Source organism: Tetrao urogallus (assembly GCF_951394365.1).
Source record: "Tetrao urogallus genome assembly, chromosome: 4".
Classification (NCBI taxonomy): Eukaryota; Metazoa; Chordata; class Aves; order Galliformes; family Phasianidae; genus Tetrao; species Tetrao urogallus.
This window is the reverse complement of record NC_136817.1, coordinates 41,219,516-41,363,694: the sequence shown is the minus strand read 5'-3', so window position 1 is coordinate 41,363,694 and position 144,179 is coordinate 41,219,516. Positions and strand designations below refer to the sequence as shown.

General features: G+C 36.7%; 2 protein-coding genes across 3 annotated transcripts; both read left to right on the top strand.

Annotated features, from left to right (window-relative positions):
- Positions 1–54,545: 54,545 nt before the first annotated feature.
- SORBS2 (sorbin and SH3 domain containing 2) lies at positions 54,546–102,003 on the top strand (the record flags this gene model as incomplete). Its single annotated transcript, XM_079534453.1, has 18 exons — positions 54,546–54,569; positions 58,185–58,251; positions 60,987–61,031; positions 62,239–62,425; positions 64,310–64,424; positions 70,890–70,973; positions 71,829–71,885; positions 75,409–75,461; positions 76,389–76,576; positions 78,316–79,890; positions 81,597–81,685; positions 83,174–83,220; positions 84,539–84,653; positions 84,749–84,877; positions 86,732–86,935; positions 98,544–98,593; positions 101,069–101,175; positions 101,942–102,003. 18 exons carry the CDS (start codon positions 54,546–54,548, stop codon positions 102,001–102,003), a joined length of 3,198 nt encoding a protein of 1,065 aa, XP_079390579.1.
- Positions 102,004–117,686: 15,683 nt separating this feature from the next.
- On the top strand, positions 117,687–138,075 carry PDLIM3 (PDZ and LIM domain 3; the record flags this gene model as incomplete). Of its 2 annotated transcripts, XM_079534562.1 has the most annotated exons (8): positions 117,687–117,779; positions 122,117–122,268; positions 123,834–123,918; positions 129,813–129,880; positions 133,080–133,343; positions 135,966–136,099; positions 137,228–137,339; positions 137,886–138,075. In XM_079534562.1, the coding sequence occupies 8 exons, from the start codon at positions 117,687–117,689 to the stop codon at positions 138,073–138,075; spliced, it is 1,098 nt and encodes a 365-aa protein (XP_079390688.1). The 2 variants fall into 2 exon arrangements, with proteins under 2 accessions (XP_079390688.1, XP_079390689.1); XM_079534563.1 differs by lacking the exons at positions 129,813–129,880; positions 133,080–133,343 and adding an exon at positions 129,230–129,417.
- Positions 138,076–144,179: the final 6,104 nt, after the last annotated feature.

Below are 144,179 nucleotides of genomic sequence, written 5' to 3'. Positions count from 1 at the left end.
GAAAAAGAACTGCAGTCTTTTTTTTTTTTTTAAGAGACTGTATTAGTGTTCCTAAAATCACACCCTTAGGACAAGAAAAATGTGAGAACTAAGATCTCTAAAGCTGAAACCACACTTTTTTTTTTTTTCTTTCTTTCTTTTTTTTTTTTCTTTTTTTTCTTTTTTTTTTTTTCCATCAAGAATGTTATTTCCCTTAGAAATATGGGCTTAATATCATCAGTGCCCAACAGCCGCTATTAAAAAACTTCTCACTGAGGGCAGCTGCTGAACAAGTAGCACCCCATAACTAAATACAAATAAGCTTGTCTGATGAGCATCTGTGAACAATGGCTGGCAGGCAAAATTCATGACAGGTGGACTAGTGAGTATAAAGACATGGCTAAGATCTGAAAAGACCTACGCTTGAGGTTGAGTAGTAGCTTGCACAGAGGCATACAGAACATTTATCAAGATACAGGCTGTGTTTTCAAACATTGCCTGTAATTATACAGACCATTTCATATATATGATAATAATTGCATACATTACTTCTGATATGCTGGCCAATTTGCTTATACAAATATATCATTTACATCAGTTTTTTCTTTGGGTATATGTAAATATCATCGTTAATTTTCACTGGAAGCAGTAAGTGCACGTTGTATTATGCACTTGGGTATACTCATCTATGGACTGGTCAAGGCTGTCCCAAATTATACTCACCTATTACAATCAGGGGAAGTTTAGGTTGGATGTCAGGAAAAACTTCTTTACAGAAAGGGTTGTTAAGCACTGGAATAGGCTCCCCAGGGAGGTGGTTGAGTCACCATCCCTGGATGTGGGAAACCATTAAAAACCATTTGGATGTGGTGCTCAGGGACATCATTTAGTGAAGGGTTGTTAGAGTTAGGGTAGTGTGGTTAGGTTGGACTCAATGACCTTTAAGGTCTTTTTCGACCCAGCAATTCTATGATTCTATGAACCTGGGAAAGATATATTTTGGTTATAAATTAAACTACTGGAAAAAAACGCTAAGGTTTTTTGAACCATAAAGTTTCAACTTCTTTTTTTTCTTTTTTTTTTTTTTCAGTTCTTGTGTATTCCAGTAGGAGCCTATCAGAGGACTGCATTGATTTGAAGCAAATTCTTCATTAACAAGGTATCAGCAATATTCTGATTTTACGTGTCTGATGGAGCACTTCAGGGATATAGCTGTGGCTTGGCGTAAAAATATACGACCTTGACTTGTTCTGAGCCACAGTTAACTGGTCAATAGGAAATCATTACGCAATGTAATCCTGTATAGTCACGGGGACATTATGTTCACAAACAAAAAGAAGTGAAAGCTGAAGAGTAAAATGATTTTTCACTATTAGAATGTTCAAGTAAACTCTGTGTTTCCATTCCATTCTGAATGCCCTTCCTTGGCAAGTTGTACATAAATTTATATGATCAGCCAATCTTTCAAGTGGTCAATGGCGCCGATGCAATGATGCATCAGATATTTTAGTAACATGATTGTGGCAAGTTCAGTGAAGGGCTTTTTACCTTTGTGGTGTAACTTTTTGATCATCTCAAAGGAGTTCGCTTCAATTTTGCAAGAAGAGTAACTTGTGTTAAGAATTGGAGCCCTTAACAGCTGTTTTTTGCATAACATAAATAATGTGAATTTTGGAGTACTGGATTAAGATTTCATTTCTGTTTTCTGTGTGAAATGGCTGGCACTGAAATATTTTAAAGCTACTTGAAAAAAGTATTTTAAAAACTCAATTTTGAGATACAAATCATATGTACAGTTTTGAAATAGAGTATATTGAATTTGTTCAGTATGCCTCTCGGAATGACAGAATTATATATCATGATAGACATAAGTGATCTGAAATAAGTGAAGTTCCTAATACCATGCCATCTTTTATAGCTGAATTATATTTAAATTTGCTGCACTCAAAAGTTAAGGCAAATAGAAATATACAAGTATAAAATATGCAAGACAATGTACTTTTTTAAATAATTCCCTCCGCTTATATGCTTCTCTTCAGATGGCATCAGTGATTCTGATTTTTAACTTCCTTTTCAAACTACTGTATCAGTCAAACAAAAATAGAAATGTAATTTTTTCCATATGCTGATTGTCACCACCTTCAGAATTTTGTTGTGTATTTTGACCTTAGCTGGACTGTTAGATGGCATTTTGGAATTTGTTCCATAAATTTGTCTGTAGGCTTTTGCAGCTATTTCAAATGTTGCTTCTCACTGCCTTCTACAGAAGCATTAGGTCTGGGCTTTTTCTTAGCAGAGATTGGCTCAAGAGATTATCATGAATTAAACCATCCCATGAAATTTAACTGCTGTCACCTGAACAGGAAAAATCGAGTGTTGTCCCTGGTCCAGAAGACATGCTAACGCTTAGCTACATAAGTGTTATAATCTTAGAGTTTGTAATTTTATCCAAAGATTTTCCTAAAACATTTGGAAAGTTTTAGTTTCTTTTCTCCAGTATTATGCTACATATCATTTTCTTCTGAATGAAAATATCAAGTGCATTCTAAGAAGCAATTCATGGCCCTGAATCACAGTCTTTCAGATGTTTGACATTGGCATGTTGTGTATAGGTTTATATTATGTTTGTATGCAGGTATCCCTGTTTATATATTTTATATGCATGCAGTTTCAGGGTGGAGGCACATAGCTATAGCCATACAGTTACCTACACTCAATATTGCATTGAGTTGTTAAACTAGTTCCATTATAAGCTAGTTCCATTTATACATTTTAAGGAGCCCATGTTCAAAAAACGAAATGGAATCTTGTTCCTGATAGTTCATGGAATCACCCAGTAGAATTTGTTTATATTCCCACATGTTGTGGTGTTTGTGATCTGTGCAGAGGAATGCATAATTTTTCCTGGCTTCAAAAACTCATGCAGTGCAAGAAGTTGGGCATGTGCAGGTTGTTTATTTAAAAACACTTGTCCAAACTTCTTGCTTTGCCTTTGATTCTAGAATCTTAACAAAGAATTTGGTCAGATGTTAAACACGTGCATATTTAGCCTCAAAAAAAAAAATCTAAAAAACAAAAACAAACAAACAAAACAAAACAGAAACCCCTCACACATAAGAGGAAGAGAGCTCTATGATTTAAATGTGTTGCACTTCCATGCTTTTTCCTTTTAGGCTTCTCTGACTGGTAGGGTACAGTGGCATGCTTCCATTTATCACATAGACCAAACTGCTTCCAAAATGTTACAGAGCCAAGGCCCATGTCTCTGTTGTCAGAATTTACTGACTTCAGTGCAGAAATACAGTGTCTTCTATGTTTTCTTCCAGATGAGAGAGCTTGAAATTTCTGAAATTCCTTTAGAGTCTGTAAAGACATACATATATTCAAGCAGGAAGGTGTGGTTCTAGGAAAGAAAAGTAAGCCATACCTGCACTAGTAAGCTGTGCTTAAGTAAAATGCTAGAACTGTGCTGTTCTTAGGATTAAAAATTATCTTTTCTGCTGTAGTTTGCTTTAGCAACCTGTTAGCTAGGAGTTAAGCCAGCTTGGGGTTTCTGAACAATAGGCAATAGTATGTTACATACCCTTTAAAAGTTGTGTACACTAAAATCAATTTATTACATGTCTAAGTTCTTCAGGTAACTGAATCCCAATCTAAGAATTGGGATAATTTTCTGTACCTATATGGTTGTGTCCCTAGGCATTCTGCAAGAAATGAGACAGCAGGCTTTGGTATTTTTGTGTATGCCTCTTGTTTATTAAGAAATTGCTTGTGAATTCCCTCTTCAAGGACTGTACTGCATCTCTCTAAATAATACTGAAAGCTTTGGCATATTTGTCTGTTCTTGTTGGCTGTTTTGTTCTGAATTTGTTGGTTTTTAGCAAAATATTTTCAGTAACAATTTTGCCTTTAGGCAAAAATGTACTACTAAGACTCTCAATAGTATTTGGTACAGTTTTCCTTTATTTCCTTGAGTAGGTTAAATACTTTGTTCTAAATCTGGTTGTAATTGTCAGCAGAGAATACCTATGAACATGTAAATAGTCTACAGTGTACCTGCTGTTAGGTTTTTTGGACCATTTGTTAGGCTATAGTGTGTGCCGAATACTTAATAGCATGAAAATAAATGATTAAGTTTTTAAGTCATAACATTTTTATTGCTCTGAGGGGAAATCTGTGACGCTCTTCCGAATTCAGAGCTGCATCAAGCTTTTTAAGATTAATTGCTACCAGTTTACAATTGATGCAAACAGATTTCAATATGAACATAATTTAATCTTTGCCATCAGACACAATCAGTAATGCAGTATCAAATGGTACCAACTTCTTGGATTGTTATTCTTTTTTTGAACTTGACAGGTAATTTGAAAGATCCTTCCCCCATCTCATAAAATGCTACAACTTCTAATACTCTAATGCCTGAATCCTCTGACGACTGCTGAAGGTGCGGGTTTGATATGGTATCATCAGGATTCTTTCACCTAAGCAAGTGTATTAAGTATATTGGGAGTCAAAGATATAAGTTCTCATTTAGTACAATTAAAAATAAATAAAAAGAGAAGCAAAGGATAAATAATCTTGTGGTTCATACTGGGAATTTCTGTGTGACCAGTCAGGCATGTAGGGAAATTGGACTTTATAGGTTCCTGCCTAACAAGGCTGCCCCTTTATAACTACATACCAGACAAGGCGGCTTTGGATGCTTTTACTATATAAAGATACATTCACATCAAAGAGTTTGACATTTTTGTAAACTGAATTACTGTTTATTCTTAGAAAAGAAACAACATATTGTGGCTAGATATGGAAAAAATATTTGGAGTAGAACTTCTTGGAATGAATTAAAGAAAAGAAAAAGCTTGTACAAAATGCTTGACGAAGCAGAAAGTATAAAAATATTCCTGAACTCGCGCTGATACAAAAATGCAGGGTTAAAGCTGCTTTTCTAGTTCCTATGTTTGCCAAAAACATGTTTAGAGTTCTTTTAAGGTAAATGAACTGGACTCAGCTAACCGTAAGAAAAAATGTCTGCTTCCTTATATATAAGTCTGCTGAACAGAAGTTTTTCTAGACCAAAATCAGGCAGATTCCTACAGTGCGTGATTACACTTAGCTTGGAAATAATCCCATCCTTGTACAGAGAAGCATATGCTTGTATGCCACAGAAAGCATATAATTTATAAGCATATATTAAGGACTTTGAATCAGAGTCGTGATGTTTTTAAATTAGAAAGGTATAAGTGGAAATCTGTTGCAGTTCTAGTGTTAAACAATCTTATAACTTCAGGCAGATGAATCTGAAAACTCCGTTGTTTCATGGTATGTACTGCATCTGTCTGTTCAACACACTGCATTAAGTGCCGTGACAGGAAATGCCTCAATTCAGTTATTAATAGAAAATATCAGAAGGCAGTAGTTTATCTTCACTTTGCAGATTGTCTCATGTTAGAACACTTGTGCCATATGGAAATATTTTTATTTTTTCACTTTAAGTCTTTTTAATCTGGCTAGAACTGATAAATAATCAGTTTCTTTGCTGCCAGTTCTCATTACCACTTGGCTCTCCCTTGGCCTCCTTTTCATGCGTACACATGGCATGTGCTGTGCCAAACAGTCAGCAGAGGAGCAGCGTGATTCCTGATGGAGTGTGCCTAAATTCCAGGCAGTGGTCTGTTAAGCAAATGTAGCGTTTGCACTGCGGTGTTACTGTGATGTTGTAGCATAACACAGCACCAAAACACAGAATTGGTACAAGGCCTCAAAGCTATGATATCACGTTTGTGAGCCTGTGGAAATCAAAGGTTATTTGGGGATCTTTGCTTCCTCCAGGTAAGGCTTGTATGTGCAGCAGCCTCATCTGTCTAAGGAAACAAAACTCTTTTCAGGCTCTTTTCTGTTATCCAGCTCTTAAGTACCCTCTTTGCCTATCTGTCCAGTTAGGGGTAGGTGGATTTTCAGTGAAGATGCCTTTAATCATAGCACTAAGGTTAACTGAGGCTCCTTTGAGGGACATGATCTACATAGGTGCTGCACTGCCTCAACCATACTCACTGTGGGCAAGGCAGCAGCAGAATCCTGCTGTGTGCCTTGTGGCCTTGCCCTGCATTGGTTAGTTTCTTGTTTTTTTTTAATGAGAAAGTGAAAACTCAGAATGCACTCCCTCTTCTTTTTCCTTATGATCTGCACTTCGAAAACTGTATGACACACCTTTCTCAAATATGATCTGAATACTCGTTTCCTCTTAGTACAGACAGGATGGAAAGATTTAAATGAAAGGGATTAATGAATCTTGTGAAACAATTGTCTATATACAAAAAGTGATTTGCACATTTGCAGTTTGGGGATGATTTAATTAGACACGCATGTTATTAGTAGGTGCTTGTAGTACTCATAGGACTAGCCCAAGGGCAAGGGATCTGTAATGAAAATTTTCCATTAAAAATATAATTGCATAGCACAAGGTCTTTGTAAAAAAAAAAAAAAAAACCTGTTGCTGTTTTCTTTTTGTTTGTTTTTAATTAGATGCTGAGATCTAGATCTATATATGCTGAAAATAAGAAGAAAGTTTTCTTTCCTGCATAGGATAACTAAGCACACAGGCAATACGAAGTTGTGAAAACATCAGAACAGGGTTGCTTTGCTTATAAATTTGGTTTTTTTCTGTGTTCTGATGATCTTTGTGGAACTGAATGTATGGTAGACACTGGGAATTTATTTGGAGCTCTGTATTGCCATCTTGTCTGATCTTGTCTGACTAGTTACTAATTACAGTTTCTAGTAGTGTGTTACCAGTTAGGAATATCAAAATGCTTTTCTTAAGATGGAGTTTCTGATAATCTCTCTGCCAGCAGCCTATTGGACTCAACTGTGTGAAAATGCCATGAAGTGTGAGCACAATATACTATGACATGCCCCTTAAGTTGATTTCATCAGAAAACACATCTATTTTTGTCATAGGTGGGGCAAGTGTGGTCCTCTTATGAAGATAATCAATAAAAAAGCACAGGCAAAACATCAGTGATTATGAAAGAGGTTGTTAAATGGATTTAAAAGTTGTCATCATTGGTTACCTTAGTGTGACTGGGAACAACAGCATGATTTAATAACACTGAATCAAGAGAAGTCTACAGTTCAAGGAGGATTGAAGAGCAACCAGTTGGGTAATTGTAGGTGTACTTTTACAGTTAACTTTACATAGGACTTAAGAGAAGTATACTGAATTTAGCATAATAACTTCAGGGAAGATAGAGAGATGGCTTCTGTATAGAGAATACAGGCTCCTTATGAGAAATTCAACTGTGTTGAAATAATCTGTTGTTCTGTAAGCATTGTGAAGAAGGAGTGTAAAGACTTCAGTTATGGAGGGCTGAGAGATTAGGCAAAAGGGTGGGAATGTTCACGGTTAAAAGCCTTACATGACTGTGAGAAGGTAGATAGTGATGGCTGCATGTGGTAATACGAAGAAGAGAAGTTGGAAAGAATGATGTGAAGTCTGAAGCGTTTTCCCTGAGACTATGTTCATTTGAAGTGCAAATAACACAACTCAGATAATTCTAGACCACTGCTTAACAAACACAAATTGTTCTATCACGAGGAACAGGTTTGCTTAGTAGTCAATCCTACAGAGTTCTGAAGCATTTAGTCCCACTCAAGTTGCTAGAATGAAGTCCTTGCTTTAGAACTCTTGTAGTTATTCTGTAAAGTGGAAGAGAGACTAATCCAGCCCTACATCACAAGTGGTTTTCTGTGGTGTAGACTACGTGCATATAGAATTAGTATAATTGACTATTTGATGGGGGAAACACCTCCAGACTGAAGAGAAGTAATGGCTATCAAAGGATATGCAGCAAAATTGTAGGAAGGAAACTAGCCCTGCTTCTCAAGGCCTTAGCAAAGAATAATAATTAAAAAAAAAGTATGCGATAACGGTGTTGCGCAAATTCTCAGCCAGATAGTTTTTGTCAGTAGAGCCTACCAAAGATGCATGGTTCTCCTCTCTCTGGCCTGTATTAGAAAGGCAAGGTGCAGTCATAGTGCTGTTCCCCAGGGGCTGCCTTTTAACGTTGGGATATTGAGGTCCTGATCCTTGCACTGACTGCTGATGGGGGAAGGGAGCTGGAGAGTCAGTGAGTTTTGTGTTGTTGCTTGAGATTTTTTTGCTACTTAAATTGAAAAAGAAAAAAAAAAGTCACTGTCAAAAGTGAACCAAGCTCCTTTAATTACAGTTTCCAATGAAAATATGCAGTGAAAAGCTAGCTATAACAGCTGCTATAGAGCTGGCCATTTGCCTTTGTATTGTTATTTGTGCTGTGAGCTGTTAATGTGATGTGGTAGTTTTGACAGCTAATAAATTAGCTATAGCTGTTGAACATGAGTCTCAAAAGCTATTAGTCAATGTGTGAGCATGGCTAATGTATTTAAATGCCCTATGGAGGAGAATAGAACTATGTCTGAGGTTGCTCTAATGTGATGTCTGTGTGGCCTTTATGTCAGAAAGTTTGGAATGCTGAAAATCCTATGACAGGTGGCCAGGTAGGTTTATATATTTTGATCCCTTTTACAATCATGATTTTCATGACATCACTCTAGGAACTTCTGTTTGCTGCTTCAAAAACAGCTGTAAAAAATCACCACCTTACAGTTGACTTAAGTTTGTGCCAAAAATGAGCTTGCACATGCTAAGATTTTGTGTCATATACTATAAACTGGTATAAACAGATGCTGGTACAGCTTCTTGTAAATGAAACTTGACAGTTGTATTCTAAAGCTAAGCTACAGAGAATGCAGTTCTCCCTTATCTCTACAATGTTCACTTTCAGTCACATGATTGTATGCAATGCAGTAGTTTTGGATGTACTCAGGGGATGTCTAAAATCCATTTATGTTCCTAAGCTTCTTTTCTGACTGCTGTTTTCTTGGTGAGATCGTAAAGATCATTTAATGTTCCTTCCTCCTCTTGTGCAGTCTTTGCTTGCTATTAATTAAGAAACAAACAAAAAATTACAGTGTTTTTAACAGTGCAGTATTTTCCCTAGCTGTGTGAACTAATGCTATTAAAACCAGGAGCTCTGGAACTTATGTTCAGAAGGACAGACTTCCTGTATTTCCTAACTCTTACATGCATTCTGCCTATGTGCTTAAAATATGCTGCAGCCCAACCTTTATTAGTACATTTGATTGCTAATCACCCTAAACAGAATGATTTTAAAAGACTACTCAGAAAGCATCAATTAAGTTCACTAATGGCTGGTAAAAACAAAGGGTTTCTTAAAGTATTTCTGTGTATGAAGATAAAAACTGTTGCTATAAATATGAAGCTATGTATGGTCTATCACTGAAAATTGCAAATGTGCAAATTGATTATACTGGAGTGGGAAAAGCAAGCAAGAAATATCAGAAAGAAGGTACAGATAGTTAAAAGTTATAAGATCATAGAATCAGAATTGTCTGAGTTTCTTAGGAGAATAAATATGGTGGGATTAAAAGGTAATGAAGTGATCTCGCCAAAAACAAATGTGTGGTCTGGAACTTCATTGTAGTTTTACTCCTTTTCTCCATTGTTATGTTCTCTGTATTCCTTCTACTTAACATTCACTTTGTTTTCAGTTTTTTCATTCTCCAAACAAATTCTTCTCTTGCATTTCCCTGCTTGCCAATTAACCTGCTTGTTAGAGGGTTTGTTTGTTTAGCATTGTGCACGTTTATATTTCTGTCAAATCAGTGTCTCTTTTCATAGTCATCAGATAAGACAGGTGTCTTGCTCCATCTGGGTATCCAAATAATACGTAATGACACTTCTGCTCCACCTTCTATTGTCTTAACATTTTATTGAGGTTGTTAAGGTAAATGTGCTGTGTCACAACACAAATGAAGGGGGGATTACAATGACTAGATGGTGTGATGTGCCTATTCTTACACAGTATGAGAAACATGACTGGTTATTGAACAATTTCTTCATAGCAAAAAATGCATGCTTTACCTATTTGATAAATTACTTATCTGATGAAAGACTTTTTGAACTGTTATTGGAGCTGACCTGAATGTTCAAAGCAGAGATAGAGGTATACTTGATGAGCATCTAAAATTGAAGTAACAGTAGTAAAGGTATTTTAATTCTGTAGTTCAATGAGTTTAACTTTGCAAAATTAATAATCTCAGATTGGTTGGATTCCATGCCTTGAAAGAAAGGTGAAACACTCAACAACAGTAGCATATTTCTACGATGTGAGCAAAGTGATCACTTCTCTTGACCTGCTGGTGATGCTCTTGCTAACTAACACCATCCCTCTGCAGTTTGCCTTTACTGTTGTTGAGGTGTGCTGCTTGAAGTCCAGCACAATTCCCGGATCCTGTTCTATGGAGTTGCACAGTCTGTGTGCTGCATTGAGCTGTTCATCCCTGGTGTAGAGAACTTTATGAGATCAATTCCTTCAGTATTTGGGGGAATCCTCTTCCCTTCTGCAGCTATTTCCCTCTGTCTGATGGCCTCAGTGAGATTTAAGTTGCATTTGGTACAACTGCCAAGGTGCCTCGTGACCAGTGAAAAAAATCAGCTGCACTTAGTTGCAAAGAATGTTTATTTTTGAATAAGGAGCCAAACTTACAAGAGTAGTAACCTGGCTTTGGGAGTCAAAAAGTATATAAAATTTCAGAAATTTCAGTACAATTTCTGACAGGCATTTTCTCCTGCCCTTCTTTGTTTTGTATATATGATAAAATGACAGGTTCTGTCAAAGGTCACAGCAATTCCTTGTTCTGACTTTGATAAAGGAGTCCAAGTACCCTAAAACAACGTGGTTAATTTTCTCTGAGATCCTTTGTGGATAATTTCCTTAGCAGAAGCCTTAGCAGTCTGAACTAATACAGAGAGGATTTTGTTAGTGGATGCACCGCATTGTCCCTTGTGACTACTGAAAGTTAGCTCACATTACAGAATTACCTCTTTTTATCCCCTGAGAAGAATTTTCAAGGCTCCTCTTATACACCTATTTAAAAGTCTCTTCAAAGGCAAAGCGGAGAGAATGTCTCTCATAATGCTACTGCCAGCCTGTCTCTGATGTTAAATACTTTCTGTGTCTGCCTGAAAACAGTGACAGGAGCTGTAAGGATGAATCAAATAAGCAGTTGGGATACCACCTCTCAGCAAGAGAAACTCTGTGACTGTGCTGACCTCTACACGACACGGTAACTCTGCATCCAGTGGAAGTTCAAAACAATTGTGTGCCTGTCCAGCTACACCCATATTTGTTTCCTGCTGTCATACTTCAAGGAAATCTGCTGCATGAACAGTGACAACAGTAGTGTCTGAAAACAGCTCAGTTGTCAGTGTTAATGCCTATCCTCTCTCTCTGTGAGTCACGCAGGCATAACTGTGTGAAACTGTATAGTTGCTAAACAGTCAGCCAAGAGGTGTTTGAGGGTGGCTGTTCACTGCAATTTGGCTTTTTATTCACCTACACTAATGTTTTGGCAAACAAATTAAATGGTTCGATAACCTTGCTGCTGTGAGGATGTATTACAAACTCAGTCCTGTGATGCTTGACTTTTTACAGGAAAAGGTAGGACTGCTTTTAAATGACTTTGTTTCATGTTTCTTAGCGTCCTCTAACTTCGTAAAAGATGTGCGAGTTTTTTTGCAGAAAAAAAACAACAGTGGTCTTAAATAGCTTATCAGCTCATGTAGTAAGTTTTCTCAGATAAGAGATCGAGATCAGTGGGACAGGGGAATTTTCATCTTCTCATGCCTTGGAACACAGCTTGACAAAAGTGCTGTTTAATTGCGTATGGCCTCGGTTATGTCACTAAAACAGTATTTTTACAAATGAAATCCTCTACATGAGAAACAGATTTCCAGTTATTCTGATATTACGTAGCTCTTAAAAAGTGTGAATTTCTGTATTAAAAGTCAAAGGTGAGGTTCTTCAAACAAGTGGCTATAATCCAGCTTTCAGAGCTCAGAAGTTTACTGAGAAGAGAAATGCAGGATTCTCGCTTGTTTTAAGTGTCTACTTTTACAACTGGACTCAATGCATTCAGTTCAAAATTAATTCATTTACTCTTTTGTAATTCCTTAATTGCAGAATTCTATGGTGGGGAAAAAGGAAGGATATGTCACATTGTTTTGAGATAGCAAAAACAAAAATGCGTCATCTTTGAAGCAGGCTGTGTTCATGCAGCAAAGTCAGGAAGTTGTTACACGCATTTGCCATTATGGAAATAGTACTTCTGTAAAGGGAGAAGATTGAGCTAGTCTAAAAATTGTACGTGAAGTCCTTTATAAATTTATTTTTTACAAACAAAAAATGGCAAAACCCAACAATTATTTTAGAGCCACCGAACAGCCTGCATCTGTTTCAATGCTTCCACAGGCAAATGCGGTGTTCAGACACATCCTGCATCTGCTTTCTGTAGGCACAGGTAGAACTTCAGTTGTTTTTCTGTCATCTTCCGTTTACTGTATGGCAATATAACAACGTATATTGTCTTCCATTTAACGTAGACAGGCTATTATAAATTGTGGTTTATGTGAACTATAGTCATGCAGTTTGGTGGGTATTCATAGATCACTTATGTAGGAGAAGTTTGTATTTGCATAAACTCTTAAGGCTTAAATTAGAGAACGAGAAAACCCCTGCTATGTTTGGTGTCATAAGTGGTGGCAGAAGTTCTGTAACATGCCATTTCTGTTTACACACAAAGCTTTTTCATTTGAAACATTTTAGAAGTAAATGTGCATAAGGAGTTGGATCCTAAGATAATGTTTAAAAGAGCACCACTGACCTTAGTTAAACTGCACTGGCTTATAACAACTGTGGAAATAGCAAGAAGTATTTGCATTCTACACTGTTTCTGAGAATGGAAGTTAGTGGACAAATAGACAAAATTATGGGAAGCTTAAAGAAAATGGTTCATTTGTAAGACTTTCTTATCACTAATATTCAAATAGGCTTTTTGTTAAACTAATAGGCTTTTTCTTAGTACTAATAGGCTTTTTGTTAATACTGAGGACTCCCTTTTCACTCAACTCCTTTATGTATTGAGTGAGTACTGCCTAAATGAGGTTGATTTTTTTGCAAAACTTCTGAGGACATCAAGTTTAAGCATTATTTCATTTTTAGCAGAAAATAGAGGTCTTTGGTGTTATGTACCTACACTATGTGCAGAATTTTTCCTTGGAGGAATTTGGCATGCAGCAACTTAGTTCTCTATGCTCATGGAAGTGAAAAGTTGTTATACATGACTGGCCAGCTTTTGTCCAAGTACACATATTTAGGAGAGATTTTCCTAATAATCATTAGAAACAGGGTAAGTAATAGCTGCTTTACTTCTACAGCCACTGAATTATGATGGAGGATACGATCCAGGTAAATATTTTTGTCTTTTTTGCTGCTTACTCTGTATTTGTTAGCCAGCATTGAGGTTGTGAGTGACAGGAGGGTGCACGGTATAAAATTAGAATGCCAAGGACAGGAGAAGATACCCATTCTTTTAAAGCTGTACTTCTGGCTCAAGTTTCAGAAGCATTTGCTGGTTCGTTTATAACAAATTCAGTGATTTTTGGATGCCGCAGCCCCAGTTAATAATTAATTGCTGAAGTAATGATAAATCCTTATCTTCCATTCTTCTTGTTCATGCTGGTGTCACTCAGTTGATGTCAGTATGGAGCAATCCAGCTTTAGAACACAGAGCTTATAGCTTGCATTAGATATCCACAGAGGACTTAGCCATATCTACTACTGCATTTTTAACACAGCATTTGAAAATTGCAGACTTTTTATTGTGAGAATGGTAAATAAATCAAAACATCTTGAACTGGCACTAAATAAATACTAGCATAAGGAGGGGGAAGTATTTGTTTACACGAAGACTGTTTTTCACTAAAACAATTTATGTAAAACTTCATTTTGCACCTTAAATTTTTTATGGATTAATCATGACTGGTTTGCTTTCTGCAAGTTCAGGATATACAGTAAATTCTCTGATGTTATCATAAAATATTTTACAAATCTATTATTCTTAAGAATGCCTCCTTTGAGTTATTTTATGTTCTTGGTAGTTTTTGTTGCCTTCACTGGAGAGAACTGTGAGTTCTTCAGGTTCTCTGCTGTCTTTTCAAGGGCAATGTGTACATTCTGTAGGCATGATCCTTTCACTGAAGCTATGTGAGGAGATCTGTTCTGCAATTGTATTTCACCTAAGATCAAGAGATTACTTCTCCGTCCATCTGCTGTGCAATAGCTGTACAGATCTGTCTGACTGCTTCATGTGAATACGTACATATTTATAAGTGCAAGTAAAGTTCAAAAATTCATTTATAGAATTGAATGATTGAGAAATAACAGATTCTAAATAATGTTGCTACTAAACACAAAATCATAAAAAGTAGATGTACAGCTTATGAATGAGATCTACAGCTACTGTATTTTCATAGATGTAGCCCATAGGTTTTTAAAAGACACTCATCAATTTATATTCCATTTGGAACCAATTTTTCCAATTTTGGGAAATTTTTCCAATATATTACAAAAAACTTTCCTTGCCACAGTCTTTTTCCTCGTCTTCTCTGTTTTAGTCATCTTCTTTTCACTTGAATATAATGTCTTGAATTTAAAGTACACTTGAATTTAAAGTACATTTTTGCATTTGCTGCTCTCGGGATCATCTCACTCACGTCTCTACAGATCTCTGCATTACTCCTGCAGATAGTCTGACACCAGTAGCTGTAAAGCCACTGTGCCACGAGGTTTGCTGGGCCCTGCTTCAGCTTGAGCACCGTGGCATTGGACTACTGGGGAGCATCTCAGTGAGCTGGAGCTGCTAGAACACTCAATATGCCTTGCTGTCAAAATGCACATGTTTCCTCATAGGTGAGCTGAAAGAAGGTGTCAGACTACAGAATTTTGTTTGAAAAACTTGGTTTTCATACATTATGGAGTGAAAGCAACTGAAAGAGTTATGGGCTCAACCTACAGATGTGTTGTGCAGTTGGCAGTCATAATTCTGTTACTGTTTGTTTGTGCTATGCAACTCTAAAATTTGGGCTACTATTTTGTTGGGTTTGTTTGGGGTTTGTTTTTTGGTTTTTTTTTTTTTTCATATGAAGAATTATGTCTTATTTTATACAACAGAATTGATTAAAAACAGCTAAAATTCATGCATGACTTGGAATCATTTTTAACCTGGAAAAAAATACAAAGTAAACTTATTTATTTTTCTGAGCCTAATTTGCTGAAAGTTTGATTTGTTTCCAATTAAGTTTCCATTTTTCAATCTATTTGAAATAGCAATTCAGTGGAATAATTGCTCTAAGTTGTAGACTGGTGTGTTAATAAAAGTTATGTAATGTGATTTACCATAATGATAATTTCTTTATCTGAACTTTTTTAAACAAAGTGTGCCATTATGGCTGTTCGTGCAGGCTCATGTGAAGTACCTGTTAAAGTTGAAGCCTACCTCCTTGTGACATGGATATGAGTTGGTGTACAGCTCAAATCAGTGGTGCTCTATGCAGCAGCAGAATGTAATGAGCAAGTACTAGAGGCTTTTGGAACAGCACATTACAATGCTCTGTAGGGTAGGTGATGGTATTATAAAACTATAATTAAGTGTGTGGGAACTGAGAACATCTGCTACAGGAATGGCACTTATTGTTGCCAATTAAAAAAAAAAAAGCTGTAAAAATAGCATGAAAAAGTTACATACGACAGATTAATTTGTGGATTTAATTTTAATAATAAATTAAACCAAACAGTAGTTCATAAAGGAAAATATTCTGTGATGTTCCCTTACATTATCTATCCTCTCTGTTGTTCGTACTACACTTGATTAGGTGGAATAGCTGGTATTATAGCAAGGCATGTAACTGATCTATGAGTTTTCCTGTAACAGATACTATCTCATGTGCTAGCACTCCACGAATTAGTTGAGTGATGCTTACAGTGCAGAACAATGAAGCCCTGAATAGCACTTGTGGCAGGGTTAAAGTAACTGCTACTACTGCAGGTACATTTGATAACCTTGAATTCACATTACACTGAAGGCAAGTACTAAACCCACTAAGAGCCAGTGGAAGATTTCTGTTAGCTTCAGTACTCCTGGGGATGTACCCCTGGCAGAGTTTCACTCGTTTGTTTAGGAAGCAAAACAAGCTACGTTGTCATGATACTGCTGAAAGAAACCTTAAGACAAAATTATTCAATTTGTTTGAAACTGGATTATTAAGCTCTATAAACCAATTGGCATAGATTGATGGCATCGATTATTGATGAACTCATTTAGCATGTCCTGCTTTAAGTTGTCTGGCAAGAAGTAGGAGCTGTGGTTCTACAGTGTAATTATTTTGTTCACTTTAAGAATTCTGATGACCTATATTTTAGAATGGTTATGATCTCAGCGACTGGAACACAGATGTAAACTTTAACCTAGCTTCATTAGGAATGTGACTTCTACCTTTTTCAAAAACTGTGTGTGCTTGAAAAGTCTGCTTGTTGATGCTGAGTAGAGATTTAGCAAAGTGAGAATATCTGGAGATCTGTCCTCATTGCACATGAACAGAAAATTAGACTTGAGAATCGAACCCAGGAGGGGAGTAAACTCTTCAAAAGGGCTGACAATAGCAGGACTAGGGGAAATGGATCCAAGTTGAAGGAGGGAAGATTTAGGTTGGACGTTAGGGGGAAGTTCTTTACAAGGAGAGTGGTTAGGCCCTGGAACGGGCTGCCCAGGGAGGTTGTGGATGCCCCGTCCTTGGACATGTTCAAGGCCAGGTTGGACAGGGTCCTGGGCAACCTGATCTAAATGTGTATGTTTGGTGGCCCTGCTAGGCAGGGGGGTTGGAACTACATGATTCTTGAGGTCCCTTCCAACCCGGGTGATTCTGTGATTCTGTGATTCTGAATGCTTCTGAGTGTAATTCATGTAATTGTTATTACAGAGAACACTAGATCTAGCTTGAAACTAAAGTGACAGTGTTTGCTATTCTTTCAGACCCCCTATAGACTAGTTTTGAAGGGAAAAAGGCTGCTTGGCTTGCAAACTGAGGGAATAAGAGCTCTGGACTGTGACAAACAGCCTGTGGCAGGGGAAGGGGGAGTTGTGTTTGGAGGGCAGTTACAGGAACACTGGCATTTAAGTAAGTCGAACAGACAAAGGTAGGACTGTCTAGAAAGGAATCTGGGACTGAGAATTTAAGCTGAAAGCTTACTGCAGTTGCCAAACTTCATTAGCAATTAGTGTTAATAGAAAAGTGAGTCAGGTGTCTGTGTAGGGCCACCTTTTCCATCTTTTAGGAAGAAAAAAATCTAAATGATTGCATGAGAAACACTTGTGCTGCTGTTATAAAAGCTGAGAATGGGAGATGCTGGAATTAAAGCTACCTCTCTATATGGTTGCAATTACTTCAATGGTTTCATGTTGTATTTTTTCTGCAAAGCTGTTGCCTCATCCAGAGCACAAGCTGACTCTTCTCATGGGATACAGTAATAGGAAGGAATGAAAGTACTCCATTGTAGAGCCCTACAATCCTTCTCTCATTTGCTGACCAGTGTGTGTGATAGCAGAGATGAATGATATGGAATACAAGTTCTAGTTTGTGTCCTTGCGCACACAGCTCCTGGGGCATTCATGTTGTGCATTACCACAGGAAGCTCCCAACTGTAGCGTTTACTGTGCTGTGTGGCTATGTTCTGCAGTGCTGTGCAGGTACTCAGTCCTCTTCCCCAGTGATTCCAAACTTTGTTCCTGAGTTGCTGCATGCCTGGAACCAGTCTCAGGCTGGATCTAGGGAAGTGTTTGGCACACATGCCCACAGTTGGTGTGAAGGGGGAGTATGATTAGCACTACCTATGTTGAAAGTATTCTGATAAAATGGACCCAAAAAATTATCTTTAATTCAGACACCCAAAATTACTAAATTTATTTCCAGTCTCTGTTATTTCACTAAGAATATGGTATCCTTCTGAGCCAAAAATAATGTGGTGAAATGCATAGCTGTTCCAGTGATCAATGTTTAATATAAGCCTTGAGGAAAATTAGTTATAAATGAGGTTCGGGGCTACATGCTGAGCTTACCATTAGGTTCACTATTGCATAGCCCCTTACAGAAGAACATAATTCTGTCTATACACAGGCAAATTAATTGTGCTTAAAGCAATCAAAATTTTATGTTACATCATTATAGTTCCTAAGATACAGCTTTTTAATCATTATATTTGTAGACTGCAGGCAAAAGATATAGGTGTGTGGGTGTATGTGTATATGTATACACATGTTCTTATATATTTTCTCACTGGAAAAAATGGAGGGTTATGCCAGATTACAGAGAAGTATTTTCATTTTACAGAATGTGTGTGGTCAGTGTACTTAGTTTTCTTTGACACTGAGAATTCCATTTAAATGTTCTTGAGGTAACATCTGTGTGACATGACTCATAGGATCATTCAACCTATTGTTGTTATACAGACAGAACTGAGAAAAGGCAATTTTGTGCTGATAAGGAATCATCTTGACTCTGACCTTCACTGTCTGGAATGCTGAACCGAAGCACTGAGCAGTTTTTTCTCATTTAAGATCTGTAAGAATAGCAAGAGTGAATGTCACATGACAATGTTTTATCCCCACACTGGAAAATCAAATATCAGAGTACTACATTCATATAAGATATATATAAAAACATGAACTGAGCAATAAGTAGTGAAATAGCATTATTAATACCAAAATATTTAACCAAATAATTTAGTATTTTACCCTCTTGGTAGAAATATGCTATCTGTAATTCTTGGGGAGAACTGAGAGGGAAAATCAATTCTTTAATTAATAAAGTTTAACTTGATAAATATGAACTCAGCTCTTACAGACATGAATGTTACTTGCAGGAAGTAAATATAATATCAATAAAGTAGAATAGGTAACAATTTTTTGGTTTTCTGGATAACAATTGGATAATTGGATAACAATTTGTATGTTAGAAAACCATATGCTGTATAGTTATGCTTATACAAACTCATCTGAAAAACCATAACAGTAATAATCTTGGGAAATAGTATTTTCAAAATTATTTTTATGGTACACTTTTATTTCAATAATGTCGGAACAGTTTTGTGGTTGTAGAATTTTTGCACTGATTTTATTACCAATTTTTTAACACCTTCTCTTAGCAAGTGGTTGCTCTTAGCAGCTACTATTTGACCAGTGATCAAAGGATTGGGCAGCTATGGTTAATGAAAATTTAGACTTTTCCTTTAAGTTTGATTGAACATTTAGGGAAACCTTTTAAAAAAAATAAATTGAGGGAATAGTTGGTTGGTACATCTACCCACTGGGGAAAGGCTGCATCTTAGCAGAGACAAGGATCTCATCCTGGTATGTCTGTGAAGTCAGTCCCTGAAGTTATAAACAAGGGGAAGAGAAAGCTAAGCTCATGAAGGTAAGATGATATTTTGAAAGTCAATAGCAGAACCAGGTATAGAAACCAAATGCTATTGCTCTATTATAGAAGATAGCCTGCAATGCCATATGGTACCTGCCCTAAAGGTGCCTTGGACCATGTAAGACTGCTTGACAAAATGGTCCGGTACTATCCTTGAAATGTCACTGAAAAGTTAAATTGATAGGAAGATGATGGGAATTTATAGGGAAGAAAAAAAAAAAAACAACAGTAAACTTGTCCACTACTGATTTTTCTTCTTAGGTATGCAAGTAGATTTAATTGGTATGTGAAACCATGTCTATTTGAGAATGACTGTAAATTTAATAATTCAGCCATTATATAAAACCCCTTCCATAAACAGATCTTAATTTACAGTAAATGGTAACATAAACATCCTTTGTTTTCTTGGTCTTTTTGTTTAGTGGGTCACTGGACGGTTCTGAGATGACGGGACCTTTTCCCATGAGTGGTTTTCAGCAACAGCTTTTGATAACCATCAGTCAAGGGGCTGTTGTACCCCTGGGCAGATGGGCAGATTCCATTTCCCTTTCAAAGCCTGATTTCTATTTTTTTTCCAAGGTACTCAGGTTTTACAGATTACCTCAGTGGCTCCTGCTTTGTGGTCTAAATCTGCTGTTACCCCTGAATTCCTCTAGAATGCCACAGTAGTCTACTTCTGGAATTAAAATTGCCAGACAACTCAGTACTGGAAATCTCCCACTAATATATTTGAATAAATTGGATTGGCAATCTAATACAAATTTATGGTACAATTATATGAAAGGCATGTGGAGAAGACAAACTGTATAATTCCTTTATGTTCTTAAGTGTATTTCAAGTTACTTTGCAGATTCATACTCACGTTTCAGTCTTGTCAGCTCCTCAGGTATCAAACAGCATCTGTCAGGTTCCTTTTGTGCTTCCTTGTTCTCTTTCTTGGCTGTTTCTGTCAAATACTGTAGTTTTTTCTCAATTAAAAATATTTATTTTCATTCCTTGTTTCTGTAAAGATTGAGCATTTTGTATGCCCTCTTCTCTAAAGCTGCGAGCTTTAATGTTATGCTATTTCTGGCTTGCTCCAGGATCAGCAGAGTATGAGTTAAATCGCAGACCTTAAGTGTGCTGGTGGACAGTTAAAATTGAGAGGGAAAGAGAAAGATAAGCAGCCAATCTTTAAATGTGAACCAAATCTCTATAACTTCTGAAATTCAGTTATCAGGTACAGGTAGCTAGTATTAGCAGTTCATAATAATGTGAGTTTACCTGTGCTACTAATTATAACTGCTGGTAGTTCTTTACCTGATTATTTATCCTAGGTAAAAATTGTGGCTTTTTGTTTTATTGAAGCATGTTGGATTTCATTAGGTATTAAAACAGTCTAAGTACAGGACATGTACTGCTGTTGTAAACTGCAGGATCACAGACTCACAAACTGGAGGGGGCCCACAATGATCATTAAAGTCCAACTCCTGATTCCTCACAGGACCAAATTCTATGTCTGAGAACATTTCCCAAATACTTATTGAATTCCAGCAGCTTGATGCTGTGGCCACTGCCTTGGGCAACCTGTTCCCACTGTCTGGTGAAGAACCTTTCCCTAAAATCCAACCTGCCCCTCCCCAGCACAGCTCCGTGCCATTCTCTCAGGCCCTGTCGTTGCCACAGAGAGCAGAGCTCAGTGCTGCCCCTCCAATCCTGTGAGAAGCTGTAGGCTGCCATGAGGCCTCCCGTCAGTCTCCTCTCTGAGCTGAGCAAACCAAGGAACCACAGCTGCTCCTCATGCAGTCTTGCTCTGTAGCCCCTTCACCATCTTCACAGTCCTCCTTTGGTTGCTCTTTAATGATTTATGTCCCTCCTGTATTGTGGCACCCAAATTGCACACAGAGCTCAAGGTGAGGTCACACCGGCGTATGATCACTTCCCTCAACTGTCTAACAGTGATGCTTAGACAATAGAAGGCGTGTTGTTTTACGTGTATGTATGGAGAGGGAGGGTAAAGCTATTTGAAATGAGAAACGATGGTTGTGTATCCTGGAAAAGTGCAAAATGTAGTATCAGGAAAACATGCGAACAAAAGATTACAGAGCTGATCTATTCTTTATGTGTCATATGCAAGTTTACTGTGTTTTGTGAGCACATAGTGTTGCTGCTAGTAAGTATCTTTTGTGGAACCAGTTAAGTCTCTGAGGGGATCAGAGTTATGAAAAGGAGTGCTGAGATTCTTCAGATATAGCCAAACATGGTAAGAGTTAATGAGACAAACAGCCGGATATAAGACACTTGTTATAGCACATAGGGAAGATCAAAGTTTACAGCATTTGAGTTACTTTGAAGCATTTAATGCTGAGTCATTTAGCGTGAACATTAACAGAAGCTGAAAGGAATTACTGTCCCAAAAGGCAGCTGTGACTCTGGATGAGTCTTCCTTGTTTGTGTTTAAACTCATTGCCACTTAACTGTTGCTTGATCTTTCTGCCATTATTCTGATGTCATTATGCAGATTGAAAGGCTACCAATAGTTCGCTGAGCAACAGAACTGGAGAAATCTGGTGTCTTTTCAGATCAACAGTGAAAAAATCTGCTCTAGTTTTGCTTTGTAACTAAAGTATTCTGATTATCATTTCACATTTTATGGCTCTTCAGTTCACATCAGCATGATCTCCTCCTTTGTAATTTTTTGAACATTATCTGATTTCTAACAAGTATTTTTCCTTGTTTGATTTGTAGCAAAGATCATAAGGTATGTAGCGACTATCCATATACAGCTTGTAATTTTTCTTCCTGGCATGATCTAGGGTAGATCACCCATTTGGATTGAATAACATCTGTATTCTTTGTGAGAATTACTCATAGAACAGTAAACTGTCAAATTTGTTCAGGCCTCTGGCTGCCTGCCAAAATTTGACAAAATTGTCTGAAAATTTTAAGTACTTAGGGATAAAGTATCTGCCTATGTGATCCCATTGAGCTTATGTATCTTTGTAAATAAGAAGGATGAAAATATTCCAGTGAATCTCATTTTAATTAATATCATCATTTATATAGATTTAGGGCTTTTTTGTATTTACGAGCATGTTTAGAAGTCTAGAGTTAAATTCTGTTGCTACAGCATAATTGTTAAGAATACGTTACAGAATCTTACTCCATGAATTGGTCTAACTGTTAAAAAGATGTAAAATTACATCTATTTCAAGGAAGCATTTTTCTAAATTTAAAAAGGAAAAAAATAGGAAAGGATTTTTGCTCTCATGAATGAACACTATTTCCTCACAAAAATTTTTGGAAGGAATGATATTTAAGTGGGGATTTGTGCATGTAGAAATGCATTGTGTATCATGCTCTATAAACACGGGAATTTTGATTAATGGTACTTTAATCATTCAAGTGACCTGTAATTGCCAAGTTTTACTTTCATCATTCCTTTTCAAGATTCTGCAAATTTTTGTCATGTGTTTGCTAGTTCCTGAAGGCTAATGAATCCATATTTAACTATCACATGATGGATTTTAAATAGGAACATAGTTCTAATGATTCTTGGAATTTGTGTGTTGAGAAAGATGGAGAACTGGTTGTATATGGCCTGGTGTTTTTTGTTTTTTGTTTGTTTGGTTTTTTTTATCTTCTGGGAAATAAAAATGTGAGTTAATGGAATTTTGAGTATTTGTGTTAAGTAGTGTATTTAGTAAAATAAGCTACTTGATCATGGTGAAATGATTGACATGTCCTAATCAGACCCTCTTTTGTCAAAACTTTCCATATTTCCAAAAAGTGATCTAGAAAGCTTGTGTATTATTAGAAAAATGTAATAGAAAATGTGCAAGTTTATATTCTAATTACCTCTAACTTGATACCAATTTAAAATGCAACTGTAAAATTTCCCCCCAATTTATGCAACAACAAAAATTGCTGTAAGGAACTTTCAGATCAGAAACATGTAGTTTTTCTCTATAGTTTCATTACTTTTTCTCTGTCATCAAATATTCACTTGATTTTCTTCCTATTTTATGAAGAAATATGGAAAAGAAAAGAATACCATACCACTTCTTCCTTATCTTGCATTTGTAGCATTCTCAAAGGAAAAATTACATTGGGAAAACAGTGCAATGCCTGGAAAGTGATGTGCTATCAAATTTATTCTCTTTCCTTCAGACAGTCACTTTTTCTTCATACATTTGCCAAATTCAGGCTCTTGATTTTGACCACAGCAGTTGTGATAAATGTTTCAGACCTTAATGGCTTCTGTGAGTAGAAACCACACTCTGATTTTCAAACTTATGTTTAAGACAAATAGTTCGTAGCAGTACTTGTGCCAACATTGTTCCTCTGCTTCCTCCAGTTATGTCCACTTGATGTGTTTATAAAGAATGGTTAGCCATACACTCCTGAGATGATTTCTCCTGTATGTGATCTCTTTGATCTCTTGATCATGGGAACTAGAACTGCTTGTGGTTTTCAAGGTGAAATCTCCTCAGTGCTTTAAGTAGTTTGTGGGGGTTTTACTACAGGGGAACTGGGCTTACATTGAAAGTTAAATATCTACTTAATTTACTTGTACTGATACTGTGCACAGTTGGAATGTCTTCAAGTTTTAATCCCTAATTTTATCCCTAATCCCTAGCAAACTAGAGGAAGTTGTTTAGTTGATTCTAGCCAATGAAACTAACAATTTATCATAGTACTCTCAGCCAAGAAGCTGAAATATAACTAAGATCTGCTGCTTTTGGGAAAGGGAAGTTGTGTGTATGATAGTATTTTCTCTTTGAGTCTCATTCAGACTATTAAGTAGAATTCATCAGCAGTATTTTCAGACACAGTTTATTTGGACGTTGCCAGTTTCTTTTGGAAATGAAATAGCAATAGTCTGAATGCTTTGATTCAAAATATACCAAACAAAGCAAATTACCACCTTGCTCTTCACCAGTCTTCCAAAAACTGTGAAAGAAAACAACTCATTTCTTGGAGTTTGCATGCTGGTTATCTACACAGATAAGTAGTCTAGCTTTTCAAAATTTTCTGCACTCCAGGCCACAGAGCCAGAGACAGATCATGAAAGATACCTATATGCTGGATGAGTTTGAGCTGATACTTGCAAGTGGCATTTAAGAATATACAAATCATTAAGCTAAGAATTTAGCTGTAATGACATTTTTCAGGGTTTCTACATATTTCCAAAAGAGTATCTTCTCCTTTTTGTTATCAAAGGATATTCTGAATTTTAATGTTCTCTGTCTTTACCTAGTTACAGATTATGGGTACTAACAAAGATGATCTTAATTCTTTGGATGAGGTGCAAGCAGATAATAACATGTTACTGCTCATTTAGACTTTGATTCAGAAAGCCTATGCTCACATTTGGTTAGCTGATGCTTGGTTGGGTGATACATTTGCACCTGTAAGTGCTCTAATATCAATAATGGAATTGAGCCTCAAACAGTAGAGATGCATCTTGTGCTCTTGAAGGTGGAGAAACTTTTCTTGACTTCTCACTAACTCTTTTTATAGCTGCACAGAAATGTGGAACAGAAGGGGTGTGACAGAATGGCTCCCCGCAGAACCCCACACTTCATAACTTATCAGGAACAGAAGCAATCACAACTAGCTGCAAGGTCTCTTGGGGAGAACAGAGCTGGTGTCAGTGAGATTCCTACTAGTGTTCTTAGTAATTTTTCACAGTGCAAAGTATTGCTGAGCTGAAATAATCTTTGTGGTGTTATCAAGAAATAAGGTCTTATCAAGAAATAATACAGCAATGTATCTTACGTCTTTAGTGAAACTAAAGCAGTGGTAACTGCAGCTGTATTCAAGTTAACAGTACTCAAGTTAACCCATTTCTGTGCGTTAACCCTTTCATAGAATGGCTTGGGTTGGAAGGGACCTCCAGGATCCTCTAGTGTCAATCTGCTTGCTGCAGGCACGGTTGCCAAATACTAAGATACTGGATCAGGCTGCCCACTGCCCCTTTCAAACTTGAACACCTCCAGGGGTAGAGCATGCACAACTTTTCTCAGTGGAAAATTTCCCCATGCTACTCTGGCTAACTTGGTGTTCCTTTATCTTATCATCTAAGATTAGGTATGCATTTTGTAGAAGACCTACCTGACCTTGATGACTAAATCAACAGTTGTTGATTTTGCAAACTGATATGTTCCAGTAGTACTTTGTGTCTGCACTATATTTACGGGCATTCCTTCTGGTTTAGCATCCAAGAGCTGAATATGTAAGCTGATTGTGAGACATCCTTTTGGTAGTGAAGACTGTCTGAAGACTTCCAGAGGAATAGTCATTACATCACTCAGATTAAAGCTTTCTGCAAGCCCGTGTACTCCAAACAATTTTCAGGAGGCAAAGTAGGAACTGTAATGCAAAACAAATCCCTTTGCTTCCCCTTCTCCACCAATTTCTTGAAGTAAGAATCTTCATGTTCTTTAAGGCAAATTTTTATTTTTATAGTCCATTGCCTTTGTATATCTGACTGTTAATTTCTCTGCGCTCATTTGAATCCTACTGCCAGTACCATTAAGTATTTGGGCAATCCTTTACCTCTCTACCAACAGAAAATTCCAAATAATTTTAAGTGAGCAGTGGCAGTTAGTTAAACTGCAAGGCCTGCTGTTTGTGTCAGTTCAATTGATATGACCTTCTTTGTATGCATACTTTTCGGGTATACATGTTGTGTGTTTTTCTTTCTATAGGAAATTTAGATTAATGTGGAAATGTGAACGATTTGTATTGGAGTCCTTCACTGTGAGTCAGTCATGCAGTGTAATCAGGATAGAAAAAGCCTAAAGAGGACAAAGGTTAAGTGCTAAAACTGAGTGTAGTGTGTTAGAACTTCAGTAAGAGTTAAGCAATCTTCACTGTAAATTTATCAAAGCCACCTGCTAAAAATCGTTTTGGCATCACAGTCTTCCAAGAGTTCTGTACTTGTTGGGTCTGAAAATAAATATCATGTTGCATTTCACTGCTTGTTTGCAAGTACCATCAGTGATTCAGTTCCAGGCTAAAAGAAGGCTTGAAAACGGTATCTCTTCTAGCAGCCCAAAAACGTTGTAAGAAATCGGGGCTTTAAAAATATTCTGCTGCTGTTATGTAAATCCAAAGTGTCAGTCAAAGATTATTTATCCAAAAAAAGATTTAAAAAAGAGATCATTTGCCTTAATTTTTAAAGCTCTTCTAGAAATTTTCAGATCATTTTCTGATAGCTGCAGAATAGAATGTGATTTAAACTTCATTCATTGCCAGATAACTGTTTCCATAGTATGAAAGTATTAAGTATTAAGGTTTTTAAAATATTTTTTTATTTATTTATTTTTTTTTATCATATATGCTTTCTGTCAAAAACTGGCTTTGGATAATAGCAGCAGAGTTCAGACAGTTTCTTCACATACTTTAGCATGAAGAATCGCTTACCAGTAAGTTTTTCAAGCAGTGTAGAGTCTGGCTTCTTATGAATACAAGAGAACATTTTTATTGTCAGTTCAGAGGTACAGGTAGTTCAGTCCACCTGTTGAGCTGAGCTCAAATTCTATTTTGATTTTCTGTCACTGTTAAATTTTATTAAATATTAGTTATCTCAAGTCTTCCATTAAAGAAAGGGTCCCTCTTCCAACATCGAGTTGTTTACCTTCTCTATTTTTTTTTACTATGATTTTCTATTTGCTTTACTCTGAACTCGATGGGGACAGTGCACAGGGAGAATAATTGTTTTCAGCTCATACTTTTTTGTCCTTCAGTGTTTCTTACTCACTGAAGTAAATTATAGTGGGCAGCATGTATGTAAAACACAGTTGAGACTGCTGAGTGCACAGCAGGCTCTGTGGCTCTTATCTGTGGTAAGAATGGGGTATTCTTTGAAACCAGTTCTGCATTTCTCTTTGTCATCTTTTTGTGCTGCTGCAGTACTGTAAAGAGACTGAGAGAGAGAAGAGTTATTAAAGTTCCCGATCCTCAGATTAATTTGAAACATAAACTGTCATAAGCTGAGATGGAAAATACTGTTCCGGTTGGTGCTGTTACTTATATACCAGTAGGTTGAAGTGGCCTGTTAATGTAGAGTGTCCTGTTTTTTCTGCAGTTGTGGGTTTTCTCATTGCTTTTTTCTGCTCTTGTTAGTTTGTAAGTACTGTATGGAGTCGAGATGCCTAAATAAGTGATACAGCTTCTACATACATTATTTTCATGCCCATTACTACATTTAAAAAGCACATTGCTGAGCTTGGAAACCAAATATATAACAACTTCATTTCCTGTCTGTTGACTCCATTGGGTCAACTGAAATGGATTTCTGTGGATGCCAAAACGTATTCTACAGTGCAAAGCAATGCAGTGGGCAGCATTAAGAATGTTGTGTTGTCTGTAGAGAAGTGATAAATCACTGGATGAAAACAGACACATCTCCTTCTTGGAAACATATGAGGAAAGATCTAATAACTTTGTTTGCTTCAAAAAAATCTTACGAGGCCTATGCTTTGTATCTTTCCTCACGCAGAAGAGTGAATAAGACATAAGCAGACTTTAAACATGTTCTTAAACTGGTCTTCTTTAGTTTATAGTTTCAGGACCAAAAATCAATTACTACATTTTTAACCCAGAGCAAATGTTTACCAGAGAGATACTAAACACTTACAAATAGAGTAGCTTATAATGGAAGCACCAGCTCATCTTTAAGTTTGGAAGAACATGCAGTGCCAATTTAATTAAAGCCACATTAAAATAGGACTGTTGTTTATATCATGTTGATTCTCCACTTCCCTGAGAAGTCGTACTGCCATTTTGTGCCACATATTCATGTCTTGTACAAATTAATAGATCATTTTATTCTTCGCAGGAAATCTGAAGACTTTTATAGCAAATCCGTCAGTGTCAGAATGAACACAGGTACGCTGCTTATGTGAGATTGTTCTTTACTTGTATATGTTGTTCAGAAGGCAAAGAAAATCTCAGATTTATTTAAAAGTTCATGAGCAAATTATGTCTTAGTTGGTGTTGAATTTAAACAAAGCAAAGTATTTTAGTAGTATGTCTGTTTACATGGATTTCTATTCCATATATGAAATTTACATACTTGGTTTTGTATGGATGGATATATATGGATATATAAAACATGCATGCATGTTTAGCTTTCTGTGCTCATGTTACTTCTTTCAGTTTTGTATACATATGCTTTTCTGCAAATGTATGTAGTGTTGGGGCATAAAGGCTGTGGAAAATTGATGCTAAAGTATCACATTTTCCTATCATGCCTTAAAAATGTTTTGTTTCCATTCTTTATTGTCAGTAAATTAAAAGACATAAACGCTATCTTGTATTGGCTGCGTTTGCATAATCAGATGAGAATAACTATTTTGTACTTAAAGATTTACGTTTTTTCTCAAGTTTCATTGATAGATCTACTGACCACACAAATCACTCAGCAGTATATATCTTTATGTTACGATCTGTAAAATAGTCCTGACTTGTTCCTGAATCATTTAAGTCAGTAGATAATTCTAATGGTATTGCTAGAAGTGGGAGCAGCATTCCAGTAAGCAGACCAGTGAAATCCTCATGTCAGGTGTAAAATTTACAGCTGCAGTCACTTCTTTACCCTCTACAGGTAAACTGTCTGCTTTGCATATTAACTGTGGCACAGGAAAAGAAATACTCATTCTCTGCAGACCAATTACTTTTATTGTTGATCACAGCGCTGCACTGACAATTTAAATAAGGAAAATCTCATGCTTGGGACTAGAAGTCCTGAGCTGCCTGTGATGCCAGTGCAGATGTTTCATCTGCATGCTCTAAGTCCAAGGGATTAATGTTACCATGCTATAGTTTGCTGTTATTTCCTAGGCTCCTGTATTGAAGAGCTTCCTGGCTTCTGATTCTCTCAGGCAGTGATTGGAATTCATGAGGTTTTCATAATGATTTTTTTAAGACAAAGTTAAAATAATTGTGTAAGACAAAATTAAAATGTATTGTGATGAAACTGCTATATTTGCAACTATTTTAATTAGGAGAAGCAAAGTTTCTCAGCTGAGGTGGGGTATTTTTTGTTTGTTCTGAAATCTTTTGCAGACCTGAGGGTGATGGAGAGGGAGTAGCACCAAGTCTTGATAAGGATTTCATTTATGGAAATTTGTCTTACCATTTTGCATTTTTTTAATGAGATTTCCTTCCTAAACATGTCAGTCTGTATAATAAATGCAGTAGTGAAGTACTGCTTGCTACACAGAACTGTAATTTCAGAAGTAAGTCAGCTAAGCATCATCTGTTTGAGTGTGATTACACTGTACTCTGTAATCATATGGGTTAAAACATAATAGATGTCATTTTATAGCTTCTACTTTTGAAAAGTGTGGCTTGTGTCAGAGATGAAAATTACCAGTTTGTGTTACTGCAGCTCTGAAGGGTGGTTTTGTTCTGTGCTATACTAAAATTTCTCAAGTTAGTCTGAAACTCTGAAGAGGAACAGACACAAAGATTTTAATCAACTATATGTCTGAATGACATCTATTGGATCGACTCTTCTATCACATAGGATACTTGAAAACCCACTTAAAGACCCAAGTATACTTGAAATCTTGCATAGTTTCTTAAAGATATGGCTGTAAGCTGGACTTTACTGTGCTCTTAAGTAGTGAAAACATTTTTCATCTTACGGATGTGCACATTGCAAGCTGCACTAAAAGGAAGTATTGGCAAAAAAAAAAACAGCATTTCATATCAGTTCTATTGATGTATGTTACTTCTTGACTGTAAGAAAAACTCCCGTGAGTAGGACATAGAAGTGAACTTCTTACACATCTGTTGGTGAAGCATTGCTCTACTAAGGAGGAGAGCGTCTGAGACTGAGGATGTTTGGCACAGTCACCTGTCTTAGGGCATGAAAGGAATGCAGAAGTTCCTTAATTTTTTTTTTTTTTTTTTTTTTTTTTTGCTATTTCACTGCTTTATAATAGAAATTTTTGTATGACAAAATTGGAGATTTTTGGTTACTGTGAATTTGCCACTATTTTGTTTCAAAGTGGGATTACCATTAATTACTCAATCAGATAAATTTTCTCTTCAGTTTAGTGAAAGTAGTTGTTCAAATGGCAAAGCAAACAGACCTGGTCTATGTGCAGCTTTAAAAAGCTGATGTACTACTTGGACTGGGCTGCTCTAACCCAGCATTCCCTGTGGCTGCAGGCTTGGCAGTCTGTCTCAGCAAACCCTGTAGAAGATATTTTTGTCTACAGAGAAAATGTTTTGAAGAGCTTTGGTTTTCATTACTCTACCATATATGGGAGGGATTTTTCAGTGCTTGATGTTGATTCTGTACCACATGTTATGAAGAAGTACTCAGCAGCTAAATGCAGTGAAATGTATTTGCAAACACAAGGGCTCAGACATTGGATATGGAGAAGGTTTCAGAAGTACTGAAGGCACCTTAATTTGTAGTTGATTTTGGTGTTCTAATTTTGCTGTAAGTTAATAAAAATAGTAGTCTAGCAGAATGTGTGCCTTTGTATTACCTTTTTAAACCCAGACTGTGAAGTCATCAACTGAATGACACTTTAAACTGTATAGAGGCATTTTCATCAACAAGCCTTTAAGTATTGCAGATTTGGTGACCATCGTTATCTTTGTGAGGCATTTTGAGAAACTAAGACCTGGAAAATGTAAGCCACCAATGAAGTTCACTTCAGATTGCAGCACAGGATAAAAATGCTTGTTGCTTATATCAGGTGTGCGTGTGTGAAGTTGTTGTTGGGGAGAGGAAACTTCACTGAGGGATTATGAATGAATGCAAGCTAATACATTAAAACAGATTCTTAGTGTCTATCCAAAAATGTTTTGGCTGTGTTTCACACAGATAATGCTCAATAAATGCATCTAATTTTAAAGTTGTCTGTTTCAAATAAATGAGGCATATAAAGAGCAGTTGAGAGTGAAAAAGTCTGCAGTTCTGAAAGCCCACAAATATTTTGTGATTGTTAAAATTATTAATGCAAGTCATCACATAGACTAACATCTTAAATTCTCTGAGAGACAAAAATAGAAATTCTTGGGTCCCTGGAGAGTTCCTGAATAGACTGTTAGAAGCTATAAGCTAATAGAAGCTGTTTTGGGATCACTAAAACAAATATACAGCTTGATTGTTCAAATGTTCTCCTAAATTTTAATTTTAAAATCATTATCTGCTGCAATTTAGCAGTATGAAAGAACCAAGTAATAGTAGATGCCCCTGAGTAGTCAGTGTTAGGTTCTGTGGTAGTAGCTCAGCTTAGCACCCACAAAGGAGTTCAGGCAGATGACAGCAGGAGGAGAAGCCCAAATAATTACTTGCCAGGCTACTCCCAGCCACTTTGCAGGAGCTGTCAGTGGTACATTTCCACAAACCTAGATGAGCAGGCAGGAAGTACCCCCGATTAAGGACTTCTGAGGAATAAGCACAATGTCTGGGCCCCTCTTAAGCCTGTGCCAGGAGAGCCTCAGCGCTGGGATCTAGGCTTGGAGCACATCAGTACAAACCACCGGGAGCAGCTCTTCAGATCAGGTTCTGAAGTAAGGAGGGGTTTGCTGTATGGGAATCATTATGGGGTGCAGGGGAAGAGGCAGCTGAGAATTGCACAGGACTTAAAATTCAGTTATTTGTAGGAAGAAACAAAAAGAAAACAAAAGGGAGGAAAGGGGAAGAATGGAGAAAAGGAGAAAGAATTTGCCAAAGCAAAAGAAACTGGATGGTGAACTAATTAGAGCATGCAGAGCAAAGCTGTGGAGTGTTCAGGTACGTATGCAAATATGCACATACTACAAGCTGTAGGGCAAGCTGCTTGTCACTTCCTGTCAGTGTGGGGCTCTTTCTTTTTCTCTCTTCAGAGATAAACACGCAAAACTAATCATAGTATTCAGGAGTTAATCTACGTGTTTTTTTGCTCTAAAAGATACTAGCAGAAACATGCCTCACCAGATACCTCCTGCCACTGTTTTCTCCTTTTCTGCAGTACCTACTGAGGATGCTTGTTTGTCTTTTCCTGGTTTGATGTGAGTATGGAGGGCATGCAAGAGAATATCAAGCACTGTTGGGCCTAATTTGAGCTGGACGTTTTGAGCAGTGTTTTTGATTGCGAACAGTTGCCCAACTTCAAGTCTATTTCTGCTTGCAGAACTGATTCAAGTTGCTTATGGTTAAACATTAAATCAAACCCTAGGAGGCTATGGCTCTCAGACCAGAAGGATTTCTAATGTCAGAAGCTGACTGTATGCATATGTGCAAACATTTTTTTATGTGTGTAAGCATTTTTTATTGATTTCATCTTCATTTATTCATTGAATAGCAACTTTGCAATATTAATTGCTTATATTTTGCAAATGAAGTGAGAAAATGATTGTTAATTCAGTCTCCTGCACTGTTTCAGAATTCTCTGTTCTCTAGACTTAGAGTGTTTTGGTGTTATTCAGACTTCAGGAATCAGTGTAAATAAAGTTAGCATTTGCTGGAAATTTGGTGGAGTTATGAGAAAGGAGTACAGGCTCCTGAAATAAGCTTCTCTGAGTTCAGCTGTATAAGGCCATGTAGATCTGGATCTTTTTGCAGTACCACACAGATTCTTCTGATCTTCATCCAGATGCCCTTGATTTATGGGAGCTTGGCCTGGACAAAGATAGGAAGAAGGAATCCATAAGGCACAAATATGTATTTGTCCATAATCGTTCGTGTTTGATCACATATGTTGCACAACTGAAGGCAGTGCGTTTGTGTGGTTGTATCTCACCTGAGTGCAAAGCAACTCTCTGCCATTATTGTGTACATGTACTGAGAATGTTATAGCAGGTACAGATTTGGAGGGGTGGCTTCTATATAGAGTGGTAAATGGTGTATGAATATGCATATAGTCTATTGCAAAGCCTCTTTTATCTATCCTGTGTGAAGCTGTCAAATCTTTTGCTAGATAATGTGTCTACTAATACAAAATTGTGACTCTGTTCAGTTACATTAGAAATGAATTTGAAGCAGAATTCGTAGAAGTTATATTGATTAAATATTTGTAGTTGGTCTCCTCCTCCTTTTCTCCTGTGTTAGCTTTTCTATGCTGAAAATCAAAAAGGTAGCTCTTGAAAAATACAAATAAAGCATTAGTTTGAATTAAAAAGAAAAAGCGGCAGCTTGTATTAATGACATAAATGTGTTGCTGAAGTCTGCCCATATTCAGATAAAAACAAAAAGTCAGTATCAGCAAATTGTCAAGTCTCCCTGGAATTATTTCCACTTTATGTCAGTAGGAAGAATGATACAAGAACGTAAAATGTGATTTTTGTTACCATTGCTATGCTATGTTTATGTAAGCAAATTAAAATAAATTGATAACCAATTTCTGTTTCCCAAGTCTAGTACCAATAATTAATATCAGTTAATGTAATGCATTAGGCTGTTGCTGACTAAAATCATCTGAAATCATCTGGCCCTTTGCCTCCAGACTTGGAGCTGGCAGAGGCTCTTTAGAACCCCTTACACCTGGGGCAGTGACTCAGATGTTTGTCTGCATTAACAACTGCTTAATGTGTATCCTTGCTATTTTGGGGGAATGCTGGAATGAGCAAGGAAATACCTGCAGCTCACTTCTCTGGGAGATTGGTTTAAGATGTCTTCTCTGTGGCTCAAATTACCGTTATAGGAAATCCTTTCCATTAATAGGTTGTAGGCCTCCCTTAAATATAGTTTTATATAACTCCCTCTTACAGGACACATGCAAAAATCATAGGGCCTCTATCAAAGTTGTAGTTTGTCAGAAGTGGTGGCCTACATGAAACTTCAGTATTATAAAATACAAAAATTAAAATAATGATTACGTTGAAGTGCAGAAAAATAGTCTGGATAAATAATCAAGAAGGATATTTACTAACTTTGATAATTATGAAGGAGTTTCTAAGAAAGCACGTTGTAGGAAAGCCTCCTCCTTATAAAACAAAGTTCTGCTAAAGACAGAATGACAGCCCCAAGTGAGGGAGGAAAGAAAAAAAGGAGAGCCAGTTCCACAAGAAAGGTTTTTCATACTGCTAGTTGTTCAGACATATTTTAGATTTAGATTTCAAGTCTTCCCCTTGAAGTATAGTTTGGTTCCAGGCATGCATGTGTTTATCTTCCATTAAATTTAAAACAAACAAAAAAAAAAAAAAAAAAAAAGGAAAAAAAAAAAGGGACTTCTCTCCGAATCAAAGTAATGCATGCCATCCTTAATTAGTTTGTTTCTTGTGTTTAGAGTGTCTGAAGGGCCATACAGAAGTACTTTGTCAGCTAATCAACATAGGCTTAGTTTGATGAATGGTGTCTTTCTAATGCATACAATGAAATTATTTTACAGTGCAGATTATTGATTAATATTACTCTGGAATGCTTAATCCTTTATCTTGATTACTTGTTTGTTTTTTCAATTATTGGGTATAATTAAGCAGTTTTCTAGGCAACTGGACATATGTATTTCCATAGTGAATTTAGTATTAGGTATTTGCTTTCTTATTTTGTATGAGGTTTATTGTTTCTTAAAGCTTGTGAAAGTTTATGTATTCTGCTAATCTGTGGAACTCATGAATTTACGTGTACCTGCAGCATTTCCCTAATTGCATGTTTATTTTCTTGTATGTTTGGCGTATCTCACACTGTGATGTGTTGCATGTGCTTGCTTCCTTTGTCTGGGGCTGGTGTCTGTATTATTTTGTGCTTCCAGATAGCGGTGGTTGTGCTCGCAAACGTGCTGCAATGTCTGTCACATTAACATCTGTGAAGAGGGTTCAGAGCTCTCCAAACCTACTGGCTTCAGGTATAACAACTAACAGTAAGATATTGCTCATGAATGGCATTCTGTAGCATTACATTTATCTGCAGTATCACTCTGCAATGAGGGGAAAGGTAACCATATTTTCTATTCTACTGACAGATATTTTCCTTAGTTCTACAATGCTCTTTAGAAAGTAGTTTTTATTTCTTTCTGCCTGTATTCTTTAGTCATTCATGGAAAAAAAAATAGAAACACTTAGGAAGAAGCTTTTTTTTTTTTTTTTTTTTTTGTAAAATTAACTTTGCCTTTGGTACATAACACAGATTTTGGGTCTCATGTCCCCCATTGTTTTGCAAAATAATACAGCATGAAGAGAGGATGTTTATTACAACTGGCTTTAGAACTGCTCCTAAAAGAATCTGTGTGCAATGGTACAATGATCATCAGAAGCCAGAATAATTTTAAAAGATTTATGAAATGTTTTCCTAAAAATGTGTGGAACAATAAAACCATAGAAAGCATTCAGTAGGGAGAGCTGCTGCTTAGCATTCTTCTGTCTGATTTCACAAGATGAAATCTCAATGGGTGTCAGCTGTCCAGATTCAAACATGAATTAAGTAGTTGTAAGTATAAATTCGTAAAGAATCTCAAGTGTTGTAGGCTAATTTATACCAATATAAACAATAAGTGTTCACAGTGAATATAATACATGAAGTTCAATGAGCATAAATTTCAGAGAGCCAGAAAATAGTTGCGATGTAACATCTTTGTTTTGTATGTTTTTTGTAATGTAAGACTAATCCCAGGAATAAGAACTCTGTTTGATTTTCTGAAACAAATTAAAAATTTGGATACTGCTCTTTGTAATAAGGGTAGCAGAAGTCATAGGAATTAATGCTTGTGTAATAACTCAAGAAAGCATTACGTTTCTATTTCTTAGCAGTCTTTCTATGAATTTTTTATTTCAGCATGTACAAGCCTTGTAATGTGTTGTGCTATTGCACTCAAAACTAGTGATGTGTGCTCTTAGTTCTGTAGTCCTACTGGTGCTAGATTATCATACATAAAAATTATTTTCAATTTGTTTGGAGAGGTAAAAACGTTAGTTTGTTTAGAAGGGAAAAAACACTCTAAGTATTGAGATATATTATATCTCTAAGTAATCCAAGAAAACACCAGAATTTCTGATCTACCCTGTGCTGGCAGTATGTATGTGTCCATTAGTGATTTGGTTTGAAGTGGTGAAGAAAGTTTCACGCATTCTGGTGGGGAGTGAAAAAACAAAAAAATCCTGATAATGTGTAGACATCTTTCTTGGTTTTGAATTAAAACTTTTCAGCTGATCTTAAAAGAATATGTTTCTTCTGATATCAAGATTTTACATGGTAGTAGACCTCAGTATGTATTGAGAGAAAAAAAAAAGATAGCAAATATGTATCATTGGCTGTCTGAAATAGCAGTAATTAATTAACAACTTTTAGCACACTGTAGAACTTCTACAGTAAACATTAATTATACATAGTATACTATTTTGAGGCATAATTAAGGAAGGGATTCAGGTAACTGGGCAAAAGAATAGCTGCATATTTTACAGAGTTTCTAAACTGTGTCATGAGGGAAAAAAAAAAAATTACTAGAGAGGTTTTTTATTCCTAATTTTCAAAACTAGCTTTTTAGAGACTTTCAAATACTTCTTAAATATTTCTTAAATTTATCTTATATTGATTCTCAAATATTTCTTAAGCAAGATTTGTTTATACAATTGCAAATACTCCCATACTCCTGGAAGACACTTGGCCTTAATAGAAAGGAAACGAGGTGATGATCTGTTTATAAGAATGCATCTATATAGACAGCAGGAGCTGTGAAGTGAGGGACGGGGAGGGGGACCATAGCTACGTTTTTCCCATAGGCAGCATCAGAAAGGCTCACATATGCTAATTGCTTTCATAGGCAGATTCTTTTGCTAACTGCATCTATTGCAGGCAGTAAAAATTAATATATAGATACATAATTCTCAGTAAGATCCTTAAAATAAAACCTTGTATTCATAATGATTTTTTACTGATTGTATCAGCAGCTTAATTATTTAAATAAATTGGTGTACCAGTATGGACCAGATGTTTTGCTGTTTATCTGATCTCAAAAACAAGATCACTATGATGCCATTTAATTCGATACTTTTATCTGCAGAGACATGGCAACAGACCAATTAATAGAAGCATACATGTATCTCTTGGCATCATTGAATACTGAGTCACTGTGTTGTTTGGGTTTTGTTTTTTTTTAACATAACTTATAAAATTAACTCTGTGAGCTTAGCTGCACGTTAAGACACTCCAAGCATTTATAGCACAAACTAATATTTGCTCTTTCTTGATTTTAGGATCTGATTCTCAGTCTCCAGATTCAGGTAAATAAAACAGTAATATTTATGAATCATTGTAATATCTTGTTAACAGGATAAAATATAACAATTTTCCTTCCTTTGATTTCACCACTTCATATATATAGAATCGTTAAGGAAAGTAGCATTGAATTTGTAATAATAATGGTTGGTTAAGACCTCAAATTAAGGTCTCACTTGGGAAGCAGTATTTCCTATAACAGTGTATGTTGTCAGAAAATGAGTTGCGTGGGAGCACACAGACTGCTAATTTGTCACCTTCAGCTTCAGTGGGACTTGTTATATCATTTTTAGTCTCTTACTTAGGATTACAAGTTCCACCCACCCCACTTAGCAGCCTACTCACACAATGTGTTTCTTATCCCAGGCTCTTTCTTCAATATTTTGTCTTCAAAGCAGTAACCTGTTGAGGTAGTGTAGTATCTTCCATGTATTTGGACAGTGTCCTTTTGGATGTTTAGTTCTTATAATAAAGACAAACTATGCTTTGGAAAACTGAGATGGTGTTCAGATTTGAAAAGATTGGAGCAAATGATCAGGTAGTGACTTTTTTGAGCTGGGATGTTTTTTGAAATCTAGCTGTGAAGATCAAGAACCTAACCTGAAAGAATATTTCAGTCTGCTTTATACTAGGGATAAACCACCAGGATCTCAAAAGGACTCCTAAGCTGACTATCTACAGCATATAAGAACATTGTAGGGAGCTAACAAACTGCTACGAACAGTACTGATATAAATAAGATACAAATATTTGCCAAGTTACAGCTTTAGCCCAATTCTTAAAATGTCTATGGAAATATCAGCAGTAGTTCCAGTTGTGTAATAGAGAAATATTTCCATGTTTGCATACGGTTGGTTTGTTGTAATGACTGCAATATCTGGATCTAGTAATCATCAAAAAAATGTGATTTTTTTTCCTCACAAAAGCTTGGAGAGCTTACAATGATGGAAGCAGAGAGACACTGAATGGAGACATTAGCAGTTCATCTCTTACAGCAAAAGGTTTTAGAAGTGTGCGGCCAAACCTACAGGACAAAAAATCACCAACTCAGGTAAAACTGAGCATACCAGATTTCATTCTTTAGCATTCGTGTGTGTGTTATTCTGGACACCATATACAGATGGTATATCCCTATAGGGAAGTTTTTTCTTCCAGATAGTGTGAATCACAGTTTTCTAGGAGTATTCCCAAACTTCAAATAATACTTATTACAATTTTACACTAAAATAAATAATACACTGGTTATCAAAATATTGGAGGATAAAGGTTTTTTAATTATAAGATAGTATTTCTGCTTTTTTGTTTTGCTGAACAATATGATTAGAAGGCACTTAATGTGCAAACACATTAATTTGTTCAAAAAAGAACCAACAGACCAGTGTCAGATCTGTTTCTGTAACTATTTAATTCAGAGCTTTAGGAGGTGTGTGGTATTTATGTGCATTACCTGTGAATAATAGGTTGTCATCTAAAATCATGTAGTTCATTTTGGAGAGTATCATGAAGGATTCCACAGTTTTAATTTTTTTTTTTTCACTGTAATAATTGTGATTTTTAAAGAAAAGAGAGACTCTTTCCTGGGGTCTGATTCCAGTTTACTCTGAGCAAATGGAATATCTAGTTTTCTAAATACAAATTGTTCAGCCCCCTACAGCAAAAGACGGTGGGAACCTGAGTTGTTCTGTTTTCCATAGTATTAACAATCTTGAGTAAATGCCTAAGGTCTTAGTTTCTTTATTTAAAGATAGAATTCAAACTACAATATATCTCCTGCTAACATTTACTTTCTTTCTGTTTCTTCTTCAATGTTATTTTGCTGTGTGTGGATGATTTTGGCAAATAAGGCACCTCTGCCACCTCCTAGAAAAGAAAGCTTTCAGAAAGCAAGAGTAACTAATCACAAGAATGCAATTAATCTCCAGACAGTAACAACTGAGCCAGCTAAACACCCTCCTACAGATACTGGCTATTACACTAACGAGAAGTCTGCCCAGAAGATAATATCTTCTCAGATATCTAACACGAATGTGTCCTATGTACAAACAATCACTAGACCGCTGACCGCTATCTCCAGTGCAGGCACAAGCGCAGTAGCTGGTATTAGTGCCACTCTCCATCAAGGCCAAACGCAGCAGTCTCAAAAGCGGAGGGTGTCTACCCTTAAATTAACCCGGACACAAGACCCAGCAAGTGGTGTTCACTGTAATATACAGCAACAGCTCAAGCCTGTTGAAGTGCCAATATTTTCACAAAGGCCTGTCTCACCTGCCTGTAACCCCATGTCTGAGATACACACAGCATCTCTTTCCATTCAGATAGCTCCCATCCCTGACAATAATGCAGAGCCTGAAATCCAAGAACATCCACCTAGTATTTCTCCAGACACTTCAAAGATGTCTTCAAAGGATGTGGGACAAAAGTCTACAGTTCTTCCTTCTTCACAGGCTGCAGAATGCCGTGTGGTATATTTAATTTTTCCATATTTTATTTTAGATAATTCATGAATCACTTAACTCTCTTTAGTTATACTTACATTATCAAAGTTAGACCTTCTGTTTTCTGGGTAAAACTACCTGTCACATGAATCAAACTAGAACTGAGCAAAACATAGTTTTTGAGAAGTATATTGTACCCAAAAAATAAGAAAAAGAAAAGGCAACTGAGCTGGAAAGTAGACTTCCTTGTTCCTCTGTGAGAACTTTATGGAGTGCAAATGCACAATAGGAAATTAGTGAATGGTAGGTTGAGAGGTTGCATCATTAAAACACTCTGTTGACATAGTTGCTGTGGAAGGATAACATATGGGTAGGAAATGGTTGTTTTTTTCTGCAAATGCAACTTTGGCAGTTTCCTAGAGCCACCAAGTAGTTTTCTAAGTGTTTTCAGCAGGGCAATCCTTGCTGTCTTCTTAGTGTCCTGTGTGACTGGTTAAGTCTTTTAAGTCAACCACCTCTACAAACAAGGCAAGGCATTTCTAAATCCTTGTTTCCTGCAAACCCTGTGCCTATTGAGATGAAAATTCTGTACTGATCTCATTCAGGAGAAATGTGGATATCAAGAACGTAGTATAGCCAGCAGTCTCACAGAAGCAACTCTATCTTGTGTATGAAGAGATGCTATCAAGCATCGTAGTAAGTAATAATAGGAGGATCACTTTTCATGTACATGTCAAATAATCTTTTTTTGTCTTAAATCACCTGTGGGAGTGATTTCTCTTGTGAATGTATTTTACTATGCACCGGTGATATAAATTATGGCAAGCAGCCTGTGTGGTTCTTGTCTATTATTATTTGTTACCTTAAAGACACAAGTTTTTAAAACATCTCTAGTAATCCTGGTATTTACTGGGGGGAAAAAAATATATAAATATATATATTCAAAAATCTTAATCAAATCTGCAGCATTTGACAGACAGCAATTTTCCTTATTTCTTGGTTACAGTCCTCTTAGAGTAGCTAGATCAGATGCATACTAGGGAGGGGAAGGGGTGTTAGCATTTTTTGATGAACAGTAATAAAACATGTTCAAGGATTAAAAAATAAGTTCCCATGATTGTTGGTTGCAGTGGATAAGAGTCATACTAGGCTGCTGAGGAACTACAGCCTATACTGAAAGATTGCCATGTGGTTCAGGGGGCAGATAGCTAGGTCTTAGAAAAGATGGAAAAAGCTTCCTAGGGACTAGAAGAGTTAGCAGGGTTTATTACCATTCTGAAAGTTAATTAATCAGGTAAAATAGGCCTGGAAGGAATAATACAAAAGAAATATGTACTTGCAAAAAAAAAAAAAAATCTATGGATAAACTTTCTTCTCTGCATTACCTAGTCACATTAAGAATTTTCTTTTTTATTTACCAGTGTACTAGGTTATCTGAGTTTGAAAACCCTTCAGATAGTTGGTAGGGATTGCTGTAGGTTTAAGCATATGTGCTTCACAGCTTTAGTCTAAGCCAGGATCCCATCACAGCATATTTGTGTTTGTCAAGTTTTGCCAACATCAGTGTGTCTACTTTGAAGTAAAATGACACAATCATGCAAACTTGAAGCCCACTGACAGCACTGTGTCAACAAAGTAATATATCTTGTTCTTTGAAAGCATCATGCTTAATCAGGTCTTTACTGTGGAAGCCAAAATTTTCTGTGTTAGCTGTAGAATAGTTGAACAATTTGTAATGTGTCAATTTTCTTCAAGTTGAAGTGGGAATTTTGATCTGAGCAAAGCTCTGTGAAATTATTGGTCAACAATTTGCAGTGCTGTTTTTGAATTAACCATTCCATCAACCACTGGAAGCACATAAGACTTGCAGTGAAATTTGTCCTTCTTGAGATAGAGATAAAACTATTGTCAAAACTATTCTATTGAAATATGCATTATTTAGAGTACTTAAGGAAAAACAGGTTGCTTTGTCCTTGAAAAGAGCCAGTTCACTATTAAGTGTTTCCTGTTCAAGACTCACAATAAAGAAATCATGTCAGAAAGAGCAAGGCTGAGCACGATATTTTCATGGTAGCTGGGTTAGACCCAAAAATTATAGGACAGAGACTTGCAAGCCTTTGAAAACACAAGCATTGAGAGAAGCTATCAGACTGTGGAACTGATGTGGGTGTAGCCAGTGTAACTTGAGCATTTGTATGTTTTCTTTTCACTTAAAAATAGTTGTTTGTCCTGTTTACAATGTGGTGCTTTGCATATTCTCAAATAAATCACCTTCTCTCAAACAAAAGTGGTATTACAACAGCTAACGCATATTAAGAAAAATATCTTTTTTAACATCCAAAGTGATATTCAAATGATCCAAATGATCATAAGTTATCTTTTAGCTTTTTTATTAGAATTTTAGAAGTCAAAATACAATTTGCAGTTCTTTTTATTTTAGAACTTATTTTTGTTTTACAATGGGCTGACAAATGTCAAAAATAGTTGTGACTTGTTTGACAATTCTTCAATTATTTTCCTGTATTCTCAGTGTGTGGGAAGAACAATCAGAAATTTGCCAACTGGGGTTTTTTAAATAAAATAACAAAAAATTGAGCAGATCACAGAGATCATCAAGGAACATAGCCTTCCAAGGTGCATCCATTTATTCTTTGCTTGCCTGCAGAATTCAGCTGACATCATTCCTGATGTTCAAAAATGAGATAAATTCTAAACATTACTATGTTTATATACCATATCAGGATCCAAACATGGAGCCAGTGGGTTCTTGCAATGGAAGTGGAGAAAAGCTGTGCATGTGTGGGTACATATGTGTGTATAGCACATGTACATTCTGTATGATAGCACCAAAATACACAAAGATTCAGCCAGCTGTAAAAATGAGAGAGCCTATATGGCTCAACAAGTTCATGGAATTTTTCATTATTCTTTCATTATTCTTTAATTCCTCTTGTTATGTCTGTTCTTCTGTTTGCATTTCCTTTCATCTACTGAAACTCCAGGAGCAAGCAGAAGTGTGGTATGACTCACCAAGCGACATTTTACAAACACTCCTACTCAGAGAGGGGTTAAACCCCTTAAAAGCATGTGTGAAAAGAGGAGCATTCAAATTGCTCAATATTGTTGTGGGTTGTGTTTTTGTTGTTGTTGTTGTTTTTTAATATTACTTAAAACCTTGTGAGATCCTGCCACTTTGTGCTGTACTGCAAATGTGAGAGAAATATCCCAATCCCTTTCAACAGAGAAATCAGTGCTTGTTAGTATGAGACAGCATAAGTTTCATTATCCACATTTCTAATATGCAAAGATTTTAAACTGATGAAGAACTCTGAGCTGCTTCTTCTGGCATAAACACCTAATGTTTTTAATCTTCATTTTGTGCCCACGTTCATGAGTGCTATCTTGCTCTGCATACCTCTCTGTAAAATTGAAGATGCAAAACATTTGTTCTGTTTTCTTGAATTCCACAGATTAATGAAGTCTTAGTTTAGCACTTATGTTATGGATAAGTAAAGGCTAAATGTTTATGAATGTATTTCTTTGGCCAGCCCCATAGCTGTAGGTAAATGAATCTATGAAAATAAACTTGTAATTCACTATTTTTACTGAAAAGCTTTATCTAATACAGATACTGTTTGGTAGTTCTTGATGATGTACTGAGTATTGTTGAGGGTGAGGAGACAGGTTTCTGTATGTCAGGGACAGATGGCAAGCAAAGAAAAACAGGCACATAATTTTCCTTTTCTCTTCTGTAAAACTGTTTTGCACAAGGGCTGAATCATCTCCACACATTGAGTTTAGAATAAGAGGATTAGTTAGTAAAAATGGACACAGGAATGTAACTTGCAGCATCAGTTTCAAGATTTTGACATCGTCTTAGAGGTATTTTTACCCATTTGTACAAGTGTATGAGTGTAATTTGAATGTTGATTACTAAACTCTGCTATGCATTAACAAAATGAATTTATTCACTCATCCTCCCTATCTGTGTCTTGATTGTTGAAGCAAGGCCAGTGCTTTGGTGTCATTAGTAACCTTGCACTAGTCCACAAATCTTGAATTAAAATGATGATTGGTTATGAAGTTTATAGTAGGAACATCTGTCTACTTTATGTGAATCAGATGGAAACTGAAAGTTTCGGGCCTGACATTCTAGTATTTGATGGAAGATAAATGTTTCTGAGTACCAATTGAAAGCTCTGCTTGAGACCTTCAATTGACTTCAAAACTGTGTTGATATTTATCTCTCAGATGTTGCTCCATAGACCAAGAGAATTATGTAGTCTAATTTTTCATCATTCTAATTGATAAAATGAATTGTTCAGCCAGTAATCCACCTGACGACTTCTTCCATTTCTTGGGCTATAAAAATAACAAACTTAAACAGATGGAACTGGTCGTAAAAGATGGTTTTTTAAAATGCATTCAGCCTTGTCTTTCTCATATTCTTCACAGTCATGACAAATATGGATTTAGTACTAGCTAAATATATCTGTTATTTAGTGTTTACCAACACTCCATGTTGAGAGAGATCAAGTTTTTTATTGTTTTGTTGTTTTGTGTTGGTTTTTTTTTTTGTTTTTTGTTTTTTGTTTTTTGTTTTTAATACTGTTGTTTTCAGTCACCATTTCATCCACTCTGCCCCAGAGTGATGACTATCTCTATGACAGAATTCTGGAGTCAGTCAGAATATTCCAATTTTATTCTACAAAGCTGAAAATCTTCATGTTGGGAATCAGTATCTGGAATTGCTGTATTCCTTCCATCCATGTTATCTTCTATTTAAGAATGTACCTCAATGAAATCAGCTATGATTTGCCAAGAACAATGAATTTAATTCTTTAAGAATTCAGTTTCACTTGCTCTCTGGATGCACCCTGAATATCTTTCCTTGTGTTGTCCATCCCTACTTCAAGCATGCAGGTAATCATCTGAAGCCAGAAAGCTTACTAGGTTTATTGATTATGTACAGTTGCTTTTTGTTTCAGCAGTTCAGTGATCAACTTAGATATTTTAACTCAGTGACATGCATTTTTCCCCTGGGGATGCAGAGAGGACATCTGTCAAGAACTTCCGTTTCATGCTGGCTTTGCCTCATTTATTTCTTGGTTCATGTCTTTTGCTGAAGATATTGAACTGTGACTTGGGTGATGAAATCCATAATGAGGCATCCTTCTGTTTTCCCTTTATGTGTCTAAGGGTGAAATTACTGTGTCTTATATGAGTACATAAATGCAGATAACTTAAGTCCCTGATAATTTTGCTGTATAAGCAGCTGTTTTGCATGTGTGTATGATTGCTTTTTGTGATAACTTATAGTATTCTGTTGTTCTTTTGAAGTTTCCAGTGGCGAAATAATTATCTCTAAAAACCGTATTTCCTTTTACAGTCATCCACTCAATAACTGACTTTTCTAAATAAGATGTAGCCTTCAGACTTGCTCTATGGATTTTTTAAAATTATTTTTATTTTTTATGCTGTAGATTTCATTATTGTGAATAAGGTTTAAATTTTAAGCTGTTCAACTAGAGGCTTTTGTTTCTTACCGTTTTAACTTCTAATTTTGCCAGCAGTTCTGACTATCTTTATGTACCCTATAGATCCAATAATGCCAAACAGTTCTTCTGAACCCTTTGAAAGAAGTGATGGGTATCTCTTGGATGTGCTTCAAAATCATTTCTGAAATGCTCATTCAGAGGGATGGTCCTGTTGACCTCAGTAAGATTATTTCTGTAATTTTTAGTTGATCTCAGCAAGATCATTATGGGACTGGATCCCCAGTGACCTCTTATAAGTAGCGTAATCTGAATTACATTCCAAGTCTTCTATAAAGGCTTTAAAAGATAGTTTCAGATTGTGGATTAAAATACCAAAATGGCATTTTAATCTGATGACTTAGAACATTTTCAAATGATTAAAGACATCTGCATATGTCAAGCACAGAAAAAAATACTAATGTTATCAGTAACAATGTGGTATTTGTGAGTAAACGTTGCTTTTTAAAATACTAATGTTATCAGTAACAATGTGGTATTTCTGAGTAAATGTTGCTTTTTAAACTAGTAATTGCTGTATATGGCATCCCAGTGCCCTTTGTTTTAAATAAATCAAAATCCCAAATGTTCTTTCACTGCAGCTATTCCAGAACTTGTCTGCTCTGTGCTGAAGTAAGCAGCATTTTGATATATTTCCAAAATTGATGGATAATTTGTGGCTGATATGTAGTATACAAAAAACTGTACAATTACCAAAGGTTGGGTACCAGCATGCTTTTCTCATACCTTTAATTCAAAAACAAGTTACAGATACAAAAAGCCAGGTTCAGGAAAGTTTTAAACACAGTGCCTGTGTCTGATATGAAATATCAGAATATAAAGTTTGTAATGTGGTAATTCTCAGAAGGTCTCTCGTGAGGATATTCCCAAGTGCTTTTAAGGAATGATGCTGAAGCCAGCTAGGCAGTGTGTTTTGTTTCAGTGTTAAATCATCCCTGTCCTGTACTTGTGTTCCCAACCCTTACCCTTCCTCAAATTTATATCCAATACCCTAACAATCCTATAGCTCTCTAATGTTGAAAAGGCAGCTATACTTACACCTTATCCAGTAGGCTGACAGGGTGCTTCCAGAGTGCTTGGAAATTCTAAGATCTTCCAAACATTTTTATTAGTGAGGCAGTGGAGAAGATGTATTCAATCAAAAGAGGCAAAAATAAATAAATAGACAATCTTACAGGTAATGTGAACATTCAATACTAGCACTACTTTTTAGCTTGTGGTCCTACCCATCTGTACCTTAATATTAATTTCAAACTGATACCTGTATTTTGACCAAAAAAAAAAAAAAGGAGCAACATTAATGGAGATCAGACTTGCATATGCCTTTTTCCTTTTATAAACAAAAGGAAAATTATGTTCTCTAGCCTCATTTTTTTTTAATAGTGTTATTAATTATGGAATACATTATGGAATATATGGAACGTTCACCCCCAACGCACTACGGTTTCTGGCATTGCTTCCAATAGTATTTGATACATTAATTTTCTTCATGTTTTCGTACTTTAATGTAGAGTGTTGTTGATCTATTTCCTAATCCATGTGAATGTGAACTTCCTAGGGCTGCTGAAAAAACTTACGCTTTTGTAATTCTCCTACACACAACAAGAGGCAAAGGGAAAAAAATTATTCATTTGGTAATCTGTTTCTTTCTTATTTTTTTTTTCCTCAAATCTCAGCTTGGAAACCAGAAAGTAACTGCCCCTGTGATGGAGGTAAATGCTTCACAGACACACAGACAAACAACAACAGAAGCTTCTCCACTGCCTCTTCCTCCTCCTGTGGTACCAGTTAACAGAGCCTCTTTCTCACCAGACAGTGGCACCCATCTAGTACCATATTCTTTGCCAACGCTTGATGATTTTTCACGCTTGTATAAAACCCCAGCCCTTTCACAATTTTCATATAAATGCCCATTCCTAGCTTCTGAAAATACTATCCACAAGAATGAAACAGCCTCTGTAAGCACAGATTCTGCCATGAGTGAGTGCTCCTCCCGCACGAGTGAGTCCTCCACAGTCATTCTAGATGAGCTGCAGACTTGTAGCTATGATACTACTGACTGCTCTGAAACACCTTCCCCAACCTTGAGCCAGATGTCTGCTGTGTCAGATGGCACCACCTTAACCAACACTGCCGCCACTTCCAATGTAATTATCCTTCCTTTTTTCCTGCTCCATTTTGTTTGCAGGTTGTCAAAGGGGAAAAGAATTCAAACTTGTCTGTTAACCCATTGCATAAACAAGTATTCTGTTAAGTTTCCTGTATTCACAGTCTGAAGTATGCTTTGTAACAGTTGTTTAAACAAATAATTTGCATATCAGTTTTGGTAATAGACAGGAAAATGGTATGAAGTTGTTGCACATCCATGTTGTTGTCCAAGGTGCATCAAACACTTTGCTTGCAAGAAATGAGAGTAAATTCAATAAATATCCATTCCAAATGCAATGGAAGCAAGCGATCTGTAAATTTTGGAGAGATGCGTTTAAAGTACTGTTAGCAACTTACAGGTTTGTGGAGGTGTAGCCTGTTGGCTGCCACCATTTTTTTGGCTTATAGCAGCGTAGAGATTTCATTAGTATAACCTGTAAATTTGTAGTAAATGTTGGCAATGCTTAACACATTTTTTCCCCCAGCCATGACCACTGACTGCATGAAGCTGTTTTTCTCTCCTTTAACTGACCTTTCCCTCTCTTAAGCATTGTTTCTTACAGGAGTGAACTTCAGAAATAAGTTTCTAGCATTCAAGTGTCCTGTTACTTTTCTCTTATCTAACTCAAGGAAAACAGCAGCATACAATTGCGATTTGTGTATATGTTCACTATTCTGTACCTTACTACACTCAGATATGGGTAGAGAGAATTTATAGAATTTAGGCCAAATCCAGATCACTTTTCATTTCTTTCGAGATTATTTGCATGACCAAAATGAGTCAGAACAGAGTTTTCATTTAGAGTGAGCAATTTGTTGCTGAACTACAAAACTGAGAAATGTTCTGAGACCAAAGTTTTACTGTGTAACAACAGCATTTCAACTTTGTACAAATACTTCAGCATGCTATCATTTTCCGGTCTAAATGTAGCACTTAAAATTCTGAAAAGGAACAGTGTATAATTTTTTTTACATTTCATATATGTTTTCTAGAATGTAGTTGAGCCCAAACATGCAGATAGAGTCAATAACCTGTAGTCAGTTCAGTGAATGCTGTTTAAAAAAAATAATATCAGGCATATAAATGCTCTGATTGTTAACACATCTTTGAAACCTAAAATTTTAAGAAGAGTCAGTGATGTTAATCTGCATGCTGTCCAGTTGTTGTAATGAAAGATACCATGATCAATATAGAGGTGTATGTAAATAAGGCACAATCACCATAGGATGAGTTATAGAAAGCCTGGAGCATCTGTATTTTCTTCTAACCTGCATCAAAAACAATCCCTATGTTTGTCTTACAAAGTGAACAATCTTTCCCTTTTTCCTTTTTTGAATAGTTTCCCTGTAGAGATATCTATTATTATCTTGGCCATCACTTTCTCTTATAGATATGACTAGACAAATGAACATGTTTCACTACTAAATTTACACAGAGAATGGATGAGTCTCCCACCAAAAGATAATGCTCCCTAAACAATCCAAAGTGCCCCATAGCGAGATTAAACTACTGTCAAGGCAGACCTCTGCATTGCAAAAGATCTTTGTTTCCATTCCTCTGTAGAGGCAGGCTAGATGGCTGTGTACTTATCTATGAAATGAGAAGATGAGAGACAAGCTGGTGGCACATGCATACAAGCAATCATGCTGCTAGTGGCTGTAATGATACTTGAATAATCTTCATTCTCAAAGAAGACATTGATTCGTTGTGTTGATGAAAACCACTGAGAGAACAATAAAAGCAGCATAGGGGTGTGCCATCCACCACATAAGCTGGAGCCACACTTTCAGAAACATTTCCAATTTGAGGAGATCTGTTTACTCTTGAGGCCCTTGGTGAGAGCTCGGGAGTAAAGATTTTATAGCTGATCCCCCCAAAAGAAACTGCATCAGTATCAAAAGCAACTTGAAACTTCTCAAAATAGACCTATAATGAACTTTCCCAGCAATGCAAGATGCTTCAGATATATAAATTCAGTAGTGACCACAGTGGAAACTTTCTTTAAAGGGAACGTCATTAAGAACTAAGAAATTGTACTATTTGAGCTGCTATCCTCTCTAAAACCAAATTCAGAAATGTCATATTTGGACATTCCACATTTGCGCTTGTGACTGATGTCCATCAGCTACTTCTGTACATCGTGTTTTCATGATACTTTTACAGAAATTCATTTGGTTTCACTCAACTAGCTACCAGGGGCTGAGATGTTTGAAAAATTCAAATTACTCATTTCCAAAACATGCATCTATACAAGAGGTCATGAACCATTTCATTTTTAAATGCAATAATAATATGTCTTTTAATATGGGATTTACTTACGCTTTGCAGCTTCAAATAGTCTCCTGTTTTACATTTACAGTGTTCAAAGAGCCTCACTTTGAATGCTTATGTTGTTTTAGATCTTCTCTTTAGTTAAATTAAACTGAGCAGGTTATAGCACTCATGATTTTGCTAAGATTTAAAACAGAGATGTACTTGAAGAGATGTGATAGAAAGCTTCCCTCTCTTATTTCACTCCATATGCTTTCTTGGTATCTTTGGCTGATTCCTTCAATGCTTCCCATAGAAGTATTACAGCCCAGGTGCAGGGATTCCAAACTATTTTTTTAATGAAGCTATGGCTCACTCAATTTAGCTACTCGTAATAAGACTTTTCCATTCAGCCTGCTCAGAAGTATCATTAATATCAATAGGGGTGGTGCATGTGGATCATGGGAACATTATTATTCCTCAAGTTGTGCCAGGGTAAGTTTAGGTTGGACATCAGGAAAAACTTCTTTACAGAAAGGGTTGTTAAGCACTGGAATAGGCTCCCCAGGGAGGTGGTTGAGTCACCATCCCTGGATGTGTTTAAAAACCATTTGTATGTGGTGCTCAGGGACATTATTTAGTGGAGGGTTGTTAGTTAGGGTAGTATGGTTAGGTCATGGTTGGACTTTGATGTTCTTTAAGGTCTTTTCCGACCTGAGCAATTCTATGATTCTATGATTCCGTGTTTTTTGGAGTGAGTGATCTACAGCAGGCAGCCTTTGTCACGTGATGAGAGGAATTTTTATTGCCATCTCCATTTTATACTGACGTCAGATCTTGTTTGTGCAGTTCAGTTTTATTGCCTAGACTCTGCCCCATCTGCCACCTCCCATCATCATGCTTCACAGGCTGCATATACAAGGAGCAAAGGGGGGGAGGTGCAAGGTGTGTATGTATACAAGGTATATAAAAGGAACGCGTTCTGCTCCACAGGTGATGTGTTTTGTATTTCAGAGAATGCAGATGCCATAATGATACCTGACAAGTGGTAATTGTTTTGCGTGGATGACAGTCTTACATTACTTTTTGTTTGGGATGGCATTCAGAGGGCTTTGTGTGTCATTTAATGGGATATTGTTTTGTCTCTCTCAGGCTCAGATCACAGTGAATGGGAACTCTGGCACTGCTGCCAGCCCAGTGAGTCACTTTCAAAGGCCTTTTTCCCCTTCTTCCGCTTACTCTCCACCAGCTTCTCTCAATTCCAACCTTGTTATCATGCAGCATGGCAGGATGATGGGTAAGCCTTTATACATTACACAACATATTCCAATTTATGTGGCCAAAATTGCAAACAATGGCAAAGGGCATCACATCCATAATGCAGGTATTGTCTATTCATCTCCTTAGGAAGTAAATGCAAAAGATAATAGAATTTACTTTTACATGTAATAGTTCCTGAACTGGAGTTACTTTTAAGTTTTATTACTCGTCCTTATGTTTATGAGAGTGACCTCTTGCCATTTTCCCACTTGCTTTCCTGAGGAAAAGGGAGCATATATAGAAACAGCTCAACCTGCAGAGCCTGTTTCCTTTTGCTCTCTTTAAGAAACTAAAGACCAGTTTTGTGCATTGCTTCTCCTCACAGCCTCTACAAGCTTCAGTTGAAATACTGCCAACAAAGGGGGGCCCCTGAGCTTTTAAACACCTCAAGCCATCTCAATTTATAATTTACTTATGTGCTTTTGTAGGTCATTGTTGAGTTGTTGTTTTTTTCCCTTAAATACTTGCATGATTAGCCTCACAAAGGAGCTTTGACAGTATAATCTAGTTTTGCCAGTCGATCATTTTCTTCTGATTTTCAGTCGATCACCAGTTTGCCAGATTTGACGATCATTTTCTTGCTTCTTTTTCTGCCAGAGTTTGCAGATTCAGATAAGAGTATACATGTAAAACAATCTGATTATGATCCAGGAGTTTACTTTTTTATTGTGCATGCAGAGAAATTAGGTGGCACTTCGGGCACTGAGACTTACAACTTAGAGAAATGCTGCTATCCAGGTCTTAGTGATAGATGCAAAAAAACTGCACACATGGGTTTATTCCATTTACTCAAGTGCTATGTCCTTTGATTGCTTACAGTTTGTTGAACTTAAAGTATGTTGATATTGTTTTGGATATACCAGGAATGTGTTTTCCCATGATTTTTACTCTTGTATGATGCTTAAGTTTTGTTTTCCACAGTAACAATCTGATTTCATTCTCCTTGCTCACGTAAAATCCCACTGATGGCCTTAGTTTGAGGCCATCTACAAAGAACGAGGGATCAAATACCAAATGTTTTCTAAATTTAGTATTGTGCATTTTGGGAAAAAGGCCCAAATATTCAGACATGTGCCACGTAGAGTTGCCCCTCGCCATATATGTGTAGCACTGGATTATTTGCAGGACTTCAGACTTGAGTAAACAGCTGAAGCAGTCATGCAAATCTCAGCAGTAGCAATGGGCAAAACATTCAAATTAAAATTAGCACTTTCAGTCACCAGAGCTTCTTTCACTGACTTATATTACAATTCAAATATTTTGCTCGAGAATAATCATGTTAAATCATAATCTTCACCAGCAGTGTCAGAATGTTTATTTGTATTCCTGCCATTCATTTACCCTGCAGTAGACATGTCTTGCAGGCGCTGCACCTGCTTGCACAGTACAAAAAACCTCACTTTGTCATAGCAGCTCTCTGATTTACTGAAACATACTGCCTGTAGGAGCAGGGCTCTTCTTCCTACATGCAACAACAATTGTCATGTGATCCATCCCAGCAGTGAGATGGGTGGGGTTTTTTTGGTTTTGGTTTGTTTTGTTTTTTTTAAATGAATTGCTCTCTCTGGATTTTATAGAGAGATGGTAATAGTGACACATTATTTAATTTTAAAGGAAGATTTTGGGGGAGAGAGCTAGGAATATTGCCAATGACCGTGAACCACAGCAGTCTGCAGATTCACTGAAAATGAGTGCATCATCAGGTTGCTCTGAGTGCTGAGTGCCAATTCTCTGGATGATGTAAAGTGATATTTAAACAGACCAACATAACCTGAAGGGTGAAAATTACACACAGAAATTTGCTTTGTTTTTTTTTTGTTTTTTTTTTTTTTTTAATCTTTGTTTCTAAACACATATTACATAGATTGTTCTGGAGATCTGTTTGAAATCTGATGCTGTGCTGACAGAATGGTAATTTTCTATATATGTATTATTATATATTCTGCTAAATTTTGTGAAGGGGAAGTTTGAAATTCTGTCATTATTTCAAAGGATGGATAGGTAAGATGCAATTTTGTTTTACAGCAACAAGGTTTTACTCCTATTATTTCTCAGTATATTTTGCTAGGTTTGTGGGTTGTTTTTTTTTTGTTTTGTTTTTTGTTTTTTTTTTCCCAAGCAAGTTGCAGCAAAAAAAGTGACTGCAATCTAATCTACCAAAATCTGAGCTAGATAGCCATAAATAAGATTATGGTTCAGCCCCAGCACTTATGAAGTGTTACATATGAATATGTTTCTCAAAATTATTATCCATCTTTGCAAACCACAGTGAAATTGGGCAGCATGTTACAATTGCCCAGAGTGATTATTGTGTTGTTATACATTATCCTCTCATGTTATCTTTACAGAGTCCACAGAGACATACTCGCAACATGTTGGCAGCAGCACCACCACCAGTACAATACCAATCTGTAAATCCTTAGAGGAAGAAAAAAAAATTACAGTCATTAAAGCTCCACATTATGCAGGGATTGGCCCAGTGGATGAATCTGGAATCCCTACAGCAATTAGAACGGTAGGAAATTCTGGGGAATCTGCGTATGAACTCATACAATGAATTGATTGTTGGTAATGGGTTTTTCACATTCTTCTACTCTTATATAATGTGGAATACTGTGTGCGCAATCAGGCAGCTCATGAATATAATATTGTGCGTTGACAGAAAAAGAGAATGCTGATGGGAACGTAATTGGGCAACTTGATGTTTCTGGTTTAATTAGAACTAATCAAAATTTTGTCTCTCTTCTCTTGTATTCCCTTCTGGAGATGTGAAATAATTGTGTTTGCTTTGTTATTAGTAAAATAAAGTGTATACATACTGTATTTATGCATGTGTACAGGTATACATGTGTATCTGTGTATGTACATATAAATCTCACACTCCTGCATTCTGAGGAGCAGTGGTTTTTACTTGATCAGTATAATGTAGTTTCATTCAGTCAGTAATCTAAGAAAGTTGTATTTTTGCACACATGCAAAACATGATCTCTGTGCCTCTGGATGACATGTAGGCGAATAGAGTAGAAACTCCTTCATTGAGACTAGCCCAGTTCCTATCATCTGCCACTAGTCCCTGGCTAGAGTGGCCCAGGATGTCAGACTGAGAAGGTTTGTTTTCTCTCTGCTGAAGCATTCTTTCCATTCTGCTGTCAGGGCAGCCTCTTCTGGCTGGTCCAGAGAGCACAGTGGCAGCTGTGCTGGGTCTGTAGAGGAAGTGCTTACTGGCCTTCCCTGCTGGAAGCAGTGCTGTGCTAGACGGAGAGAAAGAAGAGTGGGAGCCAGGATGAAGGCAGCAGAGCCCTTGCAGGTGAAGTCTTTGTGAGGTGCAAGGATGTAGCAGCCATTGGATGTATCCTCTCTGCCAGTGCTGACTTATGGGGCTGTGTTGTAATCGCCAGGAATTGCTTCAGTGGATTGAAAAATTAGGGGGAAGAGCAGAAACTGATGGAAAAAAGCAATAGGAGAAATTCAGAATGAGTGGTAAGATGGGGACAATTTTGTTAAGAATGGGGGGAAACTGGCATTTCTTTATTTTTGACATAGAAAGGAATACAATCAAGGTTTAAAAAATGAATCAATTTCTTTGCATTAATGTTCTAGGTTCCTACCCCTTCTTTAACTGAGAATGTCCCTTTGTTGTGCATGGGAGAAAGTTATTATTTTTGTCCTTTTTTTTAAATAGCAGATCGGTCTAATAGCGTGAATATTAGTTATATAAGGGTATAACAGAAATCCCCCTCAAGTATGCTTAGCAGAGCTGGCAATCTGCCATCCTATATTTAACTTTCAGATTGGTCTGCTTCTCTGAGATACTCTCCTGAAAATATAATGTGATTTGAATTATGGCATTTCTCAACTGGATTTGCTCTTCATTTTTGATTGTTTCAATTTAAAAATGTCTTGCGTCTTTTTAAGCTTTGAATTGTAGAGCTGATTCTGATGATGAGACGTGAGTTAAAAGATTATGCCAGCTTGTGTGAGTGCGTCTGCCTCGTATGCCACTTTGCCTCCTTACTTTGCTTCTTTAAGACCCAGCTGGAAGTGAGGCAGTTTTCAGTTTTCAGCATATTGATTTGAGATTACATTTTAAATGTATACAGATATATTTGAACCTAGTGTACTCCAGTCATGTGAGAACAAAGGCAATAGAGTTGTCAGCAAAAGACTCAAATATGCTGCACTTTGACATGTCACAGAAGTGCAGCACTGTGCAGAAATATGCAAAAGTGCTCTAACTGCACTTCCCAGGAGCAGAAGGTAGTGTGTAGCACCTGTTTTCTCTCCAATGTCAGTAGTCAATCCAAACAGGAATCTTCTCTCAGAAGGTTCAGACTTACACCATCAGAAGGAAAAAAAGGTTTCAAATTCATTGAGCTTATGGTTGCACCCAGTGTTTACAAGTTTCTCATTTTTCCATCTGTATGAAAACAGCCATATTCTATGTAAAAAGCAGTAAATGGAGTTTCAGAGGTGATAGATAACATATGTATTGTATTCCCAAATACTGTGCTACTGTTAGAAGCAAAAAGGAAGCTTGTAAATAAGAATCTTGGAGTGCCTGTATTCCAGATTTCATTGTGCTGGTTTCCTGCAAGTCTGTATTTCCTCTTGGAAGATGGTTAGTGACAGCTGCTTAGCCAAGGAAAGCAGAGATGTTCTCTTCACTTTATATTCCTGCAAACCTTTTGTCCAAAGGTTCTGAAAAGGGGAGGGTTGCTGTACAGCTCTCCTATCCCATGGTAGGATGTTACCTCTGCACTACTGTAGCTCCTGTCAGCTCCAGCAAGTGCAAAAAACCTGAAGCCTGAAAACTCAGCTTGTTGAGTTCTACCTCTGTGCCAAGCCCTGCCCCAAAGGTGATGACATTCCAAGGCATTAAAAATGAAGTCTTTGGAAAAGAGGGCAAAAAAGTTTTCAGTCGAATGGCAGCACTAGACTTTACCACTGACAGGATCTAGGAAAGGGGAAGAAAAGGGGGGAAAAAATCTTGGAAAGCAATATGACTGCACTGTTATAGACTACCCAAAAATAATTGCTTCATTTCTTCCAAAATTAATCCGTATGCTGAGAAGACCTCTATTGAATAGAATGAAAAAAATGAAGTCCAATCATATATTTTGTCTGTACTTACTGATGTAGCATGTCAGCTAGGAAAAAGAAGTGCCCCACTCAGAAGGTCCACTGAAAGTCCTAAGTGCCTCCTTTAATCATATACTTCCTGATGGATTATTTGAATACTGAAGTGATTATGGAGTGTTCTGGGTACCAATTGCAGACACCTCTTAGGTCCTCCTCATTTCACAATCAGCTATTTGGCTGATTGTTCACTCACATGTGGTGATAACATGTTCCCAACCTTTAATTGCAACAACTGTATGCATCTGAGTGACTCGGTGGCTATGAATACTGCTAATTCCTCAAACAAGGGTTGGCATGGGCGATTAGAGAATATAAAGTGAGATTGTGTAATTTAAAACTAATTTATTCAATTCCTCAACTAGTCCTATCTGGCATAAGCATAAACAACATAAAGCCAAATCATTGGCTGATGCTGTGAACCTCAGAGTCTGGGATGGGGTGGGGATGATGGGATTGAAAAGATCAAACATACAAAAAGGTATTGGAAGAGCTGCTTCTGTGCTTACATGTCAGCTTCTCCATACCTACTCTCTGTGTGGAACCTCCTGTAAATGTGTGGAGCACCTGACAGATTAGGAAGGCCTGGCAAAGAGATATCAGTTCATCTTTGTCTCTTGACAAACAGCAGGGTCACAATAGTAGTGCTTTTGCATTGTTTCCTATCTATTCCCCTGCCACTGATTCAAGCTCTTTTGAAAACCCTTCTTGGCCCAATACACAGAAGCAGCTGTGGCAGCATGGATCACTGCAGAACTGTACTGATGAGGAGTATCATCTAGTAGCAATTTCATGAGAACTGATGTTCATTCTTCAAACAAGTGATTGTTTTCTGCATAGTTCACCAAAGTTAACTGTTTGATTATGTACAGTAACTTTATAAAGCATTTAAGGCAAAAGTGTGATTCATTACATTCTTTAAACATTTTGCTTTTCTGATTGCTATGGAGCATGTAAAGATTCACGATCAAAGAGAATAATACTAAAAAAGTGTTTGCCTTTTTTGTTACTTCCTTTTCTGAAATGGTGTCTCAAAGCAAGTTAAGACAAAAATAGGAAATACAAAAGAGTAAGGGATAAAATAAGTAGAAACAAGCGAAAGTTAGCATCAGGAGAGACTAGAAAATATGAGACTGTAGTTTTCTGTAAAAATACAAGTGCAATTTAATGAGTGATATTAAAAGGTACACTGTGTTCACTTCTTTATCACTTCTTGAAATAGAAGAATAAGTTGCCTGGAAAGGGAAATTAAAAACTTCATAATTGCTGTTTGTTTACCAAACATAATTTTTGCCTTAATTCTTTTCTCAGTTGTATTCCAAAGTAGATATGCACTATTTAATAAATATGTTTTGAAGATAATGTATGTTGAAAATAGCTAGGAGTTCAAAAGAAGCCCTTCTTACAAACTGGTAATTGGCAAGTTGTTTGTATTTCCTGTGTAGTACCCAGCATTCATCTTTGCCAAATATAGGGCTCTAAGAAGATAACTCTTGATCTGGCATCACTTCCAGTGTTCCTAAGCATTGTATTCTCCAAGCTTGAAGTCCCAAACTGAGTCAATATTAAATGCCTTCCAGAATTTGTTACAGGGATTCCTAGATGAGATGGAAAAATGCACCACTTGAAGAAGATGAAAATGATTATACTGAATAGGGGACAAAGAAGGATAAATCTAAACCTATGTCCAGAATAACATTAAATGTCTTATCTGTTCACATAGATATTTTTATTTCTTTATTATTTTTAATTCCTTGCTAATTGTTTAAAACTATATTTTATTTAGACAGTTGACAGGCCAAAGGATTGGTACAAGACAATGTTCAAGCAAATCCATATGGTACATAAGCCTGGTAAGTATGCTGTTGTCTTAGCTGTGTACTTGTCAGTGGTATTAAAAAGCACTCTTTTCTGCATTTTGATTAGCTGCCATATGAAAATGCAAATGTTCATCAAGTGTGAGACAATGAATCAAATTAAAAGGCTGAACTGGATGGTAGATTCTGATGCGGAGAGACAGCTAGAGGCTGTCTACTTATATTGGGTTTATTTTGTTTTACTAAAAAAAAAAAAATAAAAAAAATTAAAGTGAGCAAAGTAAGCATGGAACAATGTGATTCTGTGTCATTATGGAACTCAGTGAAGCAATCCTCATCTCTGGTGTGAGGGATGAGAAGGGATGAGAAATTGGCCACTGGAAGTCCCTTGTCCCTGAGCCCTGCATCCCCAAACCTCTATGTGGGGACCAAGGAGGTAAATCCCTCCCCACTGTAAGGGCAGAGCAAGTCCGACAGTGCCTCCTTAGACTGAATGAATATAAGTCTATGGGGCCGGATGGCGTGCATCCCAGGGTCCTGAAGGAGCTGGCTGAGGTGGTTGCCGAGCCGCTCTCCATCATATTTGAGAAGTCGTGGCTGTCAGGTGAGGTCCCGGACGACTGGAGGAAGGGTCACGTCACTCCCATATACAAGAAGGGGAGCAGGGAGGACCCGGGGAACTACAGGCCGGTGAGTCTCACCTCCGTGCCTGGGAAAATCATGGAACAGATCCTCCTGGACAACATGCTCGATCACATAAAGAATGAGCATGTGATCCGAGACAGCCAGCACGGCTTCACCAAAGGAAGGTCATGCCTAACTAATCTTGTGGCCTTCTATGATGGAGTGACGGCATTGGTGGACGAAGGGAAGGCGACCGATGTCATTTTCCTGGACCTGAGCAAGGCCTTTGACATGGTCCCCCACCACATCCTCATCTCCAAATTGGAGGGAAGTGGATTTGATGGGTGGACGACCCGATGGATAAGCAATTGGTTGAAAGGCCGCAGACAGAGGGTGATGGTCAATGGCTCTATGTCCAGGTGGAGGCCGGTAACAAGTGGTGTCCCCCAAGGGTCTGTCTTGGGACCGGTGCTCTTTAACATCTTTATCAATGACATCGATGAGGGAATTGAGTGCACCCTCAGCAAGTTTGCTGACGACACCAAGCTGAGTGGTGCGGTTGATACGGTGGAAGGAAGGGATGCCATTCAGAGGGACCTCGACAGGCTGGAAAGCTGGGCTCGGGTGAACCTAATGAGGTTCAACACGGCAAAGTGCAAGGTTTTGCATTTGGGCCGGAAGAACCCCAGGCACCCGTACAAGCTGGGAGGAGTGGTCCTTGAGAGCAGCTCGGCAGAGAAGGACCTGGGGGTCCTGATGGACGAGAGACTCAACATGAGCCAGCAGTGCGCTCTGGCAGCTCGAAAGGCAAATGGGATCCTGGGCTCCATCAGGAGAGGGGTGGTCAGCAGGAACAGGGAAGTGATTGTCCCTCTCTACTCGGCTCTTGTGAGGCCCCATCTGGAGTACTGTGTCCAGGTGTGGAGCCCTCAGTACAAGAAAGACATGGAGATTTTGGAAAGGGTCCAGAGGAGGGCGACTAAGATGATCAGGGGGCTAGAGCACCTCCCCTATGAGGACAGGCTGAGGGAGTTGGGCTTGTTCAGCCTGGAGAAGAGAAGGCTGCGGGGCGACCTCATTGCAGCCTATCAATACCTGAAGGGAACCTACACCCAGGAGGGGAGTAAACTCTTCATAAGGGCTGACAATAGCAGGACTAGGGGAAATGGATCCAAGTTGAAGGAGGGAAGATTTAGGTTGGATGTTAGGGGGAAGTTCTTTACGAGGAGAGTGGTTAGGCCCTGGAACGGGCTGCCCAGGGAGGTTGTGGATGCCCCGTCCTTGGACGTGTTCAAGGCCAGGTTGGACGGGGTCCTGGGCAACCTGATCTAAATGTGTATGTTTGGTGGCCCTGCTGGGCAGGGGGGTTGGAACTACATGATCCTTGAGGTCCCTTCCAACCCGGGTGATTCTGTGATTCTGTGATTCTGTGCCATACCACCTTATTTTTGGACAGTTTGCATGTTAGAACAATGCAGGCTGTTTTGAGGATACATTTTCTGTTTGAATTGCATTTTTTCCATATAATGTGTTATTTGTTTTGCTGAAACAGAGCTTTGGTGATATTTATAGCTTTAGAGTTAACTTCTTTTATCATGATTGTCACCAAGGAACAGCATAAACTACAGTCATGCTCATTTTCCCTCATGAAGGAAAGAGACCTTATTCTGCTGAGGTAGGACTCATATTTAGCATGGTCAAACAGATTGTTAGTGGGAAAATAAGAAATGTAAGCAAGACAATTATGGCTTTTTAGATCTGTCCTGAACACTAGTCACGTGGTAAATATTTGAGTTTGATTTTCATGGTAGGAGGATTTAGTAGTATCTAATAAGAGGAGAGCAAAGCTCTTGGTAGAGGTAGAGATGGGAGAAGAGCAGATAAACAGCTGTAACTTAATGTTTCGTGCTAGCCAGTAGTATGCAATACAGGTGTCATGACAAGAAGGTACATTTTGCTAATAAAATGGCAAAAATATTTTATGGTAAGTGTAATGGGAAAAGAGAGAATTCAGAAAACACCCACGTGAGATGAGGAAAAGTAGTACAGCGCTTGATTGCCTGTTTGTATTTCCAAAAAGAAAGCTGTGCTGCTGTGATAAACGAGCACATACTGCATTACTGTAACATGTATATTTCTTTTTGTAGATGACGACACAGACATGTATAATACTGCATATTCATACAGTACTGGTAGGAGTTATTTCCTCACTTCCAAACAGCTCTTTTGTTAATGTCAGCAAGTAACAAGAGTAATTAACTATTTGTGCTTGCTTTTTTAATAAACACTTTTTGTCATCTTTTTATTGTCATGCTTGATCTCAGTTGGTGTTTTTTTCAGGCCTTTTTTCCCAAATGAAACTAAGTTTAATTTTGTTTTCATTCTTGCTGATGTATTACAGCTGTGGGCCTCTATTACTGCAGATGGGATACATTGTAATACTGTAGTTTCTGATTATACTGCATTTATTTTCACTTGTGAATGTAAGCAACGCAGCCTTTCCTAATCAAAATGAGGAGAGACCTACTGTGTGAAAGTACAGATACTAATTACATATATAGGAAGACAAAAAGTCTTAAAATATACCCTGAGTGCCTAATAAGGATGCTTCTCTTTTCATTCATTCTTACTATAGGCACTGGTGCTGGTGCTGTTTAACCACAAGAAAGACATATGTAATAGATATATAATTCCTATGTCTTTCAGAAGATGATAGCTATGTGGTAAAATTACTTAATAGAACCAAAATTGGAAGTGTGAATACACTATCTGCAGAAAACCAAAGTGCCTTGTCAAAAAATGCTATTCATAGTTCTTCCATTTCTGTGTTTGTTTTGCATTGTGTGCGCTCTCACACAGTCTTTTTGTGTAATATGGAGAGTATTTGTGTGTGCAAGTTGTGCATGATCATGTATACCTATGATCCTATGCAAGATACTTGATTGTATGGTTGTTCCAAACTAACAGTAATTACTCAGATTATGTAATGATTGTGCATTTCCTACCTGTCCTCCTCAATCTGGATGTACAAAGACAGAGGCCGAGGATGAGCCCTGTGGTTAATAGCAGGTTGTCATTAACAGCCCTGATAGATACATACAGCCATTAACTTCTCCCTCCCCCTCAAAAACAAATAATCATTAATTTCTTTCACCTTTACTGTAGTTCTTCTGTGTGATTGTAGTTTTATACAAATATTTGAAAAGCATTACCATGGATTACTTAATTCCTAGCTATATACTTTTAAAAATAAAAAATACATATATATATTACAAAAATGTTTGCACATTTTCACAACCTTGCAGCTTTATAAACTGTGGATTCTTGTAGCATTCCATGCTTTATTTTATTCAAATTCTTTCTCACATTGGGACTATTTCTGTTTTTGCTTTATATTAGGTGGCTACAGTCCATCCTTCTCTGCTCAGGCACACCCAGCTGCAAAGACACAGACATACAGACCGTTGTCTAAAAGTGCTTCTGACAGCAGCTCCGATGCCTTTAAGGTCTCATCTCCTTTACCACCCCCACATGTGCCACCCCCAGTCCCTCCGCATCGTCTGCGGGAAAGGTCTATACCAGAAAAGTAAGTTGCTGTGTTTTCAAAAACTCTTGTTGGTATGTACGCACATTAATCCAATTTCCAGATAGCGGTGAAGGAAAAAAATAGCAGACACAGAACACGACGTGACAGTAAGGGCTAAAAATTAAGGCTGTGGGTTATAGCTTTTTGTAAAATTGGCAGGTAGTGGCAATTCAAAAGGTAACCCAACAGATGAAACTCATATTGCTGAGTGATTTTCTTGATTTTGACGACTCCTGTTGCTGAAGACAGGTTTCCAAGAGCAGAGGATAGGGCCTAGTGATGGACTGCCTCCCAAAGGCCAAGGGGTTTGAATCTTGCTAGCAAGGCATACAGAAGCACAGGTTTTTGTTAGCAAAACTCTAAAATGTACATCTGCTTAGCCTTGATCTCTGAGGTTCTGTGAGTCATCATCCTGTGCTAGGCCAAATGCCTTGGTCACAGAAGCTGAGGCCTGTTACAATTCCTTTTGTCAAGCTTGAAAATAACTGCTTCAGCACTTAATTTGGATGTTCAGCTCCTTTTTAAATCTCCTACATGATAAGACAGGCATTGGAAATCTAAGGTCTTGAGGCCAAGGGATGCCAAACACGTTAGTTATGCTTTGCCTGCTGCTGACAGCTATAGCTCATCAATCTTTTCTTGCCACTGGGACTTTCTTTAATTGCCTATAAAGTATGAGCATTTAAAATCTCACATAAGAGGCTTAGGTCTAAATGTATCACGGTTTTATAGCTGGGAGCCAGGATATGTTTCCCAGTAAGAGTTGGGCTCAAAAATATAGCCTATAAGGGATTAAAGGCTAGACATTGTAAATGAAAGTGAATTGAGTGTGAACCAGAATTTCAGTGGCGTCCTTTTTTCTTCGGAGTGACTTGAAATATAATGCAACTTGATTTCCATTTTCCTGTTCTGAAAAAGACAATGTTTTCTGTTCTGGAACTGTAGTTTTTCTCCAGTGAACATGCATGGTAAAGAGCCATATGGAACTACTACCCTTGGAAGGTAGGGAATTTATAAACAGATGATCTGTTTTTCCAGAAATTGCACTGTAAACAAAAGCAACCCCACGCGCTTTTTTAAGGCATGTGATGTGCCTTATTAGATCAGGCCACATCAAGCTAAGTCACAGCAGAAAGCTTGGCAGAATTTAATCAGAGCATATGATTTCTTACTGTAAATGCAGGCATACATATGGGATTTCTTTTTCCCTTCCTCCGTTCTGAGAGTTACAAATGGATCATTTGCCCCAGAGCAAAAATTATTCCAAATGCAATATGGGTAGTGACTACAAAAATGCCATGAGAAGTGATAGGAACTGATTGTGATAGGAACTACCTAAATATCTCTCCAAAATGTGCAGGTAGCTATTAAAACAACGTGATAAATGACTGAAAAAAAAAAACAAAAAACAAAAACCAACACATTAGTAATAGTACAGTTAAATTTTATTTTTTTCTTGGAAAATTCTGTTACTTTTCAATACGGACTGTCATATTGTGCAATGATAAAAATATCTACCATTATGTACATTATGTAGTGTAGCAAATAGTGAGTTCTGCATAAGCATATAGTGTATTTGCAATTTGAGAAGGCATACTGTGGTATTTTCTCACAGTATTTCAGAATAGTTTTCAAGTTGTTTTACCATTAAAACAAAAGGATGAACAATCCCATAGGCTAGACATAACTATGCTTTTCCTACTGCACTACATATACCTGCTGTAAGCAACTGAAGATGGGGCGCTAGTCCAGACATTTCAGAGCTGAAAGCTGGAAAGTGAAACCGTGCTGAAATTCACTTGGTTTTGTGTGCATCTCCCATTGTGCTGTAAAGCAGAAGGGGTTGATGGTCAATGAACTCAACTGCTCTTATTTGTTATTTAGAAATGACTGGGATCCCCCTGACAGAAAAGTAGATACTCGCAAGTTCCGCTCAGAACCAAGAAGCATTTTTGAGTATGAGCCAGGAAAGTCATCAATCCTTGAACACGAAAGGCCGGTAAGAGGCATAAATGAAACAGTGATAAGTAGTGATACATAGTAAGAAATTTAGTGAAATGTCATCTTTCTATTGTTTATTAATGACTATAACTGGTCAGATTAACATCAAAAGTCATTTTCAAATATAATTTTACAGCAATTTCTCATTTCCTGATTTTCTAAAATCAGGAAAATATGTTTGCTTTATTTGCTAAACTTAAAATCTGGTATTTCCAAGAACTCAAAGGACCAGTGTGCAAATGAAATGGATGACGAGTAGAACTGTGAATTAATGGAAGCTCCTTTTTCTAATTGGCTGGCATACATACCCAGCCCTCATTTTCAGACGTAATAACAACACATATGGGGACAGACTCTTCTGCAGGGTCTGTGATAGCACAAGGGGAAATAGTTTCAAACTAAAACAGGGGAGATTTATATTGGATGTAAGGAAAAAGTTGTTTACAATAAGGATGGTGTGGCACCAGAACAGGTTGCCCAGAAAGGTGGTGGATGCCAACATCCCTGGAGGCATTCAGGGTCAGGCAGGACAGGGCTCTGAGCATCCTGATCTACTTGTAGGTATTCCTGTTCATTGCAGGAGAGTTGGAGCAGATGACCACTAGAGGTGTCTTCAAACTCAAACAATTCTATAGTTCTGTGTTCTATATGTTTTCTAATTAACTAATGCATAAAAATAAATTATTTGCATTTTCAAGGTGTGGCTAAGGTTATGCCTAAGCAGATTCTAGTCAAATACTGGTAAAGATAGCCAAGACAGGCTGTGGAACCTCACTTTCTGGAGGTTTTCAAGAATCATCTGGACACAGTTCTGAGCAACATGATCTGGTTAGACCTGCTTTCAGCAGGAGGTTGGACTGGGTGACCTCTGAAGGGTCTTTCCAGTCTCAATTACTCGTGAGTACTGAATGTCTGTGAACATGTAATTTGAAGTCCTTATTCCTGCTTTCTGAATAATTATTGAAGTTGTGGGATTATTTATAAGCATGTCTGATAAAGCTAAGATTGATGTATGCAAAATGGCGCATTTGCCCAGCCAGTCTAATTTTCCTTTGTGCTATCTCAATACTTCATTATTTCAGGAAAATAGACATGTTATGATGGCAGTATTTTGTTTTTTGGGCTTTTACCTTGAGATTGGAACAGCTGAGGGGATCCATTTTCCAAAGATCTTAAATAATGGATACAGGGTTACTATTTGCTTGTACATGGTTGCATTGCATGCTTGTTCGTAGGATTTGTTTCTCTAATATAATTCTCTAATATAACGTAAATTATTCAAATAATTTAATTCCAGAATACATGATACTTCAACAGTGTGAAACAGCCTGTACTAAGAACCTTTCCTTCATGTTTTTGTGGGAGTGTAACTTATTTTAGCTAGGAAATAGGTGTGTTTCTGTGAAATTCAGCTCTTGCAGAACCAGTGCATTTTTTTGTAGAAGATGTTGGCATTCCTATGTGGGCTGCTAATTAATCAAACTAATTACATGGGATTTAGAATTTATTGTTAAGTTGCACTCAAGCAGCACTGTACACTGAGGCCACCTGCCAACTTTGCTAATGCCAAAGAATTTTAGCAAGCTAAAGTTTAAAATAAGAATATTTCAGAATGATTCAAGAATGGTTGTACTTTTATAGTAAACTATATTTTCTGCCAATGTAGCATGAAAAAAAAAAGTTCATGTAAGAAATGCAGTGCTGATCAATGCAATCATAGATACAATTTTTCAGTTTTGAGGAAGTAATGAAATGACACAAAAGCTTTGCTGACTGTTTCTGGTCCTTTTTTTTTTTTTTTTTTTTTTTTTTACACTTGTGCATTTTTGGTGTCTCAATCAAGAGGTTGGATTTTGAGCTTTAAAGTATTTAAAGCTTGTAATATTTTCATGCAGAAAAGCCTTGCTTATTTGCTTCAACCGAGAAAAAATCAGACTTTGCCATCTGAAGCTTAGTAGCTATTGTGAATTTAAGGAAATGTCTCCTTGTAGAATAAAGCTAAAAAATTGAGGGAATAATATTCATGGACAGAACTGAGAGATTCTTTGTTTATATGTGATTCAGAATTGTGAAAGCCTGGAAAATGGGAGTTACTGCAGAATACAAGACATGAAAATAATGCTGACAGTAGTGTAGCTATTAACTGATTTTTAAAAAAACACTTGAAGTAGAGCAAGCTATCACTGCTCTGGAAGAGATTTCATTGAAGCATTTGTTTTTCTCGTGTTCCTTAAATCAGATATGGGAAATACAACTCCTGACTCATGAAAAGATGACCAGCAGAGTAGGCCAAAGGATTTTTCTGTGCTAGGAAAAGCTGACATGTGAGATTATTGTATTAGTTCCAGATTCAGGTGAACATTCCAAATCCTCATCTGTGTTAGTACTGCATGAGTTAGGTCTTTCATTTTCATCATCTCTAAGTATTTTGATTCTTAATGTCTATGAAATTATTCCTATTTTATTAAAATATTACACAAAATAGGGAAGATAAAGATAGATATAGTTGCAAAGTTGGACATTTGTAACATCTGAATTAAAAACTCTTGCCCTTTTACCAAAAAAAAACCCCAAAAAACTTCAGATACTTCAACATTCCAATTCTTACTCTTAAAAATTTTTTGCTGAAATTAAATATTTCCCATATCTGCATTGCATCTATGTTATGAACTGCTCTGCAATAAATAAAGCAATATGTATAACTATCTTTCATATAGGGCAGATTAAGGTGAAAGATTAGGTTTCCCATTACTGATGCAGATATTACAGCTGTGATTAATTTAGAATGGAATAATATAATAAAATGAGATTCTGTAAAAGACTAATATTTAATGGTAAATATAATTCTCCGATTATTCATCCAGTAGAAGAAAAGAACATGAAAAATAATAAGTCTAAAATAAATAGCCTAGTAATGAGCATTAAATGAATAGATCTGTTAGAGAGCGATGGTTATCTTTGCTATGGACATGAAAAGATGACTCTAATTTCAAGCTGTAGTATCACATTGCAGCCTGCTGTCGTTAAGCAGGAAATTGATGGGTTTTTTTATTATGTTGAACATGTTAGAGCTTAAAACATCTACAGAAACAAGGGACTTATGGTGTAGAAAATAAAAATGTCAACCCTATTAACTAAAAAAAAAAATAAATAAACACAACAGCTCTTTTTATTTTTAAATATTACCTTAGCCTGTTGAATGCAATGGCAGTTCCTTCTTCTCCCATAAAACATTACTGTTTCTGCTAATAACACAGTACTGTACTGGTAAGGTGCTACGTAAGTTCTCATGTATGTTTCCATCTCTAACATCTGTGATTCAATAAAATGCTTCTTGTTTTCATTAGTAGTATCCAAGCCATGGATTTGTTTCCTAAAATGTGTATTTTCTTCCAGTAAATGAGTTAGTTGTAGCATAATAATTTAATCTTACTCATATGAATGTGAAGTTAAATATTTATTCTTTAGTAGTTTCAGCCTTGTATTTGTCAAATAACACCTTCACACAACTATTTGTACATTTCTCTTTTTCTTCAATGAAATGAAGCAGAAAAAAGGGCTATAAAGGCTGTAAAATTGGCAATAAATGCATTTACTTTCATCAGTGTCCACTCAAAGCAGAGAGATATATTTGTGCTATTCAGTTAAAACTGTGGAGTTCCATTTCAATTCTAGGTTTGTTTGTGGTTTTTTTTTTGTTTGTTTGTTTTTTAATATGTCTGTTCAGTACAAAGAATTTCCTATTGAATTCTAGGTTAGAGTATAGAAGCGTGACTTGGTTTGACTGACAAGTCATAAATACAAGAATTCTTACTGCTTTTGCCCTCAGTTCCAGCAGATTGAGAGTTACTTTCTAAGCCCTAGCCAAAATCAGTGTAAGTTCAAATGATTTGTCCATTTCAACTCTGTCAGGAGGATAGATAATAGAAAGCAGTCCAGCAAAACTGACTTGAAGCCAACTGAAATCAATTGTCTGAGAGTATTGATCGTGGTAGCACAGGGAGTGCAGCGTCCTCCTGCAGCCAGCAAGCAGTAGTGGAGTTATGAACTCTATAGCTCTTCTCTTTTGTTTGCTGCCCTCTGCGGTTCAGTCTGTAAATAAAGTTAGGAGCTGTGTGTATGGAGTTAACTCCACACATTCCCTTATGCTATCTCTGCATTGGCACACTGCTACAGAGTGAGAAATTGAAAACTCAGAAACTGCATTAAAATACACTATTTTCTTACAAGCAGAATTTTTCCGCTTAAGCTTTCAACTAATAGCAAGAGTAGTTGAAGATAAAAGGGGAGCCAGTTACTCTCTCCATTTTAATGTGTTTAATGGTCCATTTCTTGTGTGGTCGTAAAGCTGAGGCAGGCTGCCCCTGCATATAATGTCAGTAACCTAAGATTTGTAGTGCTCTGTTGTAACCACGCCACCCACATCTCACGGGAGTTGTATCTGAGTAAGTCAAATCTGATCCCAATGAAGTGAACACCCATTAGTGGCTAGAGCATATTAGAGCACTCTTTCTGTGAAGAAATCCTTCCTGCTATCTCCTCTAGACCTCCCTGTCTCAACTCTATGCTGCTGCCAAGTGTCCTATTCCTTGTCACCTGGGAAAAGAGATCAGCACCATCCTCACTGCAGCCTCCTTTCAGGTAGCTGCAGAACGATGAGGCCTCACCTCAGCCACCTGTCCTCCAGGCTAAACTCCCTCAATTCCTTCATCTCTCAGATCTTCTGTAGTTCTGAATGTATTGTGTTTGCATTCATGTCTTTGTCTCTATAGAAGAGATTCATGTGTTTTGAAAATCAGTTATAGTTACTAATAAGATGGTAAGTCTTAACTGTTCATGAAACTTATTTCAGTGGTGTTTTACTACTAAAGACTAGTGCGTGTATAGTTGAGTTGAAACAGTTAGCTGTCAATAGTAGTGCTCAATAATGGTTGTGTGTGATGGAAGTGCAAGGGCAAAACTCCGGAGCAGCTTTGCTCCTTGGAGCATGGACGAGCTGCCCCAATGCTGGCATTCACTGCTGTCACGTTACTTGAAAGGGACATTGTGAAGCTAAATCTATAAAACAACAGCTATTGCTTGAATTGCTCACAGATACGGAAGCACCAATGCAGTTCAAAAGGGCTGTAGAGCTTTTAATAGAGCGAAGTTGGCAGCTTGATCAAGTAACATCAAAAGCAGTAAGAGGAGTGCTGTAAGATGTTTAATTACCTGAAATGGTCAAGTACACAGCGTTATCTCTTGCAGAAAATAGAAATAGCTGTATGTGGTTGCTCTGATATGTTGGTGACAGCTTGACTCATGCAGAAAAAGTGCTAAATACTTAATCACCAGAAACATCATTTCCATAGGACCCATTGCAGCTTTTAAGAAATGCTTTCCTAGGTCACTTAGTGTCTAAGTTCTCAAAGTTGCAGCCAAAATTTTAAATTCAGAAATATCTTCTACAAGAAGATTTTTTTTTTTTTTCTTATTTGCAGATCTTTAGGACAGTGATTCTCTATAATTCTGCACTGCAGGTCAGCATATAGCAGATCCTACAAAGAAACTCAAGCTGTTTAGAAAATAATTAAGGCAGCCAAGTTTGCAGTGGATTAAATATCCCATTGGGAGCTCTACTGTTTTGCACTGTCATGTTTTCATGCTGCTTGAATAACTCTGTCAATTATTATTGAGTTCACTGAAAAGCTTTCTCAATGCTGACTTCAATTCCTACTTTATCCCTTTGCTGTGAGAATTTTCAGATGAAAACAATATATTTTGCTGTGGAAAAACAAAACGAAACAAAACATTTCATGTCAATGAGCCTGTGGGAGACAAAGCATTATAAATGCTGCTAAAGCTAAAATTATGGAATGCATAACTTTTGTTCCCTATTTTTGACCATAGGATTTAAAATTCATAAAAATTCCGTTCAACGCTCTGAAGTTGCTTTTTAATATAGCTGTGCTTGCATGATGCATATTGCTCATCTCTGCTCAGTGCTTGCTTCAAAACAGCAAGATCCAGAATTAACTTGCTTTCTGAGAGGAATGACTGAAAGCAATAATGATAGAATTATGCCTTTATTGCCGATCACATGGGTGCTTTGTTGCCTAGCTGAAAATCATTTAAAGCATTTTCTTAACAAAGAATCTTCAGTAGTATTAAAGGTATTTGCAGCTACGTTTACAGAAGTGGTCAAAGATCATCTTAGCGTAAGAAGAGTAATCTTGAAATCCTTAAAGTCTTTCAATCATTAGAAGAATAGCAACGGAAAGGAAAGTATTAAAGCTTCCAGTCAATGACAGCTCTTGAACAAGAATATTCTGTCTTTAATACCATCTTCATTCTTTGATTTTATTCCATTACTTCCCCTATATTTGTTTTGTGTTTGCATGCATATTGTTGAAGTGACGCGGCATTTGTAGCCCTTCGCTCAGTGTGTGCCTTTTCCTTCCCTTTTCCTTCACAACTGCTCCAGCCTGATCGCATAAACCCAGATGACATAGATTTAGAAAATGAACCCTGGTATAAGTTCTTTTCAGAACTGGAGTTTGGACGTCCGGTAAGTGAGGACAGAATATTAAAAAATATTTTTATATGAATTTAACAATTACCAACTTCAGCAAACATATCCCAGTAAAGGTAATATGACCTTTTTTGAGAAAGGTCAATACAGTCATCTAATGCATATAACATTTTTTTTTTTTAAGTGGAGCCCTAACTTACCAGGGTTTTGACTTTAATAACTTAAATATGGACTATACATTAGGGCTGGATTAGGTTCAATTTCTAATTTCCAGGAGAATGCCCTGGGAAGCAGCCGCCTTCTTGTAACTGCTCAAACACCAACTGCAGAACTTGCAGCTACATCAGTGAGAGAAGAAGAGAAAGCAAACTACATACTTTCCTGTAAAAGTTGTTGTCCAGTGTATCAAATTTATCACTGATTACCTTTTATCTCCTTCTGTCTAGCCATTGAAGCTGTTTTGTCATTCCTCCGCATAGGTAGGCAGAAACAGTCCAGATACATTCTTCTGAAAACGATATGTTAACAGTTTTACTCATAATGATAACTTGAGAGTAGTGCCTCCTCTGAGATGAAGAATGTTGAGGCTTATCCCACAAAAATGTAACTACGACACCTTATGCTGTCTCACCAGTATTAAATACAGCTAGTACTGATTCAGTCATTCCATTGTAAATTTTACCACCTAAAGTTACTAACATATTACTTAGATGCTTAAAAAATTACGAACACTATAACACATTCTTTCTCCCATTCTACCCATGTGTGTCACTCTTGTACCTGATGTTGTCAACACTTAGTTTCTAACTGTGTCACCTTCTCCACATTTCATTCCTTGCTGCCATTGATTCTCCTCCAATCCATCTCTACACTTCTGCTTATATGATGCAGCCACCTAAAAAGCTTTTGGACTATGTTCAAGACAGTTCTTCCGGTGTTTCCAATGAGGTAAATGAATGATTCTTGTTCAGGTGATTCTCTTGGGAAGAAGGATTGGCATGCTTGCTCTTTGTGTCTGTTTGTTAGAATTTTGTGGGTTCCTCCTGATATTTATTAGAAGTTTCTAATTCATGATCACTGTGTCTTTGTCTTCATATTTTCCCAGATCACTAATGCATTTGGATGTTGATCTTATTATCCTAGGAACTGTGAGTTCTTATCCCCAAAGCTGCTCAGAGATTAACAATCAGAACTACGCAACAGCTCATGTGTCTCTAAATCTTGACCAATTCCAACTTCTTCAGAGTTGGGCAAGTGTGTTGCTCTCACACACAATTAATACATCAGCATAATAATATCTTTTATTAAAATATCTGACTGCAAATTCTATATGTCAAGTCAAAGCCTTTGTGACTGAGCTATCGCTTCTCCAATTAAGTACTTCTGACTGAAGTCTGGAAACTGAAAATTTATAATCCTGTTGTAAATTTGCAACTGCAGAATTGGCAGTCGCTGAATAAAATATATGAGGCTGTCACTGCCCTACTCTGAATGGGAGAGATGCAGGCTTTCATTCTTTCTCCTATTTGCTCCCATTTTTAGAGTGTTAGGGCAAAAGTCAGTGACTCCAGCAATAACAACTCTACTTCATACAGTGGCTTTGCTTTTGCCATATTTGTGATTCACTTCCTTGGAATCTCCAAAAATTGAACAAAAATTGTGACCTTAAATTGTTACTTGTGTTGCTGATTACTCTGACTTGGTTTTAAGCTCTACAAACTTGGAAAAACTTTACAGTTGTGAAATTTAGGCCCAGTTCTCTGAGAAACTAAACTTCTAGGCCTTTCCTGCTCTATGTATTAGAAGACAGTGTAAGAGTCCTAGCATAAAAAATTATTTGGAATATAATCATGTTCGGCAAGTCTGGGTAAAGTAAATATTCAGCAAATTGGTTTTGTCTTTGTTTAACTTACAAAGGCACTCATCTTTTGTTTTGAAAATTTAAAAGTCTTTAAATTTAACTCCTGTTTGGAAATTACAGTGAATTCAGTATTTTTTCTGCAGAAAATATCGTGGAACAACTCATTAAAACATTAGAAGCATGATATAAACAAACCTGTTTGTTGTTTTTAACTTTTGCCTACCTTCTTCATTCTCAGACACCATTAAAGCTTTGATGCATGAAAACAGCTATAACGTTGGCTTAACTGTATATACATATTTCACCTCTTTTAGTAAAACTGTATCAAAGTATTCAGTAAAATCTGTATTTGTAGGTTGCTATGGTTGTTTCTAACACTAAATCGTTTTTGTCAGGCAGCTGCCAACAGTGGAAATGATAAGCAACTATATCCACTACTTGGTTTCACCTTTTCCCTCTATCAGTGTGGTTATACCAGCAGGTAGAAGGTATAAACTTCACTACGGATAACAATGTATGTGTGTGTTAATAATTGGTATGATATGGTACAGCATATATGCCTCCGTATGTGTCTTCCAAAATCTTCAAAAGACTGCATCAAAGAAGGGGAAAAAGAGCACGTTACATCCGAGGTGATATCTTAAAGGAAGGAAAGGAAAAGCTGTGTAGCAGCACAGCAGTCTGTTTTGGGATGACACACATTTTTTTCTGTCTTAGGCTGATTGCTAACATGCTATATACAATCTGGGGAGTGCTGCAGATAAAGAAGTGCTTTGTGGTTTTGCTTCAGTTGTGTGGTTTACCTCTTGCCTTCCATAGGAGCCAATGGGAGCTATGCTGCCCTTAGGATTTGCGTTATGGTCTGTATGACCCTGCAGTCATTACAAGGGGTGAGAGCTCTCCCTGCCTCAGGTGTTTGGTTTGTATCCTGTGACACATGGCCCGGTCTGCCTCTGACTGGAATGGCACCTGCACAGAAGGCCTGCAGTGACAGTGCTGTGCTTGCACTGCCTCACAGGCAGTTTAAGGTTGAGGCTTATAGTGCTAGGTGGCTTTGAAATAAGATTTGTATTTGACAGAACATGTGTTTTGTAGATGTTCCTTCTGTGTGGCAGTGCAGTCTTCTTCACTCTGCTGTGTGGCGGCATGTGGAAAACTGGGGTTACTCTGTTGTTGTCAGCAGCTGTGCCAACTCTGGTTTTTGTGGTTTTGCTGCAGACAGATTTTGTATTTAGATGTGTTTTGTTAAAACTTTGACACTGGACACTTGAAAATTGGCATAAAGCAGTTTTCAGCTTTCAGAAGATCTAAAGAAAAGCTTGAAAATATGAACTGAACAGTAAAAGACTCAGGACCTCCTTCTGAATATATTCTAAAAACAAATATCATGATATTTTGTTCAGGTGGGCTGAGTTAAAAGGAATGCACTCATTATCCCCACACGTGTTCCAAATATAAAATAGGGATCATTTCATAAGCAATGCCAGCAGGTTTATTGCCCGTTTGAGAATGTTTGACGATGATCAGCACACCTCCGTAACAGAAGCAGCTTCAAAGCACAGGCTTCTACTTACACTGCTGTTGGGAAAGTGCATTAACTCTTCACTTGATCCTAGAGCAGACATATGGTTTTGTATCACAGGACCCCTTCTCTGTAACTTACACGTCCACTGACTTTATGAGTTAAGTTACAGTACACGAAATGCTTTGGTGAACAATTACCCATTTCTGTTCTTCGCTTTAAAATAAAAAAACTAATAGTGGATTGTATTAGTAAAGTCATACATAGGTTGTTTATCACCTAAGAGCAGTGCAATGGCAAACAATTTAAAAAGAAAGCAAATCTGTGTTTTACTGGGAAAATGAAATTTGTAAGAAGTAGCTTTGCATTCACATGCAGAAAAATAGGTTGGTTTTAGCAAATAAAAAAAAAATATTATGTTGTGATAAAGCATGACTGTATTCCACAGTCCTGTGCACGCTCACTCTCATGTGCTTACATAGTGACAAGTGTTACTTCTGCAATCCTTTGGTATAGAGAAAAATCTGTAAAAAAAAAAAATTCCTTTTTAGAGAATAAGTCTAGAAGACTTCTACAGAGAGGAAAAATAGTTGACCATGAATGTAAGGTGGCCAATAATTGGCCAGAAAAATCCAGGGTCTTTCAGCAGGTTTTGCTTCTGGCTATAACTGATTGTGAAATTCTGGAGAGTAATTGAGATGGAGGAGAAGCTTTGCAGATGTTGCTTTGTACAAGGAGGAATCATTTTCAGATTTTTATATTTCATAGTCAAAGATAATTTCAGGTGTTGTGTATCCATTTTTGAAAACAGTATAGAGAAGCATGGCTCTAAATCATGATTTTAGTGCTTTAAAAACAAAAATATAACTGAAATAGAACACAGAAATAAATCAAGCGATGCTTTTTAGAAACTGCCTGACTGAATACTGCAGTATCTCTGTGCTGGAGCACATAGTATGTTGATCACTGTGGTCTGTTTTTATAGGATGTCATGGAGTAGCAAACATAATAATCCAAAATGTAAGCAGAAATTGTCACCTTTTTTTCATATATAGGCATATAACAGATTTATGTATTTGTTTTCACAGACTTCCTTATATCATCACTCTTCAACAGATAGAGGCCTGGACAGGCCTTCCAGGTAAGAAATGTATGTGTGACTTCAGTGCACGTTTCACAGCCTAAGGGCTTTCTTTGTGACCTGAAGCCAGCAGATGTTGAAAAGAGTCAAATATTAAATTTCACTTTGTGGATTCCTAAGATAGGTACATGGAGAGGATGTTCATATTTTGATACTCAAGTGCAATTCTTAGTTTTGTTTTTCAAGGACTTACTGTTTGCATTCAATGTAATCCATGCTGTATTCTGGGTCTTTCCAGTGACATCCCTGAGCTTCTCAGCTTCAACACTCCATCATTTATTCTTACTGCTTGCAACGCTTTTCTGTGCTGTTCCCAGAAGCTTGTTACCTCACCTGTTCTATCGCCTTTTCTCATCTTTACACTGAACTTCTACTCTAGTGCTAACAGCAACTTACCATTTAATTTTTTGTCTGTAGCTGCATTTTACTACTCACACTGTTATCTCCTACTCATAAAGGCAGCTCTTTTAATATCTTATTCAGCATCCTTAATAATCAGACTGCTTAACCTGAATACATCTCAGTTTGGTACAGCTATCTCAGTAGCCAGACCTCCTGGTGATACTGTCACCTGATCAAAATTAATATGGAAAGACTTTCAAATCATTAGTGGCTGATACTTTTGCAGTATTTCAGAATTTACTCTAAAAAGCTTGGTACATTTATTCCAAAGTCATCATTATGAAAGCAATATAACAATTTTATATGAAACTTCGACACAAACAAGTGAAGAAAAAATTCAGCTTTTTTCTGTGAAATGTGCTGTAAGAGAGCTGAGCCCAGTGCTTCTCCCCGTGCATGTTTCAGATGTATTTCTTCTGGCATTGCTCAATTCATAAGCAAATAATGCAATCACAGGCTTGCTTTTTAATTACTGAGTTGTTATTACAGAGATGAGACTGCTACTAATACTGGTTGTTGTTATAGTTCTGCAAGTACTGCGAGTGACTATAGGAAAAGGAGGAAGTCAGAACCTGCTGTAAGTCATCAGAGAGCACACAGTGATCAGAATGCAAACAGGCCCAGCCTGGGCCGTACAGATATGCAAGGCCCATACACCACCCTTAGAAAGCCTTTAACTAGCTCGTCTCCTTCTTCTCCATCACGAGCAAAAGGTAAGAGGACATCATATTTGTTAGGAGGAAATCTGATGATGACATGTTGTACAATCTCTTGGTAGTAAATGCAACTGTTGTCCACTGTTGCTGAGTGCACTCTGTAGGGAGATTTACTGTATGAGGGGCTTTGGACCTTTCCTTAAAGACTAACTTGTTTATCTTTACACGTGTGTGCGATTCAAAGCTGATCAAAAGCTGGACTTGTAGTAAGGGTTTTCCAGTTTCATTTGCCCCTTCTAGGACACAGAAAATTGGTTGGTTAATAAAACTTTAAGGAATTTTACATTATGGTACAAATCATATTCTTCATTAAAGTGCACTTTTTTCTCTTATTATACTGTTCTTAGGGTATGGAGAAAATAAATCAGGACAAATGCTACGTGAGATTAAAGATGTGTTCCCATAATAGCAGACCTTCAGTTCAATAGCTGGTGTCTTAGCATCAGTTATTGGGACCTACTTTAATCAAGCAAATATTCATAGTCAGATTTTTAATTTCATAAATCACAGAATGGCCTGGGTTGAAAGAGACCATCACGATTATCTAGTTTCAACCCCCCCTGCTATGTGCAGCATCATCAACCGCTAGACCAGGCTGCCCAGAGCCACATCCAGAATCCTTGAAGTACTCACTACACAATATACAATCTAGATTTTTGGTTTTTTGGTTTTTTCCAAGAAACTTATGGTCTCACTGCTGTTCTCCATGTCTCTCCAGAAAAGAGACACTGAAATTAGGCGGTTTAGTTTGGGAGTTTTAGGTGTTTTTATTAGCAAGACAAAAGGTTTCCAGCAAAATATATGATGGATGTAATATACAGAGTACTATCTACTACAATACCCATCCTTGTATCAAAGAAAAACAGTGAGAAATACTAAGAATGAAGTGATAGAAGAACAGATTTATTTTAAAACCGCTGTTAAGATTAGTAATTTAAAAAATAATCTCATCCATTTGGTGCACCGGAGCAGACAGTGAAAAGGTGGTAAACTCGGTTCACCTGCATTTACTTTTTACTGCACCACCTGTCAACTGTCTGAACATTAATCAGATCAAAAACTCTGTACAGCTTTCAGAATACACATTTTTGAAATATAGTTAAGCCAGTATTTGAAACATAGTTAAGAATGTATAACGGAATAATTTCTTAAACTCAGCATATACTAATAAGAAATTTAAATGAACTAAGAGATACAAATTTTGTCCAATTTTTACACTTTCTGTACTTATCATTTAATTTGATTACCACAGGGGAAAAAAAAAAAAGTGATCTATTTAAACATAAAAAGTGATGGTCTTAGCTCTAGGGATAAAACACTTCAATTCATCTCAAAGTTATAATTCTGGAGTCTAGATTTTTGGTTTGACTTTTTTTTTTTTTTTTTTTTTTTTAAACCTGCTTCATGATCAATATTGATAGTTGTTTTCTTACACTTCAGTTGTTTTGGTTTTGTTTGGGAGGCGGACATCACCACAATTCTTAAGGAATTTGGATTTATTTTTTTCAATGTTCAAATTATCATAAGTGCGTTATTAAAGCTGGAAAATGGTTTATTAGCTCTGCAGTCCTGGTCTGTAGAAACGTATGTGCTGTCCAAAGCTGACAGAACAGATGCACTAATGGCTGTCTCTTTTCTAGTCTTTCTGATACTTACTGATATTAATTCCAACTTTCTGAATCTTTTAATTTCTGGCAATGTCTCTCTTTTATCATGCTGCTCTATGGATTATAAAGGTGGGGATATTAGCAAAGTATATCCATCCCTCCTCAGTTATTCAGTGCACAACCACAACACCTCAAATGAATTAGATTACTGTAGCACTTACAGACAACATTTAGCTGTTCCTAACGATTCAAGGAGGGCAATCAGCTACAAGAATGGCTGGCAAATGACTCGACAAAATGCAGAAGTATGGAGCAGCACAGAAGAAACCACTTCTCCAAAGAGAAAATCTCGTAGCTGTGATGATCTTTTAACAGATGATCGGGATGGCTTTCCCGATGCACAGGCCAAGTCTGAAAGCATGGGCTCTCTTCTATGTGAGGAGGATGCTAAAGAGGTTTGCTCAATGAACTGGGCATCCCCATATGCACCTGAGGGCCGTGGTGGTGGTAGGGCAAGAGTTCGTCACAGATCTGCGCACGATGCCCCAGGTTTCCTTAAAATGTACAAAAAGATGCATCGTATCAATCGCAAGGACTTGATGAACTCTGAGGTGATCTGTTCTGTGAAGTCCAGAATACTGCAGTATGAAAAAGAACAACATAAAGGTATCCTTCAGGGCTGGAGAGAATCTTCTACGGAAGAGGTGCCCAGAGATATGGTGCCAACCAGAATATCGGAATTTGAAAAACTAATTCAGAAGTCAAAATCAATGCCAAATCTAGGTGATGAAATGTTGTCAAACATTACACTAGAGCCTCCTAAAAATGGTTTATGTTCACAGCGGCGATTTTCTATCGAGTCTCTGCTAGAGGAAGAAAATGAAGTCAGACATCCCTCTCAGGTACAACGGAGCTACAAGTCTAAAACCCTGGTGCCAATTCATATTGAAGTGACCAGTGATGAGCCACAGCGGTCACATATGGATTTCTCAGATAGTGATCAAGATGGAGTGGTTTCTGACCTCAGTGACTTTATCCAGATAGAGGGGTCATCCTTTTGTAGTGAAAGTGACTTTGATCACTATTCCTTCACATCATCTGAAAGCTTTTATGGATCGGGCCATCACCACCACCACCACCACCACCATCACAGGCATCTCATCAGCTCCTGCAAAGGGAGATGCCCAGCGTCCTATACCCGCTTCACCACCATGTTGAAACATGAAAGGGCTAAACAAGAACCTGCTGAAGATCCAAGGAGACAGGAGGCAGAATCTGGCCTCTCCAAGATAGCATTCCTAGTCAGCCCAGTGCCTTTCCGAAGGAAAAAAAGTGCAGCCCCTAAAAAACAAACTGAAAAGACAAAACGCAAGTCATCTGTATTTGAAGCACTAGATTCTGCACTTAAAGACATCTGTGACCAAATAAAAGCTGAAAAAAGAAGGGGAAGCTTGCCTGACAATAGTATATTACACAGACTGATTACTGAGCTGCTTCCAGACATTCCAGAAAGGAATTCATCTCTTACAGCTCTGAAAAAGAGTCCCATGCACCAGCCTTTTCATCCACTGCCTCAAGATGGTGCTACTCATTGCCCACTTTACCAGAATGATTGTGGAAGATTACCTCTTAGTGCCTCTCTCCAAGACATGGACACAACTAACAACAATAACCAAGAAAATGATAGTGCACTGTGTTTCCAAGGTGGATTCACTTTCTTCCTCTATCCTTGTGATTTATTCCCTGTATTTCCCACCCTTTCTCATTCCATTTTTATTTGTGTAGTATATGAGAGCAATTCATTCCACAAAACTAATGCAGGAAGACTGTTATTTTTACATCATCACAAAACTAGAAAAACGTGTTGTCTGTTCACAAAATGAAGTAATCTGGACAAGTGGATAAGTGGTGTATTTCAACTATTAGATAATTAGTGCTATAAATAATAGTGGTGTTATTAACTTAAGCAAGTCCAAAAAAACCAAACCAAAACAAACCTTACAGAAAGTGAATGGATGTGACAGGATGCATCATTAAGATGCTGGTCAAGCAGAAAATAATATGCAGGGAGCTTTTCCTTGAATATTTAAACCAAAAATATCAGCATTAAAAGCTATATAGTAAAATGTCTAATTGATAAAAATGCTGTTAATTCTGCCACCGTAATAGAGAGTTGTTCCTGTTTTTTCATGAAAATACACTAATTCCATTGCTTCATATTACTTTTTGTGAATAGACCTGAAAATTATTTTAGGAAGTTTTCATTTTCACTGTTCAAATGGTCTACAATCTCTGTGGCAGTAAAACTAATTCTTCTCAGAAAATCTTAATGTAACTATGAGGTTTTCAGAAATACCTTATCACAGAAGAGAAATTCTCAATAATCAAACCTTTAAAGAAAGCTGTCCACAATTGGAACTATGATAAACTTGCTGGGGATGACACACTTACATCCAACAACCAACAACCAAGCGATGCAGTTAAATAATTTTTGCCCCCACAGTATTTATCAATAGCCTGAAGTCCTCCTGGCTTGGCCAACAGCCCATTGAGGTCTCTGTTCTGTAAAACTGCAACATAATGCAGAAGTTTTTAATTCTATTTTTCCACTTGTACTTAGAAATGTATAAGCTTAGTAAGAACAGATCATGTGAATGAAGTCAAAGAGAGGCAAATACCAGTCAGAAGCCTCCTGCAGCCGACGTTAGGAAACTGCAATTGCTAGTAAATCTCAGAAGTCAAGGGACAGTTTATTTCATTCTCTGATCTGAAATAATTCCATTACATTTTAATTCACACTGGAAACTTACCAAGCAGTAGAAAGTGCAAGATTTTTCTTTTATTAAAATACAAAAAAGGTATTGCCATCCTGTAGTATACCATCCTCTAGTAAACATTGGAAAACTATGCTTTAGAGAGAATCTGCCACAGAGATTGGTAATGATAATTCCATCTTTTTATGAAATAAAACTACTAACAAGCTGGCCTATTGAAGAAAAATAATTTCTTCTTATTATCTCATTGAGGCATGCTTTAGTTATGTTTTGTGCATGTAATTGTGATTATATTGCTGGCATTCAGAAAAGCTTCTCAACCTGATAAAGTCTCAGTACTCCCGTCGTGTCTTCCATTTGGTCCAGCAGGAGTGCATCACTTCATACAGTAAGGCATAATTTTGCTCTTCCCACTCTCTGTTACACATTCTTCTGCTGTGGATCAGAGGAAAGACTGGGCTTAAGAGTTGGTATCTTTGTTTTTTTAAAGGTCAACTTTAACCATAACATAACATGCTTTAAATGTGAAATTATAGAGTCAGTATCTCTTTATTCCTTTAAAAGATACCAAGCAATATGCCAGATTTCAATGTGTTCATTTTACCACAGTTTCACATAATGATGTTCTGTTTTCAGTAGACCAGGAAACTCCTGGAAACTATTCTGCTTTCACCGATGTGGGACAATGTACTCCAAGGGACAGAAGAGGAGCTACAGATAAAGAGGTAGCAAACCAAAAATAAATAATGCAGCAATATCCATATGGAAAAAAATCAATAACATTTCTGAGACAAGATTTTTGTTGGTTATAAGACAACATAGTGATACAGAAAAAAGGAAGTGCAACTCAACACAGTATTTAGGTGGGACAGAATCTTTCCTTTTCATTAAAGAGACAGGTATGTAAAGTAAAAGAATATCAAACAACATAAGATAAGCTGCATCTTCTACTTACATTTAAATGGACGTGGAAATATCACATTTTTCAACCACACAAGAAACTGCCTCAACAGTTTCAAGCCTAACATCTGTAGTCCATCATTACTTTTGTGTTAAAAGAGGAAAAAAATACTGCTGTTGGTGTATTATACAAAAAGCATTATCCTAACAGCAATCCCTAATTTCTGTAATAGCTCTGGTGATCGTGATTGTCTGCCAATTACTTATTTTAATGCTTTGGCAGAGGGAATGGAAGCAGATGTACAATCTCTAAAGAAAGTAACACAAATTATCACTTGAAATATGCTTAAGAGAGTGATATACTCTTTTGTGTGTGTGTGTGTGTGTGTGTGTGTGTGTGTGTGTGTTCTAGAACTTGAAGCACTCTATAAGCAGGCTTCAGAGATTTTATTCAGTCGTATATTTATATTAATTTATATTTTTATATTAATTATTTATATCTGTAGACTACAGATTACAGAACAGATTAACATTTTGCATTAATCTGAATACAGTACACTCGAGTGTACTGGAAGGAAAGATTGCTCATTACAAATTAACAGTTAAAAAAAGTTTCAGGAGGTGTATTGGGCATGTAAAGAATGCTGAGTTCCAATATGAAAAGACGTTAGGTATATAAGAATGGCTTGTAGTGTAAGACTGCTATAATTTAAAAAAACAATGAGAGGACAAAAGACCTATATTTTGAATCTGTTTTGTAGATTTTGCATTCAGTCAGTCCCACTGTTCTTTTAATACTATCTCCATTCTTTCATTCTTTGGTTTATCAGTTACAGTACTAAAAAAGAAACAAACAAGCAAAATCAGTAAAGACTAAAAAAAACTCAAAAACTTAACAAAAAGAATATCCCCTCTCCTCCAAAATCAATTTTAATAACAGCAGAGAAGAGAAAAACGCTTTATATTTAGGCCATCCTACATGAAGGAGAGCTGCAATGGAGTATTATATCAGTATCAAAAAACATAATTTGACAGGATCCCTTTAATAACTTTGGGGACTTTTTTTTTTTTTTAATTGAAGACAGTGCTTTAGGTAGGTGCTGGTTCTATTTTTAAAATGCTGTCCCAAATACCTAACAACCTCAGAAAAGTAAGTTGCATATTTAATTACCCAAAAAGAGCCTCACTGGGAGAACTGCGGTAAAGTACGTGCACTTCTTTTATTAGATCTTGGTCACCTTTTTAAAAGCTAAAAATTGTTTGCCATATAGTAATACTACCTGAATGTGTTAATCATCTTGCCTACTTTTCAGAAACTGCCAGCTAGAGCTGTATATGACTTTAAAGCTCAAACTTCTAAGTAAGTACTAGACTTTTGTTCCTTTAAGTATTCATAGTCAAGGAAAATCTTTCTAACGCTTGACACAGCTACCTGCTGTTAAAGCCAATTTCTACAGCCAAATGCCATGAAAGAAAAGGACCCCAACTGCTGTCACAACAGCTTCTGCACTAGCATGCTGTATAAGAAGTTTTGTAATTAAAATGTTGTAAATTATTCTATTTTCCATTGTGCGTACTTGAACATGTGAGTGGCTGTGCATTTTCACCTTCCTATAGCAAGTCCTCAGGGTTGCCCACTGAATGGTCTTTGTTGTAAATCATATTTAGGTTGCATAAAGTAGCATGCTTAATGTGCTCTTGTAGACAGATTACTTTCTTACCAGAATTCTGCACGGTGCTTCAGAATCTTTCATACGTCTTGTCTTACCACAGATTTTCTGCAGGATGTAACATATCCCGTACCAAGATAAACTGTAGTGGTCTGTCAGGGAAAAAATAAATAAATAAATAAAGAATAAAAATCAGAAAACACTGGTCTAGGATTGAGGAAGCCAGAGGAGAACATCATACTTCATTACTGCTGTTACCCTGGTGATCCAGGGTGTTCGAGTGTTCTTTAGATGCGGTACAACATTGTCAGTAATATTGCATTAGCTGTGTAAACTGACAACTTGAATTATCGGAACAGCAGATTAGGGCCTGAAAAAAAGACAGTACAGCAAATACCACCCAGGCCAGGTACTGAAGATGTTCTTGATGATTTTGATAATTCCCTTTTTCAGTGTCCAACATTAAGCATATCACAGGCCTTGATTCTCAGAAATGGTGAGAACATAATCATGCTTCTGATCATCTTGGTCTCAAAAGAAAAACAGTTGACACAGAAGCACTCTAAGCGATGCTGCTGCAGAAAGGTAGTAATTGGGCACAGAAGCATGCAATGTGTTCAGTAGCTTTCCCTACCAATTTGTCAAGAACACCAAGTATGTCCCTGATACCAGTCAAAACACCTGCATCTAAACAGGGGACACTGAAGTCATCATGCTTGCCTACAGACACTATACTGTCCCCTCTGATAATAACTACAAATACTTTCTTGGAGGTAAAAGTTAGGCCAATATGACTTACCAATAGAATCCAGTGTTCATAAATGTGAATCGCTTTGTTTCGTAGGGTATAATCAACTGGTAAGTGTACCACAGCTATGACATCTTTTCTCCAAATGTTTAGTTGCTACATTTTGTTTCAGTTTTGAACTTAGAAACAGCAGGAGCTATGCAGGTAGAGGAGCTCAAATGTAAAGTTATAAACACCCAATTTAAATGAATCTGTTACAGAGAGCTGTCCTTTAAGAAAGGAGATACTGTCTATATCCTCAGGAAAATTGATCAAAACTGGTATGAAGGTGAGCACCATGGAAGAGTTGGAATATTCCCAATTTCTTATGTTGAGGTTTGTTCTTTGTTTTAATTCCTTGAATTATTTTGGGTAACAGATTCACAAGTTACATGCAAATGATTAAAATCTGTTGGTATTTTTCTCCCTAGAAGCTTTCTCCTCCAGAAAAAGCACAGCCTGCCAGGCCGCCTCCTCCTGCACAGATTGGAGAGATTGGAGAAGCTATTGCCAAATATAATTTCAGTGCAGACACAAATGTGGAGTTATCACTTAGAAAGGTACAGCTTACAACTATTTTTTTCAAAATAACATTATGGTGTCTACTGCTAAACTGAATTAATATATACATAATTAGTGCTTTGGTACTAAATTTGCCATGCACAAAGCAGTGTAATGCTAGAAAGCTGCTGACATAAGCTCATTAGCTTGCATTCTTTCCCAGCTGCCTGCAAATAGCTTAAATATTTTGTGTATATAAATATAATTGCTATATGCAAACACCCTCAAACTGGCAACCCAGTTTTCTACTTTTCATTTTAATTATCCATTGACCTTTTTAGGAATTGTTACTGTCTTCATTATCACGGTGAGGCTTCTACTACTGGAGAAATAAAAATGCAGAAAATAGAAAACAGCAAAATTCAGAAGAAAGGCTCAGACATGTCTGTGAAAGTACTGGCTCTTGCAAATTTATCATCTTAGTAATAGTCTGCTCTTTCTTACATATTCCTGTTATGCCTATACACATACATGTTGGTGATGATCCTTTATTATACATGATCAAAACAAGTGTTTAATTGCTGGGGTTTGTCTGACTGAGATACTCTTGCTGTAGGAACTTTATTATTCAAGGTATTATGCACTTAGTTATAAGTATTACATATTCTTTACCCACTGGAAAATTTTACCTCATTTATTTTCTGTTTTACATGAGTTAATGTTCATAGAAGTTATTCAGTGTTCCTCCTTTTGTGTAAAACTAAGGATACAGCTTTTTGATGCTGAATTAACACCTAATCTAGCATCACTGAAGGTAATGGGTATTTTTCCACTTGTTTGAGACTGGTGCATTTTAAAGAGGTCCAGAAAAAAAATATCAGGAATAGAAACAGAACTAGAGGTGGGAGGCAGTTTGATTTTTTTTTTTTAATTCCCTTTCATGCTGATTGTGGTGGTCACTATCTTGTCAGCCCTATTTTGGTTTGTTTTTAAAAGTTAAATTTCCATCTTAATAATGATAACTTTAGGGTACTCCACAAATCTACTACAGAAACCTAAGAACAAAAAACTAATAGGGAAGGATTGTTCTAAAAAGACAGGGTAAAAAGCACATCACATCAAACAAAAGAAGGAGCTCATTAAGTTTCAAAACTTAAGACAGGGATGTTTGAATAAAAAGTTGCTATTTTCCATTTCAGTTTCTAGGCTCTCTAAAAACAGTAAGTGAGCCACTGCCCATCTGTCTTCTTACATAGATACCTGCTTGTGCAGCATGCTCAGTGGGAAAAGCATTCATCTCTTTTTCCCCATGAAATAATTTTGAACATTTCATTTTCACTTATTATAATTTTACTTAATAATAAAGCACAAGCGTGGATTTAATTATTTAACTTCTATTACCCTTAGGGAAAATGGGGCATTTAAATTAATGCAGTCAGGGGTTGTGGACACTTCATCCCTGGAGGTGCTCAAGAGCAAGTTGGATAGGACTCTGGGCAACCTGCTGTAGTACCAGATCTGGAGGTTGGTGGCCCTGCATGTGGCAATGAGGTTGGAATTTGATGATCCTTGGGGTCTCTTCCAACCCAAGCCATTCTAGGATTATTCCATATTACAGTTGGGGTGTTAGCTAGTAGACTGGCCAACAATTTAAACAGGTTGTGCTCCTATGAAAAGTTTGTATTAGCCCTCCAACCAAAAGAGAGATTCTGCTGAATAGCAAGAGCAGTCTGTAACGATCCTCCTTTTGCTGGAATGGTAACTGTTCACGTGGTTATTATAAATGGCAGGAGAAAGGTGAAGGCAGAAACACTACTGCGGGGAAATAATTCTATGCATTAAAATAAGATCAGTGATTTAAAAAAAAAGTTACTACTCATCTGCTGATAACACATTTTTATAATGCATTCCAGGGAGACAGAGTCATACTTCTTAAGCGGGTTGATCAAAACTGGTATGAAGGTAAAATACCAGGAACCAACAGACAAGGCATCTTCCCTGTTTCCTACGTAGAAGTTATCAAAAAGAATGCATCAAAAAGTGCTGATGACTACCCTGATCCTCCTATACCCCAAAGTTATTCTAGTGACAGAGTACACAATTTAAGTTCAACTAAGGTAAGGATTGTTCTTCTTTGATATCACTCCTAGAGTGGGTTTAGAAGGACTTGTAAAATTTTTGTTAATGTGATAATACATAATTTATGCATTCAGTACACTCTTTTCTTTCTTAAATATATACTGCATTTGTAGAATTGCATTACAAACTTGTCACTGAAGTATTTTAATGAAAGCTTTACATTCTGCCAGAATAGTTGCTCAGGAAAAAACCGAAAAAAAAAAAACCACTGTGGAGTCTAGGACAGAATTTGAGCATCAAGGATATGTTTAGCAAATTCTTCATAATGCAACGTGAAGACATATCTGTCATCATAAAGGCCTGCAATCCCATAAGCATGCAAAGGGCATGAGAGGGTAGTTTACAAGGGGACACAGCTTGCCAAGAGCAAAGCTATGCCTTTCAATGTAAAAGAGAACAGATAGTGATTCTGTACTGTAACCTTCCTCCTTTTGCCAGTGACACTCTACAAGGAAGCTGTTGGTTGAAGAGCAGTTCTTTATAGTGGTATGACAACAGTGACAGCATTGTATCATTCAGTAGTTACTAATATGTCAGCACATTTTCAGTGTTTGGATTCAGACCTTCATAGCTGTGATTTTTCACACCAAACATGTCATAGTTCCTGAATTATTTTCCTTCTAGTTCATAACTACCACAAATCATGTTACAAAAAAAGATTCCTATATTCCACTTTATCATTCACTTTCAATATTTCACAGTATCCTTTTCAGATATAGAATCAATAAAGCTTCTGTATACAAATTGTGATTAGTATTAATGCATTATCAATCAATGATTTTGAATGCTAAAGATGGAATCTTTTCCAAATCTTTCTCTTTACCATTGTCGATCTCTTCACCATGGAGCAGTATGTTTTCTGTGAAATTTATAAAGCATCTATCCTGCCATTTGTCTGTTTCAGATGGTTTTCCCATTTTCTACTCTCACATACTTGCATACTGGTGCTTATTTAGATGCTTTGGGCTTTGGGATAAGTTCCATATTTATTTACAGCTTTTGGGACAGTCAGTTATAGGAGCAGTGGTCTCTGATGATACTGCTTATGGCTTAGCAATATTAGTTGTTTTATAGTATTTGTTCACAGAGAAGTAGCAGCTCCTTTCTCTTCCATTCCAACAAAACTTTTGAACTGAAATAATATGAAGTTCTGTATCCTCAGAGTGAGGTATTCATGAGCTACAGCCTTTTCTCATTACAGTAAGCGGGAAGGTCATTTAAGAGCATGAGGCAATTTAGGTGCTGCATGCTGCAGAACTGTCTATATTTGGAGACACCTCTCCCCCCATATTCTGTGCATTTCCTGCAACTGAAGCTGGTTTTTGTCTAACCCTTATGATCTTGTCAGTGATCCCTTCCTGAGCACAAGTGATGCTTTGGAGTATTTACGTTCAGATAAAAAAAAAAAAAAAAAATACATGCATGTTAAAAATTAGACTGTAATTTCTTACCTTTATAAATTATTTAAATTCTTCTGTGAAAGTTGAAAAGCCTAGACTTCGAGAGCCTTCACGTTCCTCCTGTATTCATTCACTCTCTCCATTTCAAAGTTATATTGAATACTGTCCAGAATTTTTAAATTTTTAAAGAAATAAATCAGGTAACAGCCATTTAGAATAGAAGATGGATCATTTAGTCAACATACCTTAATTGCATCCCATGAGAGCTGCAGAGCTATTGGTGGCTGCTCCTTTTCTAAAGCTGCTGTGATCATCTTGAGAGAGCAGGTGGAGAACATCCAGACATGCTACATGCTTCTCCTGTAGTCCACCTATGTTTGATACAGAGAGGTTATATGGACCAGATTTGCCTCCTCTTTGCAAGCAAGGATGAGATGAACTCATATCTTTCTTACTCTGTCATATCACAGCAGGTGTACATTTTCACCACTGTTTATGTTTTTAAATAGTGAAAATATTGCAGACACATTGGATTATAAATCTGTTCTGCCACTAATGTTATGTAATAGATTAGTTCTCAAGTGAAGGAGAGGGGCATTAGGCAATAAAAATAAATAAGGAGAACAAAGCTTGCTTTTGATTTATATTAACTTGGCCTAGAGCATCTGTATCTTTAGTGCATCCCGTAGCCATAGGAAACTAAAACTGGCAATGTCTCCTGGGCCATGTGACTTCTAAACCACAGGTCTGAAGCCCTTTTCCAAGAGTAAATATGAGGGAAAGAGATGGAGTGTTGTTAGTAACACTCCAGCAATGTTTTAGCAGACCACACTATTAGTTTGGAGACTCTATACTTTGGTACAGAAGATTCTATAACAAAGGTTTGTCTAACTTTAAAATAAAGCTATCTGCCTCAAGAAAATTCCAGTAAAAGGTAAGTAAATTAACATTTCTAATTCTAACAATGATGTCAAACCATTTTCATTCAATTTTAATTTTGAGGATTAATAGTTATAAAAATGCATTTTCAGTATTTACTGAAGCAATGGATATCTACTGATGCTGTGTACGTATGACTCACCAGTCTCATTCTTACAAAAGGACGTTTCTTTTACCAGAAGGATACTTCAATCAATATTATGTAATGGTACTCAAAATATACTGCTGTATACTGTGCTGTCACTATTTTAAAGCTTTGTTGTTGGCTGCCTACGTTCAGTTAGAATTGAGTGTACCTTTCACAAATGTTGATGTCATTTTAAACTGATAGGGTTACTTTCAACGAAAAATACTTATGCCTTAATAAAAGTATGCTATGTATTTAAGATGTTTCTTAAGCATGTACTGAGAAGTACAAATATTAACATTAGGATAATTAGAAATCACCTCAGATGTTAGAGCTTAACTTAATTGCACCAGAAGTATTTTTTGACAATCCTATGCTCAAAATAATAGTAATGGTTTGGGGGGGGTGAGGGGGAGGGGGAAATCACATTAATTTTAATTGTATGATTTAATAACCTACGACAAGCTCACTAACAGAAAGCCATAAATAACATAACTTCAGCAGATCAAATGCAGGTCACCCTCATGAATGTAATGATCCAGATTTGTCTTGATGTTTGACATTTAAGCCGAGGCCAGAACCTGATACAGTTTCATTTTTCAAATGTCTTTTCTGCTGTTCTGATTCATGTACTAATGATTTCAGACACCCGTGCTCACTGAAATGATACCCTCTAATCCAGATGATGGCACAGACATTTGGCTTTCCAGTCTACTCATATCCCAGCTCTCTGTCATGCCTATTGATTTAAATTCCCATGTTTTTCTTATTTTTTTGAAGCTGCCTTTCCAAGCACTATCCCCACCTCCCAGATACCATTTCTCCTCTTGGTCACCCAATGATCAAAAGACACTCCAGGATGCCACTAGTGATTCATTTTCCAGGACGGATGGTTTTTCACCTTCAAGCTTACGTATCTTACCACCTCCACAATTTCCAGACAGTTTTCTTTGTGACTTAGAAGAACTCAGTTCTTTGGCATTAACATCCCAATCTTTAGCAATCGCCCCAAATAGTAGCATTCATCAAGTTAAGGGAAATGATTTTATTCCAAATACAGAGATCTCTCTGAGCTCCACTACAGCTCTTCCTCAGTCTTTTCTCGTATCTGCCTCCATCTCACCTTCAGCCAGTTCATCTCATGACTTAACATATAAGCATGAAAGCAACAATACTGAACTAAGAAAATATAAAGACTTGAGAACTGAGAAGCCAAGTACATCTCTCAAGATGCCTAGAGACTTATCAGATACTACCACAGAAGATGAACATGTTTTCTCTACCTGCAACATCCCTTTGCTACATAAGCGTAGTTCCATCTCTGCCATGCCAGATGCAAATGCTGAAAATGAAGATGAAATCTGTACAGCAGATCTGCCAATTGACCTAGGAGATCAGTCAGAGCCTCAAGAATCAGATTTCTACAGAGAATCAGAAGACACAACAGAAGAACTGATAAAACTCTATATAGAGGAGGATCTGATACATGACGATTTAGTGTTTCCTGTAGGAAGTAGAGGAGATTCCATAGTATGTTGTGAAGGATGCACCTCACCGAGTATCTATAAGGTATTTTAATTTCCAAAAATCATGGCTTCTGTGTTCAGATAAGTAACTTAGTATAATTTTTCTCTTCTTTTCCTTGTATTTATGTTTTTGTACTGTGTGCAGGCACAGTTTTATTCTATGGTGTTGAATAAAAATTGTCAGTTAAAGCATAGTCCCTCCTCATAAGCAGGTGCTGACAACACTATGTTCTTGGGTATCTCAGTCCTGCTTCTCCTCTCCCTTCTTTCATTGTTGACTTCTCTCATCTTTCACAAAAAGCCAGGGAATCATTCTCCTCACTGTGCCACCCTTCTGAGCACAAGACCCCAGAAATGCTGTCAGCATTATTCAGAGGGAAGGATGCATCTCCTGTGGAGACTCAGGTGTTTGTACCTCATGTGTCACTTCACCAGCCGATATATTTATAGTAGACTGTTTCTAGAATGTCACTAGAAACAGATCAGATTACGTTTGGCAGATTACGTTAAACATATCCTTCCCCCTACAGCCTGCCCTTGTTTGTCTCTGGAACAGTACAACAATGAACTATCTCCAATGCATGCTAGCCATTAAATGCTATGATGTTGCCACAGTTTGTGTCATTTCCAAGCAGTTTTAGAACAAAACTTCTCTGTCCAGCACTTATTTTCCAGAGCATTTGTTTTACGTGCTTGCATGAGCCACCCAAAGCAACTGCCTGAACAGTCTCACTCTTGAAATGTGTTAGGCCAAATGTAAAACTAATTAATGAGAAAGATTTTGCAGACTTCCTTTGCCCTTACTTGACCTCAATGACATGGGAGAAAACAGTAAAAGTAAAGGTGAAATCCACTGCCACAAATAGTAATTTAATTTTTGAGGGAAGAATTTTCTTCCATAGTAGTAGATTGACAAATAATCAAAATTAGCATCCTATTTCTGACTGTCCATGTTTTTTACATGACTCCTTATTGTGTGTTTTAAATCCATAACAGCTGGTTGTATAGCATAATTATTTATCATCTTTTTTAACTGTTTAAGACAGCTCTGCTTTCTACGAAAACATCAGAAGAGTCTGACACTCCTTTCCACCTTCATTCAAATCTACCATTTCACTCTGCCAACACACCAGCTTCTCACTCTGTTCTTACAACATCCCACTCTGCTGCTTCCCTCTCACCTCCTCTCATTTCTAAACTTTTACATGAGCAGGAAAAAGATTCACTGAAGGTAAAGGTAACTGCACTTCTCAAGCATGGATTCTTGAAAATCTTCACTAATATTTAATAAGTGCAAGGCTAATCCTAAGCATCTATTATTTCCCCTACTAACATTAAGTAACATAGCATGTGGAGGATTAAGGTAGGCCTTCTTCAAATGAAAAGTGAGGAAAAACTGTAATCTCTATAATATATTGAAATACATAGGTATCTCTGAAAGTAATGCCTCCTATTTTTTCCATGGAAACTACAACAGTTACAAGGAGCATAATAACACTATTTGATAGAGCAAATTTTCAGCTAAAAAGCACAGTCACTACCATTAGCAGTGCATTTTTGCCAGTGGTAAGAACCTGCATGCTGCACTAGTGAAAACCTGTACCAGCCAAGGTGGATCCACCATCGTGGTCCCACTGCTGCAATGCACTGCCCACCACCTCAGTGTGTTCACACTCACTGTTTGGTCTCCATAAACATTCAGCAAGCACCAATGAATATCAGTGGGTACCATTTTTTCCATGTGGAGGAATTCAATGACGTACCTTTGGTTCATACTCGCTTCCATGCCAGACACCATGCTGTCAGACTGCCCCTCTGCTGCCATCCACCACACTGCAATAAACCGCAATGGAATACAGATGGGAAGGTTTAACGTCTACTTCCATACCACTAACATCCACTTCTGACATCAAAGGCCAACGTAATATGAGACCTTACTTGTGAAGTAGCCCTCCAAGATAGTAGCAGAGCAGAAGACCTTCAGCTCACTTACAAAAGTTCATGCCAGGACTTCTTTTTCATCTGAGTAAGAATACTGAACAATATCCAAGTAAATGGAAACAAAGTAATATTTGTACTTGAAAACACTTTTTAAATTTCAACCCAAAGCCAAGGAAAACAGCTCTAAGTTTTACAGTAAAGCACTACTACACAGAGTAACATTCTAAATCAATTAGTCAAGGACTAAACAAAGATTATTCTCTCTTCAAGACTACACTTTCTGCAATTCTGTGGCAGAAAAATGAGTTCTGGAAAAGGTCTACAGCCCTAAGCAGATAAATTCCCAGTGCAGTTTAGACCCAAAATCAATTTCCAGTGATGACTCCCAGAGTGTCCTTGTGATGAGGAAAAAGAGTAACATTAAAAGTTTGAGAAATTGTCCTGGGAAAAGTGATCATTAGCTCCATTTTTTTTTTAATTTAATTTTTTTTTTTTTTTTTTTTAAAGAAATCATTGAAAAACCTACATCCTTAGACTGTGTGTTAATGGAAAATTTAAGTGTAATGGACTTCTTAAGGTCTGCAAGTTGCAGGGTTGTTTTTGTTGTTTTCCTGAAGGAAATTATTCCCAGGAGTTCTTGCTAGGGTATGAATCTATCATGGGCTTCTACTTCAAGGAAGCTGTGAAACACAGCAGAGCATTTGTTTCTGCCACTTTGAATAAAAGCAGCAAAAAGGCATTTTTAGGTGATCCTGATATGTCTCGTCCTTGTTTAAGGAAGGCAGGTTAATCTCAGATGAAATCGGAGGGAAAAACTTTTCTTGGAAAAAAAAAAAAAAGGGGGGGGGGGGGGGGGGGGGGAGTTTCTACTCCCGGCAACCTCTTAAACAGCGCACTGCTATCTACTGGGCATGGTGGGAAGCACAGAACACAAGTAAACACAGGCCGTGGCTCCAGCTTTGCAGATACAAGAGCCACAGTATCAAGAACTAGGAGGAACGAAACTGAGGGAGTGATGTTAAAGAATTCTAGCTCTGGTTCTTTTTGAAAATTGCTTAAATTAATAGACTCTTTTATGCAATATTTATGAAGTGAGATAAAGATTTAATTTCATTCCAACAGTAGGTAAATTTGTTTCAGAAGTCAAAAGTGACAAAATTGCCAGGACAGTTGTAGCTTAAAAAAAAAAAAAAAAATTGGAGCCCAGCCATTATTTCTTTCTGCTTAACCTCTAGCTTAAGCTTTAGAAGGAAGGACAGACAGTACCTGCCCTCTTCTGTTTGTACATGTTATCCATAACTAAAGTCTTACTACAGCTGTTAAATTAAAAAAAAAAAGAAAAAAAAAAAAAAAAAAAAGCAGAAATTTCCAGGACTCAGGCACTACCAGTGAAATTGTTCAAAGGAGTTCCTGAAACTCTATACTTTCATAATGTCTGTTAATGTAAAAATACATCCATATGCATATACGTATTTGGAATAAGGCTCAACTCTAAAGCATGACCTCAGATTCTGGACAGTAGAGTACAAGTAGCTATATGGAACAGAAGCATCACTTCCATCCATGATGGTGGGAAGAATGTATCCTGCAAAGGAAGAGCTGTAAAGATACTTTCAGAGGAGAACTGCTGATGTGTTCCTGCCTCCTTGACCTCTGCTGATTTCCCTTCTTTGGCCATTCACCAACTTCTAAAAGGGTTTTCTGCCTTACCACTCTCTGCTGGCAAACAAACAGACAAACAATACAAAGAAGAGATTTCCACCATACGAGGACTCCACTAGCATCACGTGCCTTTCTACTCACCAGCAGGCCTAAGAATTCACATTTGCCTCCCATCCTTTTAAGAACAGCTTCATGTCAAGTATTTAGCTGATTAATGGTGATGTTAACCAAACTAGGATTTTTCCTTGAAGTGCTTTCCACCAAGTACGAATTTGCTTTCTAAATGCAAATTTAAAGCGTGGTGTCTGTTTAACAGCAACAAATAACAACATTTGTCATTTGTATTTTCAAGGTAGTGTTTCTGCTGTCTGCTGTTGAACTTTTCCTGTATTAAATGAGCTACTTCAGTAGATAGACTTCCAACAACTGTTCTTACTTCAAATGCATGCATTGTGCTTGAATGATGACTTAACTTTAATGCGTAAGTGCACGTGCCAGAGCAGCAAGCCCTTGAGAAAATGATAAGTGCAAAAATGAAAATACTATCTACTACCAATATTATTACATGCACCTGTAGCACACTTGCCTTTTCTTACCAAGGAAAGCATGTCCAATCTGCATGCGTGAATGAAGTGGCAAAAATCCCAAGATGCTTCATTCATAAACACTCAATTGACACATTTTTGTGGTTTTTCTAGGCTAATTTAAAGAGAGAGATATTTGTTATGGGTAAACCTCCTCGTAGCCCTGTGATGACTAAGAGATCCTGCAGCTCCTCTGTCAGAGGTCACAGCTATTCACACAGGGTATGGTACCAGATGCCCAGTGTGCAGTAACAGCATTTCCATATTAAAGGAGCTCAGTGTCTACAGTATTTTGTTTTTGCCCAAGTGTCTGAATACTATCAGTATGTTGTGTCTTCTTCCTGTTGTGCTTCTGTGCTATGTCTGAATAAAGCCAACAGGTTTCCATGTGCCAAACTTGTTATAAATCCATTAGTGTATTGTATCTCAGCAGTACTGCACAGTATTTCCAGTGCTACAAGATATAAGAGATCAAAGGTCTGCAAATATAGCCTGTTTTTTGTCCTAAACAACGCTTGATTAAAAGTACTTCTAGTTTATTAAAGTTACCTTTGCCCTTACTTTTCCTTTAAGGATGAATTATTTTCTGCATCAATTTCTTAACACTAGACACTTAAAAGTTGGAATTAGTTGCTTTGCATGTAGTCACTCCTGATTTAGAGCATCTTCTTTCCAGGTACTTCCTTTTCAAAATTTCAATTTAAGATATGCAGGTTATTTTAATTTTCAAAGTCTTAGCTTTTTTGGAAGGCCTTTGTTTGCTGCAAGGTACAAGGAGACAGTACTTTGTACTGTCAGTGCTCCATCTTTGAACAGAGATAATCATAGGAAGACCAGAAATTTTATAGTACTGGACCAGCACCATCTCAGAGAAAGTCCATAATAAAGAAGATAATTATATCCACACGCACAAAAAATCCCGAGACCTATTTTAATTTTGTTTGTTAGTCCAAATAAATGGCATGCAGCCAATATGCTGAAGGGACTGTATTAGTCAATATTTAGTGCATTCATGAATTTAATTCCAAAACCACGAGAATACATTTATACATTTAGAGCTCTACAGAACTACTACAAGCAAGGGCACGTCAATCACGCATGAAGATCAAGCATACCACTGGAATCCTCACTTGATTACACACTTCCTAACCTTTTTTAGATTAGGCCTTACTATTTTATTTATTTATTTATTTATTTTAACCAAGGAAACAGGATACCGTAGCAAACCGATCCATAGCTGAAAGCCTACATCCTTAGCATGAAAACTAACTTAGCATTTATGGTGATAAATTTCATGGTATCTCCTCAACACCGTTGGCTAGAATATAAGAGTTGCACATTCTGGCTAATGCCACTGTATAAAGAAATAAAGACTTAGGAAAAAAAAAATGGGGGAAAAGCTTCTTAAAATAAGCTCAGGTAATATAGATGATCACATTCCAAGGTCTCCTGTTCAGATATAGCACCTAATTTTCCCACATCTTGACTCTGCCAAAACTTCCTCTGTAGTAGGAACATCAAGTTCCTACTAGAAAAATCTCTCGCCATCATCTTGTGTCATCTGTTTCTGTGGTAGTTAACTAACAGTAAAATATTCTAGCATTGAAGCATGTGCAGAAAAAGAAAATTCACCAAATTTCTTCTTGGCATGGCATATATTCAAAGCATTAAAATCATTCATAGTATCATTTATTACATTGGTTTTTATTGATTACAAGAAAAATCCATAACTTTGGTTGAATTCTCTTGCATCTCGGACAGTCTTTTGCCATTCAGATTACATCAGGCTTGTAACTAAGATAAACTCCGGATTGCAATACAGATCTCAAGCAATCTGCCCAGTGCTATGTTCTTTTTTTGTTCAACAATTCAGCTGTTGAAGGAGATTTACCACGAACTCAAATGTCTAATTTGCAATCTTTGTTGTTGGATTCTGCAGTAATAATTTTCTTACACACAAATGGAGGAGAGGAATACGATGGTGAACAGAGGATTAAAGAGTAAAAACAGACCTTTTTGGCCATTCAAAACCTGTTTCCTCCCTAGCTCTCATCTTTATGAATAAGTTTTGTTATCAACCTGCCTGCATCTTTAGGCACCTTTAAAAATTTACACTCTACAGACTGTAAAGATGAAGCAGAAAATATTCATGAAATTTTCTGCAAGTAAATACACAGCCACGGTGAAAATAAACTAACTCCTTTAATTACATCTGGAGATGCTGGGAAGTACAAAAAAAGAATATTAAAATGCACTAGTTTTTCAATTTCTACTAGTAGGCTATGGGTTAGTTACCACACGCTTCTCCCATGGAAGACTGCATCATCTTAGAGAAAATTGAAGCAGGATGATCTGGAATAGCCAAACATGGGAATGAAAGAAGCATGAACCACTAACAAAAACCTCACAGCTTCAGGATCAGATTGCAATCTACTCAATTCATGAAAGAAAGTGTTATAAGCTGTGTTTGACACCCACGTACCCAAAATAGTGGCAGTTCCTACACTGGTATCAAGCTGTCAGTCTCCTCAACACTATAGGGCATCCTCAATCAACGCTGCTCATATCAACACTCTTCCAAGCAGCTGCTCCTGCACTCTTTCTGGCCAGGGCTACGCTGTAATTTGTTAAGTCATTATCTCCCTGAGCAGGTTTCCACTGGGGGATTAATATCTTTCATTTACATCATTTGCAGCTTTATTGGACATTAATGGTGTGAGATTTAACACAAAAAATAATTCTTTTAAAAATTTGCACTGGAAATACATTTTTTTTTTCCATCTTAGAGTAGAAGTGTTGTTATTTTCAAACAATTACATACAGTCTTTCAAAAATTCTTAGTGTTCTTGGTCTCCCAACAGCCTGCATGGCTTTGTGTTGCCCCTTGAGCTGGAACGGAATTAAAGCATAGCATGTTATGCCTGCCAAGTTATTACTGTGTGTAATGTAAATTGGATTGTTCTTTTGTGTATGGATGGTCTAAATTCTGCAATTAAGTATACGAGGTTTTGTTTCACTTAACTAAAAATATACTTCAAGTAATGTATAACGTTCATCACTTGCATCTAATTTTTCTAATGCTATTTTTGTTTCACTGCGATGATGCAGCAAACATCCGTTCCATTCTGTTCCAACTTTCTACTATGCCATAAACAGACTGTTGATAAAATTAAGTTTTGTTTTAGTTTTTATCTTGTCCTCTTCAAAAAAAAATCAGATTTCTAAGCCTACCAAGACTATTGCTTGCCACGTCTCTTAAGAATTTATTGCGAGGTTGAGTGTGTGGGGAGGGTTGTTTTAAGCCAAGTAGAATACGAAAGCTTAAGCAACTATGCATCATACGCCTATCCAACTACTTGGATCTTAGACTATAAATCCTTATTACATTTCAAATCATTTCATTTCAGCCACAGCGCCCTGTGCTTGCTCATGAAAACATACACAGTGGGGGGGAACCGTAAGTATACTTCTTGTCTATTAAAGCAAACCTAACATTTAAGCAACAGCCAGCACATTCTCAAATAATTTGTTGACCTGCCAAGTACAACCATGAAGAGATTTCGTAAATTTACAGATAACCACATGATGTAGGAAGATATCCAACATAGTCCCACAGGACAAAGTTTCAGTCATATAATTTAATGTTTGATGTAATCATACATCAAACTCACACTTGCCAACTTAATGTTCTCCATCATTTATACTACAAAGGGACAATAATTTTGTAAGGTTTGACTTTTTTTTTTTTCAGAATTATTCTTATTGTCTCCACTGTTCTAACTTAGCAGAACACAAATTAAAGTCTTTACATTAATTCAACTCTTCTTACAATGCAAATTAGCCAGAAACCATTCTGAATGTGAATTGATAACTTTAATCATGAGAACACAGAAACACTTTTGTGTAATTTACATGCGCAATTTAAAAATTAGATACAAAAAAGCTTTTTGAAGAACTGGAGAAGAACCTAGGTTTCAAGTTGTATTTTTACAACACAAGCAATCAGAATGAAACTTGTAAGGTTGTTCTGGTGCTATTAAAATGCAAATTCAGTGCAAGATTGTTTCAATTTCTTATTTTTTTCCTCTAGCATCAGAGAGCTTTGGAGCTAGGTAAATTCTCCTGCATGCAATTAGTGCTTAGCATCTAAAAATGTTCAACAGCTTAGCTGAAGAAACAGCAAAAGAAAAGAAAGGAGCAGTTATCAAATGATAACTGGACCACAAACAATATATAATAAAAATTGGACATTTTGCTTTCAATCTCTCATTTTTCCTCAAGCTGTTGGTGGGACAGCTAAGCATACTGAAGCACCTACCTGTTTTGTAAGCAATAATTATCTAAATAATATTCTTCAGTGAGTTTTGGTAGTGCATGACTAAAATTACTCAATCCTAAAAAAACAAATATATTTAAATTGTCAACCATATATTGTCTTGAATATGCACTTTGTCAGTGTTATAAGTTTTAGTAGTCTTTCTTATTTAAGAATTTCCTAACAAAAGGAATTCTAAGTAAAATTATCAAAAAGGGAATTAAATGACTACAAAAAGAGTTATGAAAATGGATTAGCTAGAAATGACTAAGATGACAGAGACTGGAATACTTCACCCTCTTTCACATGTGACTGCTCTAGTCTACACCTTCCTTTTAGCTTCTTCTGAAGGGAGTCACTGTGCACAGTTTTTTGTGCCTTCTTTTTCTCTCAACTTTATCTGTTTTATTCCCTGTTCATCTCTGAGGCTGCTGTGACAGGCACATTCAAGGCAAGAGGTATAACTGCATATACTAACTTGTGGTCTACCTCTTATGAGGTGTTCCACTTTGGAACTTATTCTTTTTCATTTTACCAGCTCAATTTGTCTCTTTCCCCCTTCACTACCTCTGCAAATCTTTCTCTCAGGCTCTCTTTACAATATTTTCTCCCTTTCACACATTTTTGCCAGCCTATCTCCTCTTCCTTTAGGACAGAAACAATTTGGAAAACCACCTATTTCAGTCCTGTAGATAGCTGGGTCTCATTTTGCCCTTTTCCTACAGTTACACAACAGAGGAAAACTCCAGGCTAACACAGGCTGTCCCACCAGCAAGGGGCAGCTGTCTGAGGAGAGGCCTGAACCCAACAGCTGCTCCTTCTCAGTACTCCAGGTGCAGGCCACTGCCTCAGGTTTCATTTATGGTCACCCTTGCTTCTTGGAGTTGCTTGCCCCTTAGCTAATGCATAGAAGGACAACTTTAAAAACCCACCCCAGCAGTGATGACTTGTGAATAACAAGGGACTGATGTAGCAGGGGCAGTTTTAAGAATTGAAAGGGTTATAGCTATTTCCACATAGCAATTACTGCCCTCCTTCCCACAGAGGTAGCCACCTTTCTACATGCAGAGCTCCCAGGTGCCAGCCCTCTTCTAGTAGGTGCTAACAAGCAGCCCAGGGCAGTCCCCACTTTCAGAGACAGTACGTGTGAGCTGCCCTCCTCAGCATCCACACCACATCACACAGCAGGGGCCGTGTTTGTATGGTACGCATTGGCTCTGCCATGGCAGTGTAAGGACAGCAGGATCAGCAAAGCAAAAAGCATGGTCTTCAATGCTGCTCATGGGGGTTAAGAGGCTAGTGCAGGCTACAGCCTCCCTCTAAGAAATTACATTCTCTACTTTGGTGACTCAACTATAAAATATTTAAACAGAATCGTGTTTTAACCAACACTGTGCCATCAGGCTTGCCTTGTAGCCTCAGTCTTCACTGCCCCATTCTTTTGGATAAAGTTGGGTACTAGCCTTGATATCTTCCACCAAGCAAAACAAACCCTTTTACCCTTTTCTTACGCTTGAAGGGAGCTTTACTTACGAGTTAATGTTTAAAACAGCTTCTTTAATGACAATGCAAAGAACTCTTTCTTCTTTTTAAAATGCAACATTTGTCCTGTTTAAGGTTTCAGGCTCTATATAACTATACTCCTAGGAACGAAGATGAATTGGAGCTCAGAGAGGGTGATGTCATTGATGTGATGGAAAAATGTGATGATGGATGGTTTGTGGGTATGTTTTAAATGGTTGCTTTTTCATATATTCTTTATTCCTGACCTCTGCTGCCCTGTTTGTTTGGTGTCTTACAAACTAATTAATCTTTGGCATTCATTGTAATACACCTGAACCTGGTTTTACCAGGGGAAATCCCCACCAAAATCCTGTGAAGTTAATGGGTGATCATTCACTTCTGCACTTGGGAATCTACACATGCTTCTAATTTGTTGTACAGCATTATTATCATTCTCACAGTGACACAGAGTGGACTGTGTATTGCTCCTCATAAAAACTTACACGAGTACTGCTACAGAACTGACTATTTGTGAAAACTGAGTATTACTGAACAAACAGATGCTTAGGTCTAAATAAGGTGGCTAAATCATTGCATAAACATTCATGCACACAGTGGCTAAATTCTTTATCATCTTATTAATCCTTAGCGTTTCAAAAATCCAAATTAGTTAACTACAAACAAATGATGCTGTTTAAACTAAATGATTTCTATGCACCAACGCAAAATTTCAGCACATTAGATTTAGCAGAGATTTCAACTGAGCTATATAATTCAATCAGATATGCCTATATTTGCTTTTTCCTTCCTGCAGATATAATTTGTTAAAATTCACAACTCGCAAATGAAATACAAAATTCACTTAATTTAATGTAAAGAACAGTAGATACATTTGTAAAATATTAAAAAAAAAAAATTCAAGGACATGCTTACATAGAGATTTTCCTGTTATTATTGCCTTCTTTCATCTATTGCTTCTAATTTCAGGAACTTCAAGAAGAACCAAATTCTTTGGTACTTTCCCTGGAAACTATGTCAAGAGGCTGTGAATTTTTTTCATTCTTATTTATGCTGCATCTCTGCAACATATCTGCATAAAGCTGCTAGAAAACATGCTACGCTGGCCTTCTGTTTTCTCGCTTGCAGTCTCAAATAGAGGCCATCCAGTTCATCCTCATCCCATCCCATCTGCCAAACCGTTCCAGCAGTATTACAGCAACGACTACCGTGTGAATAACTAAGCTTTTCTGAAACAAGAGGAATCCTCCCTACCTATAAGTACTCCCTGCTTTTAACTCTTTTTATTTGAAACACGATAGGAAAAGCCTGATGAGAGGTACCCAGAAGAATTGCTACGGTGGTGGGGGGTGTAAGGAGAGGGAGAAAGCCTTCCTGTTTGGGACATTTGTGGTACTATCATGAAGTGCGATGGGAAAACAAAATTTTTCAGCATGCATGTATAACAGAGGGAAAGTTGCTGCTTACTATTTAAGAAGAAAAAAAAAAAAAAAAAAAAAAAAAAAAAAAAAAGGTGTTTTGAGTTTTCATATTCTTATTAGCTTGGCAGCATTTGTTGCTTTCACTTTGCTGTATCACAGGTTTGCCTATTGTACTGGTTTACAATGACAAATTATAATATAGGTTTTTTGCCTGCACTTGTATGTTGTAACTTATGCACAGTGACTGTAAAATCTCAAGCAAGTGTAGTGAAAAATGGAAGAACTGCAAGTGTTCTGATGGTGCAATGGTATTTGCTAAACACTTTTTTCCCTATTAAAGCTACAGCGTTTTCTCTTCAAAGGTAAGAAGTGCAAGAGGTGTTAAACCTCAGGAAACAGGATTTAAAGAAGAGACAGACAGTGATATAAGCACAGACAAACCTGCTGATCATATGACATTAAATGGTTGTAATCAAAATGTTGTAATAGTCAGCAGCATGAAATCTGAGAGGTTAGTGTTTTTATGTACCACAGGCATTTTAAGAAGCAGCAAGTAAACAGTGTTAGTGCAAAGGATTGTTTTTCCTCTAACATAGCCACCTGAAAAACATTCACAAGTATCATGTACTGATTTATTTCACTATACACACACACACACGTATATATATACACATGTATGTTAACAAAATCTGAGTTACACTTTTTTTTTTTTTTTTTTTTAGGAATTTAGTACATTAAAAAAAAAAAATCACAAGTATTAAAATCAATACGTTTGAGAGGGTTTGGGTTGTTGTTGGTCTTTTTTTTTCCTGAATGAATCAAGTATTTGAAAACAGATATTCTCCATACGCAACCGTAAGCATAAATAGCATACTAAATTAAGGCACAGGATGATAATGACTACGACTTCATGAAAAAAAAAAAATTGATTTTTTTTTTTCCAAGTCAGATTTGTTTTCTTTGGCACCTTATAGATGGCAAAAGCTTCTACTGCATTTCTCATGGGTAAAGGACTGAAATTATCAACATGTATTTAGCCTCTGTAGCATTTTGTACATATGTTTGCTTTTTTGTACAGAGCCATTTGGTTGTCGATTTAAAAAAAAATAAAAATAAAAATCAAGTTTCTTATTTGATCTTCACCCTCTTTACATACAGAACATTTCAATGCATTTTGCTTTACTTTCTCTATTTACCATAAGCACATCTGAATAGTGCAATTCTGTAAGATAGCATTTTATGCAAAATTTTATTAATTAAAATATGGTTTACCAGCCAAATCTAAATGTACATATGTCTTTATTACTGAGAAATGTCATTAAGACGAAGGTAAAGAAACATCTTTGTGCAGCATACCTTTATTATTGCAGATTTAATGGCAAAAGCTTTATATTTCAAAGGCTTTCAATTTTAAACTAGATCTGCATGCAGCTTTGCTGTGAGATTAATTCCTATCTTTGATGCCATTTATGATTGAAGACTTAAATATCTGTTGCCTGTGATATTTAAAAAGTACTGTTTCTACTCTGTATCTGATTTTAGAAAAATACAGGTTTTTCATACCTGGCTTTCAGGTAATTGACTTTGAATTCCTACAAGCAAAAGGTCTCTGTGTTTTTTTCTTGAATAGACTTCTAATAAATTTTGCTTGGAGTACACAAGTGTTTCCCAGTCATTTCTCAAATACATGTAACAGATACTCAAGTGCTACAAAGCTCTTTAGGCTTTTACATGCAAGTACAATCAGTGTTGCCTTTACAGAGATTTTCTACTACCACTGAGCATACATAGGTTGCAATATGGACAACCAGTATTGTCAACACAGTTGTCACTTCATCCACTTCAGTGGACCCCTATATTCACCCCTATTCACCCCTATAACTCCTGAATCCAAAAGGAACTCCTGGGCTTTCTGCACTGACTGCTAATGCAAGGTAATTTTTCTGTTACCAGAGCTGTCCTTTGCTCCTGAAGCACAGAGATACAGTACATTACTGAAGCCCTTTGTATCTCACAGAAGTTCCACACCCTAATTCTTTCCTTAGCAAAAGGAAAACAAGAGAAACAAGCTTAGAATTAAGACTTAAGGAAAATACAGGTTTGGGAGAGAGCATCTTATGCTTGGGACTCTGCCTGAAGCACTGAGTTACATCCTGTTAATGCCTCTGCCTGGCAAAGAGCAGCTTGCTGTTCAAACAAAACCCAAACCCACAGGAAGCAGAGCATACAGGCAGCAGCCTTCTTTCTCTGTGTGGTTACTCCTGGTGCCTCCGGGCTCCCTGGTCCTGCTCCTCCAGCCCTCGCTGGCCTCCACTGCCAGGATGACACCTTCCAGACGTGCTGTTCTGCACTCTTACTGCTGAAGAGTGCCGCATTCTGGCACACATAATCTATTTCTGACTTGCACAGCTTTGTCTTTACAATAGTTGGGCTGTTAAAATGCCAGCAAATGAGCTCCTTTGTCAGCATAAACAGATTCTGCTGGGAGTGATTTCAATTTGGACAAGGCCTAATTTAGGCAGCAGTACTGTCTCTGAGGTAAACATGCCCTTACAGCACTAAGTTAGCTTAAACCCACCACACGTCTCTTGCTCTATAATCTAATGGCTGAGTATACAAGCACATGTTGTGTGGTTTGCCTTTCTGTCTGCTGGCTGGGTGATTCTGTGCATCTGAATTCTCTTTGCTAATTGCAAGAGGGAATTTAAAAAGTGTAAAGATAGATCATAATAAGAATTGCAAGTCACTGACACCAAGAAAAGAAAAGAAAAACTGTAGTGTCTGTGGTTTAGTCAAAAAGTGTTGCAAGGTGACCAGAAATGTAAAATTAAAGGACAACACGGAGGTGCAAGTTCTGTCCAGGTAAACAAAATATACTGGAATAAGCAAGGTCTGTTGAAATTCCTCCTACACTATTTAAGTAACAGACCAAAGGACTTTTTGAGCTTTCTTGCAAAATTCTGATATACTCCCCTATAAATTCATGGAGGGTAATGCACAGAACTGGAAGGTGCTATATCTCTAACCAGAACTAGAGATAAATTGAGAAGAGAGACCTGTAAAATTTTATGTCAGTCAGTTTAACATCTAGGATTTTTTTCTAGAAAGGACCTCAGATTTTTCTAGAAAATGGTATAGCAAACCAATTCTCCTTAATTTTACTGAGGTATGTAGCATAGATCTTAACTTCTATTAGGATTTTCTTTTAATGCTATCACATGATAGCTATACTGGCAGGCTGAGAAAAGTCTGCTAGAGCGTTCCTGAAACTAAGTTCATTGCACAGCTGCACTACATCACAGATCAAAAAGTCATGCAACCAGAGCTTCCCCAAACAGCAGCAGATTCTGCTGCCTATCTTTTGGCAAGCTATCCGCCTGCTGTCCATCACCTGCATGGGAGACAAAGGCCACTACAAAACAAAACAAAACCAAGCAACTCCACAAAACACCAACCAACCAGGGACACTGAGGCATGAGCTTTTCAAGGTAACACTATATCCCAAAGCTAAGGGTCACCCCAGCAGTTTTAACATTCTGTTGCCTGTGCCAAAGCCAAGGACGTTGTCATTCTGCAATGCCCGGTATTTACCAGCTGCCTTTTAGCTGCTGCTATACACAACTGTGGCAGGAACACAGGGTGCTTCCTGTAGATTCCAAAAAGCAACGCACGAGCTAATGGGAAGCTAGAATTATGAAGTAAGCAGCTCTAGAAAGACCTCAGGTCATTGTACCATGTAACTATAAATGCTGTAAGGGAAACCCTGGCTTTGCTTCAGTTAACAGCAAACTCCACTGAAGTCAATAGATTCTGAATTTGCTTCAAGGATCGTATTGTTAATACATTTTCTACCTTAGTTTGAAAAAAAGACCGCAGAAGAGAGAAACACTGAAGCAACTGGATGTCTGATCTGGGCTGGTTTTTAATCACATCAAGAAGTATGAGTGTGGGCAGAACCCAGAACACACTTCTTCAGCTGCCCCCACTGCACAGCACAGCTGATAGTAGGTACCCTTCTCTAGGGTCTAGCTGACACACTCACTTGAAGTCAAATTGTACACACCACCACAGTTGCAACAGCACATTAAAAATTGAACTACTGGCCTTTTCTGTTTTGTTTATACAGCATAATCTCTTGTTATACTCAGTAAGGACCAATCAGACACAAACCTGAATCCACCCATCCTACAGAGCCTGGAAGTTCCCAGTCCAACATGTAGAAAGAGGTACCTCGTCTGTTCCAAGTAAGCAGGGGATGCTTTAGGCTTTCTTCTGCAACTCCTCAGATAACCAATACCACACAGCTATTTGACTGGATGCAAAGAGTGCTTTTTTTGTTTTGTCTACCCCCAGTGCCACACGAGCTAAGTTTTAAACTCCTAGCCAAAATTGCTCCATAAGATCTGTTCTTCTCATTAATGCATTCTTTTGAAATATTTATCTACCAAGAATATGATACAATTCACTGAAAGGGAAAGAGAAAAATGAATTTCTGCTTGCACATCCCTGACTCAGATACTGCTTAGGTCAAATGAAGTGATGCTGGTGACATACAGGCTCTTATTCACGTATTCTTGCCACTCTAAGACAAAGAAAGACTAAGTTTCCAGGTTAACATGCAGTGACAAAACCAGAGAAGAGCTTGAACAATACAGCAGGTACAGTTTTTGTTTTCATCCTGCTGGTTGGTAACACTGTGCACCTTACTTCCTTAGCAGTTCTGAATCCATAACTCCCAACTCCTGTTTCATTTGCTTTGATGTGAGTCCCATATGTAAACTGTTACAGAGTTTTGCCATCTAGTATTATATTTGGGAGTTGTTGAGGAGCAACGTGCTAACACACTATTTAATCTAGCAGAAAGTAGAAAGCCTTCATACTGAAAGAGCTATCCCACTAAGCAGCTGCAGCAGTGACGTCACGTCTAATTGCAGATCTGGTGCAGAGGATTCCACTGCACAGTGGCATTACATCACAAATGACTCCAAAGAGAAAAAACAAGTGTTGTCTGACAACCAGAAATGCGTTGCTAGGTTTATCTGCAGAACAGATACTCCAGCTTCAACCATTTACATTTCTTGCTGCCAACACAAATAAACGCTGAGGCCGTTATTTTGCACCCACGTACACACATAGCACAGTAATCCTCCTACATTTTCCATCCACCAGGGAAAAAAATCAATTTTTAAAATACCCCAAGAATAACGTAATTCTGTTTCCAGTCAAGACGGTTACCAGACAGTTGCACACAGGAGAAGAAACTTCTGTCACAAGCTCCCATCTCACTCTATGAGGGGGTCCTGTATTCCCTTGGGCCCACTCCACATGCCTCACTCTAGCTCTAGCCAATTTGAATAGTAGCTTTCTATTTAACTACTGGGCCCTTTAATACTTCTTTGGCCCCTACTCCATTTTAGTTCATTTCAAAACTTTCTACAAACATCACACATATGTGTAATAGGGTAATTAAACCTGCATCAAGATTTTCCCTTGGCACTGAGACAGGTAAGCACAAACCAATGCTGTAGACGGCAGCACGAGTAGCCCAAATGTCATTCTGAGTGGGTCATTGTATTGCTGCTGCTGCTGCCATTAGCCAGATAAACCTAGAGCACAGGAGGGCCCAGCTAGTGCTTCCCACTCTGGAGTGAGGGTTAACACTGGCAGCTGTAATGTGAAACATGTACAAACACTGGCTGGCGCAGGAGCTGTAAAAGGCTTTTCTTACACTACTACTGATTCATCTGTTATAGATAGGTGTTTTCTACATGTAACTGGAAATATTCGAACAGGTGAGAATCAGCCCTTCCCCCTCTTAAACCAAGGAAGAGAATAAATTAATGCGTCAAAATGTCTGAGGTAGTAGAAGGCAATGCTTGCATGCCAATGGAGAGCTCTGTGCACTATTTATAGATCTTCTTCATGTGCTCTATGGGGCTCTTACTTTTCCCTCCTGTTCCACCACTCATTCTCTTCTCATCAATCCTCAGAGGCTCACTGAAGGAAAGACTGCAAGGCATGGAAGGTGACATTCTACAACTGAAAAATACTAAGGATCTGTTTTACTCTATTCAGTGTTTCTGTCTCATGCACCATCTTATCCAGACATCCCCTAAAGCGCTACCTGCATCATATACTCATTGAGCAAGACTATCAGATCAAACAGTCAACTTGACAAAGAATCTTCATAGAATCATGGAATGGTTTGTGTTGGAAGGGACCTTTAAGATTGTCTAGTTCCAACACCCCTGCTATAGGCAGAGACGCCTCCCACTAGACCAGGTTGCTCAAAACCTCATCCAGACTGGTTTTGAATGCCTCCAGGAAGAGGGCACCCACAATCTTGCTGGGCAACCTGTTCCAGTATCTCACCACCCTCAAAGTAAAGAATTTCTTCCTAATATGTAGTCTAAGTCTACTCTCTTCCAGTTTAAAACCATTTCCCCTTGTCCTGTCACTACACGCCCTCATGAAAAGTTGCTCCCCAGCTTTCTTGTAAGCCCCCTTCAGGTACTGGAAGGCCGCCAAGAGGTGTCTTCAGTACCTTCTCCCGGCTGAAGAGCCCCAGCTCTCTCAGCCTGTCCTCATAAGGGAGCCCGCTGATCATCTTCATGGCCCTCCTGGTCATCATCAGGGAGGTGGAGAGAAAGGGTAATGATCGAAAGGTAGATTTACTCCATTTCAAATGACTTCCTCTATAAACAGAGAATTTTCCTTAAGGGTCTTCCCTATGGAGAGATTACCCTCCATTTCTGGCCTGGATTTCTATACTACCGAACAACTTCAGGAGCAAAAGTTCCAACTACATAAGAGTATTAACTCCCCGCATACTGGAATAAAGCAAAAATGAACATGTAAATATTGGTTTAGGACTGTATTTGTGCATATTCATATCTGACAGTTTCTACATTAACTATTTCAAATGCAGTAATTACTTGTCAATAAAGACAAGACTTCATGATAGTTACATTTCTGCTGGTTTTTGCCGACACTGCACTGACATTCTTTCACAGTATTGACAGCTTTTTCAAATATTTTTCCGCTGCATATTTAGTCCTACATTCACTGAATAAAAGCAAAGAAAAGTGCAATCAGGGCAAAGTGTGAAAAGCATAATTAAGTACTTTTATTCAATATTTGATTTTGCTATTAAGCAACTAATTCATGGTTGTGGAAAAGCTGGTTATGTCCTTTTAAATAGCAGAAAGAAATCAAAATTATAACTAGGAAAATACTTAAGTACAAGCTAAATTTAAGTATCAAGCCTGAGTAACTACAGTGCACATCAAGATTCTAAGATCCAGTTTTGTGGCCTGCTACAATCTGAAGCTGATGATCTCTGGCTCTCATCCCACCTTATACTTAAAACAGAACACCATATTTGTCTTTCAGCTGTTGCTGTTTGTCATGATCCAGTAATACAGCCAACTCTCCCATAGCAACTACTTTCATAATGCTAAACTCAAGCCACACAGAAAACTGGAAATGGAAAACTAAATATAAAATACAGTGGTTTATGAAACATCAGATGACAATTGTACGTTGCATATTTTTGATGCCTGCTTCTTAGAGAAAAACATTCAGGATGTTTGGTACTCAGGCCACAAAAAGTGTGTTGTTGTCTGTACCTGTGATCTCATAATTTTCTTGTATATGAAGTCTCTTCTCAAGGGAGACCACAAACAGATCAAAATGAAGAGAAACTTCAAAAGAAATGAGGAGCCCTTGACAGGACGGGTAGCTTTGCCTCCTACCTTGCAAGTATAAAGATATTTCAGAATTAGCTTTTTTTTTTTTTTTTTTTTTTTTTTTTTTTTTTATAAATTAACCCATTATTTACAATAGAGGGCATTCTTGATGTCAGAAGTGAGATAACACTTAAATTATAAAGAACAAAAGAAAAAAAGTTGATTTAAAAGATAATCTCATCAAGGCTAAAGACCAGGCACAAAGTACAAATCACAGTCATATCAGCACAGGCATTTTCTTCTTTACCAAGAAGCGACTTCTTTATTTGACTCCTCACTTCATATCTTCTTCAAGATATAAACTTTTACTGACAACGGTAATTTAGGAGGGGAAAAAAAAAAAAAAATACACTGACATATTTCCACAGGGAGAGATGTATGTGTACACACACGCACACACATACACACGTGCTCACAATTTTGATCTTTATGGTAGTTGGCAGAAACTTCACCACTCCAAGAATAGCAAGATTTCATCCAGTAACAACTAAAGGAAATCTCTTTTTATTAACTATACTAATCTCTTCGGAAAGCATTTTTTCTTAGAGAAAAACTGCTACCACCTCCTGCCTGACAGGTTTTGCTAGTCAAGACAAATTATACTGTATATCTTTTTCTAGAGTCCTGAACCTTCCAAAATTCTCTGGAATTTTGGTTACATCACGTGCTGCAGAATAAGGTCAGCTCCTTCTCTAGTAGCAGCACACATAATCTCCACATAAACATTCTTCTTCCTATATGTATGGGAACTATTGAGTCACAGCTTGAACCATTGGTTGAGCACCTGAGGAAAGGTCAGCCCTGGGAGCACAGGTGAAGGCAATTCAGTTGTGTGACCAGGAGGGCTGGAGTCTGGTTGCATCTCTCTTAAACCTCATTTAAGGGCTGACTGCCAGGAGGGAAGGATCCCTTTCAGGAGATCCCTTCTTGGTGAAGCTTTCCCCTCTAAACCTAGAATCTTCTGATATGGGTGAGCAATATTCTTCCCTTCCTTTATAGCACCTCTCTGTTGTACCAGTCCTTCCATCATTGCACTTTTGTTGTATGCCTTTCCCACTGTATTGATCTGTCCACTTGCTATGTTATAATTTGCTTTTTAACCTTGCTTATTGAAGGCAGCTAATCTTGCAGGCCTATAGTCACTCTACATTAAAGACCACGTTTTAAAATCACAATGTATATTCATAGCAGGGACACTGTACCACAGCACCTCATCCCCATTTTAGTCTCAGAATACGGTAAGTCACACAATGGCATGACAACGGCAACAATGACAAAAAACACATTAAAAATAATAATAATAAAAAATACTACACATCATCTGATATGTACCCAGAAGGAGGCGACTGGGAAAATCTGAAACATTAACATCCAGCAGCCTCTAAAGATTTACAACTGCTGCTAATTACAATATAATGAATTTAAAATTAACATACTCCCTTAGAAGAACTTAATGCTCCTTCCATTGCCTCCACTGTTTCCCTGCTCTTTATCACCTCACTTGCTTCAGAAAGAGCCACACAGCCTGCAAGTTTCAGTGCATTGTCAATGCTTGACGTGTTGTGTAACACAATGCAAGACAACACATACCCTTACCTATCATTAGTATCCTTAAAGCACCAGTAAATGGATTTTGCCTTACACTAATGCAGATACCCTTTCAGTTTTCAGCCCATGCACTCAAGAATATCATGATAGCTGTTGCTCTGCAGCCTTTGCCCTCTCAAGATGCTTTAGTTTCTACTCAACTGCTGCAAAAGGTCTCAGCCAAACAGTAATAAGGCATCCGAAAAGCAGCTTCTTTCCACTTCTACCAGAGTCCTACGATGACCACATCTGCTCATCAGCAGCATACAGAACAGGTGACAGGTCCACGTGCATTTAGTCAGAGCACTATCAGAGAAGCTCAGTTGTAAGAACAGCCAGCAGCCACTATGAACAAACTAGTAGTAACTCACATTTTTACCCCTATGGTTTGGGAAGAACAGGAGATAAGTCTCTTGATCCCATCAGATCTCTTTTACCACGCCTTTAATAAATACGATAAGCTTTCCTCCGGAAAAAGTGAGGTCAGTTATCATGTAGTAAAAAAAAAAAAAAAAAAAGCAACGCAGAGTCATAGAAATCAAGAAAAAGGCCTAGTTAGAAACACAAAATGAGACTTTGCTTTTTATTAGAGGCAGTACTGGGTGTCTGAAGAATTATGTTACAGTCCATGTAGATATGTGTCATTACACAACTAATGAAGAATTTTAACTCTTTTCCTGAATGCAGCTTTATAATACATGTAATGAAAGAGTTTTCAGAAATCTAACAGTTTTTATGCATTATTCATTCACGTAATACTTAATGGCAAGCACATCAGATAGTTGTTTAACAACTACTTTATGCTGTGTAAAAGATTATATATCTAAGAGTCAGCATGTTAATTTATGAAGCATACTGGACTGATCTGTTGTGCTGGCACACAGCCTTGCTAACTTCATTCCAACTTTACTCTTCTGGAATTAGCTCTTTCAATTCCCAGTGCCAAAATGGGCTTTAACTTTAAACCTAATAAGGGATCAGCTTGCCAAACTCGGAGGTGACGTTTGATCCTAGCTATTAATGGGAGCAGAACCATCAACAACTGAATGGGCTGAAAAGAAAAAACAACTTAGAGTCATGTTGCTGTTCTAGTCTTTAGGATTCTCCACCATACCTTCTGCTGGCTTTTAGCACAGAAGGACAAGACACTTTTCTTATACAGTCCTTGCAGAAAACATTCAGTTCTCATAAAAATAATGAAGCATGAAATTGGAGAATCAAAATAATTAGGCATGCAAATTGAGAAGTCTTTCGCGACTTACTTTTTGGCTAAGAATCATAACTACAGTATGTGCTGACATTATATCAGATTCACAGATAAACCAATAAAGGACAAGAAATTTCTTCTCAAGTCACAACAATATCTAACTCTGATAACACAGAAAAAGGCAGCAGAAATGCTGCAATGGAAGTAACACTTCAGGTAACCAGTGCATGAATGGGAATTATAAAAACACAGATGGAAATTCAAATGTCTTCCTTTTGGGAACTTCTCTGCAAATGAATGGATGGACAAGCAGGACTCAATGCCTTAATGTGACTAAGCATCTCATTCAACTTAAAATGCCCTTTAGATTTTCTTTGAAAAGCAGAGTCATACCAATCACATTATTTCATACAAGCCTCCAACTCCTCCTTTGCCTTTTAAAAAAAATGAAAAAGGCAAACAAGAAAATCAGTGCACAGATTTCAGGCAAGGTGAAAACTCAAAACAAGCACATCTGTGATTAGTGAAATAAGTCTTTTAAAATAGAAAATTTCAGTTTCTTCTTTCAACTTGCTTAGATGTTCATGAAATGGAACTCTGAAATATATTATAATAGCAGAAATTTACTTTCCACTTATTTGCTTGTTTGGACCACGTCCTTAACATAGACTTTAAAAAGCTATAAGGCAACTACTCCCCACTTTATAAGCAAGCAGCTTCTTGTAGAAAAGAGAGCATATACCAAGTGCAATGAGCCTGCAGACACAACATTTATCCTTTACACAGTACCTGTCCAGCAGAGAGATGTACAAGAGCCATGTGAAAATGATGGTCAAAAATCTGAAGTGAAAGTGCAGTTGAGCCAAATCATTGTTTCAGAACAGCTGCAAAGCTGGAGCATGGGGAGGACTTGTAGGAAAACCCTTTTCTACCTCACATGTTTTCCAGCTAATGCCTGGGAAAGGGGTGCAGCACCTGAAACCCACTCCTCCACTTTGCTAGACGCATGATAAGAACACTAGAGTTGCCTGTCATACTGATTAAAAACATGAAAAAATGAAAAAATTTCTCCTTTGTCAGGAAAATATAAAGATGGGTTATCAGACATCCACCAGAAAAAGTTGAGATGAAATATGCATTGAGATCCAAGCTATTAACTATTCCTGCTCCTTGGTAGTTCAATCAGAAATGACTTCAAACTGTACTTAGTCATATCTTGCTGCTTTGGGAAATCATTATAAAATTGCAAGCATTTGTTATAAGAAGATTTCCCATATACCCATGTGTTTTGAAATAGAAGTCAGGCTATGCAGCAGGGAATATTCTGGCCTTTCACCTCTGGAGAGCCAGTTTAAGTACATACTGTTCCACATGTGTAAGTGATTTTCAGGCTCCACTTAGTATCCTAGCTGTTACTGTCCAAAATTTACAGAGAGGCTCAGTACACTTTATGACAAGCTCCAGAATAGGTCAGGTTTATCACACTTCTGACACCAAATGCTCACTTTGAGTTTTTTTTTGTTGTTTCTGCCAAGGTTCATTCTGTTTCTACAGCCTGCAACAAAGCATTCCAGGAGTATACAGAAGGATGCGTCAGTATTAAACATTTGTTATTTTTTAGTAATGAAATCTAATTATATATATATATACATATATACACATATATACATATATACACACACACACACACACATATATATATATTTTTTTTTTTTTTTGTACATCCACTGTATTGATTTATCAGGAAAATATTTCCTTAGAATCATAGAATCCTTGGAATTCGAAAAGATCTTTAAAGGTTATCTAGCCCATCTTCCCTGCAATGAACAGAGACATACACAGCCAGATCATGTTGCTCAGGGTCTGATCCAGCCTCACTTTGAAAGTCTCTAGGGACGGGGCATTAACCACATCTCTGTGCAACCTGTGATATAATATTGCCTTTTTTGGGGGGGAGGGGAAAGTCAAAAAGGATAAAAGAGTACATAGAGTTAAAGCTCAACTAGTGACACATCAGTAAAACAGGATTCAACACTTGCTGTCTGGAACAACAGCAATTTGGAGAGTAAATCTGCCTTCCAATTAAATAAGGGAGAAAATAATAAATCTTTGATCCAATGTTCAGTTTGATATGAGCATGTCTTCCGCTGCAATTAATAGCAATCACCTGCACAGTTATTTTTTTAAGCCTGCTCTCTCCCTACATGTTTCTAATGAGAGTAGAAGGAATGGAAAAGCACATCTGTGTATAGTAGAGAAGCATGTACAAACATGATAGATTCTTAAGCAACCTGAAATTGTTTCACCAACTAGCAGCTGTCCCCAGATGATCAGTAACTCTCTAGTTACTTCACCAGCAGTCAATACCTAACAGGCTTTGAGAAGAACAGGATTTCTAAAATATTACTAATAAAGTTTACATATTAAGATATAATAATATAATAATTTACTAAAAAGAATTTAGAAGACACATCACAAATAAAGAAATTGTTATACAAGTACCCTAATTTTTGACACTGGAAACTAAGAGTCTGATCACAGGTTTGACCTGATACAGATATTCTTATGATTCTGAAGCCTTTGCTATTGTAGAATTTACTATTTGAGATTGCCAGTACTCAATGAAAGCAGAAAGGCAAACATCACTTTTTAGATGAGTACACCTAATATGCTACATATGCCCAGCAAGAAACTAGATTACAGGATTCATTAGGAAAAGAGTGGGAAAAAAAGGAGAGATACCAAACACGAGAGTGTTTTTACCCAAAACAAGTATAAGGGAGGATGAAAAAAAAAAAAAAACAACAGAGGAACTATTAGAGATACACTCTGACTCTATGCATAATAGAACCTGGCAGGATATGAACTGCATAAGCAGAGCATCAATATATTGAAGGCATGTGTTGAATCAACCTGAAAAACTGCCATATCAAAGTATATACACTGTTCAAAAGTAATGAAAACTCTTTTAAACTTTAAATCATATGAAATACTTAAGCTAACACACTTGATATATGCTTGGAACTAAATACCTGCCTTGCTTTATATCAATGTGTTTATCTTCCCTAATGTAAGCTGACCTCACTCCCATGCTCCTGACAACTGTCAAATCAAACTGATAGGGTCTATTTTCTCATAGTTTTTCTTTGAGAGAGTTACTAACATCTATTTTGCTCATATTGGGGTGTGAAATATTTCCAAGACCTTTTATAGTTTTAGAGTGTATTTTGGACAAGAAGACTACTTAAAAAAAAAAAAAAAAAAAAAAATCACAATAAACACTACAGTCTAATAGCAAGCCACAAATAAAGGATAAATACTTCAGAAATTCTTAGGCTAAATTTCACAGCCCTCAAGAAGAGAAAAAAGTTCTCAGCATATCTTACTGAGAAGGACTTTCAGAATACAGATAAAGACATTAAACAAGTATGAGAAATAAGAAGCAGAAACCAATTTTATACTGAAATTTACAAATAAACACATTACCCACACAAGAAATTACCCGAATGGCATGAACCTACTTTTTATTCTTGAATCTCACTTATTATTCTTTTTTTTTGTGCAGAGTCTCCTCTGAACAGGGTATATAAGAAAGATAATATGAAAGGCAAATGCACAGAATGAACAAAGGTGAGTAAGGCCTCTGACATAGGAAACAGCAAGGAAGAGGAAAAAACAACAACAACAACAACAACAACAAAAAAACACTTTTACCCAAAGGCAGAAAACATAATGTGGACTGTTATCACTACAAAATACATATTCTCAACAGTTTTTTATTAGAGCTGTAGGCACTGTTACAAAAGAGGACAAACTGTGGGCAAAGTGAAGCTTGAAGAACATTTCACATGCACAATTAACTTCAGTAATGTCGCTTCTAAGCAAAGATCTGTAGCATCATGATAAGAGAGTGAGTGAACACAGACATCATCACTGCACGATTCCTCCTCTTTCTAAGCAGTACAAAGGGGATAAAGTCAGAATAAAGCTGAACAAGCTAATGCCAGAAAAATCAAAATGATGGAGAATGTTCTGAATAACATCAGCAACCAAGAGAAGGCATTTGGAATTATCTTGCAATTGTAGATTTCTACAAAAAAAAAAAATAGAGGTATCATCAAATAATTCTGCAATTCTCTTCCTCAGTACAAGAAATATGCATGACATCAGCCCAGACTTTTCAAGCCATTGGAGTTGATGCATGCCATGCTCTCAAGTGACTGTGGCTGAAATACTCAGCTGAAGGGCTGGACAGACTTCTTATGGCAGCAGCCTATTACATTACAAGTAAGACAAGATGTGAAATGACAGCCCGAGAGGGAAATCTCTTTATATTTGTTTATATGAAACAGAACCATGAGCAGTCAGAGCAGTGCTCTGTAAAGTTAAAACAAGGACCAGCACTATAAAGCAGGCAACAGGGTGGCTTTACAAAGCCAGAAAGCTGTATCCTGGATTTGACTGATTGTAAGGCTGAGGGGGATGCTGAAGCAGCAGATAAAGCTGATGTACTTGTAAACTTTCCAGCTGAGGCTTTATTTGTCTGGTTTGGTACTCCCCTCGGTGGGTGGGGAAGCTAGGGACTGGCTGACGTCACCCAGAGGAGGAATAAAGCACAGTGCTTGGGGTGACCACAACATCCCAGGAGTCAGCTGCCCTGTCCTGCAGGTGCCCAGCACACATCCTCCTGCAGTTCAGCCCTCATACACACCAAAGGAAAACAAGCAGGAACCCAGCAGCACCCAGCCACGATGCCACAGAACGTTATTCTTCCAGGACCGGCACCCTGGGGATTCAGGCTCTCAGGAGGAATAGATTTTAACCAACCTTTGATCATAACCAGGGTATGTGCTTTGTTCATTTCCTTTGTATTTGTTGTATTTGACACCTGTTGCAGATTTTTGCCCTTTACTTTTCTTAAGTTCAGAGACACAGATGAAGCTGTGCACAGATCAGCAAGCAGCTGCTGGCTCTGAGCAGAGCTAGCCGAAAGCTAACTGCTTTAAAAGTTTTGTGTAACATTTCTATAACTTTGTTATTGGTCTAAAAGAATACTTCTAATTATGCCCCAAAAATTAAATTCAAATGCTCTGGCAGCAGGAAAACTTTGTCATGATTTCCCCAAGCATTCAGATGAGAAAATGAGTTCTGAGCCTCTGAAGGCCAGAGCCCCACTGCTCCCACTTTCATTGCCTGCCTGAGTGCTCACCAGGGAGACATCGCCTGGCAGGCAGCTCCTCATGCCTGCAAGTTTGTGTTCTGCAAATTCTCCGTGCCAACTTCCTGAGATGAATCTAACTTTAATTAAACTGAAGTTTGCATGTTGCCAGCAAAAGCAACAGCACCTGCTTTTAAATCTGAAAGTTTTCCACTTTCGTGAATGTTTAATTAAGGAATTATCTAAAGTTATCTATCCTAAATATGCAAGAGAGAATTCGTCTGTGTTTTCTGCCATATTTAGTAACAGACAATTCACGTTAACCCCCCACTAAAGGGCAGGAAGAACTCAAGCCTTCATATTCCCATGATTTTGAACTATTAATTGCAAATTGCTTATGAAATAAATTACTTGATGAAAGGAGCATATAAGCAGACAGCTGCCATGCATCTACAGATATATATATCCTGTCATTAAGTAGACTTGTATTTCAAATTTTTTTTTATTGTTATTATTTTGAAAACTGTGTTAAACACATTAAGGATCAGAACTAGTTCTCCTTATGTTTTTGCTGCTTTTTAGCACCTCAGACACATTGAGTATGCAATGCATGAGCCACCAAGCCCCCGGCACCTTCCCCCCCTCCAAAGCCCCGCACTATGACTCAATATATACACTATGTCTGGTATTAAATAAACATCAAAAGCCTTGAAGGATGAATGTCACTCTTGATGCCTTGCAGTAAATACATTTCTAAACAGGCGTCCACAGAAGTCATCAAGCCTTTTTATATTATACCAGTAAGAATTAATTTCTTTTGATCACTTACTCCAGATTCACACTAGCATAAACACAATTACTTTAACTGTAAATAAAAGAGAGTGCACAACTTCATAAAAAACATTCATAAGGTATAACAAAAAGCTTTAAGCAAACAGTAGACAAAAAACAATGAATAAAGAAAAAAAAACTCTGGATTTTTTGGGGCCTTCATTGCCTTTTATGGGCTTCCAAAAGAAAAATAGTTTCCATTATCTCTAATGAAAAATATTTTAGCGGTGTCTGGTTTGTATTTCCTTTGTGTTTAGATTAAGTGCAATGAAGTTTAAAACTACTGTAACAAAGGATGTTACTATAAATGTAACTTTCTGAAGATTTTACAATTGACTCATACCTACCAAATGTCTCACAAGACGTAAGTCATGGGCTTTTAGCAAACTATGGCAATACTCAAAAATCACATTGCAAGTAGACCTATGAAATAATGTATATATGTATGAGAAAGAAGATGTTTATGTTTGCTTAGCTTAAGTTTAATGATTTTAATGGTAGATTTGTGTAATCTTAGGGTTTTTTCGGTTGTGGTGGCGAGTTTTTTTGCCACATCATACAATTAGAAGAATCTTCCAATAAGTATTGTGCTGTAGATCTTAACCACTAGTGAACAATTTGTGGGATTCACATACCCTGCTTTTTTGGGCCTACGTGTTCGTTTCATAAGAGGAATCAACAGTAGTCTATTCACATTTGGCTCAACTGGCCTGACAAGAAATGCTGTTTGCTATAAAGAGGAGGACAGAAATTATTTTCAAACATTTTGAATAAAACAATTGAACAGGTGTACATTTAGGTGGCTATAACAGCCCCTTGTTCAACAAGAAAAAGCTTTTACTAGAACAAGTCAGAGGGCCCACGGCAGAGGAGATCATCATACACCTGTCTAATGAACAGATGCCATCTCAAAAATCCATTTGCAATTTTTCCAAGCAAGACAATTCTCTTGACTGTTTCAAGCAAATGCAAAGACCACAAATCCCGTGATCTCTGAGAGGATGGAAGAAAGAGAAGGGGGATAAAAATAGACACATTCAGTTAGATTCTATTAGGGTCAAAAATGATCAGCTAACTGGAAATAAGGAAAATAATTTTTTAAATCCTTGGAACTCTACAAAGATGAAAGAAATTATCTAAGCAAAATGATCAAAACCCCAGTATCACGAAACAGAACAATTTCCATCTATGTTGAGCAGAAGATAACAGTTTGGGTCACGTATTTAGAGGAATGCAAACCTAGACTTTAAGTCATATTAAATAAAGCATTACACAAAATTAAAACTTCTGGAGGTTGGAGTGAATGGTAAAACATTATTAACTCTAGATTTCAGTTCTGTTTTACTACAAACTTTTACAGATCACGATGCAAGTATTTATATTAATTCAACTTCATGTTTAGCCTCTCTGCCTGCAAACATTCAAAACTTCATAAAGTAAAAGCTTAAAATATTTATCAAAGTGTAAGTCTATTAAACAGATGCAGAGTGTTTTTCTTCAAACAGATACTTTAACCATGTGGGATAAAGAGTTATCTCTGTCAACATCTGAATGCTCAACAGCTATATTATCCAAATAAAAAGTATGCAGAAGAATGCAGGAACAATAGATACATCATACAGATGTGTCTGAAAGAGCAAGAAAAAAGTTTTCTGAAAGTACCAGTAGGATCTATCTCATAAAGCAGGGATGGCCAACAAACGCTGTGCTCGTAACATTTTGTAAGTAGTCACAATGCACATTTCATAAGTCACTAGCTAGTTTCTTAAGATACGGCATCACTTATTGAGGTACCTGCAATGCCAATACTATACCTGTAATACTTTGTGACCACAGCGTGGTCCCTTTCTTCACTTGAGAAAGAATGACAGAATGGCTGGTTTTGCCCATTATATTTAGAGCATTAGAGAATTTAGCAGACATTCTAATGCCAGCGGCCTCTCCTGCAGTTGTCATTCCATGCATGTCCTCCACATGCTAGACAAAGTCAGGAACAGGCTACAGGAAGAATGGTCTCTCCCACCCATTTCTTGCTGCAGTAATGTAAGTGGTCTCAGTGGTTTATTTAAACTAGCAGCTGTTGAAATTTGACAAGCAGATCACTCTGGGGTCTCCAGACTCAGAATCTGCAAGAAACTTTCTTGATCCATATTCAAAATGACTATTCAGGCACCTTAACACTTTGTTCGATACAAAATAGGCAAGCCCATCCTTTTGGATGTTGATGGGGCTAATAACCTCCAGCTGGTTACAAGCACCTGTTTTGAAAGCTTACTTAACTCATGTGATAATAATACATGCACTACAGCTTGTTGCAGAAAAATAACAAATAAGTTTACAAGTAGGAAAGCAGAAGAAAAAAGAGACTGCAAAACCCTAATTTCCTCAAGCATTCAAACTCACTGAACAGAGATGGACAGCTAGAAAGAGTAAAAAATGACTGGCTGACATTTCCCACTGTTTCAATAGTGATACTCTTTTTGGCATGCATTGTTTGGTATTTCACCTGGAAGAATCACTGTGAAGTGCACTACTAAAGTTCTTCAGTCCTACTGAAGTGCAGTAGGACTGAAGAACTTTAAGGAATTCAGGATCCAGGTTAGACATGAATAAAGAGAAAATATTATTTCAGTATTATTGGCATTTTTATGATTACTTAAATAGACAACATGAGAAGGCAAGCTTGCAGGAAATACATTCACTCCTGTATGTTGTCCGTAAGCACAGTGAGACCACAAATGTCCTTCTATGTTCCCCAGTCAGTGAAAATCACACACATGAACATTAAACACAACTATTTAGCAGAGTACTATTTTGCTACTGCCTCAGGTTTTGAAGAAGAACATCACCACTTTCTCAATTAAATCACACAATGGCAGTTGAGATGAAAGGCTCAAAGACAAGTTAAAGTAAGTACAGAAATTAAAGTGGAACTTATTTAATTCAGAAAGTGTGAAAACAATTTTCATCTACTTTGAAGTTATGATGAATAAAGCACGCCTGTTGATCTGACAATAAAACAACAGAGAAACCACCAAAACTGCAAAGGCAAGGCTTTTGGGAGAAATCAGACAGTTGTTTATATACCCACTCCTCCCACACCCAGTCCAGCAGAAAATAGAATGAATTTCACCATGCTTCCCTATCAGCTATTAGGTATGAATGCAACTTCACTCAGAATTTGTTTTTCAGATTACACCTGGAAGCAAGGCTTCTACTGCCAACTTGTGCCCTGGTGATGTTATTGTGGCTATCAATGGCCTAAGCACAGAGAACATGACACACAATGATGCTCAGGAAAGAATTAAAGCAGCTACACACCAGCTTTCCTTGAGAATAGAGAGGTACGTGAACATATCTGCTTATTTCTGAGAAAAGATACTGTATAATCAACCAACCCAGACACTGCAACCATTATGTAGGTTAACTACATCAAATAATTCTGAGAATTTCACAAAACCTTTCAAATTACACACATGCAAACCTACCTCACCAACTCCACATCAGGCAATAGTCCCAGAACACATCCTCAGGAACAGGATTAATTTCCATCAAGGAACTCTCCTGAAGAATCACTGAGCTATGACCCCTATCCCTCACTGCCTCTACTGACTTCATAAGCCTTATATTTACCATAGGGAAATATTCTTAACATTCTTGGGAAATAAAAAGCTGGAAAGGGCCAAGCAGTGGCCTTAGCTAGCTGTCACTTGGTCAGTTACCTCAGTATTCTAGCACTCTCGGCTCCAAGCACTTATCACTGCCTCCTGCCCTCAAACACAGGTGGAAAAAAAGTAGCTAAAAAAACAAAAAGCCCTCTTACCTGAAATGCACAAGCCCAAAAATTTCTTACAGTCATTTCGCTCCTCTAAAGCTATCATGAGGAACAACATACATCTTCACATCCCCTAAATGTGTTTGTTCAGCCTTTAATCAAAATCACTTTCCCAGCTGTCTCCAGGAATCAGACCACTCTGACCAACCTGACGCCCTTAGGGAGACGCAGCACTTTGTTCCAGCTGACCACAATATTCCTTTCCAAATAAAGGAGTATTTTTCTTGGAAGAAGAATCGTCTAGTTACTAGAGCCTAGACTTTAGATTAAAAATTCCTACGCTTAATTGCAGTATATCAATCTGTTACAGGCTGCTACATACCATTTAACAACTCTTTTAAGAAGTATTTAAAAATATGGTAAGTGTAATTTTCCATGTGAAGTTTCAGCAAATTAAAAAATACTAAATATTTGGATTTACATAACAAACAATATTACTGTATAGACTGTATATTAATGGTTAATGTTAGTATTGCAGCATTCTAAAATCAGCTGCCAAATTTTCCTTTGCCCGTGAAGTCAGAATTGTAACTGTTATTTATGTGTTGCTATCTGCACTGAAGTAACTGAAAGAATATCTATGCAACATCTATTTACAACTGGTTATATACCTTGTGTACCTAAATTGCACCCTTCCTCCATTGAAAAGCAGCTCTTCCACAGATACTGTGGTCATGAAAAAATAAACTGATATTGAGGTTTAGGAAAATTCCTAATATACACATCTATTTGTGCAAAATATTTAAGATATCCAAAAAGCTATCAAACATTTAAAAAATAAAGCTGTAAAAAGCTTGCTCTACTCAAAACAGAAACTGACTAGTTCTCCTTTGCATTCCATTAACTGTTAAAAAATTATTTCCAATTCTTCATAATGTAAGTAATTGAAAAAATATACATATACTTTTTAATACAGTTCACATATAATACACAAATACTGTTAAAGCACTTTCATGTTAAAACAGTAACAAAGCATAAAACAAACTAAACTTTCAAACTATACTAGCTTTTACCAGAGATATATAACTATACAGGAATTCAAGTTCTTTAATCTCTGCCTTTTTCTCTTTGTAGGGCACAAACTAAATTATGGTCGCCACAAGTTTCGGAAGATGGCAAAGCAAATCCCTTCAAGATAAATTTGGAAGCTGAACCACAGGTATGAATTCTTTAAATTTACCTAAACATTTTCACTCATGTATTTACACTTCAAATGATCTCCTTTGTGGTCATTAAAATTCTTTGAATACCACTCCATCCATTATCTACCAGTTTAAGCAAATACAAATCATAACAGTTTTCAGATACATAAGCATCACCTTATTTGATGGACGCTTTAGTTTTTCAGCTACAAATGAAACAAAATGTTAACAAGCTACAACACAGACCCATTTTTCTTTGAAACTGCACATATCACCACAGTTCTACTATGGATAAAAATACCTCCTTTTATTCTGATACTGTTGAAGTTGCTTTAACTCCTTCAGAGACTTTCTGATGAAGTCAGGAATGGATGTCAAACACCAGTGCAATGCGTCCATCACATCTCAAAAGTCTTTTTAATGTAACAGGTAACACAACAGGGAAATTCATTAATGTTGCTTCTCTCTATTTCCATGCACTTTTACACTGTACTACAGAACTGAAAGTTACAAAACTGTTCAACACACATGCACTGATCAATAAGCAAATCATTCACCACTTTTGAACAGCCTGATCCTGTTTCTTGTACGTGAGCAAAGTAAATCCATTCAATTTAAATCCTCCTTTCTCTTAAACTAATACCCAGTTCCTGTGCAAATCTTTCAGCAGAAGTTTCCATGTTGTTATCTGTTAATTGTCTAGCTGTTGTCTATAACTAGTGCTTTACTTCCTTCGCCACTCCTCCTTTAACATACATAAACATTTGCTGTAGTCTCAAGAGAGAAAGGGAAAAGAGCATTCTCATTGCAGGTCAGGATCAAAGTTAGCATGTCAAAGTGTTTATTTTGTGTTACCCCAGGGAAAATAAATAAATAAATAAATAAATAAGAGCAGATTCTATTTGAACCCATTCTATGGAGTGAATGCTTCCACCCATTCTGTTCTCACAATTGCACTCCAAAACTTGAATACAGCATTCTGGTGTTCTAGTTCTCTCTCTGTTCTGCTCTAAAGCCTTTATGTTAGACGATACAGCAAACTTCAAGAGAAATAATCCACCTTCCTCAGCAGTAAGAGACAGTATAATGAAGAAACAAAATAGCTATTTTAAATGCATATTTCTGTGGAATAGCTGGGATATACATAGAAGACATAGCAGTAGAACAAAGTGACTACAATCTGTACAGAAAATGATGTAGGTATGTATTACAGGACCATAATCCCTTTTACATGTATGCTGCATTCCTAAGAGGAGCTGTTAGTTAAAAATAAATCATAAGATTTCTCAAAGTGCTATTTGGCAGGCTACTAAAAAGCAGTCTCCATTGGGCAGTTAGAAAAAATATCTATCCCAGATTTAAACAGCCAGCATCTCCATATGGTACAGAAGTATGTCTACTTCTTTCCTTTATCAGAAAATCAGGAGTACTAATTAATTTCAATAACTATTAGGTATCAGAAAAGCAGCAATGTTAGTAAACAAATATGCTAAACCATCCTCAAGACAGTTAACATTGTAGTTAAATTCTGCTGAAGAACATCCATCAATCTGTTCTACCTGTGTGAAAAAAATATAGCCTTTTTTCTATAAGTGCTGAAATTTTAAACTTAATTTTATGGCGTATTTTGTCACAGCACATGAAACCCTGTGGTGTGTATACCAACAATGCAAACAGCAGAATGAAAATTCGTCAGATGATCATTTACAGCACAGCTACAATCTGCATAAATGACAGTAATGTGTGCTGCTGTCTAACAGTGAACATAAGCATTGAAGCCCAGGCGAGTGAAACAAAATCTAAAAACAGTATAGTACTACTTCAAATGCAAATCCCATTTATCCAAAAGTATTGCACACACTGGTTGGTCTACAAAAATGGAAAATCACTGAGTTGTATAAAAAGTATTTCCGACATCTGCATAACAATTAAAATTACTCAGAAGGTGACAGATGTTATAAAGATAGTTACAACTTTTCACTTTTGCCAGATACATGATCTAAAGTACACTAAGAAAGTTTCACAAGGGGGGAAATCAGTAATTTAAAATCGATTAGTAGCTAACTATATAAGAATAAGACTTAAACAATCTTCTTAATTAATGATTTTAATTTGCAAGCTAATAAAAGGTAGTTATAAATGAAAGTAAAACATACTTTAAATAGTTCAGCAAATCAACAGAAGGTCAAAGAAAGCTTACTTTAATTTCAGCAGATAGAAAGTGTTCTGTAGATGCTTGGAGATGGTTATGTGAAAATTGATAAACAATTAACACTGTGCCTAGTTTCAGCTATGGAACAAGAAACCTTTACACAGCGGAAAGCTTTTGCATTAGGCTGAGCAGCTCCAGTCATTTGGAGACTAACAGAGGCAATTGTCAAAGCAAATAAAAACTCCCCAGAGGAGAAACTAGTGGAAGAGAATATAAAGATAACAATCCCAGCAAACAACTTCCAGTGGTAGTTGCTGACCAGGAGTTCTGAAATCTCTTGAAAGCGTTCCCATATAAGAACCAACCACTTCATTTTGTTAATCTGGAGCAACCTACAGCACAATGAATAATAGGAAATAATAGACTACTTGAAGTACTACTAATACATTTCCCTCATATTCTGTAAAAAAGTAATTTAGAACAGAAGGTTCTCAAATAATATAATTAAGAAAAGACAATCAAAGTAAATGACAAAGTGAATCTTATTTTAAAAAAAACAAAGAAAACAAAAAAGAACACCTCATATATACTTTTCTACTATATTGTTAATGTAAAACAACACTATCACCTGTAAATTTTTTTGTCATTTACAACTCTTTTAATCTCAGGTTTCCATCATCACAATTTCTTGAATTGTTTTTATTTGTGTTTTTTTTTTGTTTTTTTTTTTTTTATTATTCCTTCTATCTTTGCTTTTGAACATTCTGTTCCCTGTTACTAGACCTCTGGCCTTAAAAGACATAATACATTCCTTGAAAATATAAATATACTGTATACATAAATAAGTCTATAAATCTAAACAAAACAGAATATTCTACAAAATTTATAGTTTATTACTACTTCTAGTCAAGTACTGAAATTATACACTTACACTCATGTTGTTTGGAGGACCTAGCCTGTCTTCTGTAACAGCATTCACAGAGATTTTAGTCACAGAGTACCTCAACATGTAAACCTGTGTGTACTCATGGCAGTTAGCCCCAAAGAATGCCATCATACAATCCTTGCTGCATACACTTCTACAGACTTCTGGGGCTGTGTTCATATTGTTCCTGACACCTGTACCAAAATGCAAAATGTACTTAGTCATGCAAAAAAAAACATCCGTCTTGAAGAAAAAAAAATAAATTAAGAAATGAAATACCATAATGATCACACATTCCTGATTATGTATTTCAACAACATCCAGTTCTCATTTTGCTTTTGAAATAAAAGAGGACTTTTTACAGACTCAGTAAGATCCAATAAACACAAGAGCTGGACTGTTTTTGCTGCTGTATGTTCTGTCATTGATATTTTATATGAAGAGATGATTTTAAATTAAAAAGGAGTTAATTTAAGTTGAATTAACTGCAAGTACTTTTTTCAAAACTGTTATACTGTAAATATGCTACTCTGATGCCACGTCTCCTGTGCTGTTCATTTGTCAACCTAATTAAATGGGGTGAAATGACAGTGTTCCTTGTTGCTTTTGCTTGCTTTGCATTCATACGTGGATTTAAATCAATTTAAAATATTTTGATATTAATATATTTCATGAGACATGAACCTAAACAGTAGTTGCTTACTTCCATTTACTAATAAATTTTCTCAATTGCAATGCAGTTCTGACAGAAAGAAACAAAGATTGCAAGCAAAACCTTTGTGCACATCTATCTGATTGCTTCTTTCAATAGTCTCTTACAATGTAATGCTGCTAAACTCTCCCATTTAATACAACTGCTTTTACTGTTTGCATTTCCTGACTGCACATTCTATATAACCATGACTTTTCTTTTCATCTGTTCCTAAATATATTCCTGCATATGTAGCTTTAAATGAAAACTACGGAGCCAGTTCACATTCAGGTTATCATAATTTCAAAAATTAAAATCTACAGATGTCAAAAATGTGTCCATGCTTATCTAATCTGCTCTCCTGAATTACTTATTCATATTCATATATTCATACTATATGCTTACTTAATCTTATTATTCTGAATTAAGTATTCAAATTGTATTGTATTTGTTGCTAATTTGTTTAAAGTCAAATTTTTCTAGCATTCCTAAAAGTTAGCATAATCTAAGAAAGGCATTTTTGCATCTCAAAAAAATAAAAACTTTGTTTAAAAAACGACTTAGCAGAACAAGAAAACTCATTTGCATAACTTGCAAGATTTAACTGAAAGACCACGGTTGCATCAGAATAATTTTAATACTGAAGATGTTGGGTATGTAACAATTAAAAAACACGTGACAGCAAATACACAGCATAAATTGTACGTAATGATTAAACCAATCTGGAATAAAATTGATAAGGGAATATCAGAACAAACCCTCATAGGTCATATGACACTGTGTGATACCAACATGATTACATACATTGTCTACGGTATTGTAGCATTACTCCAACCACACTTTTAAGTGTAGAATATAACTTTCAGGAATAAGAAAGGACTCGGCATGTGTGAAAGTTCTGTCCTCGGTTCAGATTTCATCCTCTGTAGATTTGCTGTCAAGTGGCCTAAACCTTAGGAAAATCAAACACAAGGCAAAATACACATCCCACATCCAAAGTCAAGATAGCAAATTGGCAGAGCTAAGCTACGGAAGTACCAACAATCTCTGCTATCTTACCATTGAAACTTCCAGTCTCTAAAGAAGAATGCCATTCAAACTGTAGAAACCTCAGTTAGGAATGAGACTTTTTTATTCTATATCGATCAAGTGCACACATAGCACTGTCACTGAAAAGCACTGCAGGACAGCAACAAAGGATGATGGACTATAGTATCAAACACTCTTCATCCACTGAATGTTTCTACAAGATGAACCTCAACAGTGTAAAATCTAGAGAATACAACAGGTCATCTCACTCATTTCTTCTTGAACTTTCATGCTACTCACAAATGTGGAATGGCTTCTGGTTGCTCTGAGACAAAAATAATCTCTGAATGTGTACGGCTTCAGAAGAAAACAGAAAATTCGTAGAATAATATAGTATGCTTGCATCAGTTAAAAAATAACAAAGTTAAAAGTAAAAAATGCAGAGATTAACAATACTGATGTCAGTTTTACTCATTACTAGCTTTGGTGTGCATTGTAGCTCTGTGTATTTTGTCTGCCTATCATGTACAGGAATTCAAGCCTATTGGTACAGCTCACAACAGAAGGGCCCAGCCTTTTGTTGCAGCAGCAAATATTGATGACAAAAGACAGGTAGTGAGCTCCTCCTATAATTCTCCAATTGGGCTGTACTCATCTGGCAATATACAAGACGCACTCCATGGACAGCTGAGGAGTCTCATTCCTAACGCATCACAAAAGTGAGTACTTGTATTTTTTTGTGTTATATCACTATCTGTTCTGTTTTCAGTTAAAAAGTCCAGCTCTTGCTGTTTTTTTCTGATAATCAGGAGTTTGTTGGTTATCCAAAAAATGAGTGATAAATGAAGCAATTTTTTCCAACACATAAAACTCTACATTCAACTCTGTAGTAACACTGCAGGTACCTAGAATTCTCCTCCCCCTACTGATCTGCAACACTGCAATCTAATTCTTTTCTAATACCTTTACTTTGCAGCTTTTAAGTTCCAGGAATGTACAAAATAAAAAAGGTTACTTCATAGTTATGATTTTAAAGCGTTATCAGCAACCTTTTAGCTAGAAGTAAACATTTATAGGCTTATAGAAAGCTATTTTAACCCTTTTTTCTTTACAGGATATGAACTACTTTGAACACAAGCATAATATTCGGCCCAAACCTTTCATACTCCCAGGCCGAAGCAGGTTATAAACTCTGAGTGCTGTGATGAATTTGAATGCATGGTGTTACTTTTTAATGGATACTCACAGTTTGCATTAATATAGCATACTGAAGCATCTGAAATTAACTTATGGTGGTATATTATGTATGGCTGGAGTTTAAAACCCTGAAGTGCTTAACTTGCAGATATCAGGCTCAAAATTCAAAATTTCCGAAAGCAAACAGGTCCAGGCCCTACTCTCAGTTATACATATATGATTGTGAAATAACTGCAACCACAAACCTGATTCAGTTTATAGTGTGGCACCAAGTATTGTACACTTAGAAATATACTGAGCTTTGAAATTCTGTCCAAAAACAAATGTATGAGATTTCTTCACTTGCTAAATAAAAGATAGGTATTTCTGCAAGTTAAAGTCCAGGCTCTGTGGTGATTTTAAGTTAAAATTTCAGCAGATAGGTGGTCAGAAGATATCCTAATGACTAATGCAGAGCTAGAATAACTACTACTGTTACAGACGTGTATATCTGTAAAATGCAGAATAGCTTATATATTAATATTAATTGTTTCAGTCTAATATTCCTCAATCATAGCTGGGGGTAGAATATCTAATTTACTATTATTTGCAGTACTAAATGCAGAGGGGAGAGGGAAACAATGCAAATTCTTTCAAGCTCAAAAGGGCTCAACCAATACAATATACTGTGATGTTATTTTTTATGCTTTCTAGCAGTAACAGGTTTTACCAGTGGATTTAGTGTTCTGTATTTCATTCTGAGGGTCAAAAATGCCTGTATGCTATGTTATACTACTTCAAGTCTGACAGACTAGACTGAAAAAGCAGAATAGTTGATTCCTGCATACAAAGGACAATCTCATATGGACTATCAGTTTTGTCAGATGTATTTTATTTTTTTTTCACTATCTGAGTGACAAAAAGGAAACTAATAGACAGATAGAGACCCATCCTTCTGTGAACAAAAAGAACGATGTAGAATGGAGAAAACATGCCCATCTCTACTAGGAGGCTGATGACAATACAGGATAAATGATAACAGTCTTTAGGAAAAACGTGGCCTCTAACTACAGACAGCATTTATATATATATCTAGAACTGAGTTTTGGACCATGAGGTACCATTTGTGGGTATCTAATCAGACACAGAAGTTCAAATGAGTGTATGGGAGCCTACTCTCAATTTCCCAATATTTTCAGAGATAATGCTGAATTAAATTGTCCGTTTTCCAGCTTGTCAGGAGAGCACCAGCCTACCAGAAATGTAAGAAGTTTCAGAACTTTAGTTGGCTACGGTCTGTATAGTGTTCTAGCATTGCAGAAGTCTATATTTGAAAACTGCACTCATTCATGGACAATCTTAATTCTACAAAATCTTGTCTGTCGCACAGTTTATCTCCTACTTTTTCATTAGTTTGAATGAAAAAATATTCTTTGTTGAACAAAGCAAAACAAAAAAATCCACCTCCAATTTGACCATATCTATCCCTTTAGAACAGACAGCTGAAGGTAAACAGCACTTTGATGACAAGAGCTGATTCTAGGCTGTGGGATTGAACTAACATTCAACATTAGCCACAACTTTGGATTAAACTAACTGGAAATTATATTTTATATATGATTACATTCTGTTTATACTTCATCCTGCTTTAACACCACTTCAGCTGCTAATAGCAAGATTTACACTTTTTCTGCTCTTATTCTATTTTTTTCCACTTACTAACAGTATCAGCGCTGACAAAGCAAGATGCTGCAGAATGTATGCTGCAGGTGTTGTTTTTATTTTTTTTTTAAGATTGTGAATTTATAAATAGCCATATATATTAATATTTTCAGCTGACTCTTGTTGGATGATGATACAGAATTTGTACTTTTGGTTTAAGACTTGCCTGTCCTTTCTGAAATTAGCTTTCTTTTCATATGTCTTTAATTGTAGAAAATGTATTTCCCTTTAAATTTTTAAGAAAGTGGTCCTACACAGATTCTCCATTGAATCAGGGGAGAATTTCAGTTCTTCTCCATGCAAGAGTATCTCCTGAGCAAAGTATGATCAAATTGTGAAATACAGTATTATTTTACAGGCTTACAAAAAATCATTCAGCTTGGAAAGAACTAATCACAACCCTGATACAGAGGAAAAAGATTTTTATCTTCTCTTGGTTCTGAATATCATATAAATGGTAACAAATTACACAACAACAGGAAAAAAATATCCCTGGAATCAAGGAAGCCTCTGAGATGCTCTGAGCAAAATACTGAAGTCTTCAAATTAGTGACACTGAAAATGACTTCAAGCTTAATGTTTACATTTTTTACATTATTTTACCAGACCTTTTTCACAGATGTTAGTGCACATTAACTCTAATTCAGTAATATAGAGCAACATCAATATTTCTCCAAAACTGTACATCTTCTTTATTTTATATAAATTACATGCAATCATCTGCTTCAAAAGCAGTAAAATGAATATTCTTGTGAAGGACCATTTTATATTCTATTAAAAACACTGTCATTTAGAAAAGCAAAAGTACAACTGGCTGTTAAAGCATTGTTTTCTTCTATGAAATTTTCAACAAATTTTACAAATAAAATATATTGATAAAATAATTTTAAAAGACGAGCTCACACAGAATTTAAGGGAATCTGGGCAATGTCATATTCATTATTTTACACTACTTTAATTTCTTCAGATGTGGACTGAGATGGATTATGAAGTGCAGGGTTGGAATGGTGCATTCAGGATTCCAGTATTGCTGGTGTTCAATTCTGTCACTGGCATCACTGGCATGTACAACTCACATAATCTTTGTAGGCTACTCTTTTGAGATCTTAAGAATTACTTGCCTACAACAAGTTTTATGGAGGCTTAACTGGTCCTCAAACAAAATCTAGCGTTCAAAATGCAAATTAATGTTGTGTTCTGAAATATTAAATTCATTGTATTTTTTTTTTTTTTTACCGCCTAAAGAAAATGCTTGCCAGAATTTTAAGGAACGCATTATAACTGGCACTGATGCTTTTTACAGGAAAATGCTTTTCAGTGAGTACACATACTTTTGCTTTTCTCTACTTTCACTTTCCTGTATTTCTTACATACATACGCTTGCTAACATCACCGTATTCCTGTACTTTTGTCTTTATTCTCTATAATCCGATGCGCACTGCACACCTTTCTGCACTCTGGCTGTAATCTGTAATTAACACAGTGGATGCAGCACTCCTTCGGGGATTGACTGTGGCAGTGGACGTAGTACCCCCTCTTCAATTAGCACGGTTAGCTCCATCTGCCCCACCGAGCTGAAAGCAGTGTCCAGGATGGCCCCTAACGTTCCCCTGGAAATGGAGCTTCCTGGTGTCAAGATTGTACATGCTCAGTTTAACACACCTATGCAGTTGTACTCAGATGACAATATCATGGAAACACTGCAAGGCCAAGTTTCTACAGCTCTGGGGGAAACACCCGTGATGAGGTAATTAGAGAGTATGCTTGATATTTATGAATATATGAATTTAGAATGTACCAGCAGTCATGGGCTTTAATATCACACTGTTTCTTCAAGAATGTGTAAAAGGGTTAAAGACAAACTAAGTTATTTAAAGGCATTCAATCTTTCCATTAAAACACTAGTTGTTGATGACTTTTAGTATTAAAGAGGTCTTTCAGAATTTATAAATAACTCAGAGGAAATAATCTTAAATTTGTAATTAATAAATAAGAGCTGATTAAACTACCTGGACAACTTGCTGACTGGTCATTCCAAATTAAGATTCTGATTCCCTCCCAAATTCATAATTATTTTTTATTACTATCACAGTTGGTATTTAATAATTTATTAATTTAATAATCTTATTAAATTATTCTTAATAAATGATTCTTATTGATCATTAATGCAATATTATTATTAAGTCAAATTTATTTCAACTGCTGAAGTTAGGAGATCTTGTGGACAGATATTCATACTATTTAACTCCCTCTTGGGACAATTCATTCAGTAACTAGCTTTTATCAAAAAAGAGCCAGTTTTGACTTTCTAAACCTAAAAATGACCCAAAGATTAAAAGATGATTTATGAGTTTTATTTACTAAAGTAACTAAAAGTCAGGTAGGAACCTCACCAATATGGACAGCAGTGATAAATAATAAAAACTTTTAAAACTCTACTCATCTTTACAAGGTACAATTAATCATTAATTTTGGTTTATCTTTATTTTTGCTTAACAGTACTTACTTTTTTGTTATACAACAGGACTTAATAATTTATTATATATATGGTGTTAACTAAAGCTAATCACTAATACCTTAAATAAGCAGTAATCACTGGCACGAATAAGCCTTCTTCAGCACTTTGAAGAACTGGGCTGTAACTAACCATAAAAATCAAATTTATAAAGAAATATTTATATTCATGCTAATTTGATGAACACAAAACTGTACTTCATCTGAGTGATGTTAATCTACTGCATTAATGTTTACCCTCAATAACAACAACAAGAATAGGGAAAAAGAAAAAAGCCAAATGGCTTTTTCTTTATACTGTCATAATGGATTAAGCTCAAAGTAATCAGATTTCACAAATGCTTGTAGTGTTCTCAGTTTGAGAACTGACTCTCTACACAGGTTTAAAATGTCTTTTCTGTTATGGCATTCATTTTTACTCTGTATGAATTTAGGAATGTTATCTCATAGATTTGTTCCTGTTTTTTGCCTTTTGTATGTAATTGTATTATCACTTGTTTGGATTTCAGGAATATTTTAGTCAAGAAGAGAGACTGAGGGTCTGAATTTGCAATAGTGAAAATCTTTAGAAGTGAGCTTACTCTACAGATTAAAAACTTATTATGAAAGAACAGAACACGTTTTATACCAACTTGAATACGGCTCTGAACAATTTGGTTGCTCATAGAAGACCCAAAGAATTAATGTAGTCAACAGTAGTTATTCCTCTTACTGTACTATGTGACAGCCCAGATGTTATTCTGGGAAGGTAACAAAATCATCTAAATCAAAAACAGCCTAATTTCCTATGGAATTAGTTGCTTTTTTTCCAGTGGCAACCTATCCAAGGTACAACAGACCATAGAAGGCTTGTTGTAATAGGAAATTTAAACTGGACATTTACACAAGTATCAGTGAGATAACAGACTTCACTGAAGTAATTTTTACCTAATTAGTCCCAGTAGCAATTTGAAATTTATGGATGTCACACATTCGCCTCAGTTTCCCAGTATGTATAGTCATCTGCCCTTTCTCTCAGACATTGAAAATGTTAGTTAGCTCAATCAATTTTAAAATTCAGCATGATTTAAAATACCACAAAACATTTTTGGTAAAATCTTTTGTTTGCAGGTCACAAGAAATTCAACCACGAAACACTATCTGGACAAGAATTTACCTTATATTTTTGTCATGAAATTGCCATTATAAAAGTCACATCCCACCCTAATTTAATTTTAAAAGTAGATTTTCCATTCACCTGTGTTTATCTGCAAATGCAGTACCTACTTCAGTCTCTTTCTGTCACCTTCATAAATTAAGTAACAATTAGATTAGATAAGTAATCATTATTGTAACTAGTGAATGAGCCAACCTAGAAAAGCATGAATACCTTGACTTCATGGCACTCTCCCAAAGTGTTTGCTTAGGTTTTGGCTGACCCTATGTAACAATCTGCTCTGTGATTTTATCAGCATTCCTGAAGCCAGCTGCTGTGAAAATGGAATTTCTGGATACTGGACCAGAGAGCATCTGGTAATACAGCAGTTGATCACAAGAATGCAACTGCTTTGAAGTTAAACACAAGTACTGGCCTATTTCCAAATGCCCTTAGAGCCAGAGCAGTAATTATGGAAACAGCGTCATGAGTTCGTAGACTTATTTTTGTAAGAATTCCATGGATATCTTTTTCAGTACACTAGGCTCCAGAGAAGCCTATATAAAGCAGTGCTACCTGGAAGAAACAGTTTTCCAGTGGCTGGAGAAACTCACATATCTCTGTGGCTGTTTCCTGAATCACACTCTATGCCTGGCAGAGCTGTTCATTTGAAGTTATGTCTGTTAACTGCATTCTCTGCTCTTCCTCCCTGTGATGCAGTGACCCAGCTCCCACGGCAGTGCCTCAGTCTGACGTGTACAGGATGCTGCACTCTAACCAACAGGAGGAGCCCAGCCAACCCCGCCAGTCTGGCTCCTTTAAGGTGCTCCAGAATTTAGTCTCCGAGGAAGGTGGTTAATAATAACATATTCTACCTGTTCAACTTTTTTTTTTTTTTTTTTTTTTTTTTTAAATATTTGTGAGAAAGGGGAATCAGAGAATAAGAGAGATCAGAGCTGCACAGATTTCTGACAGCCCAAGTCTTTATAAATCTGACAAATAGTACACAAGCCTAGTAACATTTTCCCCCTTGCTCTTATGGCTAGCAATGTCTTGTGTTAATAAAACAGTGATGTTAATTTAAGACTGCTAATGTACAAAATAGTTTTTAACTGAATGATAAGTTTTATGTGTGAGAACTTGTGGGACACAAAGAAGGAACACACTCTCTTCCACATCCAGAAAAAAGAGAATTTTAAGCCAGCTTCTAAGAGAAGTTTCACTCGTTCCTTCTCCATTCTAAATGAAAACTAAAGAGGACAACACCATTTACAGTCATATTTCCTCCAAATGAAGAAGTTTTGAAAATAACAATAAACATTATTAAAGGCTACAAGTTTCTAATATTTACAATTACATTAAGCATAAAGAATAAAATATAACCAAATTTAAGCTAAGATGTGAATATTATAAATATTTATAATTTTTCCTTTTATATCTAAATATTTATGAGAGAAGGAATGAATGCGCCTATTTTTTCTGTACACATATTATTGTGGGATTTTATTTGGCATCTTCTTTTATATTTTATATAATTATTATATTATTTTATTTATATTATTATTATATAATTTTATATTTATATCATGTTACAAATCTTTTTGAACTCATTATATTGTTGTATAAATAAGTAAGCTTTCAGAGAGGTTGTGACTATGTTAAGGCCCTATGTTAAAGCCAAATCCTCCTCTTTCTCCTGTTTGTACCCAAGACCTGCTATCTAGAATTTCTATGTGTTTACGAGATAGAGAGCATTATATTTTTAATCAAGCTGTATCTGCTTTTTGGCTACAGTACACATCATTGTTCCCAATTCTAAAGACATGGGATTGGGCTCACAAAGCTTATATCAAGAAACTTCATTATTATTGGGCATAAGTGAAAGCTTGTAAACACAGAAGTACGTATTTACAGGAAAAGATTTAACTGTAGCAGACACTTTTGTATCAGCCTGTATTTAACAGAAATATTTTGGATTTCAGATGGACGTCCAGTGGGTACAAGAAGTGTGAAAGCACCTGTAACAAAGATACCTACTGGCCTGCCTGGAGCCCAGAAAGTACCACAGTGTGACAAATGTGGGAGTGGAATTCTGTAAGTTGTTTCTGCTCAGTTTTATAAATTTCTAGCTTAAGTGCACATCCCCAGTTTACATCCAGATAAACTACAGGTTTGTAGGTTGTTCCGTAGTATAAAGCATCCTCCTGACAAGCCAGTGGGAGCATCAAAAACACTCTGTGATCTGTTTTGAATCTGCCAGCTTTATATTCTAATGACATCACTAATTTCAGCAAAGAACACAGATAATGATGAGGAAATGGGTTTTATAAATACAATAATTTATTCAATGTATTAATAGGTGAGACTATACGTAAAGTGTTACAACCAAAATAAAATGTTCCTTCAAACTGGTTTTCCAGTGAGCTATTAGAAAGCTTATGTCATCACCTCTAACACATTTTATATTCTACTTATTCAAATTCATCTTACAACTTTAAATTCTCTAGAAGCTGGCAAAACCACTGGAGAAATAACTTAAAGGCCTTAAAAGAAACACCTAAAACTTATCTTGTGTTACACTTTAGTTTCTTTGCACTCTAAATTCGTATGAATTAATTGCTTTTTCTTGTTTTCACACAGAGGAACAGTGGTGAAGGCACGTGATAAATACCGACACCCAGAATGTTTTGTGTGCTCTGACTGCAATCTTAACCTGAAACAAAAAGGCTACTTCTTTGTGGAAGGCCAGCTATACTGTGAAGCTCATGCACGAGCTCGCATGAGGCCACCAGAGGGATATGAAGCAGTTACTGTTTACCCGAAATGCTAGTCTTACATTAGCACACAAACACACGCATGCACATGAAAAGCCATTAACAGCTTAGAACTGCAGTACAACTGTCAGGACTTCTGTCTGAATTCAAAGTAGCAGCTTTTAAACTTTCTCTTGTGATATTCTGAGGTGGAAGTCCCTATTAATCAGCAGTAACATACCATACCAGTAAAATTCAGCTAAAATTTTATCCTTGAAGTTGCCAATACAGCTCAATGGAGTATGAACTGAAACAGCTGTATAGGAATAAAAAAAAATATATAAATAAAGCAATTGAAACATCAGGGGTATTACACAATTACTGAGGTATATGCACCCAGTTGCTGTAATTAAGACATTATTTTTAACATGTTAAGAATCTAATATCCGAACAAATAGCAAACCAATCAAAAGCCTCATTGCGCTACAGGCTGGGCCCTACCCAAGAAAGAAACATGATCAATCATTAGAAAAGAAGCTATTTTACATGGATACTACAAAACAATGGGATGTTCATGCCTGTTTCAACCATTCAACTATCACCAATGTGTGCCAAAAATAGATTCCGCTTACTTCGCTTTCAATTTGGGGTTATATTTTCTTAATTTTCTGATGCAGCAAATGTGTTAAGAAATGAATGTCATTTCATATAATAAAAGGGCTAGTATCATAATGATCATTTAGTTAAGAAGCAAAATAATTCTACACTGTTTAATGATTTGCAAATGAAATCACCTTTCAGCTCTCACATCACTTAGCAGAAAATTATTCTGAGGTAGGCACACCAATACATTATTTTGGGGAGAAAAAAAAAGAATTTATTCTATTAGGAATTCACTGCAAATTGAGAATGAAAGTAAATTTAAAAGCCTTTCCACAGAAAATGTTTCTTTCAGGTACTGTTTATTTTTTTGTTTGCTCTAGATTATTCAATTTCCATATAGGAACAATGGGAAAATATCACCATAGTATCTTAATTCCTGATAATTAAAACTTGGACAACTTAAAAAATGACTGATAATTAACATTTAGAAAGGAAAGATCTTTTATGAAAAGACTGGTGAACTCACAAGAACACAGTTTTCAAATGAATTTCTGAATTTCTGAATGTTTTGTAAGGGCTCCATTGCTTTCAGGTAGGTATGCCAGCTGCATACACACACGCACATGACAAACTTCGCCTTAGCATCTTCCAGAAATACTTAACACAATACTTAAATTCATAGCAGAAATGAACAACTCAGTGATAAAGAATCTTACTTTTCTCACTCTAAAAATGAAAAGCTTAGAATGTAAGAAGAATCAGGAATCAAAATAAGAGGCTGTATACAATTTAGATTTATTTTAAAAAATCAGCTGAGTCCCAAAGCCTGAAATGCAATGTTTGCATATTCAAAGACTTTAAATCTGTTTTAGTATTATTTCAGAATTAAAATATTTTAAAAATCTATGTGTCACTGTATTCAGAATTTAAAACTGCATATCAAAAGCATATAGAGGCACATCCCTTTAAATATTAGCTAGCAAATTATTTTCTGGCACAAAACAATTCTGTTCCTTATGTATCATGAAGGCTATATGTAGTATTTATATTTTTCCACTGATAAAGTTCATAAAGTAAACCTGAAAATCATTTTGACAGTGAGAGTGCACGTGTCTATTTTTACAAACTTGCAATGTGTCATTGGTGTTTTTAAATAATTGCTTAATGTTCATTTCTTTGTGGAGCAACTGAAGGTAAAAATAAATGTACTATATATGATAAGGATTCCGCATTTTCTTTTCAACTGGTATGAAAAATGGGAATGTATGAATGTCAAGTGACTTAACAATAATAGAAGTTAGGCATTTTCAGCCACACAGGAAAGAATGTTTTGGATTTTATCAAACAGCTGGCCAGAATGAAACAAGTTTTATATTAGACATTTGAGCATACAACCTAGGCAAAATCAGCTTTCTGAAAGTGAATACAATGATGTGCTTTCAGAGCTGAAGACTGTCTTTAACAAGCCAAACATATCAATTAAAAACATGAGGAAATTCCTGGAAATGTAGCCATAAGAAATATTAGGTTAAAAGAAAGCCAGAGAACATGACCTGATGACAAATCCGTGAGTGAAGTTCAGTGGCATTGCATCATGACTTGGTGCTATTTTGGGAGGTTTGAGGTCTGAGATTATTTTGATAGAACTTGAAAGCCTATCTAATTGCAAGTACCAACCTACGTGCAAACCTTTACACCACTGTAAAACGAAAGAAACATCAACATTCAATTCATTCGGATTCAAAAATCCTTGATCCTGATAGAGGAATTGGAAATTGGAAATCACATCCTACCTTCTCTCCATCCTGAAGATATTAAATACAGAGATTTAAATGTGAGAGAAAGATTCAGCAGTTCTCTCTGTAGCACACTCAAGGCCACGTTCTTTACCTGTGGTGGGTGTCAGGGCTTATTGGCACAAATCCCATACATACAAAGTGTTCAGCTAAAGAACGATCCACTTTATCTGCTGGCTTAAGAATCGCATACCCACTAAATCAAGACAGCGTAATACTACTATGCTGCTCAGCTGTGTCCAGACTTTATAAATATTGCAAGCTAGAGAGAGCAATGGCATTTATTTTTAGACGGAGAGAAAGACAGTGTGACTTCACATGCTTGTTATCTAGACTCTTCAGATGTCGATCAACAGGTGTGAAAAGCTTTCCTCAGCTATGTTACGACTGCATAAACAACAGGGCTATTCTAAGATGAGCTGGAAACACATGAAATTTTAACTCTTCAAATGAGCAAGACAAACTTTGCATCTAAACATACACCAGATTGGTTTACAGAGTGCTTCTGTATCAACTGTTCCAAGACAAATGCTTTCATTCTCTTACATAATGTCAGAATGCTACCAACAACCTGAAACTTCAAAACCTTTTTAAAGCAGTTAAAATAAACTCTGTGTTTCCAATAACTCAACAGCCTTCTTCGGTTTCCAACCGCATTCCAACACTTTAAAAATATATTAACGATTTTGTTCAGATCAGAAATGTGCTTTTGAAATCCCTCATCATTCCACTTAACTACATTTTGCTTCACATCATACAGCAGTTTCAAAGTGCATAAAATGATTACCTTTATGATCAAATTCAACTAGATGATCTTTAGCAGCACTGCTAACACACACCATCCACTAAAGGGAAGTCATTCAGCAGAACCAAATTAGAGCTAAATAAGCTCTCCCTGAAATACACATTGAGTAGATGCCACATCCTCAGAGCCAACTGATTTGCTCGCACTGTACCATGCAGCCTGCTACTTACTGTAGACATAATTTTAAGACAAAATATTTAGTAAACACAAGCAAGTCTTTGAGCAACAGGAAAAATCCCTGGCAATTTTTTTCAGTCTTTCTTTTCTAGATAATCATTTGAAAACAAATTTTTATACGTCTCATTCTTTATAAAATTACTTTTTACAATCTTTTTAGTATATTCCCGATCTAAGAGGTTTTTAATTGTCCTGCTAAACCAGCAGCCTACAGAATGTTAAATTTTAACTAGACCAGGTACACTAAAGAGACATGGCTGGAATAATATGTTCAATGGCCCAAACAAACAAACAAACAAAAACCCACCATAATACATGGAGCCGAATTTCAACACTTTCAAGAAAAAAAAAAAAAGTTGTTTGTAGCATTACACAAAACCTGAAGGGGGCTATTAACACCTCATATGACTGAACAAGGCACAGAAATACTCATTCTCCTTGTAGGCAGAAATGAAGTTTCAGAGCATCAGCTTAACAGCCAGTAGAATTACAAGGTACTTATAGGTTGTGCACATACACAAAGCACAGGCAATTTTTCTTTAAAAAAGAGTAAAACCAAGGAGAAGCTATGACTGCACACAAGACAATTTGTTTGTCATTCTATTTATAGGTAAACTCTTTAGGTACCTATAGGTATACTCTTTTCATGTATTGACTATTTCATTTGTGTGCAGAACTCATTCAAAATTCTTAATGAATGCTAGCTACTTAGTAATCATGTTTCTGACTGAAATTTCTGTAACTGGCAGCATCATAAATAATTGTTGCCACTGCTACACTTGGCTAACATTGGAACATCTACAGCCTGCCCATTTAAGGAAGCTGGGAGGGTGTTAAAACTAAAATAGATAATATTTAACAAAAACGTTTTAACTTTGGCTCTTTAATTAATTGCAAGAATTACATGACTTGATGTTTTATTCTTCAAATTCACTCTATTTCATTTTCACTGCAATATCTCTAGCCTCAAAATTACATTTACTTTTACAGAAAGCACTGCTGTTTACTGCTCTACATCTTGCACCTCTTTGAGCGAGCCAATTCAAAACTGTACCTAAGCAGAATGCATGAAGTGATAAGTACAATTCTTTTACAGCAAGATTCTTCCATGACCTCCCTAATTTCATTTTATTATTTATAAAAGAAGCACATAATGCGAGAATACTCAGATAGAAAGACAATCCAGCTGCAAACAGGCACTGTGCAGAGAATAGCTACCCCACAGCTTAAAATCCAGACTAAGCAGATCAGGCAGATACAGTATAGAAGGGAAAAGACACTGCAAATAACAAATAACATGATAATTTACAAATATTTGGCTCCTTTGCTTCCTTTCACAGAAGACTGGTGGACTGAAGTAAAACAAAACAAAACAAAACAAAAAAAGCTCCCAAACTGTAAGAGTTAGTAAGCAAGAGAAAAATGCACAAGCGATGATTTAATAGAAAACAAAAACATGCAGGTAAAATGTGTAAAAATTAATCATACACCAAGACGGAAGCAAAAGCTTTCATTAACTGATCCAGTTGCTGGGTAGGTCATAAAAATTTCTCTCTTCCCTGAACTCAAATGAATTGTAAAAAAAATGTGAGACCAAGTAGGGATTCTTCACTGTTAACAGGACTAGTTGTTCACACTTCTATGGGAGTGTAAACTAATTAATGATGACATAATCACAAGATTTTTTTGATCCCAACACAGGATTATAATTCTAAAAACGTTCACATATTTCTTCTCTGACTCATAATTTATCCAGCCTTTTCCATTCTCATTATGATTTATGAGATTCTTCTCCACACGTACATATACCACAGAGCTCTATTAATTGTCTTTCCCATTTACTTCCTATTCACTGCCTATTAGCAACTGCCCTTTCTGAATCAAGAACTGCTCTCATCTATCACAGTGGATGAAAGAATGACATTTCAGAAATAATTATTGAGATACGGGTGCTGCCTTTCATTACAGATCCACAACAAAAGCTAGTGAGGTAAGTCCCCTTCTGCAGAGTGGATTGCTGTGACAAAAGGCTGTTCTTTTGAAGTTACACCTGAACACAGACGCGGCTTTTGAAGACTACTGTAGAATAGTGTCAGCTATTGCCCACCTCTAGATGAAAGTAATGATTGAATAAAATATATATTTTAGCATCTGAACGGATAATGAGCAATCAAATCACTCCTAATTCTTCTGTGGCACATAAAGAAAAAACGCAAAACCTCTGAGGCACTCATACAGCAGTGCTGCATGGGACCTCAATGCTGTTTGCCAGAAGAATTTTCATATTAATTCAATTTTCCAAAACAGAACTTTCTCTGAAATGCTGAAAGGGCTCTAATTCATGCTATCACCACAATACAAAACATAATACAGTAATACGAAATGAGGATATTCTCCTATTCTGCTAGTTCACTAGTTCACAGACCAGGAAAAAAAAAAAAAAAAAAAAGTGTTTAACTTTTTATTTCAATTTATGTACTGGATATGTGGGAGAAATGAATTAATAGTATCCTAATCAGAATAATATAATACTTACTTACATACATTCCCTATATTTAAAAAAAAAAAAAAATCATCAAATTTGCCACAGTGGTGACAAAAGAATATTTTTTTCATTTATTATAGGAATCTGTCCTTGACACTTCAGATCTCCCTGAAACATGTCAATTTCAGTAAACTGACAGCAGCTCTAACTTATACATTGCCTCCCAAGTTAGAAAGCCAAACTGATGTCACCAATTATTTAATGCATTCTATCTCTATGATCACCTCATCAGATCTTAATGCTTCACATACTTGG